The sequence below is a fragment of the Callithrix jacchus genome, chromosome 9 (genome assembly GCF_049354715.1).
Source record: "Callithrix jacchus isolate 240 chromosome 9, calJac240_pri, whole genome shotgun sequence".
NCBI lineage: Eukaryota > Metazoa > Chordata > Mammalia > Primates > Cebidae > Callithrix > Callithrix jacchus.
In genome coordinates, this window is record NC_133510.1 from 5,623,491 (window position 1) to 5,767,669 (window position 144,179).

The following is a 144,179-nucleotide window of genomic DNA, read 5'->3' on the forward strand; positions in this document are numbered from 1 at the left end:
GTGACTGAAGCATGAGAACAGCTTGCACCAGGGAGGCAGTGTTGCCGCGAGCTGAGATTGTAACACTGCACTCCAGCCTGGACTACAGAATGAGACTGTCTCAAAAAAAAAGGACACAAGGAGGTTCTGAATTGCTGCTAATGTTCTATTTCTGTATCTGTGTTACAGGTACAAGCACATGAACAGATTGATTCATGTGCATTCATTTTACAAATATCCATCAAATTATGTGTATATTTTATGCATTGTTGGTAATTCTTTACAATTAATACCTTTAAACTACTTTAAAAGAACACAAAATTAAAGGTTAAAAACCAAACCAAACCAAAACAAACAATATAGCAACATACCTATGCTATATATGTATACTAGCTAGCACACCCACTAACATACATATACCAGCATATGTATGTGTGTGTGATTGTATATATGTACACTACTATGTATGCCAGCGTATTTCACAACAATATGACAATATGCTAGCGCTTTTCCTAAATAATAACCCTGAATTTCATTTGATTTTTGTTGATTTTCCTAATTTTACTGCCCTAATTCTGTAACTTCCACATTCTTCTTTCCAATAGACAAGTAAAGAAATACATTGCCACCAATTAGTGACTTTATCATCAAATAAAGCATGTATCTGACAGAAATTGGATCCTCTGAAATCTATTATAAATATTTATGTTTGGTAAAATTTCCTGAGACAGTAAGCCACCTTCTGTTTATTTTCTTACCCTGCATTCTGCCTAGGAAACAGAAATAAATTTTTGTTGAACTAATGAAGAAAGCATCAGTCATTTATTTCTAATCTAAAGAGCTAGGTTGCTAAATGCAGATCAGACATTTGTATCTAGACAGCCCTATGTTCCTTTTTCTCATTTGCAAAATAGAGGTAAATAAAGCTAACTACATTACAAAGATATTTATTAATAAACATTGTAACACAGTCTATTAGAAGAGTATGCAAGGAGGACGACTTTTAAAATCTTTCCAGAAGTAAGATTTTTTTTTCATTTTATAAACATTTTAGTTGATCCACTAGCATTGCATTAGAAAGACATGCTGGGCTGACATAAAGCTGGTTTCAAGCTTGCAGTGGACTGAAGATCGGAAGTTTTGTGGGAATGCTAACGTGCTGGTTCAGGGCTCCAAAACTTACATTTCTCCAGATGGAGGGTTGTTAATATTCTGGATTTGTGGCACTGCACTATTTTGAAACAAATAAAATGAAGCAGTAAAAAGTAAGTTTGTTTGCCATATGGCTGTTTATTTCTCTGTGTAGAGCCTAACTGTGAAATATATGGCTCCTCAATATGGGACAGGCACATATTCACACCGGTGCACCTGCTTTTAGCATGAGGAATCCTTCTTTTGATGACATTAAATTCATGGTATCATGATTTGAAGAATTTCTCTCATCATTTATGAAACTGTGGGGAGCAGTCTGGCTTAGAAGACATGGAAAATGAGATTATATATTGGTAGGTTTTACCCTTTAAAATATATGTATTATTTAAATATGCAAAAGAGCTGTTTTAGGTAAGTAAAAGAACATGATAGATAGAACTGTGACTGGTTAATACTGTGAGAGAGGCTTGTGTTCCAATTCTGCCTCTGACAGGGATTTCTAATGTAGCCCTGAGCAAGAAATGACATTTCTCTACCTAATCTATTCTACCTTTATAATTGGAATTTAAATAATAGAATTACAGAGTTATAGATTTCTCAAAATTTGATCGAGGTTTGCCTCCAGGAAAAATACAATGAGGATACCAAAGGGAGTATTTTGTTCCCTGAAAAGAAACAACTTCTCCTAATCAGCGCAGTGATGGTTTTCAGGGTCGGGGTCAACCAGTTCTTTGGAACTTGCTTTCTCTTGTCCTGCTGGAAATTCGAGGAGAGAGTGACCTCTTACAAACCAGTAGAAGATTTTAAAGTGCTGCTTTCAAGCTACACTAAGAGGCAAAGAGACTCTGCTAGAATAAATACTTTGCTTAGGTCTGAGTCCACCACTCTCAGTCACATACCTACAAACTCTTCTCAGATACGACTGTTTACATTTGTAAATGTGACTTTCATTATCTTACTTAAATCTTCCATCCTTTCTTTCATAAACATGTCTGCCTTATTACATATATTTCGCCATCCTTTTACAAGATTTCAACCTTAATATCTTTAAAACTTGAAAGTAAACACAACTCCTCAAGCCAACCTGCAACCTATGAAGACGATCCAGGACCAAGTTGAATGGACACTGTCATCATTTGCTTCAAAGACATGATTTGTGCTGAGATGGTCCAGGCCAAGATGGATGCCAAATATGTAACTTAAAAGTTATGTGCTCAAAAGGACCAATGTCAGGTTGTAGGTCTCTAAGCTGGAGAACACAGGCAGAAGTAGAGAACTCTTACACAAGCTCAGATAGACTTTTTCATTTAGAGGAAGCTAAGCACACAACCAACCAACCGCCCAAATAAATAAACAAAACAGGCAGTAGTAGGAAACGAAACACAGAGGAGAAAAGTAGACAGCCAGACACAGCTTTTCAGGAGCCCAAGAAATTAAGTGATTACTGTAATAAGCCCAGCTAGAATGATTGCTTTTTCTTCCTGCTCTGAAGTAGGATTGTTGTTGATAAAATGAGTTCACAGTGCAGGTTGTTTCTCAGAGTCAGGTAGGTACAAATATTTGTTGTAAAGAAAAAAAAATCTCTTCATCTGGGAAGTAAGTGGAGTATTAACAGGAATTTATTTATTTTTTACTCTTGCAGTTAACAGGTATTTAAAAATTGATGACACTATAGTCATTACGCTACACGCTAAAAATCTAACTATAGCTCCTTGAAGAAGTGTATTGCTGGTTAATTTAGGCATCTAGATTAGTTTAACCACCCTATAAATGGATTGTGTCTTTCATGGACCTAAACTGTGACTTATTCCACATAGTTATTTCATTTAATTCTTATACTCTGTATAAAAAGCAAACAGCTGGTCATTACTACCCAGACCATGCTCTTTAAATACAGGAGAGGGTTTAAATTTCTCTCAATACTATTCATCACCAGACATATTTTCTAATCTCAACTTTTATTCTTTTTTTCTTTTTAATAAACCATCAATGTTTGCTGTGTCTCACTTGATTTTTGGAACTTAAAATGAGATGTAAAGAAAACATGCGTACACTGTATACACTATTTGATAATGACAGTCAAAATTTCTCAATACGGAACATGGGTCATAGCTTATGTAAAAGGTAAAATAATGTGTCTGGATTTCTGCTGATAAAACTTTCTGATATCTGTTGGAAAATAACACTGAAAGCAGAATCTCGTAGGAAGCCTTAAAGTGCAAATCTGTAGACTTTCTCAGACTTAGCAGGTTAAATCTAGAGTTAGTACTCCCTTGCGATACCTTAGCACTTTAGTATGTTAAAGATAAAGCACATTTAATGATCACAGGAGAGTATGCAATTACAAATGCAAGCTCATTTGCACTCCCTTCTATTCTCTGCTTTAGCCAGAAAACTAGAGTAAACATCTGTGTATACAGTGCGATTTGAAGGATATTGGAAAATGATTCTTCTAGATGAAATGATTCCAGCCCCAACCAGCTAGTCAGAAGCAGCATGACTCCAGCATTTCATGTGTTGAACACTTCTATTTTACTTGTACTGGGTCATCTGAATAAAATCTGAAAATGGCCAATTCAGTCAGAATAATCCAATTTATCTTCATACCTAATTGAAAATATGTTTCCTTTTAATTGTCTTACTATTTACTAAGCCAGAATTTCATTGCTATGTAAATATTTTTTGCCTGACATATTTACATATGCTAACATAACTGAAGTAGCTATACTAAACCCTTTATTAATTAAACCATTAAATCTCTATCAGTCTTAACTCACTGTTGACATTAAAAAAAAAACAAAGGCATAGATTTGGTATTTTGGCAAATTAGCATATTCTGTCTTCTCATGTGTAATTGGCAGAGGTAAGAAATTAAAATAATGTTTGTAACACATAACAAAGTCACAGGGGAATTCCAGACAGAATTCCCCTTTAGTTCTCCTGGAATTCCCCTGATAATTGCCTAAGAAATTGTAAAGATTAAACCTGAATTTGGGACACTGAGCCTCAAACAGCTGACCTATTACAGCTGTTTAAATGACAAATGCAAAATATTTTAGAAGTGAAAAACTAAAAAATAGAAATATTTACTGTGCTAAGTTAGCAAAAATAGTTTGGAGGCATTTTGTTCATACTGTGTGAATTTAAACTAGAAAAATAATTTCAAATAATCACTCGAACTAGTGGTGTCATAGGAACAATGAGGAAGAATAGCTCTTATAACCTCAGTGAAATCCAAGGAATTACCTTGTGAGCAATTTGAAAAGAAATATTTCATCATATTTTATCAAATAGAATATTTAACATTCTGAGCTAGTTTATGCTAATCCCATTATTTAATTAACGCATTACTACTATTCATTATTTGAATTATGTTTACTTAATAAAAAGCATGAAAGATTAGAATGCTTAACTTATAAATAACAGTATCGTGTTCTTTAAATGAATAATTCCCTGGCCACTGCTTTCTTCAGGTAATGCAAGTAACTGCTTTGAGTTATAGAGAGTCATAGAGACCTTTTCTAGGTATAATTATGATGAGAAAATACTTTTAAATATAATTAAAGGGAAAAATAATAAATGCAAAAATTACGGTTAAAAATGTAATCATTAACCCTCAGGATAAAAAGGATAACATTAATTGATCCATAGCTAATAATCACTCTCAACAGATATAAATATTCTTCACAACTTCTCCATGTGTACCAAGGACTAAGGAGTTCATAAATGTTATATTAGGAAGCTTTCACTTTATAATGCAAACCATGGCTGTGACCCAAAGCAAGAATATACAATACTTTCCTGTTGGATATTCAGTCACTTTCATTCCCTTTGATGCTCTTTCTTCACTTTCAGGGAAGGAGCAGAGGGAATTCAGGTTTGTGGCCTGCTCCCCTGTTGTCCTTCATTCTACAGGCACTGAAAATGAGATGAAACCTCAACGGCTCACTAGTGCACACACACACAATCCACTGGCTTTCATCAGTGACTTTTCTTCTTTATGCAAGTTCCTATCAGAGAGCAGTACACCTTATTATACAGTCCATCCAGCTCCACTCACCATGGCCTGGCGTGAAATGAGGAATCGCAGAAAATTCCACAAAAGGTTTCTTCATCTGTAAGATCCTCAAATGAGTTCTTTTTCTTGTATAGTGTTGAGGAGTAACTGAACCGAATGAGTTTCCATGGGCGTGCAAGAATTGGTAAAGTTTCTGGCCCTGATAACCTCCTTATTTGATCAGTATACCTGAAGTGGGCATACCAAGGTTATTTCACTCCACCAACAGAACTGTTAGGGGGCTGAGTCAGCATCTCCATGACCAAAGTAGGTGGTCCTAAATATGTGCCATTAGATGAAACTTTCCAAGAACAGTGAGAAAGAATAGCTCTTATTAATTGTATTTATTTTTGTTTTTTGTTCGTTTTTTTCCTTTCTATAAGGTATACTTAAAATTTTTCTAAAGGTATCAAAGACAAAAATTCAAGATATCACTATTTTATACTTGCACCAACTTCTTTTGTACCTCATATAAATGTAAGCTTTTTTTTAAAAAAGGAAAAGAATGAAATACGACAAAAATACAGCAACAATAATGCATAAATCCAAATAACCTTGCTGAGTCATATAGTCTGTTTTTTTTTACTCTAAAAAGAAATAACTATGAATATATTATAAAAAGTGTTAAATATTAAAAGGAAACATCCACCTTTATTAGAAATGAAAGGAATATATATCCCTCTGATAGTTACATTAATAATTTGAGGTTCAGAAAGATTTATAGAATAACCATAAGAAGTGTATCTCTAGTCTAGGATTGCTCTCACAACTCCTAATTAGTTCTTGCTTAGAAACACATTGTGATTACTAACAATATAGATATTATACATGTATTGACATAAAAATATTTATTTAATAACTTCTATATATGAGGCCTTCTCCTATGCAATGAAGATACAAATGTAAAACATATAAAGCAGGTGATAGAAAATAAATGAATAAATGAATATACCATAGAATGACAGATGAGGTAAGTACTATGACAAAAACAATAGAATAAGGGAAATATAAGACAGTGATGAATGAGGCTAATTAACACCCTTTTCTGAGGGGGACAGCTGAACAAATACCCTGAAGGTGAGAGTGTAAGGCACGCAGGTGTCTCTGGGAAGAAGCTATCAGGAAAAGAGGACATCAAGATGCAGTTACTGAGGCAGGTGTTGCCTTGGAAGGTTCGAAGAAATACAAAGTGATCAGTATACCTGAAGTAGGCGAATCAAGGGAGAAAGGGAGAAAGGCAGATAATGGGTAACACCTGATCTTCGAGTCCACGGCCAGGACTTCAGATCTTACATTGTGTATGAAGAGAGATATTGTGGAGCTGGCAGAATGCCAGCATCAGATATAGAATTTAATGGGATAACTTTTAGCCCTGTGAATACACTGTAGTTAGGCAGGAGTGAAAGCAAAAGAACAACTGAGGGGGTATTGAGCTAATGTAGGTAAGACAGAATGATGGCTCGATCTGGGTTGACAATGTTGGTGTTGATAAGAAGGCAATTATTTTTTAAACTACTTCAACTTTTTATTTTATTGAGGTAAAATTGACAAGGCACACAAAAAATTGTTTTGCAGTAAACAATTTAGTGGCATTTAGCATATTCACAACGTTGTGAAACCACCACATCCATCTAGTCCCAAGACATTGTCGTGACTTCAAAAGGAAATTCTATATCCATTAAACTGTTGCTTTCAATTCTCCCCTCTCTCTAGACACTGGCAACTACCAATATGGATTTGCCTATTCTGGATAATGAAACAATATGATAGAGGACTTTTGTGTCTGAATACTTTCACTTAGCATATTGAAGTTCATCCACGAGGCAGCCTGTATCAGTACTTCACCCCTAGTGATGGCTAAATAATACTCCATCATATGGATATATCACGATGAGGTTGTCTAGCCATCAGTTGATGAACATTTAGGCTTTCTTTACCCTTTGGTTATTATGAATAGTGCTAGTGTGAACATACATGTAAGTGTATTTGTTTTCAACTATTTTACATATGTATCTTGGAGCTGGCTATCTAGGCCATATGGTAATTCTATAAGGAGCTGATAAACTGTTTTTCTCAGCAGTGGAACCATTTTATATTGCCATTGCTGATGTACAAGTTTTCCAATTTTCTATGCCTTTGTCAGCAATTCTTATTTCCTGGGTGGTTTTTTCATTTGGTTTTGCTTTTGTGTTTTGTTTTATTATAGTCATCCTGGTAGGTGTGTAGTAACACTCACTATGGGTTTTCATCTACATTCCCCTAGTGGATAAAAACATTGAGCATCATTTCATATGCTTGTTATCTATTTGTATATCTTCATGAGAAAGGTCTATTTAAGACCCTGCTTTATTTTTTAATTGGGTGTTTTGCATTTCGGTTGTTGAGTTGTAAGAGTTTTTTATATTTTCTGGACACTTGATTCTGATCATGTACATAATTTGCAAATATGTTCTCCTGTTATGTAAGTTTCTTTTTTGTTTTCCTGATAATATCATTTAATGAACAAAATTTTGATTTTGATAAATCCAACTTATCTGTTTCTTTTGCTATTCATCCTTTTGGTGTCACATCTAAGGATACATTGCCAGATCCACTACCATAAAAATTTACTCTTAGGTTTTTTTCTAAGAGTGTTATGATTTTAGTAATTGTGTTTAGATTCTTAATTCATTTTGAGTTTTTTTAAAATATGGTATGGGATAGATGCCAGATTTATTTATTTAGCATGTAGCTATCTTGTTGTCTAGTAACATTTGTTGAAAAGACAATTCTTTCCCCATTGAATAATCCTGGCCCTAACACTGAACCTCATTTAGCCATAAATATCTTGTTTGTTTGTTCATCTTTGTCTTGTTCTTGATCTTAGAAGGAAAGCTTTCTGTCTTTCACCATCGAGTATGATGTTAACTGTAGGTTGCTTCAGGAATATACTTTATCATGTTGAGGAATTTTTTTCCCCATTCTTAGTTTCTGGGGAATTTTTATCAAAAGGGAGTTTTGCCAAATACCTTCTTTGCATCAATTGACATTACCATGCATTTTTTCTTCATTATGTTAATGGTATGCATTGCACTAATTGATTATTTTATATTGTACTACCTTTTCATTCCTGGAATACATCCCAGTAAGGCATGATGCATAACTCTTTTAATATACTCTTGCATTTTTTTCCTTTGAGGATTTTGACATCTACATTCATTACAGATATTGGTATATAGATTTGTTTTTGTGTGTGTTGTCTTTGTTTTGCTTTGGTATTAGGGTAATGATGGCCTTGCAAAATGAGTTGGAAAGTGTTGCATTCTCTTCTGTTTTTCTAAGACAATGAGAAGAATGGGTGTTAGTTTCCTTCTTAAATATTTGGTAAATTTTATTAATGAAAACATCTGATCATGAATTTTTCTTCTTGAAAATATTCTTGTTGAGAAATAGGCAATGAATTTTTCCTGTCTTCTCAAAGCTGCCATTGAAATCCACTAATAAGTTTTCCATGTCATTCTGGTATTTTTCAGCTTTAGAATTTCTATTTGATTTCATTATCTCTGGATATAGAATTATCATGTACTATAATTATTTCTTTATTGATATTCTCTACATGTTTGTACATTATTTTTCTGTTTCTATATAGGTCTTTGAACATATTTAAGATAGTTGATTTAAAGTCATTCTTTAGGGAGTCCAAAGTCTATATTTCTTCAGAGACAGTTTTATTATTATTTTTTTCCATTTATGAACCATACCTTCTTGTTTCTTTCCATGATGTATTACCACACTATCATATTTAAAATGTTGATTTAAAATCATAAAAACATTTTAAATATGATAGTGTGGTAATTTGGAAATTAGTCTTCCCCTCCTCAGGAGTTGTTTGATTGCTTGCTGTAAGCTAGTGTTCTTTATTTCCTTGAATGTCAGAAGCCAGATAAGAGGTGGGGAAAAAGAAGAAAGGAGAAAAGAAAAGAAAGGGAGAAAAACAGAACAAAACAGAAGAAAACATAAAAAGAAAAAAATAAAACAAGCAAACAATGAAAATCTCTCCCAGTTTTCTCGATGGCTCCCTGTTGACATGCCTTCCACACTTAGACCATTTACAACTCTGCCTTACCTTTTATTTTCTGCTGCTTCTATGCCTAGAGATTGGCAAGCGGTAAAAGCTTAGGGTTTTTGAAAATCGCTATGGAATGTGTAGCCTGCCCTTGTCATGACTGTGGCTTTCTGTATTCTTCATCATATACGATTAGATTAAATGCCTTAATTTCCTCCAAGCAACTCTTTTTTTTTTTTGGCTTTCTCTCTTCAGATTTGTTGCTTTAGTTTATATCTCAATTTTAATCTTTTGCCATGGTAGTGTGGATTGTTTCCCTTACAACGTTTTGGACAAATACCCACTGCTTATCTCTCCCAAATGAATTCCACATTAGGCAAAACTAGGACAAGCACCTGGTGTTGGTTATTCAGGTCTGTCTAGAAGGGCTAAAACAGACTAATAACAATTATTTAAGAGTGAGTAGGAAGTTCTAGCAAAATAATCAGGCAAGAGAAAGAAACAAGAGGCATCCAAGTAGGAAAAGAAGAAGTCAAACTATCTCTCTTTGCCTACAATATGATTCTATATCTAGAAAACACTAAAAACTGCCAGGCCAGGAGTGGAGCTCACGTCTGTAATCCCAGTACTTTGGGAGGCAGAGACAGGTGGATTACAAGGTCAGGAGATCGAGACCATGTTAGCCAACATAGTGAAACCCCATCTCTATTAAAAAGTACAAAAAGAAATTAGCTGGGCTTGGTGGCGCACGCCTGTGGTACCACTTACTAAGGAGGCTGAGGCAGGAGAATCGCTTGAACCCGTGAGGCAGAGGTTGCAGCGAGCTGAGATGGCATCACTGCAGTGCAGTGTGGCAACAGAGCTAGACTCCATCTACTTAAAAAATTTGCCAGTAGGCTCCTGGAGACCGATAGACACCTTTAGTAAAGTTTCATGATAAAAAATCAGTGTACAAAAATTAGTAGCATTTCTATGCACCAACAATGATTATGCTGAGTGCCAAATCAAGAATGCAATTCCATTCACAGTAGCCACAAAAAGGATAAAATACCGAGGACTGCATCTAACCAAGGAGGTCAAATATCTCTACAAGGAGAACAACAACAACAACAACAACAACACGTGCTGTAAAAATATCATAAAAGACATGAGCAAATTTTACAAAAGAAAGATTCTATGCTTATGGATTGGGAAATCAACACATTAACAAATTAAAAGACATCAAATGAAATGTCTAGGAAAAAATTCAACCGAGGAGTTAAAATATCTCTACAATAAGAACTATAAGCCATTTATGTAAGAAATTGAAGACACAAACATGAAGAAAGATGTCTTGTCTTCATAGTTTGGAAGAATATTGTTAAAATTTCTGTCCTATCCAAGGCCTATCACAATGCTCGTGAAATTCTTCATGGAAATACATTTAAAAAATTCTAAAATTTGAATGGATCCACAAAAATCTCTGAATAACCAAAGCAATCTTGAACAAAAATAAGAAAGCCTGAGGCATCAGACTGCCTTACTTCAAAATGTAGAATAAATCTATAGATGCCAAACTGCATGGTACTAAAAAAATTTTGATAATAAATTTAAAAAAAAAGATGAAAGGAGCAATGGAACAGAATAGACACCCCAGAAACAAACCTACACATCTACAGCCAATTAATTTTCAGTAATGGTTCCAAGTACATACGATTAGGAAGAAACTGTCTCTTTAATAAATGGTACTGGGAAAGTTATAAATATTTGATAAAAGATTTTTGTAAGCTACATGATTTGAAAATATTTTCTCTCCCAGTCTGTGGGTTGTGTTAGCATTTTCTTTACAGATATTTTAAAGGTTTTTTTTTTTGCTTTTTAAAATTTATTTTAAAAATTTTTAATTTTTAGAATACTTTATTTTCATTTTTGAAATCTGGTAAGGCACAAATTGCAGTTTTTTTTTCTTTTGGTGTCTCATTTAATTAATCTATAATCTCTAATTAATCTAAATCTACAACACACCTTCATATTTTTTTGATACATACAGAATTATTTATGAGTGAGATAACTTCTTTAAAAGTTTTTCTTTGAAATAATTAAACAAAAGGAAATCTGTTGGGAAGGATTTAGCCAAAAGTTGATAAATGTCAAAATTAATCAAAGGGTATATTTGAAATTATTAACCTGTTTTCTCTATAATTTTATGTTCTCTATGTTTCAGAAATTAAGAAGTGATTGTTTGGTATATTCATTTACAATCTAATCATTGCACAGTGATCTTCCCAGCAGTATGTACATGTGACTGTATCCACATATATTTTTTCCTTTATGTGTGTAAAATTCTTTGTTGATTTTACATTTTGTTTTACAACCAATAGGCTTTATTCTACTTTAAATACCTCTGTTAAATTGCCATAGTTTCTCTGAAAGCACTTTAGAACAACAACAACAAAACAGAAGAGTTAAGAATTATTTCAGAGCCAGCCTTAGTCATAAGTAAGGATTTAGCAAATATTTTACTATGTGGTCTCTATCCATTTATTTTTGGCTCATTCCCATCAGTTCATGAAAATTCTATTGTAACTAAACACTCTGACCTCTCTGGTAATATTTACATTTTTTTCAAACAAAACTTATTTTCAAATCTTTACATTTATGTTACAGAGATACATACTAATATGCAATATAAAAACATGATTAAATTGTTATATTTGAGCAACTACAATCTTTAAAAAATGTAAACACTCAGAATATTTATACATGTTATATAGATATATAAGAACTGAAGTGGTCAGCTCTTGCAATATTCCTATTTTTACTATTACGTGTTATTTTTCTTATAAGAATGATGTTTCAAAGAGAGATAAAATGCTGGGCTTTTCCTAAGCATTTTGGTAGGCATATTTCAAATACCGTTTGCTTAATTATCAAAATAATCCTATGACTTTCGCTACCATTCGGCAGATGGTAAAACTCATACAAAAATAGGTAAATAAGGCAAAACAGTTGAGGAAAAACCTTAACTGGAATTTTAGCATAAGATTATCTTTCTTTTCTTTTTTTTTGTAAAATCAGAATGATCTTATAAATATCATAAAGTAAAATCTTAGAGTTATGTTTTCTACCAAATTTCTTCATATCATGGTTAAAGTGTGAACTAAAATATCTGACTTTTAACAACTTTTACCACACAGGTTGTAACTTCAGAAGTACAAATATTATGTTCCAGTAATTTCAAAAATTTAGTGATAGAATTAGATATGTAAGAGTGTTTCTTTATAATTTCTATGGAGATTCGATTATTCTTTATTTTTAAATTAACTAAATCATAAAAATCAACAATCTTATATAAAATTTGTTCATTCTTTGATTTATTTCAATTTAATAGTTTTATTCTGAAGAGGAAGAACTACATTTTTCTGCCATTTTCAATGATCACTAAAAATGAGTTCATGAATAAAGAACTTTAACCTCTTTGGTTTTAGATTGAGTATAATTCCCAAATAATTGCTCTTTTCTTCCAAATGGTAATATGTTCAATGCCACTGAAGTATGCTATCCTTGAAAGAGCAAGAATTTAATTTTGATTAAGTCTCTGGTTTTTATATTCATTTATTAGTTGCTTTGTGTAAGTATTAGTTTGTGTATCTGTGACTAAGTGATTTTCACTTCACATATATACAATGAAAATCATCAGTTGGGAAATATCTACTGACTGGTACTAAGCGTCAGACCTGTGAGGGCAATAGGTAAGCTCAAAGAGCTTTGTCTCTATCATAGAACAAAAATATGTAAACAACTGTGTAGTCCAGGACATGGGGAGTGCACTGTATGCCAATGTGACAAATAGCATCATGAAAGGCACAGTGAAAGCATGGAACAAATTATTTTTATAGAAGAAATAAATTATTAATATCAGATTTAAGTAGGACCCTTCGCTGATCCTGAAATAATGAATGCTTGGATTTAGAGATGTGCTACTGTAATCATTAAACATATATTAAATATTTTAAAAGGAAATATGCTGGTTTGTTTTTTCCTAGACTACTATATTTCAGCTTCGTATGATTCCTGAAGTTTTGAATTCTTTGTAAACATGCACAATAGAAAAAGATGTATCATTAACATTTCTTCTATAACTATAGAACTATAGTTAGCTAGACTTTATGTTTCCAAAGGCCAGTTCAGAGCCTGGATTTCTTTCTAAGCCAGATAGAAGAATGTCCACCTGCTGAGTCACCCAGACCATTTCCTGCAGTATTTAATTTTGCCTGTAAATATTCTCATGTAGATATATTCAGGGTCAGCTCAAATTTGATTGTTACATGTTAAAACATCACAGTGCGATAAGATGTTTGCAGAATACCTCTCGTCATTCAGCAGAGATTTTCCTGCATGCTGAATACAGGATTTTCTACTTTTTTTTTTAGAGCACATTTTAACATTAACCCATTGTGATCCATAATCGCATTCATTAACTATTCATAAAGGAGGCTTTCGACATGTTCACTGATCTTTAGCTTTAATGGAATATACTCCCCAAATAAAAATTTGTTGCAACTGCAAAGTAATTAATTAGGTATCAAAATGTGGTCTGAAATCACTCAGTGGTAGTATCATTTTCTCACCTCCACACACATTTGCAGTTTAATGTTTTTTTATTTATATGTAAAACAAAATACTTCTGAGAAAAATTTAAAATAAAATCCATAGCTTTTAGAAAATTATACAATTCATACTATTTGATTACACCTTTTAACCTTAATATTACACAGAAACATTTATGTTATTATATTTCTCTCTTTTTGTTCTTTTAGTGACTGCATAGTACTCCACATTACAGATGCACCGAAGGGTGTTTAAATAATAGTTATCTTTGGACACTTAAGTTACTTCTACCTAAATATTAAGCTAGTTCCTCATTTTATGTGTACAGTGTGAATGTATTTTACGTAAATATTTGTGCATTTGTCTGATTTTTTAAGATAATGAAGAATTTGTAAGTCAAACATTCCACTCACTTGTAAAGATTTTAAAAAATATTGGCAAAGAGTAGGTGGAGCAAGATGGCTAATTAGAGCCCTCCAGAGAACATCCCCTCCACAGGAACACCAAACTAAACAACTATCCACACAAACAAGCACCTAATAACCGAAAGTCAGATGAATAATCATGGTATATGGTTCTAACATTACATGAAAGAAAAAGACACTGAATAATGTAGGAAAGCTAATTGTAAATTATGTAAAAGATTCCTCCCCTAACCTCTGACAGGACAGTGTGGTGCAGGGAATGTATCCCAATGCTTGGGGGAGAGAAAGCCCAGTGACCGTGGAACTTTGCATTGGAACTCAGTGTCACAGTGGAAAGCAAGACAGGGAAGATTCCGCTAGTGTCCGTTGAAGGAACATTTAAACTGGTCTTAGTCAGAGGGGAATCATCCATCTCAGCAGTCAGAAACTAAGTTCCAGCTAGCCTCACCACCATCACTTAAAGTGCCCTGGGGTCCAATTTAGTTTATTTAAACCTCAAAATAGGACCCCAGAGCACTTTAAGCCAGAGGGCTGCAATTACTGGACAAGTCCTGCTGCTGTGCTGGGCTCCAAGCTGGTGGTCTTGTGGTGGACACAACCCAGTGAAATACTAGCTGGAGCGGCCAAGGGAGTGCTTGCGTCCAACTCCAGGCAGTACATCTGGCAGCTCTGGGGAAAGAAGGTAGAGTGAAGAAGACTTGGTGTTGCAGCTTGGATACCAGCTCAGCCACAGTAAGGTAAAGCACCAACAGAGGTCTGAAGCTTCTATTTTGGGCCACAGTTCCTATGAGACATTTCTAGACCCACCCTGGGCCAGAGAAAACCTACTACCCTGAAGAGAAGGACCCATTTTAATCAGAATTCACCACATGCTGACGAAAAATTTCTTGGGCCTTGAATACACCTGTGGTAGCCAAGCAGTAGTGACCACGGGCCTTGGGCAAGACCCAGTACCATGCTGGCTTCAGGTAAGATTCAGCACATTCCCAGCTGTGATGTTCACAGGGAAAAATTCCCTCTCCTTGAGGAAAGGAGACGGAAAAGTAAAACTGATTTTTTCTGGCAACTTAGGTACCAGCTCAGTTATAATGAAATATAGCATCAAAGAGATTCGCAAGGTTTCCAGTTCTAGGTTTCTGTGGGGAATTTCTAGAACGTTCCTGGTCCAGAAGGACTTCCTTCCCTGAACAGACTCAGGCCTGGCAGGATTCACAACTTGCTGACTAAAGTGCCCTTGGGCCTTGAATAAACACCAGGAGTAGCTAGGAAATAGTCACCACATGCCTGTGTGAGATGTAGTATTGTGCCGGCTTCAGGTGACACAGCATAGTCCCAGCAGTGGTGGCCATGGGAGTGTTCATGTCAGTCTTCCTCCAACTCCTGGCAGCTCAGCATGGAAAGAGAAACTTTGTTTTGGAAATGTAAGGGAAGAGATCAAGAGACTCTTCCTTGTAAGCCAGGGAATTTTCCCAGCTCCTAGGCAAGACCACCAAAGTCATAGTGCTACAAGTCTGCAAGAGTCACAGCGTTACTGGGCTATGGGTGCCTCCTAACGCAGATACAGCTGTAGTGACCAAATACTTAGATCACGGCACTTAATTCCCTCTGACTACTTATAAAGTCTTCCCAAGAAGGACAGGTGCAAACAGGCCCAGACGGAGAAGGCTGCAATACGTATCTAATTCTTCAATGATCAGACATTGAGGAACATTCATAAGCATCAGTACCACCCAGGAAAAAACAACCTCACTAAGTGAACTAATGAAACCACCAATGACTAATTCCAGAGTTGCAGAGATACTTGACCTTCTGGATAGAGAATTACAATAGCTGTTTTGAGGAAGATCAGTCAAATTATAGATAAAACAGGGAAGGAATTCAGAATCGTATAAGAGAAATTTAAGGAAGAGATTGGAATAATTAAAAAGAATAAAGTAGAGATACTAGAGCTGAAAAATGCAAGGACATAATGAAGAATGCATCAAAGTCTCTTATAAGCACAATTGATCAAGCAGAAGAAAGAATTAGTGAGCTTGAAGAAAGATTATTTGAAAATACACAGCAGGAGGAGTTAAAAGACAAAAAAATAAAACATAATGAAATATATATATAGGATATAGAAAATGACCTTAGAAAAGCAAATTTAAAAGTCACTGGCCTTAAGGAGGAGGCAGACAGAGAGATTGGCTTAGAAAGTTTATTCCAACAGATAATAAATACTATCTAAGCCCAGACAAAGCTATCAATATTCAAGTACAAGATTATAAAACATCAAGCAGATTTAACTCAAATAATACCTCAAGATGTTTAATAATTAAATGCGCACAGCTTAAGTATAAAGAAAGGACCTACAAAGTAAAAAGGGAAAAGGAAAAAATAACACATAAAGAAGCTCCAATACATCTGGCAATAGATTTCTCAGTGGAAACCTTCTGTGCCAGGAGAGTTTATTGCTTGCATTGCTTGCTATCTTGCAAGCAATAAAGGAAAAACAAATCTCTTTTATGCTAGAATATTATATCCAACAAAAATATTCTTAAAACATGAAGGAGAAATGAAGACTTTCTAGACCAAAAAAAAAAAAAAGCTGAGGGATTTTCCAAACACCAGACCTGTTTTATAAGAAATGCTGAAGAGAGTACTTCAATTTGAAATAAAATGAAATTAACAAGCCATAAGAAATAATTCAAAGGTACAAATCTCACTGGTAACAGTGGGTGCACAGAAAAATACAGAATATCATAACACTGTAATGGGGTGTGTAAATTATTCATATCTTGAGTAGGAAGATTAAAAAATTAAACTCATCAAAAATAATAACTACAACAATGTTTTGTAACATGGATAGTAAAATAAGATATAAACAGAAACAACAAAATGTTTAAAAATGGGGGTAATGTTAAAGTATAGAGTTTTTATTGGTTTTCTCTGTGCTTGCCTTTGCAATCAGAGTTATGTTTTATTATTTAAAAATAATGTGGTAAAAGTTGTTATTTTCAAGCTTAATGGTAACTTCAAATCAAGAAAGCTACAACAAACACACAAAAAATATAAAGCAAGAATTAAAACACACCACCAGGCCAACCCTAGTAGCTCATTCCTGTAATCCCAGCATTTTGGGAGGCCAAGGCAGTGGTTCATTTGAGATCAGGAGTTTGAGACTAGCCTGGCCAACATGGTGAAACCCTGTCTCTACAAAAATGAAAAACACTAGTCAAGTGTGGTGACACACATCTGCTGTCCCAGCTACTTGAGAGGCTGAGGCAGGAGAATCAGTTGAACCTGGGAAGCAGAGGTTACAGTGGGCTGAGGTCATACCACTGCACTCCAGTCTGTGTGACAGGGCAAGCCTCCATCTCAAAAAAGAAAAAAAAAGCACCATCAGAGAAAACAACTTTCACAAAAAGGAAGAAGGAAAGTAGATAGGTAGGTAGAAAGACAGGAAGGAAGAAAGGTAGGTAGAAAAACAGGAAGTAAGGTAGGTAGAAAGACAGGAAGGAAGGCAGGGAGGGAGGGTGAGAGGGAGAGAAGGAGAAGGGAGGTAGGGAAGGAAGAAGGAAGGGAGGAAGAAAGAAGGAAAGAAGGAAGGAAGGAAAAAAGGAAGGAAGGAAAGAAGGAAGGAAGGAAGGAAAACTAGAAAACAACAAAATGAAAATAGTAAGTTTTTACTTTTTATTGATAACATGTAATGCAAATAAAGTAAACTCTCCAATCAAAAGACATAGGGTGACTGAATAGATCAAAATATGACCCAATGATATGGTGCCTATAGGAAACATACTTCAACTATAAAGACACATATAGATGGGAAACAAAAGGATAGAAAAGAATATTGCATGCAAATGGAAACCAAAACAGAACAGGAGTAGATATACTTGAATAAAATAAATGTAAAAACAAAAGCTATGAAAAGAGACAAATGATAAAGGGATCAACTTAGCAAGAGGATGCAACGATTACAAACATATGCCTGGAACATTAGAGCACACTGATACATAAAGCAAAAAATATTAAAACTAAAGAGAGAGTTAGACCCCAAGACAATAACAGTTGGAGACTTCAGTACCTCACCTTCAGCGTTGAACAGATCATCTACACAGAAAATCAACAAAGAAATATCAGACTTAATTTTCACTACAGACCAAGTGGACCTAATAGGTCCCAAAAAAAGTCTTAAATAATTCAAAAGAATTGAAATAATATCAAGAATCTTCTTTGACTACAATGGAATAAAACTAGAAATCAATAATACGAGGAGCTTTGGGAACTACAGAAACACATGAAAATTAATTAGTATGCTTCTGAATGACCAGTAGGTCAATGAATAAATTAAGAAAGAATTAAAAAATTTCTTGAAACAAATTAACAGAAAAACACAACATATAAGATATGGTGAAAGTGATACTAAGAGGGAAGTTTATGACAATAAATACCTACATTAAAAAATTAGAAATACTTTAAACAACCTAATGATGTGTCTTATAAAACTAGAAAAGCAAAAGTGAATCAAACCTAAAATTAGTAGAAGAAATAATAGAAATCAGAGTAGAAATAAATGAATTTGAATTTTAAAAATACAAAAGATCAATTTAAAGCAAGTCTTTTTTTTTTAAAAAAAAGATAAACATAATCAACAAACTTTTAGCAAGGTTAATTAAGAAAAAAGAAGAGAAGACCTAGATAAATAAAATCAGAAATGGAAAAGAAGACATTACGCCTGGTACAGCAGAAATTTAAAAGACGATTAGAGACTACCATGAGCAACTATCTGCCAATGAATTGGAATACTGAGGAGAAATGAATAAATTCCCAGATACACTCAACCTACCAAAATTGAACCAAAAACATCCTAAGCCTGAATATATCAATAATAAGTACAGAGAGAGATTCTGTAATAAAAACGTTTCTTGGAAACAACAAAAACAAAAAAACAAACCCAGGACGCAGTGGCTTCACTGCTGAATTTCACCAATTATTTAAAGAAGAACTAACATCAATCCTACTTAATTTATTAAAAAAATATTAGAAAAGAGATACTTCCAAGAACACTCTGAGGCCAGTATTACCCTGATACCAGTTCCAGACAAAGACACATTAAAAAACAAAACAAAACAAACAAAAACCTACAGGCCAGTATAGTTTTACATCCAATAAAAATCGATGTAAAAATTCTCAACAAACTGATTTCAACAACACCTTAAGAGGATCACTCATCATGACCTGGTAGGAATTATCCCAGGAATGTAAGGAGAGTTCAGCATGTGCAGATCAATCAGCATCATACATCATATTATCAGAATGAAGAACAAGACCATATGATCCTTTCAATTGACACTAAAAAATGTGCTTGATAATGTTCAGCATCCATTAATAATTAAAAAAACCTGCCAAAAACTGAGTATGGAGGGAACACACCTCAATACAGTAAAATCTATATATGATAGACTCACAGTTAGTATCATACTGAACAAGGAAAAACTGAAAGTCTTTACTTTAAGATATGGAACTAGGGAAGAGTTTCCACTTTCACCCCTGTTATTTAACATTGTACTGAAAGTTCTTACTAGAACAATTATACAAGAGAAATAAATAAAGGACATCCTAATTGGAAATGAAGAAGTCAAATTATTCTTATTTGTAGTTGATCTGATCTTATATGATCAGATCTTATATTTGAAATATAAGATCTGATTTTATATTTCAGCTAAATATTTCACTGAAAAATGACTAGAACTGTTAAACAAATTTAGTAACGTTGCAGGATAGAAAATCAACTTACAACAATAAATAGCATTTCTATATGACAAGAGTGAACAATCTGAAAAAGAAATCAAGAAAGTAATTTTATTTAAAATAGCTAGAAATGAAATATCTAGGAATAAATTCAACCAAAGAAGTGAAATATCTCTACAATGAAAACCATGAAACACTGATGAAAGAAACTGAAGAGGTCACAAGAAATGTAAGCTGTGTTAATGTATTGGAATAATCAATATTGTGCAATAAATGCACATAATTTAATCCAATCTCTCCAACTCTCAATGACACTTTTTAAAAAAATAGAAAAAATAATTCTAACATTTATATGGAGTCAACGAACACCCAAAATAGCCAAAGCCATCTTGAACAAAAAGAGCAATAACGAAAAAATTACATTCTCTGATTTCAAATTATATTATAGACCTATTGTGACCAAAACAGCATGGTATTGACATAGAAACAAACGCATAAATCCGGGGTCCAAAGTGGCTCCCGCCGGAGGTCATGGCGCTCGCGAAGGCGAGGTCATCAGTTCAAGGCTAACCTCATAAGCTCAAACTGATTGGCAAAAAAAAAAAAAAAAAAAAAAAGAAACAAATGCATAAATCAATGTAACAGAATAGAGGACACAAAAATAAATCCATGCCTTTATAGTGAACTCATTTTTGATAAGGTTCCAAGAACCTACATTGGTGAAAAGACAGTCTCCTTAACAAATGAGCTTGGAACATTGACTGTCTGTAAGCAGAAGTGCAACTAGATGCCTGACTCTTGCCATATAAAAATAATCAAAATGGATTAAAGATTTAAATCTAAGACCTCAAACTATGAAACTACTAAAAGAAAACATTGGACAAACTCTCTAGGTAATTGATCTGGGCAAATATTTCATCAGTAATACCCCAAAAGCACAGGCAACAAAAGCATAGCAGACAAAGATTATAAGTTAAAAAGGTTTTGCACAGCAAAGGAAACAATGAACAACTAAAGACCTCATAGAATAGGAGGAAATACTTGCAAAATACCCATCTTGTCAAGGATTTAATAACCAGAAAATATAAGGAGCTAAAAGAATAGGAAAAAATAAATCTAATAACCTAATTTAAAAATTACCCAAAATATTGGAATAGATATTTTTCAAAAGAAGACACGAGTGAAAAAGTACATGAAACAGGTATTTGAAACAAATATATAAAAATGTGGTCAACATCACTAATTAAGAAAGACATAGAAATCAAAATCATAATGAAATATTGTCACATCACAGTTAAAAATGGCTTTTATAAAAAAATATAGATGGTGATGAGGAAGCAGAGAAATATGAACACTCATACACTGTTGGTGGGAATGTAAATTAGGGCAGATACTATGGTAAATATTATGCAGTGTGGAGGTTCCTCAAAGAGCTAAAATATAAATACCATGTTATCCTGCAATCCCACCATTGGGTATCTATTAAAAAGGAAGGAAATTAGCATATCAATGAGATAGCTGCACTTCTATGTTTATTGCAGTGCTATTTACAATAGCCAAAATATGAATCAACTGAAGTGTTTCTGAGTGAAGAAAATGGATAAAAAAATGTGGTACATACACAGAATCACACTGAAAAATGAAATCTTGTCATTTGCAACAATGTGAATGGAACAGGAGGACATTACGTTAAGTAAAATAAGCCAGGTGAATGTTACATGTATTCACTCATATATGGGAGCTGAAAAAAAATTGATCTCATGGAAGTAGATGGTAGAATTATGGTTAGAAAGACTCAGAAGGGTAGTGAAGAGGGGGATATAAATAGAAATTGGCTAATGGGTACCAAAGTAGTAGAAATAAGATCTGATATGGGGAAGCACAATGGGGTGACTGTAGTTAACACTGATTGATTGATTGTGCATTTTAAAGGTTCTGGAAGAGTGGATTTGGAGTGTCCCCAACACAATAAATTCTCAACGTTGAATTGATGTTCAGCAATTAATGTTGATGTTGAAGTGATGGATATTCGAATTGCTCAGATTTTATTATTACACATAATGTACTTGCATCAAACTACTTTACATACTGCATAACTAAGGTACAGCTATCATGTACCACAAATGTTAAAAATAAATAAATAAAAAGTATCCTTCGATTTACCTTTAAAACTACTATGTGTAAACCCATCATAATAAAACCTAATGCAAAAAGAAAAGAAATAGCTTTTAATAAAAACAAAGAAAGAAATCTTGGAAGAAATGTGCCAGCCATCATTTAAGTGTTTGTTCTATTAGGTTACACATTATAATTAAGCACTCTAAAGAAAGTTTCTTGAAGACATTTGTGGTGACTATAGCCTCCTTATTCTCAAACTTCACTGACTTGTTTCTCACAGGCCTCCACTAACCTTTAGTCATTAAACCTGATAGTTTCTCATCACTCTTTAGATTGAATTTCAAAATCCTTAATGTGCAGGTTTATATCCACTTGTCAAAATTCCTTGAAATCTATACCCTAAATGGGTGCAGGTAATGGAACATATTGTATGCCTCAATAAAGTGGCTACAAATCAAAATCTCTAACATGTCTTATGTAAACATTTGCTGGTTGGCCTTTGCCTGTCTTCTTCATACGATCTTAAATCATATACCTGCCATGCTCCAGCTTTCTCTACCTCTGATTTTTTTCGCAACACTTAATGCTATTGAGTATTCCTTTTTTTGTCTTCTTAAGACTAGTCAAGTGCAGTAGTGAGAAAGGAGGAAAGAGTAAGGCAAGAAATTCTGCTAATGTCTGCGAATAATCAGTAGAGGTAACTCACTACCCTTTGGACCAGCTTATTTACTCTGTGTTTTTTTCCTCTCTCTTTTTTTGATACTCTAATCTCTTCATTTTTTTTACAAGATTTCTTTTAGATTTCCTCTAAGAAATTAGAATGTCCTCTTCGTTCACTTATATTTTCTTCTAATTCCAAATTATTATTTCATTTCCCTAGTCTTTCTCTAAGTACTTTTTTGTCAGATGATTCATTTAAAATAAATAGATCCAAGTACTTTAAGACATATATAATTAGACTTGAAGCTTAATACTGGGAAGGAAAACTATGTCATGACAAGATGGACTTATTTTATGGTCAAGGTATATTAGACTGAATTAATCTGGTTCTTCGGGGTGCATGTCAATTTTTGTATTAAGACCCTTTCATGTAACAAACACTATGAAATTGTATAAAAGAACGACAATTGCCAACAGGTTAAATCATGATAATATAGACATAAGGATTATTATAAGAATAGTAATCCAAGTTGAGTTGCTAAAACTAAATTTTTATATCTCAGAATGATGATTAAAATTTCTGCCTACCTTAGATTGTTAGGAGGATTTACTGAGATGCCAGTGAAATCCCTTTGCAAATTCTACAGAAAATAATGTTTTATTACTTTAAACAATCAAATCTTTAGGTTCATAATATTCTGAATATCAATTAAAATAATGACACATTGCAACTTTATATGAAATAAAAGTTCAGAGATAAGTATTCATTGAATTTAATCTACTTTATCAAGCAAATTAATTTCTATTTAAAGTTGCAAAAATGCTACATAATTTTATTTTCAGCCTAATAATCTTTTAAGTGACCCACCTGGCTATTTTACTCTGTAAATGTCTCTTTTTCTGTCCATATGTCTTATATTATGTCCTTCCTTTCCATTACCTTTATTTTTGCTCCTGTGACATCCACATAACTGAAAGAATTTAAGCTTTAATTACTGTATGTTAAACTTCAACTGGAATGAATAGCTTTATGTTTTTCCTTTTCTTTTCTTTCCAGGGATACAAACCTTGGAAGGCTTTACACAAGCAAAGGGCAGGTGATCTAAGAGAATCATTGTTTTAATTGAGAAAGAGACATTTTCGACAAAGTTATTAACAGCCATGCTGCTTGAATTCTGCTGAGAAACAAGAGAGAAGGAAAATCCTGAATATCAAGATGGTGAAAAACATTCATTCTCCAGAAAAAAATTCAGGGACATTTCAGAAAACTCAGAGGTAAGGCTTGAAACTGTGATCTCCACTTGGTGATTGTGGAGACCACTGTGTACAGTGTCCAGGACCATCAGGAGGCTTCCCTGCCTGGTTTCAGAGGCTGAATCCTTGTGATCAGTCAAGCTTTAATGAGTTTTTGATCATGTTCATGAAATCTTTCCTTTTGAAGATAACCTCCTGTTTTCTGCCAAATGTTTGACTATTTTGTATTTTATAGTCCAGTTTTCACATTTAGTCCATGAGCATCTACATGAAATTAAGAAAATGAAAAACTGATTTGATTTGAGTTTGGGTTAAATAAGGTTAGCTCATGTGAAAAATAGAAATTGCCACCAGAGGCAGGGTGGGTATTCAGGGCTAGTTGGAAGAGGCCAGTTAGGAGGCTGGTCTCACTTTGGTTTATGTGAGATAACTATTGACACTTTTATATGGAGAGTTATTTTTTATTAAAAAAGTAAATCTTGCATTTTGCCAAATGTGCTTTTAACAGCCACAGCATTTATATTGTTTTCTATATTGATCTATGTATGTGTGAATGGCATTAATCTATTTTTAACTTTGAACTACCCCTGTCTATTTAGAATATAGCTACCATAGCCAAATTAATATTATCTGTTAATATTTGACTGGTTTCTGTTTTGACTCTTAGACTGATGCCTCAAAGTCTCACTTTTTCATCAATGTATTATATCAGCACAGACTAATGGCTATTTGATGGGTTATAATTCCATCCTGTCACTATTTATATTAATGCTCAAATTGCCCTAGTTTTGGCAGGGAGAGCTCCTTCAAGCTAGCCACTGTGTCCTTCCAATATTTCCCCATCATTTCTGACCACTTCCTTATTTTCAGGCACAGTACAGTGATCCTGGATAACCTTTAACTTTCTGCTTCCAAGGTCTGCAATTTGCAGTTGCTACAAGGAGGTCTGGTTCCTTTAAGCAGATAATGAAGAATTACACTGGAAAAATAGGATCTGGTGTTGCCTACCCTCATTGTTATAGAGGTATTCCTGCTCTAGTCACTCTCTAAGTGAGAAAATACATATTCATATTTGTACACACACACATACAGGCACTTCTTTACATCTATATTGTTTCTTCATTTATTCATGTACACTGGAAACCATCATTTCATACTTACATTCCTGTTCCAGTCCAATTACATAGTGTTTATTTTCATTTTCTCCCTTTTCTTATTTGTAACTCTCTTCCCAGTGAGAAATCCGACTTCAATCATATTTGCTATATTTGCTTATGTGAGTCAACTACCTGTATGAACTCATCACTGTCCCAGTATGGATACCCTGCTATCCCCTGCAGACTCTTACACTTTGCCTGGTTTGCCATGTGGTACTCTCCACACCCTAATCTGGTCCAATGTTGGGATTCACTCAGGATGGTGGCAAAAAAAATAAGGGGAAAATATTTAGAGAAAGTTATAGAATATAGTCTCAAACTCTTTTGGAAGACCTAAGGGTTTTTTTCATAGTTCTTGACTGAACACAACCAGAGTCTCTCTGCAGGAGCCAGAGACATTATGGCACAAATAGAAAGGAATATGAATAGTTTACCCAGATAGATTGTTTACTTATGTGGTCCTATAAAACTAATCTTTGAGCTGGATGGTCCTCTCTGGGGAAAGTCAACCAGGGATATTACTCACTAACAGTGTTGGCTTTGGGCATCAGAACCTGTCCTTTAATCTTTAACCTCTAGTGGTGTTGACTCAAGCCTTTGTCAATTTAACTTTACTAAATAAAGGCAAGTCTCACTGGCTGGATGGGAGCTGATGGTCACAACTGTTTATAGCACTCTCCAGGGTGCCTGTAGGCCACCCAGACACACTCAGTTGAACTGGCAAAATATAATATCTGTGTGTCAGTGTACTTTATTAATTCATTGCTGAGTTAGGGTCTGCAGGACAAATCCCCACAGGTGGTGACCCTGACAGTCCAACACCCTCCACTGTGCAATAGTCACATGTGGAGGCTCTACTAACCCTGCTGGTGGTCTAACATCCTGCGCTAGACTCCTGCCTCTTGTGTATGTTTCCTCCAATTTAATCAGGTTGGGCTGTCCCTTTGAGGCTCTCCACCAAGCCATCACCTTGATTGAGTTCCAATACTCTATTTCAGGCTCGGATTCCACAGTGGCACTCTCCTCGTTTCCCTTGACACTCCAGATCATATCACCCTCCTTCCACCATGGACACTCTTCTCACCCTAATCAGGCTCTTACAACCCACAACAAACAGCACTCCTATGCAAGAGAGCCGCTCCTCATCCTGGGCTTGGATTTTCCAGAGATATTATCCTTCTCTCCTTCACTCAGCTAGAATTTCAAAACCCCATGCCAGGCTACTTCCCATAAGTGTGGATGCCATTCTCACCTGACTCCAACTCTAGCATCCTGTGCTCAGATTCGTCAACACAATTGCATTGACACACATCCAGTGACAACATCCTCACATTTTTCATGTTCTGGAGCTCATGCTAGCTCATCCACCTGTGTGAATGTCCTTCTAAACCCACTCAGGCAGCAACAACCACACCAATAATTACTTGTTCCAATAAGACATCTTCATCACTCTTCTTTAGACTTCACTACCTGATTCTAAGAGGCAATTATTTATTGCATTTTATATTTACTCAATATTAAATATTTTGGCATTTTAAAATTTCATTTTGAGGGCTCAAATTTTTATCTAGTATCATTTGTCTTACAACTGAAGAACTTTTCTTTTCTTTTTTTTTTTTTAAGACAAAATGATATTGTAAACCAAAGGTAAAATTGTAAACCCTCCAATTGACTATGGAACTGCCCAAGGGGTTTGCATTGCCCGCTGCCTAGACAAAGCCAATTTATCAAGACAGGGGAATTGCAACAGAGAAAGAGTACTTCATGCAGAGCTGGTTGTGCAGGAGACTGAAGTTTTATTATTACTCAAATCAGTCTCCTTGAAAACTCAGGGATCAGAGTCTCTAAGGATAATTTGGTGGTTAGGGGGCCAGTAAATTGGAAATACTGATCTGTTGGCTCGGGGATGAAATCATAGGGAGTCAAAGCTGTTCTCTTCTGCTGAGTCAGTTCCTGGGAGGGGGGCACCGAACTGGTTTGCAGGTCCCGGTGGGGCCATCTGGTTGTTAGGAATGCAAAAACCTGAAAAGACATCTCAAAAGGCTGATTTTTTTTTTTTTTTTTTTTTTTTTTTAGTGAAAGAAAGAAAGAGAAAGAGAAAAGGGGGAGAGAGAATAGGAGTCTTGCTGTATTGCCCAGGCTGGAATGCGATCTAAAAATAGCTATTAAAAACCTCTTTTATGCCAATAATTGTGCTTAACAGCAGAGACAGGAAGAAATAAAGAAAGAAAATAACAAAAAAACAAACAAACAATATTTCATTTAAATCTGTGAAATGCTATGCAAATGCTGAAGAGTGATTTGCTTCCATTTATGTGGTCACTTTCAAAATAGGTGTAATGTGATACTAAAAAAATGTATGTTCTGTGGACCTGGGTGAAAAATTCTATAAATATTCACTGAGTTAACTTGTTCCAGGTCTGAGTTCAAATCATAAATGTCCCTGTAAATTTTCTATCTCATTGATCTGTAGAATATTAACAATGTGGTGTCAGAGTCTCCCGCTATTATTGTGCGAAAGTCCAAGTCTCTTTATAAGTCATTATGTATCTGGGTGCTCCTATATTGGGTGCATATATATTTATGATCATTGACTCCTGTTGTTGCATTGATCCTTTTACCATTATGTAATGTCCTTCTTTGTTTCTTTTAGTCTTTGTTACTATTAAAGTCTATTTTGTCAGAGACGAAAGTTACAACTCCTGTTTTGTTTTTATTTTTCTCTCCATTTGATTAGTGAGTCTTCCTCCAACCTTTTGTTTTGAGTCTTGTGTGTCCTTGCTTATGAGATGGATCTGGATACAGAGTGCCGATGTGTTTTCACTTTTTATTCAGTTTGCATGTCTGTGTCTTTGATTGGGGTGTTTAATCCATTTAAATTTAGGATTAATATTGATATTTGTGAGTTTAATATTGTTATTTAATGCTAGCTGGCTATTTTGCTCATTTGTTGATATAGATTCTTCATTATGGAGATACTCTTTACCTTTTGGTAAGTTTTTGGGATGACTGATATAGATTGTTCCTATCTGTGTGTAGTGCTTCTTTCAGAAGCTCTTGTAAAGCAGACCTGGTGGTGATGAAATCTCTGAGTGCTTGCTTGTTTGTGAAAAAATTTATATTTCCTTCATTTATAAAGCTTAGTTTGGCTGGATATGAGATTCTGGGCTGAAAATTCTTTTCTTTGAGGATATTGAATATTGACCCCCACTCTCTTCTAGTTTGTAGGGTTTCTGCTGAGAGATCTGCTGTTAAGTCTGATAGGCTTCTCTTTATGGGTAACCTGACCTTTCTCTCTAGTTGCCCTTAGAATTTTCTCCTTTATTTCAACCCTGGTGAATCTAATGATTAAGTGCCTTGGGGTTGCTCTACTTGAGGAATATCTTTGTGGTGTTCTCTGTATTACCTGGAGTTGAGTATCATCCTGCCTTGCTAGGTTTGGAAAGTTTTCCTGAATAATATCCTGAAGAATATTTCCCAGCTTGGATTCATTCTCTTCATGACATTCAGGTACACCTATCAATCATAAATTAGGTCTTTTCATGTAGTCCCTTATTTCTTGGAGACTTTACTCATTCCTCTTTACTTTTTCTTCTCTAATCTTGTCTTCTCGTTTTGTTTCATTAAGTTGGTTTTCAACCTCTGGTATCCTTTCTTCTGCATGATCAATTCGAGTGTTTAAACCTGTACATACTTCTCGGAGTTCTCGTATCGTATTCTTCAGTTCCATTAATTCACCTATATTTCTCTCTTAATTGTCTATTCTCATTAGGATTTTGTCAAACCTTTTTTCAAGGTTCTTGGTTTCTTTACATTGGGCTAGAACATGTTCTTTTAACTCATAGAAGTTTCTTATTATCCATCTTCTGAAGTCTGATTCTGTTATTGGAATGCATTCGTTCTCCATCAGGCCTTGTTCCCCTGTTGATGAGGAACTGTGATCCTCTGTAGAGGGAGAGGCATTCTGATTTTGAGTATTCTCAGCCTTTTAATGCTGTTTTCTTCCCGTCATTGTAAATTTATCCACCTGTCGTCTTTGTAATTACTGACTTTCAAATTAGGTCTCTGAGTGGACGTCCAACTTGTTAATTCCCAGTGCTGAAATCTGAGCAACCCACCATGCTGGCTAAAACAGCGGCATCAAGATTCTTGGTGCTTTTCTGCCCGGGAGTCTCCAGTCTGGTTTCCCTCCTGAATCTCTTCTTCAATCAGCTGAATGGGTGACTCTGCCTTCATGGAGCTCCAAATGCTGACCAAAAGGGGAGCCAGTCCCGTTTACTCTGCATCGAGAACTGCTGTGCCAGGGCACTGGCAAAACTGCCACAAGCCACAAGAGTCGCACTGGCAACCCGTGAGGATCCTCCACTGGAATCTCCTGGTCTGTGAGCAACAAAAATTCATCTGAAAGTGTGGCATCCTCTCCTCTGCACTTTCACTGGGAGCTACAAGCCTGAGCTACTAGTGATCAGCCATCTTGGATCTCTCTAGAACTTTTCTTAACAATTACTATCAAATAGGTGGGCTGAATTAATACACACACACACACACACACACACACACAAACACACACAAACCTACTTCTCTACAGCTTTATCTCCTCTGGAGAGGGAGTGAAACAAGAGCTGGTAAAAACACCATGAGATTTCCTCCCATTTAGAATATGCCTTTTTCTTAATTGGGCGTTCCCCTAGTTGCTGTAGACCTCTGACTGCCTTTCAGATTACTGAGGTTATTTTCTCCTAGTTTCTTGTAGCGTTTGATATTTCCATGACAAAACTGAGACTTTGGTTTTCCTAATCTGACATTTTGCTTATGTTGTCTTTCATTTTTAAATGATAAATTTAGTTCCCTTTTATTTACAGTAGTGACTGGTTTATGTGAATTTGTTTCTAGTATTTTGTGTGTTTTCTGTTTTGAATTTTTTAAATTTTATTCCCTTTTGGTTTTATTGGAAGGATTAAGTTTTTCTTACAACCACCACACTCCTTTTATTCCTCTAGTGATTGGAAGATATATTCTAGTCTAAAGTGAAACAATCCCTTCAAAATCTTCCTGAATGTGATAAGATACTTAGACCTTTTTGACCTCCCTCTAGTTACATATTGATATATAATATTTGTGCTACTATTTCAGTTTACCTTGCTTTTATAAACCAAGTATTAATATTTGTTTATAAAATTTATAATTTAGATTTACCCAAATATTTTCTAAATTAACTTGTTCATGTTTTTTCATTGCATAATTTATTTCTTCCTGAAAAATTCTGTAAAAATTATCTAGAAATAAAAATGTGAGCAAAATTCAGCCTCTACTCATCTGAGAATATATTTATTCTGCTTTCATTAATTTCATTAATATGATAATGTAATCGATGTATAATCATAGTTCAGCTATTATATTTTATTTTCTTTAACATTTTTCTTCAATAATGAATTTTTAAATTCATTATTAAAATATTTATCTGTCTTGTTTTATAATCTTTTAAGTAAACAATGGACAGAAGTGAACAGAAACAAAAAATCTGCTCTTACACTGCTTGAATTCTATGTGGAAGATAAATATTTAAAAAATAAAGAAATAGTCTCTATTACAATGGGTTTGCTTGATTCTATTTGGAGTATCAAATCTTTGTACTAAAAAATGTGTTTCATTGTTGTATTTAAAAATTTTAAAAGCAATCTGAGTAAACAAAATTTTTGTCTCTTTTTTCCTTTTACATTCAGTCTTATAATTATTTTTTGAGATCCATTATTACCTTCAAATAACTCACTATCTTATTTTCTCTTTTATTTGAATTACAATTAAGTATCTGCTGGACCTCTTTCTTCTGGTGCTCAGATTTCTTGATATATTTCCTATCGTTTTATTTATGTAGTTTCTGATCTGTATTTTATTTAATTTACTTCTAGTTCACTAACCTTCTTTAGTTGTGTAAGTTCATCTGTTTAATTGCATTTTAACTTAAACTGATACTTCAGAAACTTAAATATATTCTTTATTTCTATAGTTTTTGCTACTCTCTCTTCATATTAATTTGATTTTACTACTTTACCCAAATTATATTTTTCTTTAATATTTTCATTTATTTTAATTATACTTAAAATCACTACATTTTACATAGTTAAAATGATTAAGGTATATTTTAATTATCCTTGTTTCATAACAATATTAAATTGTGGTGTTAATCTTTTTCTTTCTTGTTCCATGTCAAAAGTCTTTAAATCCTAGTGAAATCTGTGTGTTTATGTATGTGTGCTTGTAATGATACAACAATAAATGTATTTTCATGAGACTTGATTGTTTTATTTGGGGAAGAAAAAAAACTGTTAGGTATTTTGAGGAATATTCTCCAAATAAATATTGAATTTGCTTCCATTGTCTTGGTGCAAAAAAATTGAAATTTTTACCACTACTTTTAACGGCAAACCTGAAAATACTTTTATACCAACCACATACAACTACTGCTGACCTAATCCTTTTATGATATTAATTTTTGACTTAGAACTTTCCAGAATTCCTAATTCGAATTCAGACAATGAAGTCCTCAAACTGTCTTGAGAATCAGGCTGGTGGTTAAGCCTCACGAGGAAGAAGCAAAATCTGTTCTTCCTCCAGAACATTCACATTTCTCTTTAACATCTACCTGAGATATTGGTTCATTATTTTAACTGAAGCCATAACACTTTGAAGGTAATAGATTTATGTGACATTATCTATTCTAACTGCTTGGCTCATCTGTCTTTGAGAGGACATTAAGACCAAGTACCCTGATTACTAACATGAAAATTCTTCACCCCACCCAGGAAGCTCCAGCATTAGTTTGAACTCTGGTTTTTAGTAGGAGATGAAGGAGACTTCATTGTAGCTTGTGCATTTTGTTTTATTTTTGTTTTTTTTTCTATCTTCTTTTCTGAAAACATATAAAAATTAAATGAAACAAAATATTTCTGTTCATATTTAAATAATTGACTATATATGGCCTACTTTTATTTGAGTATCCATTTGTTGGTTGGCTTACTTCAATACAGCTAAATAGATAAGCAACCATGTATTCACCCTGTCAACCTTGTGCATGTCTCCTGATGCACATATGTTAAAAAGTTCTATGAGTTATGTAGAAAGAATGGTTTCTGGGTTGAAGCCTATTTAAATGTTCAATTACATGTAATGCCAAACCTTTTTCAAAAGTATTGTTAAAATATAAGCTTGTATGTATCCACATTGTCTCTTATCTTCGGTATTTTCAGAATTTAAATTTTTTGCTAATCAAAATGTGTGGTCTTGGTTTGCATTTCCCTGATCACAAATAAGTTTGAACATTTTTAATATACATATTTTTTTGGTTCCATGTATTCTTGTTTCTAGCAAATGTATTACAATTGTCCTGTGTGCATGATTGTATTAGTATTTTTCTCTTATCTTAATAATTTATAGACATTGCTTTTGCATTCTCAATATTGAGCCTTTGTAAGATTTGTGTATTGCCAACATCTTTTCACAGTCTATTATTCTACTATTCACTTATTTTAAATTGGTTGATGATGTACAAAAGCTCTTATGTTTAATAGTTAAGTTTGTTGGTCCTTTATATTACATAAAATCAGTGAAGTATTTGAAGTAGCCTAGATTGTCCAGATTGCTTTTGGGAAAAAAATGAGATTTCAGGTAACTTGCTAATTTTTTTTTCACAGTTTTCTTGAGGGCCGGTGGGAGAAAATATACACAATAGCTGTACTTTTTAAATTCCACTGTTAAAATAGTTTACTTTTTCTTCCAAAGTGAGTTAATGATGAAGCATTTGCCTGTGTGGGCTTGATGGCACAATCTGTCTCCACAGGAAGCTTCCTCAGAACTGCCCATGTGAACCCCTCAAGATGCCTTCTTTGTACAAACCTTATAGTTAGACTCAATGTTGGGCCTAGACTCCTGGATCAGTTCCGTTTTGGAAAATATACAATGCTAGCTAAAATTTATGCTGCAGTTTGAATGCAAGAGAGAGTATTTCTTTACTGTTCATAAAACCTTCAATGTGATCTCAAATGTATTAAAATATAGTTTAATCTCCAGGGTAAATGATGATGTTCAGTAGTGCATATTCTTTTCCATGACATAGTCAAAATAAAATGTTGTTTCAAAAACAAATATATAATTTGAGCACCTTCTTATTTCATTTAACCTGTATATATTTACTGTCAAAAAGCCTTTAGGCAATATTGCAGATATGATAACTGAGATACATAGAGAGAAAGATGGATAGATATATAATAGACAGACAGGTAGATGTGTGTGCATATGTATGTACACTAGTAAAAGCATCAATTTCAAATGATCAGGTCAGGATTAGCACAATTTTCTATATTGCATAGCCTGAATCTAAACTTTAGATTTATGCAGATTTCCAGAGGGTTGAATATTCTAGAGCCACATAGAGTGAGACTGCAGACGTCTCTTTCTAAATTTGTTATCTAACCTTAGTAGATCATCCATTAGAGTAAAAATTCAATATTAAAATGCATGAATAGCTATGTTGTAAAGTAAAATTCTACTGAGATTTTGTCCAGCAAATCAAAATCATGGATTGAAAATGTTATTTGTGCTCGCTTAACAATTACATTGATTGACTGCATGACTAAATCTACTGAGATCCCAGAATAGAACCTTTATGGCAGTCAAAGCATGGACACAAAGAGATGAATATTTAATTACATATAGATCATCTTTACTTTGAATTTCTCAAAAATTTTAGCTGTAGTATTACATTCATCTACCGATTCTTTTTCAAATATATGAAGTGAAATTACCTATACTTCACTCACTACATAATCTCTCTTAGGTACCTAAAAGACATCTTTCTTAGATACTAGGCATTCTAAAAAGCAGCCCATTAGGAAAAAAAGAATACCTGGAATAAATGGGACAACGTTGGTAAACGAGAACATTTTTACTGCATTAGCTAGTGCTCAAAATCATTTTCCAAGTAGAAATAATAAGAAGAAAAATGCCCTATAATTGTTTCTTTGCTCTATCTAGGGCAAGTTTAAACAGGTCAGAATATCTCGTCTACTTCTCTGGAAATATGTAAAGTTTAAATAAAACACAGGAGAGTAATTTTTATCAGGTGATCCTATATTTGGCCAAAATGAAAAACCTGCTCCCAATATTATTTCTGATGAACATATCAAAACGATTATTGTATGCCTCGTCTTTTTAAGAAAGCATATGTTAAACAGGGCAGGCAAAGATAAACTTTAAAAGGATTCACTTGTCCTAACAGCCCATCTGTTTCATACTCCCCGCAGAGCACATCTCTTTTCTGGGGTCCCTTTCAGGTGCGCTCTTACCTTATGTAACACTCTCTTTATTGTAAGTTCATGCTGTGACCCTGTCAGAATTGCTACAGCAGGGGTGACCTCAGTAATGACCATCCACAGCCTGCCAAGCTAACTTGGTCAGTGTTAGCTGATTAAACTTTTAACAACATCCCCTGTGCGATAAAGGGCAAAATGACAACTTTGCCCATCGTCAAGGTGTCTGTATAATAAACTAATTAGTAAACCACACAGTCTGTGGAGCTTTTAATGAGTGCTATCGGCTGGCCTCTGTAATAAAAACCCAGTCTGCCCCCTTTTGGGATTCAATTAAGGCACAGACTGTCATATGCTTGGTCTAGCTGATCAATGAATCCATTCCGACCTTTGTCAGAGCTGTTTGCAAGGTCAGTGGCAGTAGCGGAGAAAGCCGGCTTGGCAAAGGAGATATACCCAACAGCGGCCGACAGGCTCCAAGTCCAGTTGTTAATATCCTTGTGGTCATTTGACATCGGGAGAAGTTTCTCTCATTCAGAGGTTAGCTGAAAGAGAAGACAGCAATGAAAAAAATATATACTGGTATTTTTTTTTCCGCAGAAAGGTCCTTCTGTTATTAAAAAATGATCATTAGTCTGTTAACATCTAGTTTTACCTTGCGGTATCTTCTTTTTCTTCACCCAGTGGAATATATGATCCAAGTTTTGTTCTTCCAAATATAACGTATTGATTTAATTCTTTTCCAGAAGTGAAAAGAAATGTAACCTTTATGAAATGTAGCTCTGTTTTTATGATTCAGGAGGCTGAGATTTTTATAAAGGAATTAAATTAGAAAAGATTATGTTTCTTATTAAAAGTCTTTGATGTCAGGAAAGTTTTTATTACAATTAAATGTTATTATTTCCCTATAATTTTGGATATTGCAGGATTCTTTGAGTTTACATCTCAAGCAGTTTTTTTAAATAATTTGAAAATTCCCGTATTTGTCTCTACACAAAACCTTCAAAAATAAAAACAGTCATTTTAAAGATACTTAAATTATAGTTTAACCGAATAATTAATATATTTTTCTCTTTTGATAATAAGTTACATAAGGAGAAAACATTTGTGAATTTTGTGGATTGTAGCATTCCCAGACTTAACATTTATGGATTTAGAGCAACTCAAATATACATGAGAGTTAGCAATCTATAATTTTATTTACACTCAGGATTGAAATGCTTTACGGTCAAACTGTGAGATAAAAAATCCCAGAGCTGGAGAGTGAACCTAGCTGACTACTCAACAGCTATAACCTAGAGAAACACTTGTCATTTATGCAATGAGTATCTCAGACGTCCTACAGGATATTGCTATTTATGCTTAATATGACTTAAAATATATTGTAAATGTAATTTAAGATTTTAGAAATTTATATATTTAAAAGCATATGCCTATCAAGATTGTACAGTTTAGTATTTTTTATGAAATGAGCATTTATGTTCAAAGTGTGGCAATGACATTCAAATTGAAACATTTTAAAGTTCAAAAATGTCAATAAATATGTTTGGATAAAATGAAGACTCTAATTACAATTGAACAATCTGAACCTTTGTTTGAGTAACATTGATATAATTTTTAAGCATTATAAATGAAGATACGATGAAGTCTAGGCATTCTGTTAAAGGTTTATCCTAAGGGAATATTTATATAGCTATAGAATTTGCACTTACTGAAATATTCACCAAAGAGTTCTTTTTAGTAGGAAACCATAGTGTAAAAACTAAATACCCGACCATAAGAAACTACATATTAAAAATGGTAAGTATGTACACTTAGCAAAATATTATGCAGCCCTTAAAAATAATGATTCAGGGCCTCTAGTCATAGTAGTAGAAAAAGATCCATATGTTTGTCAGTGTTGACCCAGTGAAAAGCAACAAGCTTACATTTTTATCATCTATTTCATAATATATATTAAATACATATAAAATATATGTACATGTATATTAGTATATTCATGTACACATGTGTACGTGAATATATCTGTAAATACACAAGCATATGTATGTCTAGACATGTATGTCGCATGTACATATAGACAAATCAATAAATAAAAATTCATGTGTATACATACTCGATAAGGCTGCTTTCAATTTTTTGCTTTCAATGTTTTCTGATTTCTTCTAATTGTTTTTAATACTGTTTTTATGAGAAAAATTTATTTTTTGCAGATGCATTTTTTGAGAACAGTTCCTGCTGTGTTGCCCAGGCTGGAGTGCAGTGTCGTGATCACCACTCACTGTGCCTTGACATCCCAGACTCAAATGATCCTCCCACCTCAGCCTCCTGAGTTGCTGGAACTACAGACACATGTCACCATGCCTGGCTAATTTTTTTAAATGTTTTTAGAGACAGGGTCACCCTATGTTGGCCAACCTGGTCTGAAAATCCTAGGTCCGAATGACCCTCCTGCCTTGGTCTCCCAAAGTGCTGGGATTACAGGCATGAACCATTAAGGACAGCTGTCACCAGGAATTTTGTTTTTTTTAAAAAAAAATACATTTTGAAAAAATTCACTCAACTTAAAATAAAATTTGAAATCTGTGCAATCAAATATCTACAATGCATTTTTTTAAATTCTAAATTATATTTTAAATAAATATATTTTCCACTTCATTTTTCCATAATTTTTATTTGGCAATATTTTCACAAAAAATTATCAAGAAATATATAAACTCAAAGTTTAGATTGATACCTAACATATATTTAGATTAAAAATTTTACATATTGCAGACTTAACTAAATTATTCATATAATCCCAGAAGAGCAGACTTTCATAACTGGAATGAAATGCCTAGAAAATGGCCACCATTTTATTTAATCTCTTTGTGGGTGGAGTTCAGAGAGACAATGTTATTTCATTGAAAATATACTCAAGCACATTAGAATCCAAAGGAAAAGTCTTGTGAGTTACTGAGGTTTAGGGTTGGGGGGTGATCATGTAAGAGAAAGACACAATTCAAAACACAGTCTCGATTTTTGAATTAAACATTTTTAATTTCTCTTTTCCTAGGACCAACACTATCTCTTTAACACAGCCTCATACCCTCCCACAACATATACATATACACACATCCACACACACATACACACACACACACGCACACAGATACCAAGTGAGAATTAACTGAACAAATTGGTGTTTTTGTGATAACTCAGATCATAGACGTAAATCTGAAAGGACATATCATCTAAATTTTCCACAGAGCTTAAGTTCAAAAAATGTTATCAATGCAATTCTAAGACATAAGAAGGGATGACCTGTGTCTTATAACTTAGTAATTTTTAAATTTTTTTTCAGTGAGAATATCGAGTTTTTCTTAAGTAAAGATGTGGCATATCTGGTTTGACCATCTTACTCATGCCACAGATGTCAGGGTTCTTCCATATAGATGCTTTAAAAACTTTTTGAAAACTGTAGCTGCTCAGTTTGGGTTAAAATAAGTTGATATTGGGGGATGTGGGTAGGCAAACGTTAGGGGGACAATGAGAAAAAAGCACTTCCCATGCTACTCAAACTAAATTTATTACACAACTTGGCCTCTAATCATGAGTTCATTGTCTTTTTCCAGGTTGTCAAATTTCTGACTTAACTGGACTAGTCCTGCAAAATTATGTCTTTGAAATCTATAACTTTACATTAACATTAACTTGAAGCATAAGGAAAAAAGAACATGGGATTTTACTAATACAAGGATGTCTTAATGTTTTAAATCTACCAGTATACTATTTAAGTAATTTGATTTCAATTGAATAAGAAATCATATTTACACAAACTATTTAAATAAATTATTCATGTTCCACATATCTAAAATTTTCAGAAATACAAAATATAAGCATCCTGTGATTGCACATGACAAAGTGGTCTCTTGTGCCTTCACAGACATAATTTCCTTTGGGTTCAATGTTATCGAGGTTCTATTCATACTACAAAGCACCCAACAAAGAAAAGGTATGTCATAATTAAAATAATAATAAATACTGACTGATTTTTGTTGGAATACTCATGACAGACATTACTAACATTGGAAGCCTTTTACTCCAGAAATTTCTATTGTATTGTAAAGATAGTCCAGCTCTACTTCTTACTAGATATACAAGGTAAAGGGAAATAATTAACTCTTTTTGCCAGATATTGCATGAGACATATTACAGCTATTATGTCATTTAGCTGTTACAGCAATATTGTGAAACAAGTACTTATCATTATTTTTAATTAGAAGATAAAAACAAGATTTCCTCAATTATTAAATATGAGACTTAATTGATACATTGTTTTATGATTGTGCCCTTTCAGATTTGCCAATGTAATCAAGTATGCCCTGTAATTGATATATTAATTTTTCCATGTGTATTTATTTAACTCCAATATGTGAAGAACTTAGAAGTTAACATTCTCTGATAATAAGAAAAAGCTGGATGAACTCAAACTTAGTAGCTTTTCTTCGACTTACCAGAAAATGAAATTGCACAGCGAAATAACACTCTAAAATCTAGAGAGACAGAGGCATACAGCATGCAGAAATATCACAACTGATATCTGCTAACTTGGAGCAAAAGACGCTGAATGATAAATTAATGAGGGCACTTAAATGAACTACTATGCCACTTTAGACTTGGAGGAATTGCTGGAGGCTGTGGACTAGCATGAAAATGGGAAGCTCCTGGGGAATGCAATCTTAGAGAGACCCCCATACTTACATGGGTTTTCCTTTCAAGGACTCTACTTGACTCTGGCAGGGAGAGAAGAAAGTTACTACTGACAAATTCTCCCAGGCTTCCTTCTCCATTAAAAAAATATATAAAAAAAAACAAGTGTACCCTCCAGAGAAATGTATTTTGCCAAAGTTCAATTCTCAAGCCTTTTTCTAGGAAAAGAAAGAAGTTCCCTCCCATTTAAGTCCTCTTTAGCTTTCTTGCCTCACCTAAGAGGGGAAAGTAACAATAGTCAACAAGATTCTGGAATTCCAGTGAATACATTGCAAACTCTGAAGCCAAAGAAGAAAGTGAAGAATGGATGGATGGGGAGGTGTTGCTGGGGCGGGGAGGAAGGCTATACCCCTGGAGAAACCATTGTGATGGTCTCAAGCCAGAGACACAGACCTACTAAAAGGCTGAGATTTAATCATTAGCCTATAGAATGTTCCCTCACCCTGCCACCACTAACAGGGCCCCAATATAATAGCAACACATTCGATTTAGAGAAGCTACACCTCCTGGTGGACCCAAAAGCCTAAATATCAAGCCTGGAGAAAAACACAGAGCACTAGAGGAATTGGAAGCTGTACCTATAGTCACAGAAATCATTAGAGATAGCCCACTTCTTAGCTAGATTAACACAAATTCTCATAGCAAAGGCCTTTTTACCTTAGTTCCTTTTACTCATTATGACATTTGACTTTCTAAATTTTGTAACATCTAGAAAGTTACAAACCATGCTAAAAGGCAATAACAAGTTTTTTTTTTTTTTTTTTTTGAGACGGAGTTTTGCTCTTGTTACCCAGGCTGCAGTGCAATGGCGTGATCTCGGCTCACCGCAACCTCCGCCTCCTGGGTTCAGGCAATTCTCCTGCCTCACCCTCCTGAGTAGCTGGGATTACAGGCACGCGCCACCATGCCCAGCTAATTTTTTGTATTTTTAGTAGAGACGGGGTTTCACCATGTTGACCTGGATGATCTTGATTGCAATCACAACTTTTAAGAAGCAGTGTCATCACAAGTGTCTTCATCATCACAAGAAGACTCAAATATGATACATATGTTGAAATTATCAGGTAGAAAATTTAAAATAACTACTTGGTAATAGTGGTAATGGAAAAACAAATCATATAAAAAAGATGGATAATGCAAGCAGAGAGATAAAAGTTTAAGAATCAAAAGCATATACTACAAATCAAAAACACAGTAAGAGAAATGAATGCTTTATTGTGCATTTATCAATAGGCTCAATACAACTGAGGAAAGGAGGAGAAAAGGATCATTGAACTTAAAGATAAGTAAATAGAAATTTTCTAATCTTAAATGCAAAGTTAAAAGGACAAAATACCAGAACAGAATATGCAAGAACTGTAGAAACCCTTAAAAGCTATAACAATATGTTAGCGGACTATCAGAAGAAAAAGAAAGAGATAACAGAGCAGAATAAATATTTGAAGTACTAATGGCTAAGTCTATTCAAAATTGGTGATCCCACTAAATCAAGGTCCAGGAAGCTCAAAGAATACCATTCAATGTAAGTACCAAACTACCCAAACCACACAAAATGCCTACGTGCTTAGGCATATCATATTCATACTGTAGAATGCAAATTACAGAGAGAAAATGGCGAAGGAAGACAGGAGGGAAATAAAACCACTTTATCTGTAGGAGAACAAGAATAACAACCATGAAGGTCTCTTTACTATAAAGCATGCGATCGAAAATAAAATGGAGCAAAGCATTTAAACATTTTTTAAAATATCAATTTAGAATTCTATATCCAGAAAAACTTTTGTGCACAATGTAGGAGAAATAAATATTTAGGCCAATAAAACTAACAGAATTTGCTATCAGCTGATGCTCCTTGCAGAAAAATTTTAAAAGAAGTTCTTCAGGCTGAAGGAAAATGACACAGGACAGAGACATGATTCTGCATAAAGAAACAAAACTTCTAAGAGGACTTACTTGGAGGTAAATCATATATTTATATATACTTGCTTTTCTTATTAACTAATTTAAACGATACTATTTTGAAGTAATATTAGTAGCAAAGTATTGGGTGGTTATGGAATGAGTTATGTGAAATGAATGAAAGCAGTGTCGTAAATGATGGAAGAATGAAGAATACTCTGAGATGCTTACACTACGTGACTACATGTGAAGTGGCATAGTGTTATGTGAAGGTGGACTGAGATTAGCAAATTATATACACAACGTAATACATAAATTATATTTATATATACTATAAAATGCATACATATTATGAAATATATAATAATTTTGTGAAGATGTATACATGACATGCTAATAGAACAGATGAAATTATATAAAATGTTCAATTAAAATCAGAGAAGGCAGAAAATCAATAGAAAACAAGGGAAAAAGAACAAACATAATAGAAAACAAGAATATGTCAGATATAAACTTAAATATATGAATAACTATTATTAATGTGCATGGTCTAAAAGCAGCAAGGAAGGAAAGATATTGTCAGATTGGATAAAACAAGACTCAGTAATATTTATCTGTAAAAACCCACTTTAGGCGTGTTGGCTCGCGCCTGTAATCCCGGTACTTTGGGAGTCTGACACAGTGGATAGCCTGAGGTCAGGAATTCAAGAACAGCCTGGCCAACGTGGTGAAATTCTCTCTCTACTAAAAATACACAAATTAACAGGGCATGGTGGCTGGCACCTGTAATCTCAGCTACTCGGGAGGCTAAGGCAGGAGAGTTGCTGGAGACTGGGAGGTGGAGGTTTCAGGGAGCCAAGATCATGTCATTGCACTTCAGCCAGGGCCAACAACAGCAAGACTCCATCTCAAAAAAAAAAAGCAAAAAGAAAGAGAAAAACCTACTTTAAATGTAACCACGGATAAAAGAAAAAGAAAGGAGAAACGTATACCATGTTAATACTGATCAAATGAAAGCAAGTTTGGCTACACTGATTTCAGATAAAGCAGACTTTAGAATAAGAAACACTACTGGGGACAAAGAGGGTCATTACTTAATCATTAAAAGACGAATTTTCCAAGACATCATAACCTAAACGTGTATGCATCTATGGGAGGGTTCTACAGAGAAATAGCACCAATAGGATAGATACAGGTAGGTAGGTAGGTAGATAGATAGATAGACAGATAGATAGATAGATGATAGGCAGACAGACAGGCAGACAGCAGGGGATTTACTAAGAGGATTTGTTCACAGGATTATGGAGGCTGAGAAGTCCCATGATAGGCCATCTGTAAGCCCGACAGAGAAGCCCATAGTGTGTGGCTCATCCAAGTCCAAAGACTTTATAAGGAGGGAAGCTGACTGTAGTAACTCCCAGTTTGAAGCCAAAGGTCTGAGAACCTGGAGGTTCACTAGCACAAGTCCCAGAGTCCAAAGGCAGGAGAACCTGGAGTCCTGATGTCTAAGGGCAGGAGAAGAAGGGTGCTCCAGCTACAGAAAAAGGCAGTAAATTTGCCCTTCCTTTGCCTTTTCATTCTGTGTGCTCAGTGGCTTCACGGTGTTTATTCACATTGGGTGAGGGCAGGTCTTCACTGTTCAGTCTATTGATTCAAATATAAATCTCCAAAACACCCAGACATACCCAGAAATAATATTTTATGAACTCTCAAAGTATCCCTTAATCCAGTCCTAAAATTAATCATCACGGCAGCTAAACAAAAGAAGCAAGGCTGATATAGCTGGAAGAATAAATAATCAAATACATTATCATTGTGGGGGACTTAACACCTCTCTGTCAGTAACTGATAGATCAGACAGGCAGAAATCCGTAAGAATGCATATGTCCTTAACAGCCTTATGAATCACCTTGACCTAATTAACATTTACAGAATATTACATTTAACAAGAGCTGAAAACACAATCTTCTCAGATTCACAAGGGATACAAATCAAGATAGATGCCATTATGGGCACAAAGCACACTTTCACAAATTTTTAAAAATAGCATACAAAATATGTTTTGAAACCACAATGGAATTAAACTATACTTCAATTAACTGAAAAAAAGCGAACAATCTCCAAATATTTAGAAATTAAGCAATATACTGCCAAATAATCCACAGGACAAAAAAGAAATCCCAAAGAAATTGTGATAAATTTTTGAATTGAATTAAAATGAAAAGACCATCTATCAAAACATTAGGGATATAGCAAAAGATATACCTTTAAGACTTAAAGAGAATTTATAACACTATAATTATTTAAAAGCCAAAAGAATATAAAAATAAGTAATTAAACTTCTGGAAAAGGTAAGCAAAATACAGCAAGGTTAATAAATAATACAAGGTCAACGTACTAAAGTCAATTCTTTCCTATATAACATCAATGAACAATTTGAATTTGAAATTTCAAAAAAACCCACCATTTATAGTAACAACCTTTCCCCACCCCTGGCCCACAAAATAAGTACATGGGTGTGTAAATCTGACAAAATGTGAATAGAAGCAGTATGTTGAAAGTACAAAACAGTATAAGAAAATCCAAGAAGATCTAAATAATTGGAGAGATATTCCATCAAGATATCAATTCCTTCCATCTATATCTATAAATATATTGCACTCCCAAGAAAAATCCCAGTAAAATATTTTTAGATATCAAAACACTAATTTAAAAACATATAGGGAAAGGCAAAGAACTTGGGGTAGCCAACACGAATAACAAAGTTGAAGAACTCACATTATCTATTTTTAATTTTTGCCAGAAAACTATGATAAATAAGAGATTGTGTACTAGCAACAAAATAAATACATAGATTAGTGAAATAAAATTGAGTGTAGATCAACTTGCACAAATATGATGAATTAACTTTTAATATCATTACTAAGGCAATTCTACAGATAACAGCTAGTCTTCTCAAAAGATGGCGCTGGAAAATTGGATGTCAATATGCAACAATAATTTAAAAAATACATCTTACACAAATTTAAAAACAATAGATCATAGACACAGATGTAAAATGCAAAATTATAAAATTTACAGAAGAAAACATAGGAGAACATTTAGGAGACCATGGGTTTGCTGCCAAGTTTTTGATACAGTATCAAAAGCATGTTTCATGAATGAAAATATTTGCAAATTGAATTTTAAAATTAAAATTTTCTGTTGCACTAAAGGTGTTGTGAAAAGACCAGCCACAAACTGAGAGAAAAAATCTTTGCAAAACGCTAACGTGATAAAGAACTTATATCCAAAATATATAGTTTCAAAATTCAGCATTAAGAAAACAAAAGCACAATTAAAAATGGCCAAAAGATCGAAACATCTGCCTCACAAAGAAAGATATACAGATGACAAATAAGCATTAGACAAGATGATCAAAATCATTTGTCATTAGGAAAAGATGTAAATTAAAATACAAAATAGATATTACAGCACTTCTAAGAGAATGGCTAAAATCTAGAACAGTGACAAGAGAAAATGCTGACAACGTGTGGAACAACTGGACCTTTCACTTACGGTGGGAGTTTTATTGCTTCTGGGAATGAAAAACGGTACAGCTATTTTAAAGACAATTTGGTAGCATCGTATAATACTCAACCATGTCTTATCTTACGATCCAGTACTCATGTTTCTATGTATTTACTCAACTGAGTTGAAAACTTACGTGATTCCAGATCCAGATGCTAATGTTTATAGCACCATTATTCATGATGGACTCAAACTGGACCTGACCAAGGTGTCTTTCAATAGGCGAATGAATAAAAAGTGAATAGGTAAACGGTGGAGTTTACATACCCTGGAATACTATTTAGCAACAATACAAAAGGACTATCAAGAAAAGCATAAACAAATCTGGAAATCTGTAACCATTCTAGCATAAGATTATAATTTAAATAAAAGTCTAAAAAAAAAACCCATGATAGCAAGACATGCAAGAATAGAATTCAGAGAGATTAGAAAATGGCCATATCATGAAGGCCGTGGTATCACAGAGAGGCTGTATACTCTGTTGATTGGAAGCCTTGGTGATATAGTTTTATTTCCATTTTTAATAAGACAATAAGGATCTTATGTGGCATGCAGATTAATGGATGAAAAAACTGGCAGTCAACAAACAAACTATTTGAAAGCTAATGAAAGAGCTCAGAGTAGAAAGGATGGTGGTCTTGATAAGTGGAACTTATGGGAGATGAATTACCTATGGACTAAGAGACAGGGCTCATGGGACAAGCCAACGACTTTCGTTCTGTGCACATTGGCACATTGGCATAATAATGGTAGCATTTTCTACTACAGAGACATTGAAGAAAATTCCTGTTGCCAATTAAATATCACAACAATTCTGCAAGTTACATATCATAGCACCCAATTTTTTTACATACAGAGGAAAGATGGATGAGAGATAGTATGAAATTCACCAAAATTTATACGCCTAAAAGCACTAGAGCTAAGAAGAGCTAAGACATCACCTCGTATGATTCCAAAACAAGTGATCTGGCCATATTTCACTTTACTTACTCTCTAGCATGGAAAGAATAAATTTCTTTCTCTGTCTCTACAATTTTCAAGGTAAAGTCCCTGTGGCTATTGACCTACTAGCCTTTCAAAAACACATAGGGGTTGGTTTATGGCATTTAAGTCACAGTCAAGGGCTGCATTAGGACTTTTGTGAGTCCTATCCACTTTTGACATATGCCCCTTCTTCTATGAAATGCTTTTAATAGAAACATTTAATAGAAGAAAAGCATTTCATAGAAGAAGGGGCATATGATGTCAAAAGAGGATAGGGCCCACAAAATTATATATTACAGTACAGTTGCAATAATAATATATTAATGTTACATCATAACAGTTTCTCTGATGAGCTACAGTACCAACAATGCCTAATAGGTACGTCAACCCTGTTTATATCTCTGTGAAGAGTGTTCGTACAGAGTTAAGATGATGAGCAGGCCGGGCGCGGTGGCTCAAGCCTGTAATCCCAGTACTTTGGGAGGCCAAGGCGGGTGGGGTGGATCACGAGGTCAAGAGATCGAGACCATCCTGGTAAACATGGTGAAGCCCCGTCTCTACTAAACATACAAAAAATTAGCTGGGCATGGTGGCGCGTGCCTGTAGTCCCAGCTACTCGGGAGGCTGAGGCAGGAGAATTGCTTGAACCCAGGAGGTGGAGGTTGCGGTGAGCCGAGATCGTGCCATTGCACTCCAGCCTGGGTAACAAGAGCGAAACTCCGCCTCAAAAAAAAAAAAAAAAAAAAAAAGATGATGAACAACAGAAGGGATAGTTTACCCCAAACCACGGGTTCTAGAGTTTTTTAAATGAGAATTATTTCAATTCATGATGATGGTCTATAAAATCGATAACTCATTATAGATTACTGAAGCATATCTCCTGGCCCCCAAACTTTTACTAATTTAGTTTTTGTGTGTGGGTATCAATGAGGGATGCGATTCCTTTGAACACCGGGAAAAGTTTTTAGAGTAAGCCAGAAAGTCTTTCCTTACATGATTTGTGACATTTATATTCATTCGGAAACTCTGATTCTACTTAACTTATTATTATTGTTGTTGTACATATTTTATTATCTTTTTCTCTTTAGTTATCTCATTGTTAAAAGGAACAGGACTTTCAAAAATTATTTGTATGTATGAGTGCACTTCTTTCTTGCCCAGGTATTATGTTACTGCGTCCTCAAATCTTACATAGTGCATCTGGGACACATTTTCTGCTCTTTTTAGGCTTGCCATAAACTAAAATAAGTTTAAATATATCAAGCATTTGGCATTTGCCCCAAATATGCTAAAGCAAGGGAATAATTATTAATAATATTATTAATAATTTTACCTTTCTAAGCAAGTCATCACATAAGAAGGGCAGCACATTAATTAATTAATACATGTACTCAGAGGAAAATTAAACAGTTGAAATAATAAACGTGGACATGTCTCTGAATATTTGAATAGAATTTTATTATTTAAGTTACTAGAAAATTTAATCTGTAGTCTCAGGCAAGATAATGTTTGGAAGTGTTTAATTTTAATAACAGAATTCTAGATACTTAAGAGTTTATACTTTTGATTACTAAAATGTATTTTAATTAGATAATTTTAAAGATGATCAATCACTACATTTTTAATAGAATTGATATGTTGCATTGATGATCCAAAGACATTATTTTGAACATATTATTATTATTATTCATTTTATTTTATTTTATTTTATTTTGAGACGGAGTTTTGCTCTTGTTACCCAGGCTGGAGTGCAATGGCGCGATCTCGGCTCACCGCAACCTCTGCCCCCGGGTTCAGGCAATTCTCCTGCCTCAGCCTCCTGAGTAGCTGGGATTACAGGCACGCGCCACCGTGCCCAGCTAATTTTTTTGTATTTTTAGTAGAGACGGTGTTTCACCATGTTGACCAGGATGGTCTCGATCTGCCCACCTCGTGATCCACCCGCCTCGGCCTCCCAAAGTGCTGGGATTACAGGCTTGAGCCACCGCGCCCGGCCCCTGAACATATTATTATTATATGTTGTTATCCATACTTGTTTTTAGGATCCCAAAAGGCACTTGGATTGTTTTATCCAACCTAAAAAGTTTTCAGACACTTGTGCATTTTGAGGTGTTACAATACTGCCATCAATAGTACAAGATCAATCGGGGAAGGTGGCTTGCGGCAGAACAAGTTCTTCGTTTTATACATGTTGCATTTGGTTACTGTAAGAATTATAAAATGAAAATGCATTAAATGAAACAAAATAAAGTATGTTATCCTAGTCTGCTGACATGTCATTCTGATTCTTTTCAATGTTATTTGCAAGTAAGAGTGCATGAGACTACCTGAGTAAAATTTTTAAAAATAAGTTCTTTCCTGTTAGGAAAGATTTGACAGTTTATCCAAGTTCCCAATAGCAATGATTTGCTAATTATATGGACTGTAAATTGCTTCAGTAAATAAGCATGTAAAGTGTATATTTATATTTAATATTTCAATTAAAAGTGACCTACACAAATAGAAGAAAAATAGGCTGTTAATTAAATCATATGGAAAGGGCAAAATTAAATGAGGCAAGTGTATATGTTTGAAAGATAGGTTTTTCTTTCCATTTCTTCTTAAATTCTCTCTAATCAGGTTATCACTTTTATCTCTCAATTTATTGAAACTATTTGCATCAACATCACTGATTCTTCCGCATTCATAAATCCAATTGTCAATTCTCAGTTCATATCTTAACTTTTTCTACAAACAGCATTTGAACCAGGAGATCAGAGTTTCCACCCACTGCTTTCTCCCCAAACTCTTCAATTTGCATTTTTCAGAGAATTTTCTTAGGTTAACTTTCTCTCTCTCTCTTTTTTTTTATTTGAGATGGAGTTTCGCTCTTGTTACCCAGGCTGGAGTGCAATGGCGTGATCTCGGCTCACCGCAACCTCCACCTCCCGGGTTCAAACAATTCTCCTGCCTCAGCCTCCTGAGTAGCTGGGATTACAGGCACGCGCCACCATGCCCAGCTAATTTTTGTATTTTTGGTAGAGACGGGATTTCACCATGTTGACCAGGATGGTCTCAATCTCTTGACCTCATGATCCACCCGCCTCGGCCTCCCAAAGTGCTGGGATTATAGGCGTGAGCCACCGCGCCTGGCCTCTCTCTCTTCTTAACTTCACCCAGTCTGAAACATTTACGTATCACCCATATGGCAAAACTTGAACATCTCCCTTGAATTGGAGACCTCTATATCTATCAGAGTATTTTGTATTTCCATTGACTGTCTCATAGAATTCCCAAACTTAGCATGTTGAAATTTGATCTCTATTCACAAACTTGCTCCGTGTATAGTGTTTCTTGTCTCAATGCAAAGACTGTTGGGTTCCATTATCAAGGGCAAAATGTCTTGAAGAAATAATAACTCTTCTTTCTCATATATCATATGCAACTCGTCAAAAACTACTATTGAATCTACCTTTAAAATATATCCAGAATACGACTACTATTCACTACCCTGGTCATAGCCACCATCCTCTCTCCCAGGTATGACTGCAATAGCGTTATCTAGCCTTCCTGTTTCACCCTTGCTCCTTCTAACATTTGCTCACTGCTAAACAGTGACACAGACATTCAAACTTAGTGAAACCAGCTCATTTTGTGAGTGTGAGTGGCAGTGGTGAAAGTGTTGAAAAATGTTTACGTTACCGATTTTTGTCTATAATGTTAAGGTAGAGCCGATAGGATCTATTGGAGCATCTGGTGAATGTCGTCGAGTGTAAGAGGTGTCAACAAAAAGAATGAGTGGCCTGAATAAGTAGAATAGGGTTGTCTCTAAATGATAAGGGAAGACTGAGGAGAGGAAAATGTGAAAAGGAAGAAGATGGGCAGGAGTTCTGTTTTGGACACTTTAACTGTTAGAAACATATAAAGCAGAGGTTCCTTGATCAAGGAACCTCTGGATAAAAATTTGATGGGAGAACAGATGCAGTTGAATTTACAAATTTGGGCACTGACAGAGGAGAGGATGCTTTTAAAGCTATGAGCTTTGAAAACCAGGCCATTCTTTTGCTTAAAACCTCCCAGTTGCTCTGCATCTCCTTCAAGGCCCTACACAACTGATCCCCTCACTATCTTTCTAACGGCATCCCCTATTTCTCTAAGGCTTTGCTCCTCCCACTCTCTCCACTGTTGTGGTTTCTCAAGCACATCAGGCAGACTTCCCACTGAGGGCCTTTGCAATGGCTGTTCTTTCTGTTCCAGATGCTCCTCTCCCATCTCTTTCAAATTTTTATTTAAAAATTCAGGAAAAAATGTTTGCTCCATAATTGCTCTATTTAACATTGTAACCATTTTCCAGACTCCCACTATCCTTTATTCCTATTACCTTCACATGGAGTTTGGATATTGTTTGATTTATTGTCTGTACTCTCCCTTGATAAATAGGCCGATTGAGAAAATTGATTATATTTCATTTCTTTATTTTACTATATTGTTTCTTTTGATAACAGTAGGTAAAAGTTCTCAGTAGACTTGTGTTGGACTTGTTGAATGACTACAGATCCATGTGGTGAATGAAAATTTTAAACAATCATGGTGAAATCAGTGAAGCATTGTTTATCGAGGTACATTTTCTAATGAGAATTCATGGTAGAATTATCCTTATCATTATGAAAGGGTGAGGTCAAATTCATAAATAAGAAGGTCAATGTAGTTCTCAGCATTAATAACTCAATTAGCTATTTGAAAATAAATTAAAATAAAATGATAGTTCTGTCATCTCCTCCAGAGATACTGATCTACAGGTATCAGCTTTTTTTTTTTTTTGAGATGGAGTCTCGTTCTGTAGCCCAGGCTGGAGTGCAGTAACATTGCTCACTGCAAACCTCAGCCTCCCAGGTTCAAGCAATTCTCCTGTCTTGGCCTCCTGAGTGGCTGGGGCTACAAGCACCAGTCACTATGCCTGGCTAATTTTTGTATTTTTAGTAGAGACAGAGTTTCACCATATTGGTCAGGCTGGTCTCAAACTACTGACCTCAGGTAATTTGCCCACCTTGACCTCCCGAAGTGCTGAGATTACAGGCATGAGCCACCTTGCCCTGCCAGGTATTTACATTTTAACAAAGGCAAGAGATAGCTTTGATGAAACTTGTCCAAGGACCATGCTTTGAGTAAGTGCCTTAGAGAAAGAGAATGGAAAGTTGAAAGAAAACTTCTAGGGTTTGAAGAAGTGAGTTCCCACTTTCACTAAGAGACATCTTAAAAGTATATGATTAAATAGCAGAATTAAAAATTTGATTTCATATTAGAGAGTCTTTTTCTTCTTGGTCAGGACTGATAAACTGAGGAAGATAGACCATTTTATTCCAGGAAGAATTTAAAAATAGATTCTCATCTTTCTGCAGTGATTTTTATGATAGTCTATTTTAAGATATCCGATTAGCAAAAATGAACTTGCATTGTTCTTTTCAAGTGCTGTGATCATGACTTTAAATCTTTTTAACAGCTATGAAGGGATAGAGTATATGTTCCACAGTAAGTTTAATGTTGAGATAATTGATAATAGGGCCAACTTTTCTTTGAGCCTCAAAGTGAATGAAATACAATTTTAAATTACTTCTTTTCAAGTTCCTTTCCTTTTCTTTTTTCTTTTTCTTTTTTTGTTTCGAGATAAGGTCTCACTCTGTTGGCCAGGCTAAATGCAGTGGCATGAGGCACAATCATGGCTCACTGCAGACTCGACCTCCCCAGGCTCAAGTGATCCTCCCACCTTCGTCTCCTGAGTAACTGGCACTACAGGCATATGCCACCATGCTTGGCTAATTTTTGTATTTTCTGTAGAGACAGGGTTTTGTCATGTTGCCCAGACGTGTCTCCAACTCCTGGACTCAAGCAATTCACCCACTTTCACCGTTTTGGGACTGCAAGCATAAGCCACAGCACCCAGCCTCTGCCTATATTTTTAATGATTTCATCTCTCTCTCTCTCTCTCTCTCTCTCTCTCTCTCTCTCTGTCTCTTTCTTACCATGATATACATTTTTAGACCTAATCAAGGTCACATATAAATATAAAAATATTTTTTCATTTGTAAAACTGGTATTTTGTGCAGGATTTTCCATAAAAAAGACACTCAAGAAAAGTAAAATTTTTACCATTTTAATTTCGTAATATGATTGCTATGGTTTAAATCTGTCTCCCAAAATTCATATTTTGGAGATTTAATCCCCAATGGAAGTGTTGGAAGGCATGGAATCATAGGAAGTGATTAGGCCATAAGGTCTCCGCCCTCACAAAGGGATTAATGTCATTATCTCAAGAGTGGATTCTTATAAGCCAGTTTGGTCCCCTCTGGTTCTCTTGCTCTTCACCTTCTGCTGCAGGATAATGCAGCCAGGAGACTCTCACCACACATGGGTCCCTTAACCGTGGACTTCTCAGCATCCAGAACTGTAAAAAAGGCATTTCTTTTCTTTACAAATTACCCGGTCCACGGTATTTGTTTATAGCAACACAAAGAAGACTGAGACATTGACATTATACATTCCTCAATATCAATTAAATAGGACATCTATAACTAGCGCGTAGTAACAGAGGACAAAAAGGAGGAGGGATTGAGAAAAACAGTATATTTGTGTGGTTGTTATTATTTTTCTCTTGATATTTTCAAATATATCTGCACTGTAGTGTTGGATGCTCAAATAAGATCTTAGTTTACTTCAAAATATGACTGAACCAAATGTTTTCTTTGTTTTCATGAATTTAAAAAATGTAAATAGAAATACTAGTCCAGGACCAGGTTCTAAAGTGATCGTTTTCTTATCAACTATCCCCCTCGAGTGCATGTATACAGTTTTATTCAGTATTTCCAATCCCACATAAATACAAATATACACACGTTCCATATCTAATTATACCCTGAGCTGTTTCAAATCCATTCCTGTGTAATTGGGCCAGGGCTTGTCTGTGTGACATTAAACACTTTTTTTAAAAACAAGAACAGCTGCAGAATTTGAAGTGATGAAACCATTTTAACTTTAAACATCCAGCCCTATCTAAGACTTCAATTTAAGAATGGGAACCTGAAATAAATGTATACAATATTTTGTTGAAATAAATCTTTCTTTTCACTTTCCAGAAACATCATGAGATTACACAGCCTGATTTATAAAAGAATTTGGGGCAAGCTTCAGATTTTGAATGATCAACCCTGAGGTTTGTTTATTTCATTTTCTACTCACTAAAAGAAGAGTTTTTAGCCTGAACTAAAGACCTGCACTGTAAGTACTCGTGGTTCTGGAGTGCTATATGATCTAACTAAATTGTGACTCTATTTTATCACTGGTGACCTGAGTGAAGATTCAAACTTTCTTCATGTTTTTATTTTTAATATCATTGTAAAAATGCTGAGCTGTAGAAAATATTCAATACAAATGATTTATTCTCAAGAAGCTCTGTAAAGTTCTTAAGTGACATTATAAAAGCAATACATAGTTAAACATCAAGCATCCTCCTTAATATAATTTGAGAAAAATAAAATGTTCATATCTTATGTAAGATCCCTGTTAAAACAGTCAACTGAGTTTAAAATATGCTCTGACCAATTTAAAACTTAATTTTTTTTCTACTGATGATCAATAGGTAAATTTGTTAAATAAAACAGATATACTAGTCAATAATTATTGATGGGCATGAGAGTTTTGGCATGACTAAAAGTTTGTTCTTAAAGAGAAGGTTACTAACAGGAAGGGCAGAACACAGTAAGAATCAACTCAAGTCAGAAGACTCTTTTCCACTCGGAAAACAAACAAACTAACACAGACTTTTGATCACCCTAAGTCACAAAGTTTAGAGTTTGGTGCTTTTAATGAGAAGAATAACTAACATTTACATGAAACTTTTACTATTCAACAGTTGTTTCAAATTTTATTCCTCAAAACATATCAATTTGTATCAGTGTTATCTTTATTAAAAACAAACTTACATTCAAAGAGACTAAACTTTTTATATCTAAAAACGCACATATCTGATAATTAATGAAGAAGAAATCTGAATGCCAATTCTTTGACAATAAATCCTGTCAAATCCTGACTTATCTGGTGCCCAATTAATTTGCATGCCTCTGAAGCCTTTATTTCAGATCTATTTATAATCAATTTACTCCCTAAAAACAAACTATTTTAATTTGCGTCAAAAACCTATAACAACTGTCAAGAAATTGAATACACCCAACTCTAGGAGACGTAGAGATGAGTCTACCAAGGTCCTTCTTCAGAAAATAACTTGCTCCCCAGCTTGGAGGAGTGTGCAGTTCTGGATCTAACAACACAAGGGCATATACAAGTGTGGCCGTATGGCCCTATGTAGGGAATGTTCATATTGGGTGAAAAGGTAGTTGGACCTTTTCTTCTTCCCATTTTGAATTCCTCTCTTCCCTTCACAGTAGTCACTCCCTAACATACATCTGGCACCCCCAACTGCGTCTCAGAATCTGCTTCCAAAAAATCAGGACTAACTACATCATCTGTGGGGCCAGTTCAAGAAGGAATCCCAGGAATCCCTTTTAATAAAGCATCTGACTACATTTTTTATGTTGAATTACTCATGGCTTTCAAGCCCCACAGTGGGACAAGCCCATAAGAAAGCTCTCTCTCCCTTCCTTGTCACCAGATGAGAAAGATCAAACCAGTCAAACTCAGCTCCCATGCACAGGCTCTTCTCCCAGCATGTTAGAATCACAACAGAAACCAAAGCCATTTTTCCTCTTATTCACTCAAGGGACTTTGAATCTGCTTGGGAGTCTACCCTACTGTTCCCAGAAAGCCTCATAATGAGAGTAATACCTTCTCATACTCTGTTGGTGCATGTGTCAACATCTAAACCTATTCTGCCCTTCGCAGGACACTACTAAAACACCCTTGTTCCAAAATATTAAAAGTCTCAAGCCTGCAGCAGCAGAGGATTGAACCAAGTACAAGGCCATTCTTACCATGGGATCCTGTGCGCCTACACAGGTCACAAACATGGGGCCAGCCCTGGGTAAACTCAACCTCCAGCATCAGCTATCCCTTGCCTTTTTGTTGATTTTCCGATCTCAGTTGGGAAGCATAATTCATACTATTGATTTTTGGGGATTGTGTCATAGCACTCTTACACCTACAGCTGCTTTTCCACTTTTTTCTTGGTGTTTACCACTGTGCTCCCACGCTCAATTTTAGGAGTTCTTGTAATTTCCCCAGTCTTATTACCAACGCCCTTCTAAGAAAGCCTCCCACTGAAAAAGAGTATTGACTTATCTTTCATGTATTCCATTCCCCCAAGTATAAGGGGCTATCTCTCATAGTTATTTATGGAACCTGTGTATGTGCCTTGTCCTACCTTCACTACCCTCCGTACACAGTCTAAATTCTACATTCTTACGTGTCTTTTATGCGCAAACATTGTCAAGAATTGTGCCCTTCTTTCACTTTATCAGCCTCTCCTTACAAAACTCTAGTCAAGTTTATTGTATTCTCCATCTAAGCTACTTTGGGTACTCTGAACCTGGACATGGCTCACTGTCTCAGTTTAAAGTCATAAACACTGGTTTTAAGTGACTGTTAACTTTCGCTCTCCACTGGATTATTCCATAAGCGTATCTTGTACATACATACTACAATTTCTTCTGTATTAAAAAGAGGTTGGGTGCAGTGGCCCATGCCTATAATCCCAGCATTTTGGGAGGCCAAGGCGGGTGGATCACAAGATCAAGAGATCGACGCCATCCCGATCAACATGGTGAAACCCTGTCTCTACTAAAAATACAAAAATTAGCTGGGTGTGGTGGCTCACACCTGTAATCCCAGCTACTCGGGAGGCTGAGGCAGGAGAGTTGTTTGAACCCAGGAGGCGGAGGTTGCGGTGAGCCGACATCGCGCCATTGCACTCCAGCCTGGGTAACAAGAGCGAAACTCCGTCTCAAAAAGAAAAAAAAAAAGAAAACTTCCTAAACCTATATTTTCCTCTTGCTGATGTTCCTGATACTCCATTGTTTTTTCTTACCTTTATCAGAAAAGCTCTTCTCCCATTTTCCCTTCAATCGTCTTCTTTCATGCATTTGACCCCACAGTATCCTGCAAGTGCCGTTGCTGAGTTTACAAATGAGACTCATTGCTAAGGACCAATTTCTAGTGTCACTGTTGACCCTTTTCTTTCTCTCATAACATATATCTATCTAATCAGTCATCAAATTATTTCACTTTACCTCTGAAACATACCACACTTGACTTTTAATGTCCAAAATGATCCCCTGTTCCAATATACTCTCATCTTTTGATTGGATAAGCCTTAAAGCTCCTGAACTAGTCTCTCTGCTTCATCTCTGTAACCACGTGAGCAAACCTTAAATCCAGACGTCAGAGTTATAATTTTTAAATTTAAGTAGACTTACGTCCCATTTTATTTGAAATATTCATACGGCCTTCATCTCACGAATTAAAAAAAGGTCAAAGTTTCCACAAGATCCACAAGAGCCTAAAGGTAACATGTAACCTGGACCCCAATACTTTTTTGAGCAAATATGCAACTCCTCTACCTTTCCTTGCTTCTTTTCAACCACACTCATTTTCACACTGTTCCTCAAACAAGCCAAGCGTGCTCCTGCCTCAGAGTCTCTGTACTCGCCTGCTCTTCCTGGGGTACCTCATACACCTGAGTCATGCTTGCCAATCTTGGGTCACATGTCATTTTCTCAAGGAGTCCTAAAATCACTCAAATTAAAGTAGCAACCCTTTTTCTAACTGCTAATCATCAATTCCCATGTTAATCTTGTGTTTTCCTCTTGCTTGTAGTATTTTAAAGTTTTTAATCTGTAAATATGTATCTGTATATATACTATAAACAGGTTGAGGTAGAGGTAAATTTATTTATTCTGTCTATTGTATGTCTCCTGTCAGTAGAAGAAAGTTGCATGATAGCAAGGAGTACAGCAAATAATAAATAGTTATGAATTAATTAATCAAGGTATAACTACTGGTAGGGCTCTTATAAAATATTCTTAAAGCTTTTTACAAGTTCTAACAATCTAAGACACAATTGACATTATATTAGTGACTTGTTGAAGATTGCTTGCAAGGACAAATAAAAAGACTGAAGTATATATGAATGACTGAAAAGGTAGAAAATGCAAATTTCGTTTGAAACGTGAGAAAAGAACATGTTAATGAAAAAACTCAAAATGAAGACATTTTATAAGTAGGTGATATATGATACTTTCAAAACCAATATGAAGCTCAGTGGAAAATGACAAGATAGTCTGAATTTGGTGAAAAATACTGGCCAAAACACTGGTGAGTTACAATTAGTCCATCAAAGCTTTAGCTGATCATGATCCTAGAACACTAGCCGAGAAGGCAGATTCTGAGTTTTTTCAGGAAGCTACTCATATGTGTATGCCTGTGTATCTCTGTGTGTTTAAACAGGAGTGAGCAATTTATTGCAAAGTGAATTGGACAATTTTGCACTTTTGTTATTAGGTTAAAAGACCAAATCTAGTCCACTTTTTGGAAATATCTTCCTCTTGTCTCAGGTTGTTTAAGCTTTCTTCTTCATGTTTTGGCAGGAGTACCAAAAGGCTGTTGTCACATTTGCCATAATTTGATATTAAAATATGGGTGCACTAATCTTACAGTGACCTTTTCCCTGAACTTATTCCTAGAAAAAAAGATTCTGCATCTTTTGTAAGTAACTTCAAGGCAAAATATCATACAGCATTCAAATATAAGCTTTTATGTAGTTAATCATCAAGCATTACGTACTTTCATCAATGTTCAGAAGCTTAATTCCAGGATTACTTAACCCAAAAAAGCTAAATACAAAACTCAGAAGCACAGACCCAAACAATAGAACTTTTATACCATGATAATTAGAAAAGGAACCTATTACCCAGGATTATAATTAGTGACTAACATATTAAATGACCTTTAACATTTACCTTAAGCCCTGGATTTCTTGAAAACCAGCAAGGTTATGAATGCCATATTAGTGATCTTTAATCTTTATTACTGCTGTGGACAGAATTTTAATGATTTTTAAATAGGCAGTGGTCACTAACATATCCCTATTAAAATAAAAAAAAAACTCATAAAAAATTAAATGGATTAAGACTTCAAATGTACCATCATCAAAAGTATTATCTAATTATGGAGTTCAGTGAACAGGCCAAGTGAAATGGTTGGTAATATTAGTTACTTGCCACATGGGAATGCCCAGGATTTATGCACAAATAGATTCTGCTTCTGTTGCAACATAGTAATTAAGAATTTGTCAGGGAAATTTGACCCTCTAGGGTAGAAATTACTTTGTAAAATAAGAATGGCAGAGCACTAGTCTCCTTGCTGCACATAATTTAACTTGATTATTTATACATCAAAGTCAGTCTGCAGTGACTGCAGTATAATATTTAAGTAGAGGGATATTAAAGAAAGAAGCATCTAGTGAAATCTTTTTCCCAAATCTCCGTGAGAAAATAGAAGAAATTTTCATAAAGCATTTCATTTTGCATATAAATTGGAGCCTAGATTGTGCCTGTGAATTTACTGCTGTCAAATTTAATTTTTCTTTAATTCTTCAGGCCCAGATGTGAAAGGCTTTGTGTGCAGGCTGCAATTTTCAATGCTTACAGGTAGCTCCCGGATCGATAATGTGTCTTTATGAGAAATTACCGTTAATGTTATTGAGTGCGCATTTTGTTTTATAGGATAATACGGTAATATGAAATGCCAATTCATTCATTAGAAAAGAGCTAAGTGCTCAAATGAAATGGGTGACAGGTCTGAAAAAAGATGTAGTAATGGGCAGGAAGGCAAGAATGGATTTTTAATAACCTAATATGTAATAGTTAACCATGTTTTTGAATTTTCTCTTTATACATGATGTAATCTATAATATAAAGACGTTTACTTAAATTATACAATGCGCTTTGGCTAAAAATCCTCTGCAAAAGTGAATAAATAGATACCAACTCAGCTTCAGAACATTTTTCTAATGAGTTCCTTTTACTGACAACACAGCACCTAAATTCATTAAAAACAAACATTGCCATATGAAATAAATGCTATAAAAACCATCAGTTAATAATAGAATGCCACCAACAAGACCAAATTTAATATATATTTAATATCTGTTTTTGAAGTATGCTGCTCATAAAAAAAAAACAATAACAACAAATAAACCTAATCCTGAAATTAATGCAAGGAGAAAATGCAAGAACACAACATTTGGGAAACTATGTTCAAAGTCATTGGAGATTAGGCTAAAAAATGACTTTAAAATATCAGTTAAACTGAATGTGAATGTTAGCATTGCTATTAATAACTTAATATTTTGCCACTTAAGAAAACAAGTTTCACACCTTCTTGAAGAAAATAGTTCTGATTCAGCCCTGAGCTGTAAGCTGAGGGGCACTCTAATTATCTAGAAAGTTGGATGGACTCATTAACTTGATGCCTGTGATTTTATAAAGCACCAGTCGGTACTCCACAAGAAACGCTTTGAGTAACTCAGTTAAACAAGGCTTTTGAAAATAGAAATAAACATATCTATGCCATTACACAATTTGAACTAAATTTACTTGCTTTTGACACCTCACTATCTTACTTCACTGTACGTAATTCTGAAACCAATTTAAACTCATTGGTGGGCCGAACACAGTCTTATCCGCAAGCTGTTATTAGGCCAAATATCTCCAAAATGAAGAGGACACAAACATCTTTGAAGATGTTCCCAAATCAAGCACTTAGGCCCCAAACAACCAAGCAGGAATATTCACAGCCATAAACAAAACAAAGTAAAAGGAAGAAATAATTATCAGAATTATATTGATTCTTTTACAGATTAAAACAGTATAAACTTGAATAAGCAAAAATGTATCCCTATTTCATTACTTGAGAAGCCAAATTGTGAAGGATGATATAGACTAATAAAAGTACAGAAACTCTGAAGTCAGAAAACCTGTGGTCGAATCCCAGCTCTCACACCCACTAGTTGTTCGTTGACCCACGTAAACAAATGATTTAACCTCCCCAAATTACTATATTTGTCCTAAAATGGGCACAAAAATACGTAACACATCACAGCCAATAGTCACACACTGAAGTTGACCTGAAATGTGTTTATAGCTGAACCTTAATGCTGACGTCACATGCTTTCAGCAGTGGTGTCCCAGGTCTTAGGCACATCTTCCTGTCTTCACCACTCCTACTATCCTCACCATAAACAGCTTTACGGAACAACAGGTTCCTTGATTCCACCCCACCTCCTTCTTTCAGCTGAGCTAGACATTTCAAGGCTTGATGTCTTCTCTCCTCAGCTTGGTTCCTCTTGCAGAGCATCTGAACTAACGTTTTCAATAACCTCAATGCCCTGTATCCTTAACCGTACAGACACCTGATGGATAAAAGTTCAATCTTGAGTTAATTCCATGATCCACTTTCTCTACTCTAATGCAGAGGCTTGATGCTGCTAGAGAAGTGCCACCATGTAAACATTCCTATGTCCACAAATTTGAATATTCAATCCTAGTCAGTTTCTCAGGTCTTTTGTCTTTTTTTTTTTTTTTTTTTTTTTGAGACGAAGTTTCACTCTTGTTACCCAGGCTGGAGTGCAATGGCGCGATCTTGGCTCACCGCGACCTCCGCCTCCTGGGTTCAGGCAATTCTCCTGCCTCAGCCTCCCGAGTAGCTGGGATTACAGGCATGCGCCACCATGCCCAGCTAATTTTTGTATTTTTAGTAGAGTCGGGGTTTCACTATGTTGACCAGGATGGTCTCGATCTCTGGACCTCGTGATCCACCCACCTCGGCCTCCCAAAGTGCTGGGATTACACTGTCTTCTTGATGAGTTGCTCTTTCCACCTCTTTCAGCAAATGTTCTACCTTTATCCTCAATACTTCCCCACTCTCTCACCCTTACACTTAGTAAACAAAATTCTATATTATTAGGGAATTTAGATTCATAAAACGTGAATTATTGGCTCTTCTGTCCCCCTCATCTTCTGATTTTCTGAATCCACCCCTACCTTCTGAGTGGATTATATACTTCTCTTCTCTTATGACCAGCTGTGAAGCAGACGTCTGTTCTTTATTTTCCAAACGTCCTTCAGAGTTGCCTTTCATGGCTGCAACGTTTTTTTCCTTTACCATGCTTTTCCTTTTGCTTGGCTTTATCCTTGCTTTCAAACACATACCATCTTTCTAAGCAGTCCCTTATCCCAGGAAACAATTAGAAATACATGTACATGAAAGTTAAACACTGATTTTCATTGATTCCACTTTTCCCTTTACCAGCACATTTCTCGAAATAAGATACTTTTCCCTTACTTCCTATTCATTTTTCAATAGCCTGTAACTTTTTTACTGCCTCTATTATTTCCCTGGAACTATTTTATCAGAGTAGCCAGTGAGTTCCTAATTACCCACTGGACTTTCAAAAAAAATCTTAACTGAATAAAACAGTAGTAATGCCAAACCGTTTTTTTTTTTTTATTTCTTTGTTTTTGTAATCATGAAACCAGATTTTTGACTTTCTTTTCTCAGTCTCCAATGAGTTCCCTTCTGTCCACCCCTTAATTGTTCCTCAGCATTGATCCCTGGCTATCCTCACTCCAGACACACCCCCTGGAGATGCCGTTTCCAATGATCTCATTTTAAGTACAAACTAATGTTTATGACTCCCCTTTGTGTATTTCTAGTGCCAGTATCTATGCTGAAGCACAGATATCTATATCCAACTGCCTGCTAAATATTTTCAAAACTCTCCCAAAACTGTCATAAGCTTGTCCTTCCCCACTAATTGTTCCTGTGCCTGTAATACTCAGCTCTCATAAAACCATTGTCCAAGTATAAATATATGCTATAAATACGACATTTTCTCTTCTTTCTTCCAACTTCCAGGTAATCTCCTACCAAATTTATCACTACATTGTTTACACATTGATCATCTTTCCTCAAACCATGCCGTCATTCTCCTAGTTTAGATCCTCCTCATTCCTCATTTAACTAATGGGTGCTAATTTTCTGTCTTGCCGGTAGTATTTCTTCCTCCATCCTTACAAAGTTACCATTCGTATTCTATCTAAAATAAGATCTGGCCAGGCGCGGTGGCTCATACCTGTAATCCCAGCACTCTGGGAGGCCAAGGCTGGAGGACTACTTGAGTCTAGGAATTTGGGACCAGCCTGGGCAACATGGTGAAACCCCATCTCAAAAAACACAAAAATTAGCTGGGTGTCGTGGTGCACATCTGTTGTCTCAGCTACTCAGGAGGCTGAGGTGGGAGGATCACTTGAGTCCAGGAGTTCGAGGCTGCAGTGAACCAAGATCCTGCCACAGCACTTTAGCCCAGGTGACCAAGCAAGACCCTGTCTTGAAATAAATAAAATAACATAACATAAAAATAAATTAAATTAAAAATAACGTAAGATAAGATCTGATCATGTTACCTACCTGCTTTAGACTCCATTAGTGGAACCCTATTGTCTGCAAAATTCTTGCTATTACCTACTGTACAGCCCTCCCTGACCCATGTGTCTCTCTTACCTTAACTCCTGCGATGTCCTGCCTCTCACTTCATGCACTTGAAATCAAATGCCTTGCTGTTTTCTTCAGGCACCTGCTGCTAAACAGCTCTGTGCTTCAACTCACGCTGCTTAACTGCCCCGAATGCACTTCCCCACATTCTCTGCCTGGCTAACTCATCCTTAAAACTTTAGTTCCCACCATGCCATCTTCTCAGAACATTTTCCCGTATCCCCCCCAGTCTAAGAATAAATACTCTGTGCTCCCCTGCAGCGAGTGCGTCCCCACAGCCTCACTCTTATATCATGTTCAAATGTTTGTCTTTCTTACCCTGCGAGACGTAAGCATCTCATAAGCAAGGACCATATCTTTTTGTTTGATTAATTTAAGATTCTCAACCTGCTGAAGTGAGACAAAAAGCCATTTTAGTTTTCCAGTAGCTGACACGGAGTCAACACCTCCCTCTTTCTTGCTTGGTCATGCATTCTAACTACTCCTCTGTTCCTTTCTGTAACTTGCCAATATTTTTAGCCATTGTAAGAACCAACTTCTTCTTCCTAAGATCCAGATAGATCTGTTTAAACATTTACTTTAACATCTAATTAAATCCTCTTTTTAGAAACACTTCCTCTTTTCTCCCTAGCTGTTACAATGCTTCTCTTTGTAACATGGACTATTTATAGCCATGCTCTGTGTTGCAAGTATCCACATGGGACACATTCGATGCCACTTAAGAGAGATGTAAATGCAATAGAATGTACCCATCTAATTCCCTGTCAAGGCAGATCAGATGGGTTTTAATCTGTGCCCCGACATGTGTATACACACATTCTCATTGCTACCCATGTTGGTTTTTCCACGTTTAGTAAATGATGTTGATAGCCATGGTGGCTCATGTGGAGCAGCCAATATGAAGATGCTACAGCAGTGAAGGTGCAGCAGTGAAGGTGGAGCCTTGCTCCATGGAGCCACCAGGGACCAGGAACAGTTGCGAGTCCCACCAGCTACTAAGTCTGCAGGGCAGGAGCCCCAGACTTGTGGGTTTAGCTGCAGCCACCCAGCCAGGGATTCTAGACCCAGGCATCCCTGCACTCTCGGGGTCCCAGGAAACCCCTTGTCCCTTGGGTTTGAAAGTGCTTACTCCCACTGCCTGGTCTCTCCTTGCTTGCGGAGCTTGCTCCTGGGTGGAATGGAGTTGTGGCAGAGCCTTGGCACTGTTGTATCCCAGCCGGGTGTACGCAGGCTTGGGGCAGCCTGACACTCTAGCCCCTTGCCACTTTGGCCCCCTCCAGACTGCTGATGATTGCTGGAGAGAGGCTGGCCGGGGGCAGGGGAAGGCTGAAGGTGGCTCTGCACAGGCCTGCAGATGCTCCTCACCATGAATAGCCTGGGCACCATGGATAGCATATTGACAGCAGGAGGCAGACAGGTTCCTGGGTAGAAAGGGGCAGGTCCCTGGTAAAGTCCCAGCTAAAGCCCGGGGGCTGGGCTGCCAGTTCCAGGCAAAGTCTGCTGCCCAGAGTGACAACTTCACTGATGACAATTCAGTCAATTGGTGTGTTTTCCAGGCCCACCCATGGCCACCCATGGACAAATCATTACTGACTTTCACACTTCTGAGCCCGTGAAATATTCCCAGACTCAGTCAGACTCAGACAGATGTTGGGTGGACCTGCCTGCGGAAAGGAGCTACCCACTTCCGTCTCCTGAGAGCTGTTCTGTTGCTCAATGAAGCTCCTCTTCGCCTTGCTCACCCTCCAGCTGTTTGAATACTTCATTCTTCATAGATGCTAGATAACAGCTTGGGACCACAACCTGCTGAATGGTGAGACTCAAAAAGCAATAACATAATCAGGGCTAAAACACAACCCCCGCCCTGACCATGTTTCCGGCAATGAGGAGAGAGGAGTTGCAGCCCTTCAGTGAACCCAGACCTAAGGGCTCGCCAAGCCAGGGCTGTAATGCCCTCTTTGGGACTCTGCAGTTTCTTGTGTCCCTGAGCTTTCGGGTGCTTCCCTGTTCCCTGTGTCCTGACGCCGGTGCCCACAGAGGAATCCATTTGTGGTATGCCTGGTCCGGCTACAAACTCAAACTCAGCCTGTGCCTATACCAGGGCCTGGAGCTGCCCACTCTGAGGCACCTGGCTGTGTGCAGTGGTCAGAACCCACACTCTCTGGCTCACACAACCCTGGCTGCTCTGCACCTGGCTCACCCTGGGCAGGAATGGGGTCCGGGCCAGTAGGACAGGGCAAAGGCAGCCTGCCCGGCCGAGTGGACAGAATGAGCCTAGTGGGCGTGAGCACTACTCAGGCAGAAGGTACCACCACCAAGAGATTTCTGGCTGGCAAAGAGACACCCCAAGTTTCCCAAAAGAATCCTACATCAGTGTCTGGGGAGTGAGTGACATGGCGATGTTTGGGTTGTAGGTAGCTAGCTTTTGAACCACCGGTTTGCCATGATGGCTCCTACAGTGAGCTGCCGCACTGAAACACCTCTGTTAAACCTACTCTCTCACTCCTACACCTGTCTCAGCCTCAGCAGCATTAGGCACCTGTTTACTCAGTAGCTCAGAAACCTTCAGATATAAGATGGTGAATGTCGCCAAATTACAGAGAAACATCCCAGTTTCACTAGTGACTCTCTTGAGGCTTTTATCACATTCTCAGAAGAAAACGTATTCAAGAAGTAGTCTTCATTTATTAAGAGTGCTCTACCTCCCAACTGCACTTTCTCTTCTCTTATCCAGCTGATAGTGACAATTCTGATTGACCTAAAATGGTCCTTTCAGCCCCAGCAGCTCACAGTTCCTTGAAGGCAGATCATTAAAATCTTTATTGATTATTATATATATATATATTTATTAAAACCTACTGTGTGCTGACCACTGCTAGCAGGTACTAGGCTAATCACAGTGAACACAGAAGATAAAATGTCTCATCCAATGGGGCTTAAAGCTTTAAGCTTTAGCAAGAAATGCTGATAAATGTTATGACACGGGAGTATGCTACTGTGCCGTCCACAGCATTTGGTTGGTTGCATAATTAATAATAATCTGTGCAATGAAAGCAGGCAAATTACCTGATATATAGAGGGGATTAAATAGACACGGTTTTTCTTGTTCTTGTTCATGGATTATTTTATTTTTTTTAGTTTTTAACTTACATTAACTTGCCGCCTTTTTAACTGAGTTGCAATTTTTACTTAAAATGACCTATGTCAAATCTTTAATAAATATACTTGTTATAAAAATCTAGATTAGGCTGAAATAACACAGCACTCACGTTTTAGTCGCTTGAAACATTGTGACAACCAAACTGGCTCAAGTCACAGTCAGTATGGAATTGAAAACACTGATGTGCAGAAGGGTGCTAGTGGGGGCACCGGGGCAAAAAGAAAGCTGACACGCCTCCAGCCAGCAATTTAATGCTACAACCTATCTGTCCATAGCCTACTGGAAAGAACCAGTCACATGGTTCGCCAATTTGCCAAGAGATCAAGGAATTATAATATTCTCATTTACCAAAACACCGCATTATTAAGAAATAAATTAAATATCTAAGAGGTCAACCACTGCCCCCAAGATTTTTGTCGTTATTATTGTTGTTTTCTTTTATTTTTTTCGGAGATAGAGTCTTGCTGTATTGCTCAGACTGGAGTACAGTGGTGGTGTGGTCACAGCTTACTGCAATCTTGGACTCCCGGACTCAAGTGATCCTCCTAGCTCAGGTTTCTGAGTAGCTTGGACTATAGGCATATGTTCCACGTTCTAATGGTGGCCTTCAGTCTCTCGGGGATCTTTCCTGAAGGCTTCTGACGGTCTTATGATCTACTCTATGATGTCAGAAAAGCAAGTGTTAGAAATCTGGCACTTGCCTGTAATCATCAGAAACAAACCCTTGGCTCAAACCACTTTTTTCTGAATTGATAATTTGTTGGGTAGAATACAAGAGATTATTTGAAAACAACAGGTTTGCTAACATCCCTGTAAGTAGGAGGTGACTTAAAGCGGCATTTCTTACTGAGAAAATCATTAGTATTTCTGGCTGTATCATTTCTTTGTTGTGGGCATTCTTGTGTTTATCGCAACCCTGTCCTCTACCCCTTAGTTGCCAGTAGAGTCTTACTCAAGTTGAGTCAATTAAAAATACATTTAGATATTGTCAGATGTCCCCTGGCAGGACAAATTTCCAGGGAACAAAATGATCTCTCGTTGAGAACTAGTGACCTAGAATAACTTATTAAAAGTCTAGGCTGGGCATGATCCTCGCATGATTTTTTGTTGCAAACTGGTAATGGCATGGAGTGAATGCCTCTCCATGGCTTTCATCCTGAAGAATCTCATCCCTGAAGAATTTCTTGTCCTACTTTTTCTAGATCTCTTTCCCTCGACTTCAGCAGTAGATATTAGGTGACCATGTTATCCTCACAACTGATTTTAATTTCGTGAATTAGTCCAGCGAATGTCTTTTTTTTTTTTTTTTTGCCCTCAAGTAACACTAAATGCTTTCCATTTCTTGCAGGAGCCTAAATGGCTCCTCCATTGGAAGAAATCAGGAAGATAAGGTTGAGAAGAGTAATTTTTAGTTAGTCTTACTTAAGCTGAAAAGAAAAGAAATCTTGACTAAACTCTTTTAGATCTTATAGAAGTTTCTTATCTTTGGAGGCAGAAATTCCAGATGTAGGGCAAGCTTCCATATTGGAATGTTGGTTTCATAGTGTCAAAAGTCCTTCATTCATTTTTCCAATGTGACATTCATAGGATGTCATTGGGAACTGGTGCCTACGTTAATTTCAGGTGTTGTGACATTAACAGATCCAAAGCAAGAATAGAGACTGTCTCTCTCCGACTTTCTGTTAGAAGTAAGAAAACATTTCCGAGAATAGAGGCTGTTAGAAAGAAGGTTAGAAAACCAAGTTTATTCCAAGTTACCCCAAGTCTTGAGGTAAATGAATTAATAACTCTGGGCCTCAGTTTTCACATCTAGTAGCTAAAGAGATTAGATCAAATGATCTTATGAAAACCCTACTCACTTGAACACGTTATTCACCTATATGAATAGTGCTTGCTTTCTTTAGTTTAAATATATGATTGGAATCGTCTGAAAGCTAAATAAGTATTAAAGTGAGTTCACTTTCCCATCGCAGGATGAAATTAATTTCTCTTGAGATGACTTCATTGTTGGTTTTTTTCTTACTTTCCTCTGTAAAGTGAATGACTACAAGAGCCTGGAGGTGTTGCTGAGAGGAGGGAGAGAATTTCCTCTGAGTACTTCTAAGGTCTCGGAGGCACTACCCATCTCCAGCTCATCCAATCAATAGCCAGTTAGAGCTGAGGAGAAACAGTGTGTAAAAATTATGAAATCGATCTGGTGTGCCCCACTTGGGTCATTATTCACTCTCTGCACTTCCGAGGTTGTGAAGGGACCACTCAGGTTAATGGAAACACAGTGGCAGACCTGATCCTGTGTTTTCTCATTTCTCCTCTCTTGCCCTGGAGTGAATGCACAGGTCTAAGGGAGTCAGAGAGGCCGGGAAAATCATGATGGAAATTCCCATCGAGACACTTTTCGAAATTCATCAACACTAATAATGACGTTGATTCACTCTACTAGTGGAAAAGAAACAATTTGGGAAAGTGAAAGGGAATTTTATCCTGCAAAGACAAATAATGTAGCATGCATATCCAAAAATAGGAAGGGCATTAATTAAGTAATGTGTAACCTAACTCAGCAAACATCTGTAAATTGAGATAACAATTGTTTGTCTCTAAGTATAATTACTTATATTTTTGAGGCACTTGACTATTACTTATTTTTAAAAGGTCCATTTAGAAGAGCAGGTATTTTAATGCAAACATTTGGCACTTTTCATGATTCCTGAGGTTCATTTGTAGTTTTGTACAAATACTGAATACCATGGTGGAATGGAGAGAGTTTTGTAAGTAAATAGATTCTAATATTAATCAGTTTCATAATGTTTAATTAAAAGAATGTTTTTATTTTCTTAAAATTAAGTGGTTAGTGTAAACTCTATGATCTTTTCTGGCTATAAAATTCTTAAACTTTGATTATTTGATTTGCATTTAAAAGAAAAGCTTATTGTGCCATTTATCTGTACTATTAGGCATAATAAATCCTCAATTAATTTCACATTGTTTTGAGGCCTGCAAGTCAGAAGAGTGAGGTGAATTTAAAACTGTTTTCAATTTATCTTGCTATAAAGCACAAAATAGTTTTTTTTTTTAAACCTTCTTATCAATAATTTTAAAAAGAAAATGCAAAGTTCATAAAATTTCCTTTAGGGTTTCAAACGGAATTTGATCAAAGTAGTCATCTAAACTTCAGCTGAATGAAGAAAAAATGAAGATAAAGAATAAAAAATGAGTCACCGTATGTTAAAATAAATTTATCTTAGCCTTAGTTTCTGCTGAGGCCACAGGATGATTGATGTCAACATTCTAAAGTGAGGTGAGAGACAGTCATGCAAAAGGCAGTTTGGAGAAATGGATTTCTAACTCTTGGCTCCTTGCTCACAATAAGGGCATAAAACTGGCAGGGTTTGGATTAGACAGGGATTGGTTTACAGAATGCTGCCTGTGAGAGGGAAGATGGTGCTTCTCACTCTACAGATGCATAGAAACTTGAAGAAGACTACTTAGCTTAATGTGTGTCCCACAGTTTGTTAGGCACAGTGGACAGTGTCTGACTCACACTTAAGAAATCTGAAGCATGAAAGACCAGGTGTCCAGTTACCCTGACAGCAGAGGGATTAACACGTACTTTTTGAGATTATGTATACATGAATACATATATATCATATACATTGTGTGTAATTTAATTTACTCTGTGTATGTATATATTATGTATAATGTAATAATTATTATTAAAGTGTCATTCTGTGGCTGTGATAACCATTGTAGCATTATATGTCTTAGTGGTATTTGAAAAAGATTATTTATTTTATGTTTGCTACACATGGGCCTGGGAGTAAGGATGGCTTAAATACTCAAATCCAAAGTTATGGTTTTCTCTCAAGGAACTTCCTGTGACTATAAAGAAGACCAAATATAATTTTTTGATAAACACTTTAATGACTAATATTTAGGCAATTATCTCATATGGTGAATGATTCTGCTTTAAGAGGCAGAGAATCTGAGCAAAAGCTTTTATGAGCAATAATCAGTAACATTAAAAGTGAATTTGCCTGAAAACAGATTATACTCTCTCCTGGCGTATCATAAGAATAAAGTTTTTAGTGTTTGCAGCATGGCTAGCTGGCTGGCTTAATATCAAGTGCTTGGTGACTTCAGAACGAGAGACAGCAAAACACTAGAATGGTCTGTGCCATTCTTTAGCTGATTAGTTCTCCAAAGATGATAACTTTTATTAATATTTGTATTCTAAAATTTTGGGGGGCAAAATTTGGAAAGCTTTGAGATATTTAGCTTTCTTTTTCCATTGGTTAATGCACTTCTGAGGTTATGAAGGGACCACTCAGGTTAATGGCTCCTAACTGTATTTGAACTTGAACTCACACTTCAATATGCATGTGATATCAGGCTGCTTGCAGTTTCTCAAGAGGACCAGGTGTTTTGTACATCCATATCTATGGACATGACATACTTGTGGGTCTTTCTCCACATCTTCATGAAGACACATTTTATTTACGAAATTCAGCTTTTTGAAGATATTGTGATACCTCCATCCCCCATATAATTTAAATTTTCATATCTCTTATACACTTAGACATTATAATTTTTGCATTTATCCTTGTCTACAAAAAGTTTTCAAGTAGATATAGTTCATTTTGTTTTGCTGTCATTGTTCTGTTTTGTTTTTACCTTATCTATCCACAGCACCAAGTTGATTTTCATAATATGGCAGATATTTAAAAATTTTTGCTAAACTGATTTAAACTAAGATTATTTTATTCATTATATTATCTTGAAATGCATTTATGTAAAACTTTTCATTTCAAAAATTATATATAATTTCTCTGTACTCTAGTTTAAATATGATAACTGTATATTCTTCATTAGAAATTTATTTCATTTATATATTTTTTCTTGATTATTTAATGACGACTTTATGTAAACATATCTTGAGAAATATCCATAAGCATTATTGCCTTTATCTATAAACCCAAGAGTAGGCAGGCAAGAAAATCAGTGAATAAATTGGAATTATGGTTCTTTAACCAGATGTCACTATCTTGCCATTTCCTCCAACATAAAATGGTCGTATTGCTACCATTTCAGTTTTCAAATCTATCTACTAGAAAACAATTCTGGAAAAAAAGTGACTCTGAGTTTTCATACGAAAAATGGCCCTTAACCCATTGCAGTTAAGCTCACATCCAAACACAACCTCCAAGAAATCTTTCCCTGAAGTCATCGGGCTTCCTTCTACATTGTCAAATTTGATGTTTCCTTTAAGGCAGCTCTTAACACAGACAGGAACTGTAGCCTCTTGACTGTTTTCCTACCTGCATCGGATGCTTTCATATAATCTTCTTCTTTTTTTTTTTTTTGCAAGCCCTTAGAAAGTTCTGATTTATTTATTTGTTTATTTGTTTATTTATTCATTTATATTTTTGAGACAGGGTCTTTTTTATTTTACTTTTTAGTAAAACTGTGACTCTACAAGTGTTCTTTGTTTTCATTTCTTTTTTTTTAGAAAGAAAGAAAGAAAAAGGAGTGAAGGAGAGGAAGAAAAAGAGGGAGAGAGAACGGGAATGTAGCTTTATTCTAAAAATGGGTATTAATAATGGCCGATCAATATTTTGTGTATTTAAGGTGGAGAATGTATATTTTGTGTATTTAAAATGGAGAGCTCTATAAATATTTATTGAGTTTACGTGTTCCGGATCTGAGTTCAAGTCCTGGATATCCTTTTTAATTTTCTGTCTCGTTGAGTCTAAATCTCTTTCTGAGTCTTATGCATCTGGATGTTAGGATCATTAGCTCTTACTGTTGCATTGATCCTTTTACCGCTATATCTTTGTTGCTTTGAAATCTATTTTATCAGAGGCGAGAATTGCAACTCCTGCTTTTTATTTATTTATTTATTTTTGCTCTCCATTTGGTTGGTAAGCTTCCTTGTAAAAATCTTCTTTGTAAAAATCCTCTTCCTCTGATTGTTTTCTAAATGTTGGAACCCCAAAAGCTTTGTCTGAATTGGACTCTTTTCTCTCTATGCGTACGCTCAAAGAACCTAAAGACCCATGACTGTGGTGACACCTGCATGCCAGTGACTTCCAAATCTGTACCTTCTGACTGATTGCTCATCAGAGCAGCAGACTCGTACATCAAGGTCCGCTCCAATACTTTCATGTAGATGTCTACCAAAATTTACCTCAAAATGTTCCTGGCTCCCGCTAACTTTTAATTCTGGCCTTGCAAACTGGTCCCTCATATTTTTCACAGTTGTATAATGAAAATACCCAAAATACTTTACAATAATTCTTGATCCCTTCTCTTTCATTTATCTTCCCTCCCTCAAATCTCCATCCCATCTTCCGTGTTTGTTCACTCAACTCTCCAAAATATATTTCATGCCTAATGACGCATTTTTTTCTCTTCCGAAAGTACTGCCCTTGCCCAAGTCAATTACTTCTTATCTAGAACTGCATTCGTAGCCTTGATTTCCCTTCGCTACCAAACCCCATTCTTCCCAGTTATTTAACACATGGTAAAATAATCTCACACAAAATAAGACATCTCATTGTCTTGCTCAGTACCATTCAGTGTGTTAGTGTCTTAAAGCCATCCTAAAGCGTCTCTGCTCATCTTAAAACCACTTACAAAAATCACCAGTTTCATGATCAGGTGACATTATCTCGTGGTTAAAATGGAGATTTGGGGGATTCAACCTGGCTTCCATTTTACCTCCTTTTGTGAGCCTAAGTGGTTGACTTAATCAGGCTTTTTTGTTTTTCCTACTCATAGTTAAATTTACAAACCCCAATAAAAGCATTGAGACAGGCTGGCTGCTTACATGTACGTAAATATCTTTTTTGGGGTCTGTTTTTACTTTTAAATGTAATTAAAATAATTTTTATAAGTGCCTGAGAGGGACACTGAAGGAAGCAAAGATTAATTTAGAAAACAAATCCTTATTGGGAGGCTGAGGCGGGTGGATCACGAGGTCAACAGATCGAGACCATCCTGGTCAACATGGTGAAACCCCGTCTCTACTAAAAAAATTACAAGAAAATTAGCTGGGCACGGTGGCGCGTGCCTGTAATCCCAGCTACTCAGGAGGCTGAGGCAGGAGAATTGCCTGAACCCAGAGGGGGAGGTTGCGGTGAGCCGAGATTGCGCCATTGCACTCCATCCTGGGTAACAAGAGCGAAACTCGGTCTCAAAAAAAAAAAAAAAAAAAAAAAAAAAAAAAAGAAAACAAATCCTTAAAGGAAAATTTGTAAAGTTTATGTAATCTAGGTACCTGTGGAAGAAACAGTTTGTTCATTGTTCATTATTGTCTATTTTCTCCTCTCTAATAACAGAAGCTTCTACTTGTAGTTGGACACCACCATATTTTGCAACCTTCCCTTAGGAAAAATGATGTGTCCAAGTCCTGTCCCTTAGAAAATCAGCTTTCAATCCTTTGACTCTCCTCCCCACTCCTCTTTGGCCAGCAGATGAAGAAATTGGAGCTTTGCCTTTAAACTAGAAGACGGAAGCCATGTGTTGAAGATAGCAGAATTCCCCTAGCAGAACAGACTCCTTACCTCTTACACTAGAGAGAAATAAAACTTTTATCTTAATTAAGACATTTTACTTTGGATCACTTTGCTACAGGTGCTTGGGCTGTACTCTAAATAATACCCTTCACCCAAAAATATATGAGTCGTTTTTGGCCTGTCAAGCTTCAAACATGTGAGTACAAATTAAATTTTAGAACAATGTCAGTAAGTCAGATATTGTCTATAATATTTTATTATTTTTTAGGGTAAAAAGTAATGCCAAATGCGACCAGGATATGGCTGCAAATCAGCAGGAGGGATATTTGGGGGGTAATGAAATAGTCTAAAATTGGATTATAGTGCTGGTTGCACAATTCCTGCATGTTTACTAAAAATCATTGAATTGTATACTTAAAATGGGTAATTTTTGTGTATAGAATACATCAATAAAACTTTAAAAACTATATTATGCTTATATACTAATAAAAAGAAGCAAGTGGTGTAGTAAGTAGCTTTCTGGGTTATTTCATTTTACCTAAATATATTAGCAATATTTTGAGATCTTTCCCTGCTGTTATTGTATTTAAAAATCAGGAAAGAGGCCGGGAGCGGTGGCTCCAGCCTGTAATCCCAGCACTTTGGGAGGCCGAGGCGGGTGGATCACTAGGTCTAGAGATCGAGACCATCCTGGTCAACCTGGTGAAAACCCGTCTCTACTAAAAATAGAAAAAATTAGCTGGGCATGGTGGTGCGTGCTTGTAATCCCAGCTACTCAGGAGGCTGAGGCAGGAGAATTGCCTGAACCCAGGAGGCAGAGGTTGCAGTGAGCCGAGATCGCGCCATTGCACTCCAGCCTGGGTAACAAGAGTGAAACTCCATCTCAAAAAAAAAAAAAAAAAAAAAAATCAGGAAAGAGCTATAAAGTCAAAATTGGGAAAACCTTTTCCACAGATAAAACGGATTCATCATCTTCTTTTGGATTTTTTTTTGGTAAAAGTTACCTTTCCTATTATGCATGCAGTTCTGCCATCTACCTGTATTGACTCACTCAAAGACTGCCTGCAATGATTTGGATGAACCAAGTAGCATCAATTCCTGTCCACGTCTGTTAGGCTGGATACATTCGGAGAAATGATAACTCTAGCATAGCTTAGGAACAGCAATATGTAATAGAACAGGAAGAGAAGGACAAGTGCTTTAAAGATAAATTCAATTCTGCCTTCAAACAGTGTTGTTTTTTATGGATTCGTTGTGAATTACAAACGAGCTGAAAATTTGACAATCCAGTATACATTGGATGTCTCTAAGTACATCCTTTAGGTAGTCCATAAAGCAAGAAGAATTTCAAACACATATTCTGTTTATTCTCATCTATATATACAGGAGTTGTGTCACAACAGCACAATGATCCCTGTCCTATCCTACCCGAAACCTCCCGTAACTTCCAAATCTATCCATATCTTCCACTGAGGCCTGTAATTATATAAATCTGCTTCACACATTATACAGTAATAATTTGTCTCTTCACCTATTTTTCTTATATTATGAGCTTCTAAGAGAGGAGAAGTGAATGTTTTTTAAATTATTGAATCCCTTCCTTATAGGTGCATGGCAAACCATACGCACTTGATAAATTCTTATTGATGTTACATGAATTTTCAAGACCTAGAAGCAGCAATTAGCACTTTTAAAAAAGGGACAGCCCATCTGAAACTGAACTAAATTTGCCTTAAATGACAACACTTGCTCCCCAATATTAAGATTTTTCTTTAAATTACAAAAAGAATATTAAGACCTTTAAAAACTATATGTGTGAAGATAACTACATGTTAAGAAAATAAATTAGACAAAAAACCTCATTCCTGGAGTTATTTTCCGGATCTAAATTTACTTTGAAAAAATTAAGTAAATCAAGAAAATACTGATTTTTTACTTGTCAGGTGTCATATAATCTTAATATTTCTAAATGACTCTAAATGAACATCTAGATTTGATTCAGCTGCAAATAGAAGCGTTTCTAAATATCTTCTGTAAATTTTTATATTCATATTCTGATTTCATTAAGAATCATGTTTCCTTGCTTTCCTTGATTTTAAAAATGTGAAATGTATTAACTTCACAAGATATTTGAAATACATTCACGTGTGTGTCTGTGTGTGCGTTTGTGTGCGTGCCCGTGTGTGCACATTACTTTCCTTATTTGCAAAACAAGTGCTTTGGTCATAGTGAAAGCAAGAGACAGGGTGTGGATAATTCAGTGAATAAGATGATAGAAAGCAGTTACTGGCAATGGGTCAGTAGCATCATCCATTGCAATGAAGAATAGTATTTTTATCAAAGTTCCTTGTCTCAGGGTAGCACTTCAAGAGTAAATCATATCACTGATTACAGTCTATAAAAAGAATGTGGAGGCTTCTAATGGAAGTAATTCTTTTTTCCTGGTTCTTCTGTATAACAGAATTCAGTCATACTGATTATCATTCATATTAGCTTAGAAATAATATATGTTCAGTTAAGTTATAGCTCTTGATCATGTCACATGAAGTCCACATCATCAATTACAGACTATTGGAAAGATTTGCTTGCTGTTATAAAAGTCAATGCTAAATTACAGAAAAAAATATATTTTGTCTTCATCGGCAATAAGTTACGATATTTACAAATAATACAATTTATCTATGTGAGATTCATTTTAAGCACATAATATTTTAATTGCATAAATGATCTGGGACCAGAGGAAATTAGAAATGTCTTATGACTTGTATTCAAAGCAGGGAAGTGAATGCAGTCTTTTTTTCCATTTTGTTAACTTTATGAGCCTAATTCTTTTTTTTTTTTGAGATGGAGTTTCACTCTTTCTACCCAGGCTGGAGTGCAATGGCGCGATCTTGGCTCAACGCAACCTCCGCCTCCTGGATTCAGGCAATTCTCCTGCCTCAGCCTCCTGAGTAGCTGGGATTACAGGCACGAGCCACCGTGCCCAGCTAATTTTTTGTATTTAGGGGTTTCACCATGTTGACCAGGATGGTCTCGATCTCTTGACCTCGTGATCCACCCGCCTCGGCCTCGCAAAGTGCTGGGATTACAGGCTTGAGCCACCGCGCCCAGCCGAGCCTAATTCTTATTTGGAATCTTGGTAAAGTCTAAGATTCTCACAACAAAAGACCACTCTCCTAAATACCCTTCGTCGATTTCAAGCTCCCCAGACCCTATAGATACTTGTATGTAAACGGAGTTAACTCCGGTTCCTAAGCAATACGTCATTGACCAAAAACTGTTGTAAGAAATTAAATGGATACAGGAGTGCTAAAGCACATATCCTTACCTTGAGACCAGTAATAACCAGTTGAAAGAACTTTTCACTTTTCTGTCAGCTTCTGTAGCATTGTGAGGATACTGCCTTGGGCTATGCAGGTAGCCTTGAGGTGATGAGAATTCATAAGAACACTATTTGAACATCAAATATCATTGAAACCCTTGATGCCAACTAAATAGAATTGGTGCTTAAAAATATGAAATACAGGATAGCTAATCATAATCAACTTAAATTGTGCCCAGCTATCGTTGACTGAAAAATGAATTTGAGGTTATACCAACAGAATACATGCTAGTTCCAAATTTCTATTTTCAAAGTCCCTTTATATGAAAGTGCCAGCCTCCACCAGCTGGGGCCCTTCAGATAAAGTATTTTATATTTAATGTACATGATCGTCAAGCCATTTGGTCTCGCAAATAGTGACCATGTTGATCCTTGGAGAATACAAGCGTAAAGCTGAAACAACACTCAGGAAAGTTTCACAACATAGATTTTTAACTTCTCCTCAAGTTGAAACTCAGTATGAAGTAGGTGAAGATACGAAAACAAATGACAAACCCTAGTGAAATACATATAAATAAATGCCCCTTAATAGTAATGAACACCCCTCCTAAGAGGGAAAATTTTCTATCCAGTTTAGTGACTGATGTGTGAATTAAACAGTGGAAAATTGGGGCAGTAAGGCACGGGGAAATGTGTGTTTATTTGTCTCACAAGAGTTGAATCGTACTTACTTGCTAGCTGCTTGTGAATGATTAATGAAATAGGAGGAAACAAACCAAAAGGAGAAGAAAAAAGAATGAAAATGCCCTTCATTCCTCAGATAAGAGAGAAAAAAGCAGCACCCATTACTCAGAACAATATTATTTGAAGGTCTCTCAGCATTCAAAAGTCAAACTCAAGAGGCCAATGCTTATATATTTACAGAAGTTCAGTATTTATTTAAATGACTTGTCTTCTTTTTTGAACTTGAGAGATATTTGTTGCAGATTAAGGAAAACATTTTTTCAGTCTAAAATATCAGACTACTCTTGATGTTGTTTTCCCCTGCAGAAATTAAATAAATTTCACAAAGTTTTGTTGCAACACTGAAAATTTAGATTTGAAAACTCAACACCACAGATGTAATCACAGCCAGACACTAATTAAGCTTTGGCCAAATTTGATCCCAGAAATGTGTACACATAAATGTGTGACTTTCGTGGAAGTCTTCTGTGTGTTTTCAAGGGCAGATTTTGGTCAACGGCTTATTGAAGGAACTAGGAATAAAATGCTTCTAAAGAAATATGATGCCTTTATTAATAATATTTACTTCTATGCACATCTTTTTAATTTAGATACATTGTGAATAAAATTTCTGACATTTCCCATATTCACTGAAGACAAAGGCTCATGATCATCTTCAGTTGTTTTACTATTGCGTATAAGAGAGAGGACAGAAAATCGTTTCCATGACAGCTTTCATTTTCAAATTGTTAGTGCTTCTAGGATTGTCGCAGTACAGGTTTTGTTTGATACAGCAATACTTGGGAGGAAGGAGGATATTCTCTTTTGGCAACTGGCTGAGAAACTACCACCCATGGAAGTTGCCCCAAATACTCATGGGATGTTCAGTTTTTCTCTGTGGCTTTTAATTTACCTTAGTATTTGGCAGCACAAAGGGTGAAAAAGCTTGTTTTAAACTGGCTATGACTGAGATGAGTCTCTGCTTGAGTCTTCTTATGTCTTTTCTGATAGATTTTAGCACCATGTATAATAGAATTCTTGTCTCTGAATCTGAGCCAAGGGACACTTTCTATGCAAGTTGGCTCGGTAAACTCTGAGATGAGTATGAGCAATTGGACTGAACTTGAAAGCCAAACGCTCATTATTATTAATGAGCTTCACAAGTTTCCTCACTTCTCTAGGCCTCATTTCCTTTCTTTACAAAATAAAGGTAACAATTATTTATAACGTTACTGGAATAACCAAAACAGCAACAAAAAAATGTATGACAGTGCCTAGCGTCAAACATGTAATAGGTTTTCCATTCTCCTTCCTGTGCTTGTTTCTCATGCACCTTGTGGTAACTGTTGGGTCTTTGCTGTTGCTCTTCCTTCTGCTCTCTTGATGATGACAATGAAAGTAATCTGGGGTCCACAGACTACGTGACTTGTACGGTGCTCTGTGTATTTTGATACAGGCATCACAGAGAATTAAAAGTCATTTGCGTCACCTAACGTCTTTAGCAACATGATAATAATAAAGTCAAATACTTTTTAGCAATTCTAATAAACCACATTTTTAAAAATTTAATATTTATTTTACTTGTCAGGCTTTTAAAAACCTGTAACCAGTGAATTCACCACTCCTGGTTTCTGCCACATTTTCCCTTCCTCGTTGAGAGAGGAAGAGTCATTCAGATTTTCCTGAAACTCAGAGGGCTAGGTAATATGTTTTCTGCAAAACTTCTATGAAAATTTCCTTTTAAAGAATCACTCTTCTCTGGAGGACTAACGGTGAATAAAAGGTTCCATAGTAAAAGATAGTGGGTAGAGTAGCAAGTTGTATGCAAAATAAAAGTCATGTGCAGCCATTATTGAAGTTATGATCAGTCGGTGCTAAGGACTTCAACTTGTAAAGGACTGAGCCCCCTCCTTTTCCACAGAACACATTTCTGACCAGTTAGTTATTGTGTCCTTTGCCTTTATTTTCTGATAGTTTTCAGTATTCACACTGCCACAAACATCAGCACACCTAGTACTGTTGGCTAGAGAAGAAAATAAGGGTTTTCTTTGTCTTTCTATTAAGCATTATCACAGTATAGACCATGAAGTGAAAGGCAGAACCTGAAATGAACATTTAAAGGCAATAGTCATTGTATACTTGGCTACAATCATCTGTCACGCACATTCACCAAAAACAACTACCTTTGTACTACACTATAACAATTTAATAAGGTAAAACTTATCCTTGGTCTGGATTAGTCAAGTAATTCATCAATAGAATACATTTGTAAATTTAGATCCCAAAAGGACAGCATACCAGAGAAACAAGAGGAAAACGAATTTGGCACTGAGAAACCCTGTATTCTAAGTCAACTCTGTTCATTACAAGTAATCAGTTCAAAATTAATTTGGGCTATAATCTACGTGGCCATGACTATGTGCTATTTTTCTTTAAAGGAGTTCTTTCCTATTTAGTAAGTCAAAAGAAAAGGCAGCTATGGTGTTCAAAGTTAAGTGGTTCTCTATTGCCAAGGCAAAATTTAAAACTGTTAATCACCAGCAGTTATTAATTAAACTATTGCTCATTGGAACTTAACTTTTACTGCATGTCTATAATATCACTTATTTTCTGTTAATGTTGTAACTCCGGTAATTCTGAAAGATAAAGCAAGTGCCCGGCTCTATTCCTAAATGTCAACCGTTTAACTGGTTTGACTTTTATTTTCTATTTACTTTGGTCAGTGTAAATTTCTATGGGTTTTGCTGGTTGGGGGAAAGGGGATTTGAGGATCTGTGGTTCTTGGTTATTAATATTTGACTTTGTTAGTGCTATCTATTTACTATATGACTTTGGGAAAAAAAGTCAGATATTCTTTCACAGCCCTTAAAATGCGTGGGGAGTGTAATCACACATTGGGCCTGCAATCTCTATATATTGCTGTTCTCTTCAGTCTCACACTTAAGTTTTTGATCTTTTATATGTTTTATTTTCTTACTGCAATACATGTTGGTAGAATCAGGAATTGGTAGTTTTTTTTAAGCATTATATGGATTATATAACATTTTACATAGGAAATGTCACAATGTATCAGAAGCATGGCTAATCTATCCCAGAGTTTTGTTTTCGACTGCACTGCCTGTAAGCATATTGTAGGACCCTGCATGGGAACGTACATGCACCATCCTCTGAGCTAATGGCACAGTCTAAATATCCCCTACGTTGAACCCAATTCTACCAAAGAGTACTTCAGGGAACAACTCTGGGCACAGTAAATAGAATGTTCTCATGGGTATTATTGACAAGCTAAGAAGCTCTCTTCTCACAGAGGTCTAATTTACCAACCTGGAGTTGGCCGTGGGAGGTAGAATGACAGAGCACAGATAAGAAGATGCAATGGGGCAAATCTGTGGCTCCTCACTGTTCTGTAGTTCAGTGTCACCTGATTTCCTTAGTCCCAGGCTGTCCTTGCCTGGTGATATAGCCAATTCATAAACTACAGTGCTTACAAGAAGTTAGCTTTTCCTTTCTCTTCTGAGTGGTGTATATTTACTATTTTCAATGTTTCTTAGTACACAAAGCAATCAATCTATTTCCATCTCAGTAAAAATGTCTATTTTATTTTATTTATTTATTTACATAAAAATAAGATATTCCCAATCCTCCCTCTTGTGCCATTACTGTCATTAATTCACTTATCCGTATCCTATAATCGCCCAGTATATCATCATATTACTTTCAATACATACTTTTCTTTTAGATTAATTTAAAATAATGAAAATACAATATTTTATTTTATCTTCATTAATTTCTTTCCAATACTATTCCTTTCTTGTATATAGTTCCAGGTTTCGTGCCTGTATCATTTTTTTCTACCCAAAAAACTTATTTTAACACTTCCTGCAAGACAGGACTGCTAGTAAGTTCTCTCCATTTTGTTCAACTAGTGAAGTCTTTCTTCTTCATTTTTGAGGGATAATTTCAGTGTATATAGAATTCTGGATTGGTGTTTCTTTTTCCAGCAACATGTTGCTGTTTGGGCTGCCATAACAAACTACCAAAGACTTGGTGGCTTCAGCAACAGGAATTAATTTTCTCATAGTTCTAGAGGCTGGAAGCCCAAGATCAACTTGGTTTCAACTCATTTGGTTCCCAGTGAGGGCTGTCCTCCTGGCCTGCAGATAAACACCTCACTGCGTCCTCACATGGCTTTTCCTCACCGCATGCAAGTGGAGACAGAGTGCGTGTGAGCTCTGTGGTGTCTCTTACAAGGACACTAGTCCTACCAGGTCAGGGCCCCACACTTATGACCTCATTTAACTTTAATTACTTCCTTAAGAGGCCCGTGTCCAAACATAGCTGCACAAGGGATTAGGACTTCAACATATGAATCTAGGGGACACGCAAATATTCAGTCCATAACACATACCTTGAATATTTCATTTCACTCTCCTTTGGTTTGCATGCTTTCTGACAAGCAATCCACTGTAATTTGCATTCTTGTTCCTCTGTAGGCAAAGTTCTCTCCAATCACTGCCTTGGTTTCTTTTTGTTTTGCATTTTGGAATGCCTTTTTAGAATGAAGCAATATTCCTCTTTTCTCTCCCTCTTTTTCTTCCTCTTTCTTCCTCTCCTTCTCTTCTTTTTTTACTTTTCAACATCCTAGTTCCTCACCTCTACTCAAAATAAAAATAAAAATAATAAACTAAGTGAGTTAAGGACAAAGAATAAATCTTGATTTAAAAATGTCCATTTTAAACATACCCAAACAATTAGTCTGGATTCTGTAACTGCAATCTAAAATGTTTAAGAGCTTTGGGCTTCTTGGTCAGAGTTCAGCAGCATTCCTAGGTGGGCTGATGTGATCTCCAGAAACCGTCCCACTATCTCCAGGCTTACTCTTTATTGGACAGGTAAGTAAGGGATAACAATTTACTTCTCAAAGTTCAAGGGATGTCTCTGTTTGCTCTGTCCCACATAATTTACCCAAATTTCACAGAACGGGCCAGGATTTGTGTTTTAATCGGTCAGTCTCTGTGGATTATAAAGCACCACAGTCCTTAACTCCTCTTGCACTGCTTTCTATGGGGGAAAATGGTCATGATGTTATGAATATAGTCCTGTAAACCATTATTTTTCTTTTAGTCAGTGGCTCACTCGTCACCCAGGCTGGCATGCAGTGGGACAGTGAGGCTCACTAGCCTCAATTTCACAGGCTCAGGTGGTTCTCACCTCAGCCCTGGAATACCTGGGACTACAAGTGCTCACCACCATGCCTGGCTAATGTTTTTCTTTTTCTTTTTTCTTTTTTTTGGTTGAGACAGGGTTTTGCCCAGGTTAACCTCAAACTTTTGGACTCAAGCAATCTACCTGCCTCAGCCTCCCAAAGTGCCGGGATTACAGGCTTGAGCCACCACGCCAGGCCACAAACTGTTCCTAATGGTTACCAGGTTCAAGGCTTATCACACTGAATTATGACAGTGTGGTTGTAAATTCAAATATCCGTATGAAAAAAATTATATATGCACACCTAGTACTATTCTATAAAAATGCAAATTGTGTCTGGCTGGACCCCAAAATGGGTATGGAAAACAGTTCTTAGCCAAGTCTCTCACGTTTTTTCAATCACTTGTAACCTGTTGCACACTCCAGAAACTTCTTGCCCAATCTTTACCATCTTGGGTATAGCTAAAGAAATAGTGGGGAGCACCTCATTGGAGCCCTAGTAATGTGTGTTTAGTTTCCATAATCAGTTTGCCTTATGTGCCTGCCAGTCAGGCTGTTAAAAAAAAAAAAGAGGTTAAGAACACTCACTGTCCTCCTCCTACTATCATTTTCTTATGTATTACACCCAACAAGAGCTTGGGCAGTTATAAAGGTTCTCCTTTATCATGTCCAGTAGCCCAAACCAAGGGAAGGGCTAACTCCCGTGCAAGGGTGGTAAAGGCAGAGTCTCTCATTAACACTGTGTTTATTCCAATGGTGCATTTAGACGAGAACGACATAACCCCAGTGTATTCGTCCATGCTCACACTGCTATGAAGCACTGCATGAGCCTGAGTAATTTATAAAGAAAAGAGGTGTAATTGTCTTCAGGCTTCTGTTTCTGGGGAGGCTTCAGAAAACTTACCACCATGGTGGAATCACAAGATGAAGCAGAAGGGGGTGGGAAGTGCTACACACTTTTATTTGAGACGGAGTTTTGCTCTTGTTACCCAGGCTGGAGTGCAATGGCGCGATCTCAGCTCACTGCAACCTCTGCCTCCAGGATTCAGGCAATTCTCCTGCCTCAGCCTCCTGAGTAGCTGGGATTACAGGCACGCGCCACCGTGCCCAGCTAATTTTTTGTATTTTTAGTAGAGACGGGGTTTCACCATGTTGACCAGGATGGTCTCGATCTCTTGACCTCGTGATCCACCCGCCTCGGCCTCCCAAAGTGCTGGGATTGCAGACTTGAGCCACCGCGCCCGGCCAGTGCTACACACTTCTAAACAACCAGATCTCGCGAGAACTTCCTATGATGAGAACAGCAAGAAGGAATTCTGCCCCCGTGATTCAGTCACTCCCACCAGGCCCCTCCTCCAACACTGGGGATTACAATTCAACATGAGATTTGGGTGGGAACACAGAGCCAAACCATGTCACGCAGAATATTATTTCCTCCAGTCACACTTTCTGATTTGTAGCATGACTTTCATATCGTGACATCTCCCTACAACCCTGTTTTACCCTGGACCATGTCTTTCAGTCCCCCGTGGGAATACCTATACAATGGGAGATTGTATCCAGTAATACTGTCACATACGATAACTGGAACATTTAAAAGCAAAAGGCCTTTAATGCCTCGCTATGGGTAGGATGAACAGATATCAACACAGTATTTTCTATTTTTTCAAATCTATGGCTTTGACTGATAGTGCAATTTCAGCTGGTTGTTTAAGCATTTTTCATTCTAAATTCTTCATGATTGGATTTGAATTTTCCCAGGAGAGGATATATTGACTAAATTGAGGGAGCACTTTAAGAGCTTAGGGAGGAGCTAAAGCAGGTGTTTTATCCCTTCAAGCATCTACAACATCCCACCAGCTTATTGATGGCCGCCCCATCAGTTTCCTTTTTCCTATTTGTCAATAGCCATCTGAACAACTTCACTCCGTTAAGTCAGTTAGCAGGCCCTCTCCCTGCTTTTCTTTTCTTTTTTTACTTCCCCGCATCCCCCATTGTAACATCTTTTTGCATAGCATAAATGTTTTCTTCATTATTTAGCCCCAAGCTTGGTCACTGAGCTAGCAGATCTATTGCTGCTTTTGGAATATTATTTTACTCTCTCTTCTCTCCTTGTCATTGCCCCTAGCTCCCTGGAGCATAGTTGCTATATTTTTGCATCTATCACAGTTTGTGCAAATAGCATTAATTAAGTGTGTCACTCTGATCAGGTATAGCCCAAATCTGGATTCCTTGCACCTGTGTACTCTTTTGAAAGGAGTGTTGCATCTGTTGATCAAAGGGAATGTAGGGAGGTTACCCACTCGGTTTAAGCCTTCAGAAACCCTGTCTTTACCACATATTGTTACAAGATATGTGTTAACCCATCTGAAAGCAGGTCCTCACAAAGGTTTTCCTCCATCTGGAGTTGAGGCATAACCCCTTTCATTCAGATGTATGTAAAACTACTGACATGCACCCAAATCATTTTTTTTCTGATAATTCGTGCTAACAGGAATTCATCAGACTTGCTCTTGGGTTTCTTCATAAAGAATATCAGCCCTAACCAGAGTAACTTCTGGAATCTGAGGTCACCCGGGTTGTGTTGAATACAACGTCTGTATTCAGTAATCAATTAGAATAAAGTCTCTTTTTTTCTGTGTTTGATGTTCAGATTTTCTGAGGACTGCTATCATCAGTAAGGAAATAGCATGGTTTCATAACCTCCCTTCTACTTGCATTATTTGTGTATTCACATAGCTAATCTCCTTTGATCTAAACCTATTTGCCGTAAATTCCATTGTTAAATCTTTCCCTCCATAGTTTGAATCAAGGTTTTTACTACGTCATAACAGGAATACGCGAGTAACTATTCCGGCAACAAATCCTCATTATGTTACACCTTCAACGTGAAACTCTCATTTTTTGTGAAAAAGTGTTTGAGTGACCATAATTTATAGGTCTAAAAGTTAATCATGCCTACTCTACCAATCTGCATTCTCAAAAAGGGTTGAAATGTCAAATCAGACTGAGGATCTTAACCAGGAACCACATCTACTTAGGACTCAAAAGCTAACAGTGAGACATTCCCTGGAGGAACTCAAAATTTTCAAATTCAACTCTCCAAAATATCAATTTTCTCCCAACCTGGTTGACATTTTGGCTTAGGATTAACCTATGAGGTTTATTAGCAAGATATGCAAAAGGTATTAAACACAAAAATTAGCGATTTCAATTTTGAAATGTCCTTGCTTTGTATTCCACTAATTTGACAGCTCATGTAACTACTCTTCATTTTCCAGCCATTCGAGTTTCATAAACCAGAAATCCCAGGTTTATCTACAATAAGAATCCTAGGCCGGTCAGGTATGTCCTCCTAAAACATTTTATAGATAAAGACTCCTGGCATTTTTGCATTAATAAACTCTATCGATAATGCTTGCAAAGAGGTCTGTCCAAAGTCAGGCTCCGTCCTGCACTCCACTGTCCCTGTATGGAGGAAGTGGGCTACAGGCCTGCTGTTAATTCTTTTCTTCTCATTACTGGTTACCCATGAATAATGAGGTTTGTTTCAGTAGTTTTAAACATTTTTTTCAAGAGCCACTTTGACCTTCTAAATAGACAGCCTGGAAAAATCTCAAATGAGATAACAGTTTCAATCAGAATAATCTTAAACTGTTTTTAAAAAATATTTGAGCAACTAAAACTCCTGACTGAATGAAAAGCCTGTCATTTTGCTTCAGTGAATACATGAGAATTATTTGTAATTATGATTATTAGTTGTCTTTTTTCAGACATTTACATTAAAAATATTAAAACACTTAGTTTTTTGAAACATTTTTTCAATTAATAGTATAATCCCAGGCAATGGATCGTAAGCTATAATTATTTGAAATTTGAATGAATTCAAGTTTCTTATAATAGCATTTTTAACTTATTTCAAGCTTTGGAAATTAATTGCTTTATGAACATCTCACTCCTCATTCAGTTTGCTGGTAAATGGCAGGATTTCAAAATTATTTAGCAGTTTTTCCAGAGTGCCTTGCAGTAAACCACTAGACCAATAAGATGCATCGTAAACATACGAATAAATAAATTTATGAAACTCACCTTATGATATACATCTCGTGGATCCAGAGAGCACATTGGCATATAAAAGATTCTACAAAGTTAGTATTTCTGCAACTCTTTGGTAATGAACATCCTTTTAACAAGCAAGCTAGCTTTTGGAAACGAATAGTCCATCCAATTGATTTCCAGTTTCTTATTCTAGCATTCAAAGCTTCTTGACTCTCCAAGCTTGTCTAGAGGTTGGATGTTCCTTTTCACATCGTCTAGTCTTTTCGCCGCTCCGGTAACACCATTCACAGTCTTTCCTTGCGATCCTGCCTTGGTATTTTCGCTACCCTCATGTTTTCTTCTCCTTCCTTTCTCTTTCCTTATGGTCTATGCCTCCTTCATCTTTCAGGTCATGTTTTGTTCCTCTGTCAGGCTTCTTGCTTTCTGCGCTTCTTACTGTCCTTCCTGATGCCCGTTTTGGCCTGTTTTGATCTTAAATCCATTATTTGAAATTTCTTATCTCTATTATATGTTGGGAGATCGTCACTATTGCACACTACATAGTGAGGAACACTTTTCTTTCTTTTTCTTTTCTTTTTTTTTTTTTGAGACAGAGTTTCGCTCTTGTTACCCAGGCTGGAGTGCAATGGTGCGATCTTGGCTCACCACAACCTCCGCCTCCTGGGTTCAGGCAATTCTCCTGCCTCAGCCTCCTGAGTAGCTGGAATTACAGGCACGACCCACTATGCCCAGCTAATTTTTTGTATTTTTAGTAGAGACGGGGTTTCACCATGTTGACCAGGATGGTCTCGATCTGTTGACCTCGTGATCCACCCGCCTCGGCCTCCCAAAGTGCTGGGATTACAGGCGTGAGCCACCGCGCCCGGCCACTTTTTTTTTTTTTTTTTTAATAGAGACGGGGTTTCACCATGTTGACCAGGATGGTCTCGATCTGTTGACCTCGTGATCCACCCGCCTCGGCCTCCCAAAGTGCTGGGATTACAGGCGTGAGCCACCGCGCCCGGCCACTTTTTTTTTTTTTTTTTTTTAATAGAGACGGGGTTTCACCATGTTGACCAGGATGGTCTCGATCTGTTGACCTCGTGATCCACCCGCTTCGGCCTCCCAAAGTGTTCTCCTTGCTTCTTTAACAGCAGTTGGACGTTCTTCAACCCGCCCCCCCCTCACCTAGTCTACCATGCATCAGCTTCTTTGGGGTGGCCTTGGTCTCTTCCCGTGTATACTATCAACTCTGTCCTTTGATAATCAAGTAAAGGAATCGTAGCAACTTCTTGTACTTCCTAATTTTTGAGTTAGGGTTTCTCATGTATTTCATGAGTTGTATCATAATCTCCTGTATGAAATTCTCTCTCTAAAAACTTAGAGAAATCGCTCCAAGCTTCTATTGTCTATTGTACCGTGGTTGAAATACCACCCAAATATTGTCTGAATCACCACTGGAAAATTCTCATGTTATGCTTTCCCATTAATGTTTTTAAATGCGTATTGCCCATTTTTCTTTATGACAGGATTTCAGCACCATACTGCATTTGACGAAGATCTGCACCCAATACAAATTCACCGTGTGGAATGAAGTTTTGAGATACGCAGCAGGGATAGCTGACGATTATCACCAATTTTTGTGGTGTGAGGCTGGAGTGGTCAAAATATTTTTGACAATTCCGATATTCTGACAACATTTCCGATCTTTCCTTACATTAGTATATAAAAGGTTCCTGGGTCTTTGCTTTTGCATTGCCACAAGCGTGTGCACTCCTGCTCTTCATTTCTGTGCTCTAAACACCAACCCCTCTTCCAGCCAGTGGTCATTTGTTTCTTCAGCAAATTAGTAAATAAATGAATCTTCCCTTGAAATTGCCCCAGGAAACCAGAAGGGGCGCTCTCTTTTCGTCTGAGCATTTCCAAGGACATTGGCTCATTTGCCCTACTTGATGAACAGCCAACCTTAACCTCTGGGCAAGTCATTCTTTTCTGTACCACGCAAAGTATAAAGGGAAGAGGGAGCAAAAGCCCACAACGCACACAATTACCACAATCATCACATTTAGGACTTAGAAAGCAATGAATTACTGGACAACACACAGAGCTTATCTCAGCTTTCTTCCCAGCTGTCTTTCTAACCACCTCTTCTTCTTCTTTTCTCCTTTTTACTCTGTAGAAGACGGTGCCTCTACTATTCGAAATAACAATAGAAAGTCTGAAATCACAGAAAAAGAGAGGCTATGGTAGATTTGCATATACAGTTTAGATAAGTTGTATTTCTGCAAAGCAGTCATTGAATTTTATCATCGTCTCTGTTCCGTGTTGATTAAGGACTTCCTAAACGACCAATATTTTTCTTCTATTAGGGCATATTTCTGTCGCAATGACGGCTAACACAGTAGGAGAATCAATTTTGCCTGCTTGCTGCGTTGAGAAGCCCTCTGCAGTTTCTTTCCCGGAACCAGCGGACACATTTTCACATGGTGGCCACCAGGTGGCAGCAGAAAGGTAAAAGCACCACCGGCTGTAACTGGCGAGTTGCGAAGTTGTAGAGATTCTTCCGTTTTTTTGCTAGATCATTTTTGTTTTGCTTCTTTAGAAAACACCCCCCCCCACACACACACATACACAAACACACACACATACACATACATACACACAAACACACATACACATACATACACAGACACATACACAGACATACACACACACACACACACACACACACACACTGAGGAAATCTTGTATTACCTATGAAAAAAACAATTAGAAATAATTTAGTTGAATTATTTCTGACGAGTGCCTGATGCTTCCAGACAGTGAAGGTGCAAGAATAAATTCAACATCCTCTCAAGTATTTCTCATTTAGACCAATTTTAGCCTGTATTTAACACTTGGGTTCTTATATAATGAGGAAACTTGCAAGCAAATCAATCCCCTTTTGGGGGACAGTTTTCTGCTGTTAAGGCCACCGCATAGACTCCAGGATCTTCCACAATCTTCAGAATGGTCCCAAAATGTTTTAAGAACGATTTCAAAGCCAGAATCACTAAACAGCACAGTAATACTAAAAAAGTTTAATGAAATAGGACATGTGACACACCTATCTAAAGTGGAATTTAAAAAGGCAAAAGGTTACCACATTTACTGTAATTTGTTATTCTTTTCTATTAAGTTAATGCATACATTTTGTAAAAAAGACCTACACAACCTATATACAATATAAAAATATTATAAAGGGTAAAAATCATGATGATGAAATTCGCTAAACCAAATCACGCCGTTAATACCCAGTGACTATAGAAATATAATTTGCAAACAAAAAAATACAGTTCATTTTATGTAATATATGTTTTGTTTTATTTTTCCCAAGTAAAGTAGCAGGTTAAAAGTTTTTGCCTCAAATCTGATTGAACATTGACAGCATACACACAAATGCTTCTTGCTGTAGTGTTTCAAGACGGCTAAACTTCTTTCTCCCAATTTCTACATAGAGTTGGGCACAAGATGTGCAGTGGAAATACTGCTTATGCCACAACTTAGCAAAGGCTTTTTAAAAAAGAGTTCATGGCTTGATGAGATGTTTTATTCCCATTGTGTTTCTTAGAATGTATTCATCAGCGTGATGCAACTGTGGGAATAGATGGGGATACTGAATATGTCAGTTCCTGCACAAACCATTAAAAAACTCTCTTCGTAGTTCCTTCTTCTGAAAATTAGTGCTTTGTGGTAAGTATAGTTTCATGAAACCCAAGTCAAAATTTTAAGATTCCTTACTTCTGACGTGAAGCCCTATATTCTTATTTTTAACAAGATATCTAGGTGAATCTGCAAATAGACCAGATTGGTCACCACTCTTCCAGTACCTTTCAGCACAGCAAATCTGATGCAACTCTCCTGAAACTGTACAGGTGAGTCAGGCTAAGAATGTTTCATTCTTTAGGAGAGCAAAGGTAAAATGCTGGCTACTGACTCATTGTCAACATGATCCTCTACTGAATTATGGTAGACCCCATTGGGTCCTTTATCAGTATAAATAATCTTTCTGCATCTCGAGAGTGCTCCATTATTTTTACCTCCTAAGAAGGTAACAGATGTGAGAAGTCTCTAAAGAACAATAGAAATAAGAGGTACAAGTAAAACATATCAGACTTTAACTTCCTTTAGATGCGTGTTATATCAGCTAGAGAGCAAACGCTGCCAAAGCTGTCATTTCACTGATTTGTCAAATTTCCAAATGTTTGCTACATGAAGGTGGTTTAGAAAACTCTGAAGTTCCTATATATTTGCATAAAGGACAAAACAACTTCTACTGTGTCCATTAGACCAAACCACATTCTGTGATGTTCTGTCCATGGGACAAAACTGCTTAGATTAGGAAAGGAGTGGTTGCTTTTATTCTATAACTTTAATAAAATTAATAAGCAAACAGGTTGCCAGTTGAATAGCAAACATTTTCCAACCTAAATTTATTAGAAATATATTTTATGTCAAAACACTCCTTGCAGTACTTAACATTTAAGGACATTGCCACTGTATTATCAGTAAAGTTTCCATTAAGAGTATTGAGACAGAGAAAGAGAAAGAGGGAGAGGGGCATTGGCAGAGGCTTCGAAATCAGGATACAGGAAACAGCCATGGAAAAGCAACTGATTTTCGCGATGGTTGCAAAACTCACATGGGTCCTCATTACTTTGTACGTGTATCCTTCAATCCTTAATGAAGAGTGCAGTATACTTAAGCAGCAGGATACACTTTTGATATCTGCGCTACTTCAGGCAAAGTTGAATTAGCATGGGTGGACTGACCTAGTGAGCTAGAAACCTACCCCAAATTAGGCCAAACCCTTTGAAGAGATATGGAAATGAAAATGCAAAAGCATTGGGAGAAAGGTGGGTTTATTTTCCTGCTCCTTTCACATCTTCTTTTTCTACCTAGATTTTAAAAATAGCAAAGATTGAAAAAATAATAGTATCTTAAGAGTAACAAACACATCACAGAATGTGGTTTGGTCTAATGGACACAGAAGAGCCCTAGATGCTGTACCTCTGCACTTCGCTTTCAACCAAAAACAGAAGAGCACACGCGTTAAACGTATGTGATTATAAAGGTGGCTTCGAAGCAGCCACCATGGGCTTTTCCAGTATTTGGGGGAGTTTAACGGCATACCTCGCTGTATTGAAAGAGAATCACACCTTCTAAATCTTTTAAAACTCTCGAAATATTCTCCAGCAGATTCTGAAGATTTTCAACAAGAATGTGAATTACCCAAAGGCCCAAAGGCTGTATGTAGGAGGTGACTTCAGGGATTAAGGTTCCTTCCTCTGAGTTGCAAGTGCATAGCTCGTCTATGTTCCTCCATACTACGCGGTCTCTAGGATCATCTAGCTGTAGGTGTGAAGAAAAGAAAGATGTAAGACAGGTGAACCAGCTCCAAGCTTCAGGCCTGAAAAACAGTAACAAAGATTGGTACCACAAAACAAAATACGGAACATATATGAAGACTGTGAACAGCAGACACTGAGGTCTCCCCAAGGGAGAAGAGCAGAAAAGATATCTATTGGGTCCTGGGCTTGATACCTGGGTGGTGAAATAATCTGTACAACAAAACCCCATAACACGAATTCGCGTGGATGACCTTCACACGTGCCCCCAAACCTACGATGAACGTTTTAATAAATAAATAAATAAGGCCGGGCGTGGTGGCTCAAGCCTGTAATCCCAGCACTTTGGGAGGCCGAGATGGGTGGATCACGAGGTCGAGAGATCGAGACCATCCTGGTCAACATGGTGAAACCCCGTCTCTACTAAAAATACAAAAAATTAGCTGAGCGTGGTGCTGCTTGCCTGTAATCCCAGCTACTCGGGAGGCTGAGGCAGGAGAATTGCCTGAACCCAGGAGGCGGAGGTTGCGGTGAGCTGAGATCACACCATTGCACTCCAGCCTGGGTAACAAGAGCGAAACTCTGTCTCAAAAATAAATAAATAAATAAATATATATATATTTCTGCATTGACATATATTATGTGTATACGTGTTTGGTATGAGTAAAAAGCACCCATACCTGTTCAGTACATACCCTTGTTGAATTAAGAAACTGAAGACAATTTTTTTAGATAGAAATATATAAATGATGTAAATTGTAGGCACCACAATCTGAATGCTTCTGTACGATAAATCCAGTACTGATCTCACCACGAGAATATCCTAGCGTTTTGGACCTGCAACTTCATCAGTATAACAAGATACTTTTTGGACAAAGATACAATCCACACTATATAACAAGAACTTTTGCATTTAATCTCACTTGTGTTTATTACACAAACTACAAATGATATTCCCTGTGTTTAAATACCAGTCTCGATTTCCTTTTCAATAGCCATAGACAGTGTGGTTAAATGCAGTTTTTTTCTAATGTCCTTTTATGAGAAAAATTAAATTGGGATATTATTTAAAATATAAAATATTAGTTCCCATTAAGCTAGGTGTTTGGGAAACCATATATTTAACAAGTGAGTCAGGAGATATTTATATTCAAAGGAGTTTGTAATATACTGACTAAGGGCTGGGAGCAGTGGCTCATGCCTGTAATCCCAACAGTTTGGAAGGCTGAAGCAGTTGGGTAACTTGATGCCGGGAATTTGAGATCAGCCTTGGAAACATGGTGAAATCCGGTCTCCACAAAAAGCACAAAAGCTAGCCAGGTGTGGTGGTGCGCACTTGTAGTTCCAGCTACTCAGGGGGCTGAGGTGGGAGGATGGCTTAATCCCCGTAGGTCACGGCTGCAGTGAGCCATGATAGCACCATTGCACTTCAGCCTGGGTGACAGAGTGAGACCTCATCTCAGAAACAAACAAGCAAAAATTGAATTACCTATTTTTAAAAAAGAAGAAAAGAAGTACTAAGGGAACAGTTCTGAAACAGTCTATTGCCTTCTCCTATGCTCTACGTTGTTTTTCTCCCACCCAGCTGCTATGAGATAAATGCCTTATTTTGGTTGTTCAACATGCGACCTTCTTCCCAATTTGGTCGACTCAATATTTTGTGCGAAATTGGTGAGAATCCTATATCCTGCTACCACTTTGAAGGACCACGGTGAGCCCAGAAAATATTACCCAACCACAACATTCCAAATAATAAAGAGAAAATCGGACGTTATACTTCTGTAAATACTGTGGATTTCAGACTTCACAAACCAATGTCCTTCATGCTACTTCAAGCCTATTGCACAATGCACATTGCTGGACTTAGATTTGTGCTCAGAAAGGATGATTGAGCTTTCATGGAAAAGTGTACTTTCCCTTATAAACTATTGGTGGGAAGGTAGAAAGTACAGACACTGTGAAAAATAGTGTGGAGTTTTCTAAGAAACAAATAGTGTTACCATATGATCCAGCAGTTCTTCTTGTGGGTGTCTATTCACAAGAATCAAAGTCATTATCTTGAAAAGACATCTGCACCTTAATTTCCGAGCTGCATTATTCACAACAGCCAAGGTATGAAAACACCTCTGATGTCCATTGACAGAAAAACAGATAAAGAAAACATGACGGTCACACAAAATGAAATATTACTGACCTTTAAGAAAGGAAATAGTATAATATGCAACAATGTAGATAAACCTAAGACATGATGCTAAGTGAAATGGGTCAGTCACAGAAGAAAATCTACTGCGTAATTCCATATAGATGAGATCTCTAAAATAGGCCAACTAATAGAAACAGGGAATAGATTGGGATGCAAGGGCATGGAAGGAGGAAATAGGAAATTATTGCTCAGTGGGAATGAAGTTTCAGTTACACAAAACGAATATATTCTAGAGATCTGCTGTACAACATAATACCTGTAGTTAACAATACAGTATTGTGCATTTGAAAATGTGTTAAGAGAATAGGTCTCACGTTAAGCATTCTACACACACACACACACACTCACACACACCCCACACAAAATAACACAAGGAAATTTTTGGAGGTAATATATATATTTAGAATCTTGGTTCTGGTGGTGATAACATGGGGATACACATATGTTCAAATTCACTAAAATGTAGACATTAGGCTTGTGCAATAGTTTTGTATGTCAATTATACCTCAATAAAGCTTAAAATTGCAGCTTCCCAAGTCTCTTATTCAAGTGGTGAGTGCCTGTGGCTGCATTCACCTGGTGTACTGAGGGTTTCTTCGTGGCAGAAGGCGGTGTTTTAATGCCGTATTGGGTGTAGTTGAAAAATCTCTCTCTGAGAAGAAAAAGGGAGAATTCCTGCACTTGTTAGGTCCTTATTTATTTATTTATTTTGCATAATGAAAACTACCTTGAGATCTTCTTGTACTAAATATGCTTCTTCTACTGAAGAATCTATGCTGTTATCTTTGTCACTAAAAGCAAAAGCAAAAACAACTTCCACTTATTTTTACATCAAATTTTCCTATTATAGTTGCCATAGAAGATTGTGCCTCTTATGTCACTTGTGACAGTCATAATCTTACATGATGTGAGTCTATTCAGCTATCATCTCTCTTAACCACCAGCTTTTAATTTGGTTTTCAATGAGGGCAGAAACTGTATTTTTATTACTTACTGTTATAGCTTTAATATCTCGTAGCTTCAGTTACATAAAAATATAGAAATGTTAGTAAGAACTCAACTGTTTCCAATGTGTCAAGTGTTCTGCTGAGTGTTTTATATGAATCAACTCACTTAATCCCAAAAACAATCCTATGAAATGATTACTATTATTATGCCCACTTTACTGATAAGAAAATAAAGGCTCAGAGATGTAAAGTGACTTCTTCAAAGTCATACAATTGCTAAGTGGTAAAGTAAAGATTGAAATCTAGGCAATCTGTCAGTGGCCTGACAATGTTTACAGAACAAATTAATAAATTACTGAATTAATGAATGGAATTTTCCTCTTAATGACAGTTATTAAATTGGTCTAGATCTCATAGGAAATTAGATCTGCTCTCTTTCTTCAGCTGCAGTGGGAGTTAATGAATTGAATGCTTTCCTTGGTAGTGTAGTCCTCGTTTAAGTGCTACTGTTATCAAATTACCATCTAATTTTAGACAGACCTAGTGATTCGTCTTATTACAAAAAAATAATAAACAAGAAATCCTTGACACCAAATATCAAAACCGTGTAGCCTGTGGTATCTATTAACTGTATATTGCTAACTGTACAGATAAGACATCTCTCAATAGCCCCTTTGATTTGCATAAAGTTATCAGTTACAAGATAAAACACTGAGGGGATGTTTTTAAACCTCTAAAACTCTGTTGACCATTTTGTATTACTTCTAGCAATTTTAGGAAATAGATACAGTAATTTTCTATTTCCTCAAAGGGAGGCCATGAAGAAGCAAAAGCGGAGTGATGGATGGTTTTATGTAAACAACTGATCTAAATATTCTCAGTGTTTTAAAATAATTATTTGTATAAAAATAAGTTTAATATCTCTTTTTGAATGGAAGATAGCTCTTATTGTTTAATTATCTTCTCAAAAATTTCTGGAAAATGTCTAAATTTTCAATTATTATTAATCTTTCTAACTTTAGATGTTTAAAGCATATGACTATATGACTCAATGGATTTTGATCTAGAAATAATCTTAAGAATTTGTTTAGTGTTCAAATATGGACATTTTAGACTAGTTTCTGAAAAAATATTATTCACATAATTTTAACCAAAAATTTAATTTTAGCCATTCATAAAGTTGGATAAATTAAATACAGATTTACATGGTTAAACAAATTAATCCCCACTGTCAATTATAGTAGTAAAATTTAATAGTTATTCTAATAATTTTCTTCCTAAATATCTTTCCAAGTCTTTATTTGATTTTGTGTTTATTGTCATAGAAAAAAATGCTTTTCTTTTCACTATCTTATTGATAGATGGTTTCCACTTTTCTTGGTTTAGCTTAGGCAGTCCACACTATTCAAGGGAATAAGAAGAATTGAGATATGCATAAGGTTGCCACATAGTGGAATCTTAATACCAAGGACTCTCATACTCAGATTTGAGTATTTGCAAGAGATCAGGGGTCCACAGCCTAAAATAAATAGTAATTTTCCTGAGGCAGGTGAATAATGAGTCCTGAGGGCTGATGTTTCAGAAATGAGTACAGCCAACCACACAACACCTTTAGCCAACTGGAGTTTTAAAAAGTCTTTCTCTTATGTTGAATGGAAAGTACTTGAGTGATATTAACACATATGGAGATTAGATGTGTTAATCTAATTAACACATTCCTGGAGGTGTCCCTTGATAACAACAAGAGTCTAATGAAATTCAAAAAAATTGAATTCAATTGTAACTGTGATCACTTTCAAACTAGAAAAACAAACAGAAAAACAATTTCTGAGTTTCTTCTAGGATTCAAGTGATAAATTAGCAAGCATGTCAAAACATTGAGCTTCGAGGTAGTGCACGCTACACATAACCCACAGAACAGCTGCCTGGCCAGTTCATTTAAGCTGTGCTCTGGAAATGGTACACACTTAAGCTTTGCTGACTTGCCCTGAAAAATTTTATAAGCAGCTAGTTCAGTGAAAATCTTGCACTGACGAGATCTGCAGGAATTTTAGTATGACCAAGCACTTTATCAACAGAGCTCTCTAAAAGGGAATAGATGGCCTGACATGCAGACTTGTCAGAACAAACAGAATGAAGGGGGACAGCGTGGTTTAGTTATAAGGCGAATGCCTGACAAGAGGAGGAACATCTTGTGCTTTATTTTTTCAGCTTTATAAGGCATAGCTGGAGGCCATCTTTCCATGACACATCAACTTCTGGCACCAGGGAAATAATATGTATGAGTTTAAAGAGATGTCATGATTTGACTTACGGGCCTGAGCAACTTTCATTGTTAAGAATCTGGGGGAAAAAATAAAAAAAGGAGCCAGAGTCATTTAACTTGCTAGCAATCCTTCTCTCATTTGTTATAGGAAGAATATCCTGGTGAGGCAGACGGCCTGGAAGCAAAGCACTTTAAGGAACACATCTTAACTAGCATCTTTGAGTCTCCAGGCTGAGTACTCTGTTTTGCCCATTGCTGTAACCAAATATCCACATCTTATGAAGTGAACTATGTGTTCTTTACAAATCACTCTTTTGCTTTACTCTTGTCCCCACATACACTACTTCTTTTTCTTTTGAGTGTTAGTCTAATGATTCTCCATATTTTCATGTGTTTCCTTTTCATCTTTCCTTGAGTTTCTCTTCTCTCATTCATTTGCATCTCTCCATTCTATGGCTACCAGGCTATATTGCTCTTCCCTCCCAATTAAATTGCCACTTATCTAATTAAATGTTAAACAAATTAGGAGCACCTGTATGTATGCACATGCATTTAAATTGATTGGACAGTATTTAGCAAGCAATATATGTATGTAGCCTTTAAACATATTTTACATAAATACAGATAAATGTAGTATCCACTAATACATTTAGTATTAACAGAGTACCTATTAGGTGATAGGTATTATTCTTAGTATTAGGATTGCAGTGGATAAAGTTTCTGTGGCCATGAACGTTAGATTCTAGCGAGGAATTCAGACAATATTTGCATTTTACATTTATAGTTTATAAATATAAAACAAAACATAATGTCAGGTAGTAATACATGGTATCACTCTGGCTGGAGTTCCTATTTTACATAGGAATCACCATGCTAAACTTCTCTGAGGAGATAACTAATCAGAATGAAATACACAGCACTTGAAGTATCTAGGAGAACACTGGTAAAGTGGAGGTTGAAGGCAGACTTGCAGAATAGCAGGAGAGAATAGGACTGGGTCAACCAAGACAGAAAACATGTGGGGGAAAATGAAACTGAAAATATAATCATAGCTCAGGTCATGTAGAGTCCTGAAAAAGTTAAAGTCTTTGATTTTTATTATACAAAAGACGGCAAGCCAAGGGAGGGTTTAGATCTGGGAGATAACATGATGTGTCTTTTACGATGAGTGGATCATTCTGGTTGCCGCAGTGAAATGAATCAGAAGAGTTGAGGCAGGGAGACCAGTTAGGAAGCTGTTACAGTGAGCCATGTGGTCCATGAGGCTTTGGGCTGGCTGACTTATCCAAGTGCAGGTGGTGAGATTATATTCCAGGCTAATTTTGAAAGAGAAGCTAAATGGGGCCGGGAGCCGTAGCTCATGCCTGTAATCCCCACACTTTGGGAGGCTGAGATGGGTGGATTGCCTGAGCTCAGGAATTTCAGATTAGCCTGGTCAACATGGCAAACCCCCAGCTCTACTAAAACTACAAAAAATTATCCAGTCATTGTGGCATGCACCTGTAATCCCAGCTACTCAGGAGAATAGCTTGAATGAGGGAAGGGAAGGTTCCAGTGAGCCGAGATGGCACCACTGCACTGCAGCCTGGGTGACAAAGTAAGACTCCGTCTCCAAAAAAAAAAAAGAAAAGAAAAGAAAAGGGAGAGAGATAAATTGATTGCAAATTAATCTATGTAGACTGAAAAAAAATGAACAGTTAAAGATTAATTTAAGTTTTTAGGACTAAGTAACTGAAAATGTGGAGTTGGCATTTAATGAAATTTTGAGAATTGGCAAAAGAAGGTTTGGGATGAAACGTCAAGAGTTTGGGTCATGTTGAGTTTGAAACATCTCTACAGTATCCTACATGGTGTGTTATATGTGAAATATATGCAAGTTTGGTTTGCAGGGGTTGGTCATGTAATCATTATCCACTAACCAGCTTGATTCACCTCCAGAGCAATCGAGACACAAGCTTGTATTGTCTGTAGAGAAGAGTAAGTTTTATCAACAGCCTTGCAAATTTGTACCATTTATCTTTCCATATACTTACACAGAGGAAAGAGTCAACGACGTCCTTATATTCTCATTCTAGCCTTTACAAATGAATTCGTTTAATAGTCTGCATTAGATCACTCTTACCAGTAACATTGGTGCCTCCTCGCCAACACACGTGGCTAAACCTCCAAGCAAAATTTGTACTGACAAAACAGTAAGCATGCAGCTGAAAATTTGATGAAAGAAATTATAATGTGATTTAGGAGATCTATTTAATTCAATCAATTTTATAGATATTAAATAAATTCTGAGGCCATAGCCTGGTGTATAAAAAACATCATGGGCTAGAAATTATTAGGTGTGGCTTTTTGGGTTCTTACATTTCCCTCCAACATATATAGAAAAGGTAACATTGTTCTTAGTGCTGAGTTTCCCTTCTGTAATTTGTGGATAATAATAGCTTTCATATATCTCAGAAAAACAAATAATAAAATCTTGGAAAAGATATAAATGCCTAATATAGCTTATCAATCATGTTACCTATAACTAAATACAGATAAAAATATTCTTTTTCTCTAAGCAACGTTTCATAAAATTATTTGAATCTTTTCAATAGCTCACTTTTTCCTTCCCTAACAGAGAAGAATGCATAGCATATTACTTATTGATTCTTCATCATACATAACTCACTTTAATAGATATTCAGAAAATACAGGTTTGATTAACTTAGTTCCCCTCATTACAGAGTTAACAATTTGAAAATGGAAAATGCTCAGATATGTCATGAATAACTGTAATAAAAATACAGTGGGAGACCAGTGCACCAAATTGAGTCAAACAAAAAATACCAAAGAATAAAAGACGATTTATTAGTATCCTCTCTATGCCAGCCTATAATTCAGAGGAAACCAAATAAAACATTATCCAAAATAATGTATAATAGCAATCACTTTCCTTCCAGAAGCGTAAGATTTGGTTACCATCTTTTTAACTTATATGAAGATAAATGTGGTCTATGGTCATCAAATCCCCCGGATGTTTGAAGAATCTGTTCACATTATTCGATGAGATTACATTCTGTAGTAGTATATCCCGTGGGTTGACTATATACTCTGTTACACCATTTTAGTTTATTTGCTCCATATTTACTACCCTTCATTTCTAAATATCCTTTCTCTCTCTTATTACTGCAACATGGTAATAGATGAAATTGATTCATCAGCTACCATCACTCATTTTTAAATGCTGATCCTTTTAGCTATAGTGACTTATGTTTTCTCCTCTGGTATAGAAATGAACCACTGCTATATCCTTGGCTAAATTCATGGGCAAGCTAGAGTCCCCTGAATGGAAATCTCATATTTAGGGGAGGATAACTGAAATAAAAATGTGTCCTTGCCATGCATGCCATTGCAGTAATTCTGCTTGCCTTCAGCTCTTCCAAACATGTGAGAAACATATAGGGAATCATCCTGTTGTTGTTTATTTTGAATATTTGAGATATGCTTTATATGCTAAATTAAGAGCTAGTTCCAGGAATCTGGAGTAAACATAAAAATACACACGAAAGCTCATTAAACAGCATTCAATTTTGAAATATAGTAAAATGTAGAAAAGAATAAAAGAGGAAAGTTTTTTAAATGCTAAACTATTTTCTAATTCCAAAGAATCTGCTAAACACAATATTTTCCTCTTCCATGTAAACAATCTAGCTAGAAATTCTGAACTGATAGATATATAATACAATGCTCGGTAATTAAAAATTATCTTCAATTTTATTTCTTCAGTGGATGGCATTTAATTATATTTGACTAAGACCTGCGTGACGTGTACATGTTTTACTAGTTAGAATAAAACTGCCTTTCACCTTAGAGTTGAGTTGTCGATATGCTTGCAGGTTTTCCTCCTGCATAACCCACTGTAACATACTCCCGTGGCTTGAACTATTCTACCTGCCTTTCTTGGCTTTAATCTTACTCTTGAAGACTTGCCTTAGAGGGCATCCCCTCCAAGAGGCTTTTTCTTAAACATATAGATTGGTGTAGGTGTTCCTTCCCCTTTTTTCCTCTTATTTTTATGTAGAATATTCCACTTACTAGATAATATCAAAATATATTGCGTGTTTATTTCTCTAATGGAATATAATCACCCTTATGTTGCACAGATAGTTTCTTATTTTTTTCCCCCAAACAGTATCGAATAGAATGCTCATGCAAAGTAGGGGAATCAATACAATGAATGTTATCTTTTATAAAAACTGAAGTTCTGTGTTAGTGTTTAAAATTTGCATTTGTAAACTTAGTCCTAAATAAAGTCTACACTTCAAAAGTGAGCCCAGTTTTCAGGTTTTTTAGTGTTCTGAATAAAAATTCCAAGAAGCTAATGATAGATAAGTAAAAATATATCTAGAGCTCTTTCCATCAAACATTTGAATAGCTCTTTGAAAGTTAAAATGTAGTTATTTGAGACATTCTCCTGATTCTTCCCTAAATAATACAAATCTCACTATGTAATAATGAATATTTCAAGCATTCATTTGTACTGGAGTTGTTTTAAATATGTGCTTTCCATAGAGATCATCTAAACACCTGCTGCACTGACATTTTTGTGGCCCTTTAAAACTCTTCCTGAGTTTTATATTTGATATTTGATATTGGTATTCTCTGTGGTGCTTGTGATGAACAAAGACTGGTCGGCTGCAGGGTTCCTCCCAGGGTGAATACAATGTTGCTGTGGTTCCCTTATGTCTCCTACATTGCTGTCTTGGTGTTGAGCCTTTCCATTGTTCTAGGAAAACATATTAAATATGAAAACTTGTATTATTTAACCTCCACTGAGTAATGCTCTTCTTATGGAACATGTGCTTGATTACAGCATTTACGCTCCTCTGACTGGGCTGTGTGGTGATAAATTTCTCATCAGTCCAGTAAGCTAGTCCCTTGGATGTTTTAATATAGAATGAGAAGATATAGGTAGGAATTCAATTTTTCAAGATTCTTAGGAGAACACCTTCTTTTTTATTAAAAATCAGTTCAAACATTGATGAAGAGCTACAATTGACTTTTTTTCTTTTGCCAATTGGTTGATAAACCTCATGCAGTACAAACACACATGTCAATATTTAAGAGACAATCAAAGGATAACAATAACTTTTGAGAGGCCTAAGGCCCTAGAAATAATCATATGTATAGAGAATATTAGAACTTCCCTCATAAGCAACAGTTGGATATAAAAATAATATTTTAGAGACATTGCAGTATATTGGACCAGAGAGTATATTGGGAAGGAGATGCCCTACTATTTGATGTATGACTTTTTGTCATGTTCTACTTCTATAGACCGCAGTTTCCCGATACATGAACTGAAAGCCATACAATAATGGAGATCCCATATATTTAAACAATCCATGATTTTATGCCCTCCCTCTTTTCTTTACTAGAATTCATATTTACAGTGAGAAAAAATTTGTATATTTGTTACAGACAGATATTTTTCTGCTTTAAATACAAAAGATCAAATTAGATTAAGGAAGTAGTAATGGAAAATTCTATATACATGGTGAGAATGTGGACAATATAGTATTTCTAGTAAAATAAATATGTTTTTCATTGTGTTTTTAAAACCTTTTAATGGCTAAGAATATTTCTCCAACCAAGAGTATTTAAGAAAGAAGAAAATAATGATTTCTAACTCAGATACTTCTATATATTCCATAAAATGTTATCTCTGTTTCATAAAAAGCTTAAAATTTTTAATTTCCTTGCTGCTCTATGCATTTTGTTTTGTTTTGTTTTGTTCTAGACAGGGTCTGGCTCTATCCTCTAGGCTGGAGTGCAGTAATGCAATCTCGGCTCACTGCAACTTCCATCTCTTGAGCTCAAGCTATTCTGCCTCAGCCTCCTGAGCAGCTGGGATTACAGCCGCATGCCACCACACCCAGCTCGTTTTTGCTTTTTGTATTTTTCTGTTTTGTTGTTGCTGTGTTTGTTTGAAACTGAGTCTCGCTCTGTCACCCAGGTTGGAGTGCAGTGGCAGATCTTGGCTCACTGAAACTTCTACCACTCAGGTTCAAGCAATTCATGTGCCTCAGCCTCCTAAAGTGCTGGGATTCCAGGCCTGAGCCACAGTGCTCAGCCTAATTATTGTATTTTTAGTAGAGACAGGGTTTCTTCCTGTTGTCCATGCTGGTCTCGAACTCCTGAATTCCAGCTATCCACTGGCCTCGGCCTCCCAAAGTGCTGAAATTTATAGGCTTGAGCCACAACACCCATCCTGCTCTATGCACCTCTAACTTTTGTTAGCTGATGTTAGGTATAGCATTTTCTGATGAGCAATTATATTTATAATGACAAACAGATGGTCACCAGACAATTGAAGAATGATCTCCTTTAAAAAGGGTGTGTGTGTGTGGGGGGCGGACGCGGTGGCTCATGCTTGTAATCCCAGTACTTTGGGAGGCCGAGGTGGGTGGATCACAAGGTCAAGAGATCGAGACCATCCTGGTCAACATGGTGAAACCCCGTCTCTACTAAAAGTACAAAAAAGTATCTGGGCACGGTGGCACGTGCCTGTAATCCCAGCTACTTGGGAGGCTGAGGCAGGAGAATTGCCTGAACCCAGGAGGCGGAGGTTGCGGTGAGCCGAGATCGTGCCATTGCACTCCAGCCTGGGTAACAAGAGCGAAACTCAAAAAAGAGAGAGAGAGAGAGAAGGAAAGAAAAATGTTCCTATTAAATCTCCACTGAAATTAGTTAAAAATGTTCAAAAATAATTAACAAACACAACATGAAGAACGTAAGATAAAACTTCGATGGTGAAAAGCAAATGTTTAAAGGTAATCACCTTAATCAACCCATGAAAGGAAAATTCTAATCTGGCAGAGCAGAAAGCTGACCGCTAACCTGATTTGCAGAATGGAATGCAAACAGGCTGAGACATTGGTGGCTCCAGGCATCACTGAAAATAACGGATGAAATCTGAGCTAAAAAGAAGATCTCTTGGAACCTCTTTAAGAAGTTAGATTCTCTGGTTTCCTCCCTCTCTTAGGCAGAACTCTGGAGGTTTAATCACTAAACAAGGCAAAACAGAATTATTAGTGGAGGGCAGGTGAAATGCAGGGGCAACAATCCTAAACATAAAATAAACTAATTACATTGACATTTACCTACTACATGTCGAGACCTTACTGTCCCCCCACTTTGTTCTCCCAATGCTGGTTGCCGGAGTTTTATTCTCTAGAATAAAAGAGATGTGAGGACTTTTCCTTGTAGAATATTACCAGGTAAAAGAAATGGCCACACAATATTAACACCAAAAAATAGTGCAGCTGGTTATCAGACAAAACCCACAACCTTACAGCACATGCTCAGTGCTCCCAATCATCTGGATAGGGACCCAGAATCACAGAACACTGGAGAACGTTTCTAAGAAATAGAAATAACGATGGAGACAATGGTTAAAATTTATGTTTTATTAATAAAGTAGTTTAAAAATAATTAATATCCAATAGCTAAAATATAAGGTGAATATTTAAAATGAATATTAAGATTTAAAATGCTCTTGAAAATTAAAAGTATGACAGCAGATGCAAAAAATACAATATGAAGTTTGGCAGATGTTGAATAAATGTCCCCAGACCTTAGAGCTGAGTTAGAGAAAGAAAACATAGAAAACGATTAAAGGCATCCAACTTTTTGATAATTACAGATCCAAACAAACAAACAAAAAAAAGTTGAATGGGAGGAAAATGATAAATTTTTTAATGTTTAGTGGAATCAAAAAACTAAAGTGTATAAATAATAAGGGCCAATTAGTGGCACAGAACAATGGCTGAAATTGGCCAACACCAAGGAAAATATTAATGCAGAATTTCATACACTAACAGCAAAGAGAACAACAAAGAGATATTCCAAGCCTCCAGAGAGATGTGGCTGGAAACAATCTCACATCAAAGCCTAATGATTACACAACAGTGCCAATGAAAATGATATAATTGCGGCAAAGACTTCAACAGTGTGTGTGGATATGGTTTGCACTCTTAAAATCTGTAAAATAAAAATCTTAATCACATAGGTGATAAAATTAAAACATTTAAAACATTCCAGTTCTCGAAAAAATTATTCCCCAGATTTTCTCTATCTGAGGGTAAGTAAAAAAAGCATGTAACATAAATGAGAATAAAAAATAAAAAACAAGATATATACAGGATGCAGAAAATGCAGACACAACCACAGAGAAATTTAAAGAAATAATGGAAGATGAATGAGGGAGATTTCATAATGAGCAACTGTACCACAGGTGTAAAGTAGGATAGGTGGATATTAGAACGGTTCAGACAACTCGGAGAGATTTCACAAATGACGTAAGGTTTAAAGAATAACTGCTCGATATGAAAGCATTGGGATTTAGACAATTTAAAAAGTTTGCCATTAAACTAATGAAAATACCTACAAAAATAACAAAAAAGAAGGAGAAAGATAATATGGATTCCAAAGAAAAAAAAATTTCCAGACCGAAAATGTAATTACAGCTTAACACTTTTCTCTGGCAAGAACAGTATTTCTATAGTTCAAATAACATAAACTCTGGCTACTGAACTACCTAGCAAAGATTTCTGTTACTCAGTGGTAATCAGTACGTGCTTTCTAAGCCCAAAGGAAAATCACATTTTCTGGTTCCTGGTAGTTAGACGAGGGCTGATGAGTTCTAGCAGGTGGGTTGTGGATACAAGGTTGTCATGTCATTTCTGAGTTGAGGACATTAACTGTCTATGTGAGCCCCTTCAGCCTTCTTTTTCCCTGCAGAATTAACTGAAAAGGACACAGAGAAACAAATATTGAATAATGGCGCTTCCATTAGTCTTAGCGGTTGAGACACAACCTATGCGACAGTGGTTCTGGAGGAGATCCCGGACCTGCGCTGGGCTTTGCTTGAGCAAAGAGTGAAAACTTTCAGTTTTAAGACATGAAGATGTTGGAGTTGTTACTGCAATAACAAATCTAGCCTAAATTAATTTGTAAAATCCAAGCTATATTTTAATGGGAAGATGTGGAAATAAAAACTGTGTGTCTGTCTGTATGTCCTGTCAACTGGAGAATCACGAGGTTGATTAATTTGGAGAAGAGGAATTATTTCTTACAAAGAGTTGCAGCCTGCTCGCTGGCCACTCCTCACAAGAGGGAACATCACCCCTAGCTGAATGAAACCTTTAGCAGGTACTTAGAGGGAGACAAGGCAAAAACCAATAATTTATGCTGAAGCTGTTGGCTAATAGACATTTTCAACAGGTTATAGGAGAAGCTATTAATATTTACTAAGGAGAGATGCACATATGTGTGATAAGCAAACATACATGTTACATGTGTTGCATGTTCATTTTGGGCCACAGACTTGACATTAAATATATTACAATTAGATCCTACATGTCAAAAAGTGAAGCAGGGATGTAGAGGTATTCAGTAGCCTCTGTGAATGGACTAAACCCAGTCCATGGTCTGTGGTTTCTTACCAGGAAGAGCTGAACTCAATCTCTTGTTGAAAGTTGTAGTTATGGCTTGTGGAACAAAGGGTTAATTAGTGTCTGGTGGTGGATAAGCTGCAATTGTTTCAATATTGCTTATATGGAAATCAGTGCTGTTCAGCTGCTAGAGAAAAAGAAAAATCCTTGTGGCAGTTAGAATGTAGTAGCTTATTCTCCAAGTGTGGGAGTGTGTGGCTTGTCTTACCCCTTGCCTGGCATGGCCTTAGGTCTTGTTTATAATTTGATAACTATCGCCACAGAGAGTCCTTTTTGTCAGTGTTATGATCACCATTGTAACATTAGTATTGATCCATTGTTGTGTCTGAACTGCAAAGGGTAGGGGGTGTAATGGGGCTGGTCTAATGTCCTGTTTAATTATAACTAGGAGTTTGGTTTGGTTGGTCAGGCACAGTGGCTCATGCCTGTAATCCTAGCACTTTGGGAGGCCGAGGTGGGCAGATGACGAGGCCAGAAGATCAAGACCATCCTGGCCAATATGGTGAAACCTCATCTCTACTAAAAACACAAAAAATTGGTGGCATGCGCCTGTGGTCCCAGCTACTGGGGAGGCTGAGGCAGGACAATTGCTTGAACCCGGGAGGCAGAGGTTGCAGTGAGCTGAGACTGTGCCACTGCACTCCAGCCTGATGACAGACTGAGACTTTGTCTCAAAAAAAAAAAAAAGGAAAAAAAGATTTCTGTTTTTAAAGTTACCCTGGGGTGCCATTGGCCAAGAGGGATATGTTCAGTTCATTGGGAGCCTTAGGATTTTATTTTTAGTTCTCAGTTCACACATATCTGTATGGCCATGTGATGGCAACAGTGAAATGGTAGTAAAAGAAAGTTAAATAGTGGAAGGCCAAAAGAAAATGACTAAAATTTAAACATAAAAATGTACAAATATAACCATTGTGTTTATATTTATAGAAGAAGCTACCAAAAATCCAGCCAAAATGATTGCAGTCCTTGCTTTGCAGATTTTCAACAGGTACAAATTTCAGTAACTGCTGTTTAAATAGACTGGTTTCCCAAAACATGGTTCGGACTTCACTTGCCATGGAAATGCTGTAACTACAAGCTGTAAAACCTCCATTGCTAGCTCATCAGTCCACAGGTGGTTAACTACGTCAGAGATGTGCATCATGATTAGTGACAAATTATATCATTAATTTCAAAATCTGTTTGTGATTGGTCACTGCACATCTGCTATTTAGTTCATGCACAATTGTCTTGTCTTCCAATGATAAACCGATGTGATGTTTTACAAAAACGAATGATAAAAGCAGGTAGTTGGCGACAAAGACGAAAGTTCACAAGTAAATGGAAAGTGATAAAATGAAGTAACATTTGAATAAAACACGAATGGTTTATAGAAATAAATAGCCGATCGTAAGACTGTTGACAATCTGCTGAACACTGTGTTCTGTTGAGCACAGTTGCTACTGGAGAGACTCTAAATGATGTGGTTTGTTTATGTCCCCACCCAAATTTCATCTTAAATTACAGTTCCCGTAATCCCCACATGTCATTGAAGGTACCCAGCAGAATTGAATCATGGGCTTGGTTACTCCCATTGCTGCTATTCTCATGATAGTGAGTGAGTTCTCACAAGATCTGAAGGCTTTAAAAGGGGTTTTCTCTTCTTTGCTAGGAACTTCTTTCTCCTGTCACTGTGTGAAGAAGGATGCATTTTCTTCCTCTTCTGCCATGATTGTAAGTTTCCTGAGGCCTCCCCAGACATATTGAATTGTAAGTCAATTAAACCTCTTTCCTTTATAAATTACCCAGTGTCAGTTATGTCTTTATTAGCAGCCTGAGAACAGACTGATACAGTAAATTGGTACCAGGAGAGAATGGGTACTGCTATAAGGATACCAAGAAATGTGGAAGCAGCTTTGGAACTGGGTAACAGGCAGAGAGGTTGGAGCAGTTTGGAGGGCTCAGAAGAAGACAGGAAAATGTGGGAAAGTGTGGAACTTCCTAGGCACTTGGAAGGTTCAGAAGACAGGAAAATGTGGGAAAGTTTGGAACTTCCTAGAGACTCGTTGAATGGCTTTGACCAAAATGGTGACAGTGATATGGACAATGAAGTCCAGGCTGAGGTGGTCTCAGACGGAGATGAGGAACTTGTTGGGAATTGGAGCAAAAGTCACTCTTGCTATGCAAAGAGACTGGCAGCATTTTTCCCTTGCCCTAGAGATTTGTGGAATTTTGAACTTGAGAGAGATGATTTAGGGTATCTGGCAGAAGAAATTTCTAAGTAGCAAAGCATTCAAGAAGAAGCAGAGTATGAAAGTGTGGAAAATTTGCAGCCTGCTGATGCATTAGAAAAAGAAAAACAATTATCTGGTGAGAAATTCAAGTCAGCTGCAGAAATTTGCATAAGTAACAAGGAGCTGAAGGTTAATCATTAAGACAATGGGAAAACTGTCTCCAGGACATGTCAGAGACCTTCACAGCAGCCCCTTACATCACAGGCCCAGTGGCCTAGGAGGGAAAAATGGTTTCCTGGGCAAGGTCCATGGACCCTTTCTGCATTCCTCCTTGGGACATGGTGCCCTGCATTCCAGCCACTCCAGCCTTGGCTTAAAGGGGCCAAGGTACAACTCAGGCTGTGGCATCAAAGGGTGCAAGCTCCAAGCCTTAGCAACTTCCACATGGTATTCATCCTATGGGAATACAGAGGACAAAAATTGAGGTTTGGGAATCTCTGCCTAAATTTCAGATGATATATGGAAATGTCTGGATGTCCAGGTAGAAGTCTGATGCAGTGGTGGAGTCTACATGGAGAACCTATGCTAGAGCAGTGCGAAAAGGAAATGAGATGTGGGATTGGAGCCCCCTTACATATTCCCCACTAGGGCCCTGCCTAGTGAAGCTGTGAGAAGAAGGCCACTGTCCTCCAGACCCCAGAATAGTAGATACACCAACAGCTTGCACTCTGCACTTAGAAAAGCTGCAGACACTCAATGCCAGCTGTGAAAGCAGCTGGGGCAGGAGGAGGTATTCTGCAAAACCGTGGGGGAAGAGCTGCCAAAGGCTGTGGGAACCCACCTCTTGCATCAGCATAACTGGTTGTGAGACATGGAGTCAAAGGAAATCATTTTGGAACTTTAAGTTTGAATGACTGCCATATAGGATTTTGGACTTCATGGATCCTGTAGCCCCTTTGTTTTGTCCTATTTCTCCAATTTAAAACAGGTGTATTTACCCAATGCCTGCACCCCCATGGTATCTAGGAAGTAAATAATTTGCTTTTTATTTTACAGGTTCATAGGCAGAAGGGACTTGCCTTGTCTCAGATGAGACATTGGACTTGAAATTTGGGTAAATTCTAGAATGAGTTAAGATTTTGGGGGACTGTTGGAAAAACATGATTTTCTTTTGAAATGTGAGGACATGAGATTTGGGAGGGGGCAGGGCCCCCACCCAAATCTCACCTTGAGTTGTAGTTCCCATAATCCCCACAAGTCATAGGAGAGACCCAGTGGGAGGTAATTTAATTATGGGGCAGTTACCCTCACGTTGCTGTTCTTATAATTGTGAGGTCTCATAAGATCTGATGGTTTTATAAGGAGCTTTTCCCCCTTTGTTTGACACTTCTGTCCCCTGCTACCATGTGAAGAAGGTTGTGTGTGCTTCTCCTTCTGCCTTGATTATAAGTTTCCTGTGGGTCAGTGAAACTTCTTTCCTTTATAAATTATCCAGTCTCAGGTATGACTTTATTAGCAGCATGAGAACAGAACAATACACTAGATGTGCAGCCAGAAAAACTTAGTGAAGGTGAATTTTATTGACATATATGAAGAAAGCACTTGTTACAAAAGGATGAAGACTCCCAAAGGAAGTGATGTCAATAAAAACTTTAAGTTGATGGATCCTTTTGAGATAGTTCATGATACTGAAAATGTAAAAGGTTAAATATTTGAAACTGACCCAGTTTGAGAAAGGATTATGACAATTCATAAAGGCATAGAAAACATGCTTACTCCTTATCATCTGTCAAACTACTTTTGAGTTTTCATAAAGAAATAATTGTCAAATTACAATATTGTAATAAAATATTAGCCTCACTATTTTTTAAATTTTCTTATATGTTTATCACTGATGACAAGAAAGTCTTTAATATTTTGACAAACATTTTTAAAGGTCACGGAACAATTATTTTCCATTGGTTATTAAGATGACTTACACAATGTCCCATTTCACAGTCACTCTTTTTTTTTTTGAGACGGAGTTTCGCTCTTTTTACCCAGGCTGGAGTGCAATGGCGCGATCTCGGCTCACCGCAACCTCCGCCTCCTGGGTTCAGGCAATTCTCCTGCCTCAGCCTCCTGAGTAGCTGGGACTACAGGCACGCACCACCATGCCCAGCTAATTTTTTGTATTTTTAGTAGAGGTGGGGTTTCACCTTGTTGACTAGCATAGTCTTGATCTCTTGACCTTGTGTTCCACCTGCCTCAGCCTCCCAAAGTGCTGGGATTACAGGCGTGAGCCACCGCGCCCGGCCCACAGTCACTGTCATGGTCAGGCACTATCATGTTATGAGAGGACTGTGTGTAGCTGAAAATTGTTCCCAGCAGAGTTGTGAAATTAGGAGGAAAAAGGGGTAGAGGGCTCCTGTTGTACGTGATACGCCTTGTAGTATTCAGTGGTTCTTTCAGTGTAGTATTCAGTAGTGTGAAGAACTTTGACCAAAACCTAAATGAGAAGAAACAGGAACTATCTTTAATAATTACAATGAAAGCCATATTTAAGGTAATATATTCTTTGGACAATGAAAAAGATAGGCTCTTTTGTGGGCAATAATTTGTACGTGAAGTAATGATTGTTTCAGTTACTCGGAAGTGGCATTTGTTTTGCTTTCAGTTTTCTAAGCAGATTATTGTATAAATATACTGGTAGTCATAATTGCCAATATTCATCGAATATACTTTATGTATCAGGCAATAAGATACAAATTCATGTGCATTAGCCCATGTGATCTTTACAACCACTTTATGAGGCAGATATTATTATACTCATTTTTTTCTTCAAAGTAGAAATCAGTGGTTAAACTTTCTGAAAGGCACAGTGCAATTTTGATGCAGAGTCAAGATTTGAAATTAAATCTCTAACTTCTGAAATCTGGTTGTTAATTATTTTAAGTTAATGATTCCATGCAATTGCTGCTGAATCTGGCGGCGACAGCTGTTGTGAAGTGTTAATCTGTATGACAGCAGCAACAATAACTCTGAAATAAAAGAAAATACATTGATGGATAAATCCATCAATTTACTTGAAATATTCATTTAGTAGTTTATCAACTTCATTTTATTTGTGAAACCTGAGAGCTCCTGGAGGGTCTTTCAGGTCTTTCTCATAAGGTTATTTATTTCAGTTTATGCTAAAAATGATTTTTTCTAAGTTACCCAGTTTGATTTGCCACTGCTCCCAGTCTGTTTTCCAGACTAATAATCAGAAAAGTAAAGCCTGGAGGTAGAAAAGTGGGTGAGCTTCAGTGAAAACTTAATTAAATTCTCTATTATTTGTCATTTAAAAATGATTTATAATACAGAAACATTAATGTTTTAGAAGAAGAATGGCTTTTAGACATGTATTTCTTAAATTTAGGAACACATTAAAATCACTTAGTGAGATGGTTAACTAAACAATTTCTTGTCTAATTCCAAGAGCTAAAGAATCAGAAACTATATTAATAAATCATGAAATTTCAATTTTCATCAAGGTCTATGGGTAATACCTAATATTTTTTTTCACATTTTATTAACCCCAATTTTACTTTATTTTTAACTTACAATTTTTCTTTCTTCCATTAAAAAAAAGGAAGCAGTTTTATTGAGCTACAATTGATATGTAAAACATTGCCTCCATTTAACCTGCACAATGTATTAAGTTTGGACCTAAGTATTTACCTGTAGAACCATCACCACAGCCAAGGTAATAAACATACTTATCACCTCCAAGAGCTTTCTTGTGCCCTACGTTTCATTTGTTTGCTTGTTTGTTTGTTTTGTAGTAAGCACACTTAATATTAGATACACCCCCTTAACAATTTTTTTTAACGTCACAACACAGTATTGTTAACAATGGGCACTGCATTGTCCAGATACAAGTTCAATGGGTACAAACTTTCATTTATGCCCTGTATTGTCTAACATTTGGTCTGAGGTCTAAGGAATACCACTTTAAGAAAACAGAAGAATTGCATTGAAAAACCCCTGACTACTTTGTTTTGTAAACATCGAAAGTACTTTCTAAAACATAATTTCAAGGAACCTTATCTGACATATCGAACAATTGAGATCCAGTGAGAGTCAAATGCGAACTGATTCTCCAGCTTTTTCTGTGAAGACTTCCTGGTAGATGCCATTCAATCAATGCACTAGTTACTTAGACTTTTCTTATAGGTGGACATTTAAAAAATGGGTAGAAAGGAACTTGCCTATGGTAAGAATGTTCTGTTCTGTTTTCTTAATAACATTTAATCCTTTGCATTTATAAAAAGTGCGCTTCGGCCGAGCCCAGTGGCTCGCTCCTGTAATCCCAGCACTTTGGGAGGCCGAGGTGGGCAGATCACAAGGTCAGGAGATCAAGATCATCCTGGCTAACATGGTTAAACCCCGTCTTTACTAAAAATATACAAAAAATTAGCCAGGTGTGGTGGCACATGCCTGTGGAGCCAGCTACTCGGGAGACTGAGGCAAGAGAATCGCTTGAACTCGGGAGGTGGAGATTGCAGTGAGCCGAGATTGTGCCACTGCACTGCAGCCTGGTGAAACAGTGAGACTCTGACTCAAAAACAGTGCACTTCTTGGGTTTAGCTATAAAGATTGGCTGATTTGCTTGTAAGAAAAAAATATTCTATTTATTTTAGAACTACAATATTAAAACAAAACAAAGAAAAAACACATTTAGCAATTAATAGCTTACAAAGTCAATCAGAAAAACACAAATATTCCAAAGTCAAAATACTTTCATAACATCTTTCTATACTAATATCTATATTAATATCTATATCCATATATATACCCATATCTGTGCAAAAAATACACTAGGTTGAATAATTTGTTTTTAATTTAGGAGAAATATTAAATCATTCAGTAATATAAAAATGGAAAAAGAAAATAAAAACAGAAGAGAAATTTGTTTTTTCCTATTTCAATAAAATATTTTAAAGTGTCATAAAATTCCAATTTGTTTCAGAATTGAACATCTTATAAAATAAGTGATTTAAAGTTGTATAAAACTGACAAGAAGTACTTAGGAGAAAATTCTGACTGAGTAGTGACTGACTGCTTAAACATTTTCTATCTAGAATATAGACAAAGAAATGCTGTGTAAAGAATTGCTGCTGTCTACAAACACGGAGTTTCAGATTAACATTTGATGATAACTTTCTGAAGTTAGCACATTATCATTAGTTACCTATTATGATTAGGAAGAAACTAAAATACCTTTATTATGGAGACTTATATATTCACTTTTAGTTAATTTTCAAAATGTTTCCCAATGAATTTTTAAATTTTTGTTTATGATTGACACATAATAATTGCACATGTTTATGAATTGTGGTACCATGTTTTAATACAGATATACATTGCCTAATGGCCAGATAAGGATTGTTAGCATGTTTATCATCTCAACTTTATCATTTTTCAAAAGAGATATCTTGATAGAATGTTTCACCCACAAAGACCTTTTACTTCAATTTTTCTTGTTCCGTTTCACAAACCTGTTTCTCTGCTTCAATAGATTATTGTTCAAACTTTACCACTTGAGAAGAAAATAAAAATTTGATTTTTTTATAGATAGGCTTCAATATTTGCTCATCTAAACTTAATCATATTGAACAAATAGGTATATATAATACATTGTGTGTATATATAAATATATATCTTTAAGCAATAGATATGTTTGTGTGCATGTGTGTGTGTGTATACATAAGTTTTTAATTTATGTCACAAAGCAGTTCTAATCAAGGAGTTTCTGGAATATTATGTACTCATCCCAGAATTGGCCAAATTATTTGCTTGTTTTTTTCTTTTCATCAATTTTATAGTCACATAATATATAGTCAGGATATATTTGTCTGACAATATTCTACTTACAGAGTTGCTCTTGGCCTAAGTAAACTGTTTACTTTGTTTACAAGAAATAACAATGATAACAATAATGAATGATAAAACAGCATGACTAAAATTATTCAGTGTTTCTAAGATAAAATATATTTTAGATTTAAGACAATTATGTTATTAATGGCATTCAAACTTTTGGTATCTATGGTTACTGGGTCACTAGGGCACGTAATAAAGACATGGTACCTTTGACAACAATGGTAACTGACATATTGATTGTTTACTTTGTACTGGTCACTATTGTTTTTCTCATTTAATCCTCACAGTTTCTCTGTGAATTTGTTATAGAAATGATCTCCATTTTGCAGATGGGTAAATGGAGGCACAGAGAGATTAAGTTACTTGCCCAAAGTTGTGTAGTTAAGAAGTGGGTGAGCCAGGACTCAGCAGTAAAGCAGTCTGTGTTGAGACTCTTCCTAATTTAATATACTGGCGAAGGTATGTATGTAGAAGTACTGCATGGTGCATTTGTTATACATGTTTGTAAATATTTGTGCTGAAACTAAATAATAAAACTATTTTTAGTATTACAAAGTATTTTCATTTCAAACAGGTCAGAAAATAGAAACCACTGAACCACGAATTAGTTATCCAAGAAACCTGCAGAGAGGATGAAGCATTCTACTGCCAGAAGGGATTTCACAAGCATCTATGCTTAGTGGAGGGACTGTCATTGTTGTGAACCCAGCGTTATGTAGTCACAATACAGTAAGCGTTAGTTATGCAAACAAAACACCGTATCACGATAGGAAATCAATGTGTGTTTTAGAATTTCGAAGCTCAAGGAGAAGTGAACCCTTTATCCAATCAGTAAACTGTAGGAACCTAGAGAGTTCTGATACCCCAGTCCAATTTTTTTTCATTCTTCAAGAAATGGCTGCAAAAATAAAGCAAATTAGTATTAGAGAACAACAGAATGCCATGTTTTGAGGAAAAGTTGTTCTGTAGTTATAATAATTATAGAGATAAATTATTCTTAAAAGGTATATAAGGTTTCGGAGATAAATTATGGTTTAAAAGTATATAAAAAATCCAGGTAAGTAATCACTGTCAATAACTAAATTACATGTTATCGTTGGTGGGTCAGAATGTTTCAAAAGGGTGGGCACTTATGATTGGGATATATCCGTAATTCCCCAAATTGTTAAAAAAAACTAAATGCCTTTTAATTTCTCTTTCTTCAAGAAGGGAATTCGCCGTTGACATCATAATGGCATTAGCTGTCACTGTTATAGATGATCTAGATACAGGCCGATCATTGACTTTACATTAAATATGTCTTTATTATTAATCAATGACTAATATTCACCTGCCATGCAGTTGAAAAACAATGCATCAGTATGATTGAATATTAATTCCAATTTCACTACTTTTAAGCATTGTGATCATGTTTTGGCTACTTAACCTCTCTAAACTTCAAGATCGATCGTCTGTAGTATAGGGATAACTACTTTTATCTCTGAGTTACAGAATAGAGTAAGAGAAAAAAATCTGTACATCAACTTGTAAAGTACTGTGTCTGTCACATAATACATGCTTAATAAATATACTGGTTTCTGTTTTTTTTTTTTTATCAAATTTAACACAGATTTGTTAAGCCAAAAAAAAAGGTGATGACAACTTGTTTCAATGTGTGCTTTATATGACTGATTTTTAGGACACCAGAACAAAGATATTTGTAAATTATTTTCAAAGCATCAAATACAACGTGACCTGTTTCTTTGCTTTGTGATGATCAGTCGAGCTTCACTACATCCCATCACCATAACACGAACTTCGTAGCAGGGAGTGTGCAGTGGCCAAGAGAAGAGTTTCCTGAAAGACTGGTCGCATCACTACTAGAAAACATTTAAAGCTAACTGTGCTGGCAGTGGGTCAGATGTATCTTCATACCCAAATGATGATAAGTAGAAGATACATAGAGAGCTATTCTCCTTCAATTTTATGTTTTCATTCTGTTGACAGAGCTAGATGTTCCCAAAGTTAAGGTATACTCTTATTTCTCCATACTCCTTCATGGTCTGAATCAGGTTTTTAAAAAAAAATCGTGAATTTAGATTAATCCAGTCTTTGGTCAAGCAGAGAAAATGCCACAGGGACGACCAAGTACCTCTCCATGTAATGCTCAGCAGCACATTCTCGCTCCAGCAGAATCGCCCTGCCTAGCGTGTGGAAAGTCTGGAACACATGCCACATTTCTCCAGCATTCCTGGGGAACACGGAATTCCAAAGTCCACTCTCTGACTTTCAATGGCTGGCTGGATGTTTCCTGATAATGTTCTTAAGCAATGAATTAACATGTTAAAAGGAAAAAATTCAACGACCACCACCGTAAGGTGACTGTATTATCTCAAGGCAGCTTTAATTCTCTCAGAGGAAGCACAGTAGAATGGAGCTAGGGAAACACTTAAAACCTCATTACCACATATCCCCTCTTCACCCACGGAACCCCCAGCCTGCCCATTATTGTCCTGCCTGTACTTTCTGTGGGACTTTGAAAAGAAAAGGTTCAAAGAGCAAGACTTTCAAGCTCCCCTTTCCATGTCAAACACTTTCAACTCCTGATTTCAAAGTGCAACTTCGTGGCTGTTCAAAGGCCTGTGGACTCATAGGGGGTGAGATTGGAGTTAAAGGTTGAACTACAAAGCTCCTTGCACTCACAGTCATTTCCAGCTTGGAGATTAATACAAACTCAAGCACCTATCAATAAAACTGCCAATGTATGAAAGGAGGGACAGAAACATTCTAAACGGCCTTTTAAATTCTTTTTCTTCAACCAGCCACGTGCTGTCATCAGTTCGGATGAAAGTCTAATTGATATTTTGAAGTACTACTTTTCTCTCTGTTCCCATTAGAACTAGGGGGACTACAGAGGCAGCTGAGGGAGGAAAAAAACAAGAAAGAAAAAAACACCCACACACCCCAAAGAACTTACACAAGAATAGCTAAAGAAGTCCCTTCTAACATCTGAAAAAAAAAAAAAAAATCCTGCCATACTCTAGTTGAGTATTCATCCTCTTCCCCTTCACTCTCTCTATCCTTTTTATCTGCCTGCCCACAAGATTTGGAGCACCATTAATTGGTCCTCAGGGAGGCTAACAGGCCTCTGCTTTTATGACTCAGTTCTTTGTATTGTACACATGTGGGCATCTCTCAAGAGATAAACAAAAGAAAAATGTGTGGAAAAGGGCCAGAAATTGCACAGGTCTAAACGCTGAACAGACCATTGTCTTGATTTACTGTTAATGCTTTAAATTACGAGAATAATTCACTTTCCCCACCCCTGGTGCCCTCCCCAGTCTGCTTAAGCTAATGTGCCTTTTCTCATTGCTACAGGGCCATCATCTGAGGAATTCTATTTCCTATTTGAAATCAAGCATCCTGACTCCTTCTTGGCCCCCTCCTCTTATCCCCTCATCCTCAGCAACAAACGAGAGAGATGGTCTTATGGGAAGATAAAAAGAATAGTTGATCATAAGAACTAACCTGGAGCCAACACATTGGCCGTTCGTCCCTTCAGCACTTTCTAAACCCTAAGCACCTGCAGCTAATTCTCCTGACTTCCAGCCCTGGCCTTAGAGATGCTGAGGTACAAGCTCTGTACCGGCACTTTCTCTGCCTCGTAAAATTTTTACATTTACCTGAGAAAAGTGACCTCTCTTATGCAAGTGGCATTCCCTTTAATAAAGGTAGTAAGAGCTCATTACACTATTTACGGCAAGCTGTTTTTATATGAGAACTTGGATTGCCTTAATATAAACAGCATTTTAATTTAAAATTATCTTGAAAATAAAATCAGGGTCTAAATTTAGCATACTTACACAAAAAGTATTTTGCTTCCTGTCTCATAAATCAAACCCAGAGTACGCAAAGTTAACGTTCAGGCGTCAAAATGGAGATGTGGTGGCTACTGCATTATCAAGCTAAACCATTTCAACTTGCTAAATCTGAGACTTCAAAAATATTCTGGAAAATATTCAGTTTCCAAAAGAAATGTTTAAGTAACCTAATGCCTGCAATTTTAGTCTATCTCACTAAAAGCAATGGTTACACGTATCCGTGTAAAGTGTTTTATAATGCCCCTTTTCTGGTCATCTCAACTGGATTCTCTAAAAAGCAGAGCCTGTGGCAAAAACTTTTATACTAGCATTATATTGGAGGTGACACCTCAGAGAAATAGCAGTGAGTTTAAAAAAAATAAAGGAGAAAACAGTGTTAGGTATGAAAGGTGACACAGTAAGGCTTATAACCATGTCAACCATAGATTCTACAAAAGCACATGGAGTTTTCTCTTGGGGTGCCTCCATGAGGCACGGTAAAACTGCAGCATTTTGAAACATCCCTTCTAAGGAAGAGCCAAATGTTTATCTGCTGGTTCCCTGCTGTCTCCTGTGTCTTATTAATCAACAGGTGACACAGAGTCTTAACTTTGCTGCACCTGGGAAATGGAGGTCAGTGCCTTCTAGGAACCCACTAGAAAAGCTAGAAATTTCACAAACCAAGTTCAGTCACCATGAAAGCGTGGAAGTCTTTCCATGACAATGAGTGCCACATGTAGAGTATCCTCATTTGTCTCAAGATAATCGGACCCCTTAGGAGGTGTCTGACCACCTACTGAAGGGGACGGTAAGACATCTTGTGACCTATCCTTGGAAGTCCCATGGAGTCACTTCATCACATTCTGCTGCTCAGAATTAGTCATTGGACTAGCCTGTATTTGAGGGGGCAGGACTAAATAACAATGTTACACCAAAAGGCATAGTGCATTGGGAGACTCAACAGACATACTCTGGACTTTGATTATATTCACAGAACATGAGAACACACAGAAGATGGCCTGGTCTAAATAGATTCTGAAAGAGATCACTGTTTTCCAAGGGGCAGAAAATTGTGCCTCTCTTGCAAAATCTTTTAACTATATGTATGTTATTTAAAACTAAATACATATATGTATAAAACATATATGTACACATGTTATATAAAACCAAATACGTACATGTAAAAATACAAATATATATGTGTGTTAAGTATATTATATTATGTATTATGTAAATTATATACAGATATTAGAATGTGCATGGATTTAATTATATGGTATAGGTTCAATCACTTCATAAATACTTTTTTCTCCTAGATTATTATATACAGGAAATCTCTAGATATTGTATAAAAATAGATCATATTAACCATCTAGTTGTTGTTACAATAAAACATTCTAGTGCCCAGAAGTTGACAACCACGTTGTGTAACCACAGTGTCACTTGTGGAATTCTGCCTCCTATTTTTTCCTGGGTGTGGAATAAGGTGGGCTTTCATGTACATGATATGAAGGCCTCTTTACAAGGATCATTGATAGATTATTATTTTTAACCGAGACACCTCAGAGAGGTCAAATAATTTGCCCCAAATAAATTTAACAACGTGTCAGCAAAATGTCAGCACTAGATATTGAACCCAATTCTTACTAATTGCACAAAATTATTGTGCATTTTCCTGTTTCACATGGTCTTTTGGAGGCCCAATAGCATAAACATACACAGAACATCGAATGTTGCATTTGTCCTGTGGGTCAGTTTATGCAAAGACATTTTTAACTTTTGTCTTTCTGTGAAGGAAATGGGTCTTGTACTGAGAAAAACAAGAAGATATTAATTCTATGTTTTGTACCTGGTCAAGTTATCCCTTTTTCTGATTGTACTGTAGGTATGGGGGGTGTTTTTAATCCTCCAGCTAGATTTTAAACTCCTTAAGGTAGAGACTATTACTTCCATCTGTCCTGTTCTCTAGTTTACATCACCTTGTTTGATTTTTGACACATAGTAGGGATTTATCAATTTTTTGCAGTCAAATCAAGTTTATCTTTTTATCTGATTATTAAAGAAATGCATCTTGCTAATCATTTAATGCTATTGCATTTAGTTATAGAAAAAAATTATTATTCCGATTAACCATTTTCAAAGAAGCAATTCTCGGGTGATTGTAAGTAGAGAAGGTCCTGGGGAAAACTACAATCATAAGCAGCTGCAGCGTGAATTACATGTAATTATAGTTGATTCCTGTAAATAATTCTTTCTGTAAATTTCCATTCCAAAAGGATTATTGCTTGGTAACAAAGGATATTTTCAATTAAAATATATTTTCCTAAATTTATGTAAATAAAATTATGTCAAAAAGAAGACAGTAAAAGGAAGAATAAGGGATCAAAGAACAGAATGTTTTCATTTCTTAGCTGCGTTTCTTATAAGTCACAGAATATGATTTTTTTCATTCAATCTCAGTATGACACATTTTATCTTGCTTTAACTTGTCTACACACTAAGTAAAAATAAAATACAACCCCCCTCCAAAAACAGGAGAATAAAAATGTGGCATACCATGTTCTACAGTAATTGTCAGCAAAATCTTTTAATTCTATTTTAGTGCATAAGAAGCATGTAATGACAGGTGGCATCTGATGTGTCACCAAGGCACTGTTGAATATGTTAATATGACTCAATTTTGGTTGTTGTTGTTTAGAGGGAATGACTCTTGGGCATTGGACATTTCCTGTTCTATTAGTAATTTTGTTTTCTCAATATGATGTATACTTATTCTATCAAGTATGGGCCAAGATATGCATTATTTATCAAATATATTCTAACAGAAATGTCAAGAGAATAGTTGGTTTATCATTTAAATCAATTTAACATATTAATATGTGTTCTTTCATTTTCAAATGAAAAAATACAATTTAAAAAATATTATATGCTGAATGGCTGTTTAAAAATGGAAAGACTGTCTGCACTTCTGAATTATGACACAAAGTTAGAAGGATACTTTATGATTTCAACTCTTTCCTTACAAGGAGAGTTCATCTTTGTCTGAATTATAGCTCTGTTTTTCCACATGGCACCTACTCCTTCCGCTTTGCAGGGCTATCACATCAATCTAATGTGGAATAATTTGTATTGTTTGGAGAAGAACTGATCTGCATATCTTTGTTTGACATTCAGCATTTCTGAATTCCACGACTCTCTGCTATAAGACAAACTCCATATTTTTCTTCAGAAAAATAGAATCATTTTAATTGTTAAATACTTCTCTTTTTTTCCATCAAAACTTATATCTCTTAAGAGTTTTTGAGCTCATGACAGCAATTTTGTGCGTGTGTGTGTGTATCATCAATATGAATCTGATTTTACATATGAGAGCATGCACAGCATGTAGTTCCCAAATAATGTCTTTTTGTTTCATGTCTAAAAATCCTGCTCATAAATAAGGTACATAAGCAAAACAAAGGGACACGCGAAGCTTCATACTCACCTCTGTATAGGACCCTTTATTTCACATCACATTGTCAGGCAATAATAATCCACTTCTCAGAATATTAGGCAAAAACAATATGGCTGTGATGTACTTCTGCAAAATATCGTCTCATTTCCATAAAATGTCTGCAGGGTTTTGCACATCAAGATATCATTTACTAAAAATGTTTATGGAAATAGGTCATTATGTGTATTCCTAATAGGGAGCAATTTGTTATGTTTAAAAACAGATTTTGTATTAATAGTTGCGAATAAACACTAAGTTATCAAGCATTTTAAATATAAGCAATACATATGTTTATACTATCCGATGACACATTTCTAATAGAAACACACAGTGTGTATGTAACCTAATTAGAGCAGATATTTGCCAAAAAAAGTAAAACATTTAACTCAGACATCTGGGTAATAGGAGGTGTCTCAGGGCGTATCAAGATGTGCACCATGCCATAATAATATTGGACTAAAAGTACAGACAAAATTATGGAAACAATGTCTACTAAATAAAATAACCAGTGATTATTCCTGTGTAACATTTATAGATATTCCATATATTTAAAATTTGTAGTTAAATATTAAATATACACATATTTATATTTAAATATTCAGGATATTTATGCATAACATACATATATATGGAATGTTTGAACAACTTTCACATATACATATATATATTTAAATATGTGATTCTAGCTAGTCTGGCTTCAATGTCAGGAACAGTGAAAGAAATGTAAAACATCTATCCAATTATTTCAGCTAATATACAAGCATTAGGCATTCAAATTTCTAATTAAGAGACAACATGCCCTGTCAGGCATCTGCATGGGCTATTGAACATTGCCTAAAATGTTTCATAATTATTCTAGCTTAATAGTTCTAAAGATGTAAACAATGTGCATACATTGAAGGATAGTGTGGCTTATCACATAAGAAGGCACAGCACACAGAACATGCTCTGGTTCCATGTATTCATGCTAGAGGTTTTTATTGGAACATGTTTTAATTAATTCTTGAGCAGAGAGGAATAGCACGCCACCAGCGAAAGTTGTTTAAACATTCCATATTGAAAACGAATCAGTCTGTAGGCAGTAGTAGATGCACATTTGTTGTAGGATTTGTATTTTGACCTATCCTTCTCATGCCAACTCTTTTATAGTTTAGGATAAAACAGTTAACTGGGCCTAATTTTTAATACAAGCTTTGGCAAGATATTACAAACACAAACAAATAATAAGCTATTCTTTTTTAAAAATATAATCTGACCTAGGAAATTTTATTTCTCATTTGCAAAATATTCTATTTGAGCATTACGTTATAAAAACAATATTCCTAACCATTAGTTGTTCAGTTTTTGGAGTATCCAGACCATAAATGACCACTTTTCAGGTCAAAGACAGTTGGGTTAACCAAATAGGGTGACATAGAAGAGAGTATTTATGTTATATTAGAAACACAAGTTTAACAGAAAATTGTGATAAAAATAGATATATATATTAGAAACTATCTCTTTCAGAAATAGAAGAGTTTGAAAAAGTAAATATGGACACATGATTAAATAAATAAATAAATGAATTCAGGTAACTTTTTTTTAATGGTGAATAAAGTTAAACAATGTTTATTGATGAACCAGAGTACACAAATATGAATGGCCTTAAAGGTATAAGTGTATGTTCATATCAATATCAACCCAACATACATTCTTCAAGTGACTATAAAAAGCAAGGAAACATAAGAAGCAAAAATTCAAAATGTGATCTTTAAACCAAGGGAATTACAAAAAGCCAACATGTAGAGTTACAAAAAAAAAAAAAGAGAGAGAAAACAAATGACATCAGAATAAATGAAAAAAGGTGTTAAGGGAGGGAAAAAAAGGAGAGAGAGAAGAGAAAGAGGAAGCGAGCACACAACTTTCTAGAAAAGATCAAAGATGGACTCTGGGGAGGGGTATTACATAGGAAATTAGCAATAGTACGTCATCTGCAGAAAAAAACCTTTAACCTATAACACTATTATTTTGAATTTCGTGATTTGGAATACTAGGTTAGCTTATAAGGTAAAACAAATTTGGTAGTAAGAAAGTACACTATATCTTTATGACAATGCTAAAGTTCATCTGATCACAATGCTTGATATAAAATATTTATTTCTCTTTCATCTCTAAATTCCTTTTCCACACTTTTTTCCTTGTCAATTTAAGGTGGTCTCTAAAATCAATTCAATTATCTTTAAAATCTTTATTATTCCAGAATTATGCAGTATCATTAAATAAAATAAGCACAATTTAAATTGTCTCAACCTATGTAGACACAACTACAGTAGACATGATACTTCCACTTTACTAGTTTCTCTTTGACTGGTCCACCACACTAGAATCAATATTCTATAACTAAAAACCTGGAATCTTAGTTTTAATAGCAATTTGAAAAGTGAAAGAAGACCATGTAAGCTTCTTCCTAAAGCCGCCTAAGTAGAAGTTAAAAATTTTAAAAAGACTAAACTTTTAGAATGTTAGTGTGAGGACCTCCATGAACATATTCCCATCCAGGAAACAACTATAATTTTTGAAAATTATTTTTAAGCCCAACCATTGAATGCCTCTGGAAATTTCCCAGACGGCATACAACAAATGAAGAAACACTTATACAAGAAAAACTATCTAAGATTCATAAGAATAGTGAGAATCTGTGACATTTGAATCACAACCTTTGTGTGTTTTCAGTGCCTGGATGCTCGAAGCTGGTAGAATGTGCCCTAGAAAACAGGGCTCCTTGATCCTTTAGCTCCTAGTCAGGGGATACGATTTTTATTGGAACAGGCAAGTTGCCAGCATTTGTTTTCATCCCAGATACACGTTCAAAAGCCTATATTCCTGGTATGTGCATTCAAGTAATTGGGGCTCATTTCCTGCAGCCAGTCCCCACTCACAGGACAGATGCTCAACCCTAGGAACAGCAAGCAAAGAAATAGGGATCTGGATATCCCTTTCCTAGGCTTACTCGTTTGGCAGAGGTTCCGCTCCAAGAGAAGCAAATTAGACAACCAGAGGCTGTTGTCCCCACTGAGCACTCTGCTCCCGGAGAAGCAGATCAATATTCATATTCCAGCTTTTGGAGCAACAGCTCAGAGATTTTACCCAGAAGGAGAGACAGTCCACAGGAACAGAGAACTTCAAACATATCCCCAAGGGAACTTACTTTATTTGAAGCACAGTTTAGAAAATATCAAACCAGTCGTCGTTCTAAAAAAAAAAAAAAAAAGGACATTCTGTTAATTAACATTAAGAGAAATCTGACATCTCAAATGGAGAAATAAGACAAACTAGGCAAGTCAGTTTTCCAGCGAGAACCATGGAAAGAGACAACCAATAAATGTTCTCTTAGAGTCTGAACAGGCCTCAAACACTATTCCTACAAAGAGGCTCATGTTTAACTGAATCAGGCCATGGAGAAATTTATGCCCCAGGATACTGCTGAAACAGTAGAGCAATCTTCAGCAAATTCATGGAAACTAAAAGCTGAGTATGATACCAGAAAAGACAGAGAGGTCAGGGAAAGAGACAGCCATGATTCTACAACTACTGTAATCTTAGGATGACTATACGTAGGCCCAAGGCTACATTCTCTGAGAAGCATTATCAGTAACATTACCTTGAGAAGGAAATGGATTTCACTAAATTAATCTAAGGAATTCATTAAAGAAATAAACAAGAAAACCGCAAAAACAGTAATGACAGTAAGAGGTAGCCCTGAATACAAGAGAAAGAGTAGTATCCGGAACTGTTACAATACATACCTAAATTGTTTGGATTTCAATAAAAAATTATAAGATGTGTAGTAAAAGGAAAGTAACCTACAACCAGAATGGAGGTGTTGTGGGAACCAGCAATCAAAATGGCTGTGAGAGAGTTCAGCTGTTGAATTTAACAGAAAAATATTTCAAAGCAGACATCATAAATGTTTTTATATTTTAAAATCTAAGAAAATCATGCTTAAAGATATAAAAAGGTAATAATAGAGAATATCAATTAAAAATAAAAATTAGGTAAAAAGGAAACAATTGAAAATTCTGATGTTTAAAAAGAAAACTCACTGAAACAAAAAATTCACTAGATTGACTTAACAGTAGAATTGAGCCAAGGAAATGATCAGCCAACTTAAAGACAGGTTGATAGAAATTATGCAGTGTGAACAGAAAGAAAAGGAATGAAGGACAACAAACAGAACCTCAGAAAAGTGCAGGACACTAGTAAGTGAAGTAAAATGGGGCTCCTACACAGACAGAACAGAGAGAAAAGACTAGTATTCAAAGAATTAATGGTTGCAAACTTTCCAAAGTTGATAGAATCCCTTAATCCACACCAAGAAGCTCAAAGAATTCTAAGTAAAATTAATATGGCTGGGCACGTAATTTATTTTATGGGCTTGAAGATTTTTTGTGCTCATGCCTGTAATCCCAGCACTTTGGGAGGGTGAGGTGGTCATATCACTTGAGGTCAGGAGTTTGAGACTAGTCTGGCCAACATGGCAAAATCAAATCTCTACTAAAAATAAAAAAATTAACTTGGAGTGGTGGAAGTTGCCTTTAATCCCAGCTACTCAGGAGGCCGAGGCACAAGAATCGCTTGAACCCAGGAGGCAAAGGTTTAATGAATTGAGATCGTGCCACTGCACTTCAGCCTGGGCAACAGAGCAAGACTCTGTCTCTAAATACATACATACATACACACAAATACATGGTAGCAAATATGTGGCAAGGCAAAATAGAGAACGTTTTGAAAGCAGCAAAAGAAAAATGACTCATGATTTAAAAAGGAATCCTAAGATTAACAGCTGACTTCTCATCATAGACAAGGAGGATAGAAGGCAGCAGGTGGCACAGGACTTGCTGACCTTCTGCCTAGTTGTTTTATCCTTACCGAAAGTACGCTATTGATCTTTAAGTATTGTTGTTGATCATATATATATATACACACATACATGCATATATATGTATATATATGTGTGTGTATCTATCTATATCTATCTATATCTATATCTATATCTATATCTATATCTATCTATATCTATCTATAAATCTTCCTTAAAACCTGTCAGTTTTTGCTTCATGTATTTTAAAGCCCTGATGTCAGGTGAGTATATGTTTATAATTGTTATATTAGGTAGATAGTTGCTTATTTTTCATGCTTTTTGTGCATAAAATTATGTAACTTTCCCAACTTTTTACTTGCTATTTTAAAAAGTTGTAATCTAAAGTCTGTTTTCTGTAGACAGCATGTATTTGAATAACACATTTTAAACTCCTCCCTAGAATCCTTCCTTTAGACTGAATTATTGAATCTATTCACATTTAATGTTACTATTGATAGTTAGATTATCTTTACTATTTTATTATTTTCTATATGTCTCAGGCATTTTTGGTTTTTTTATTTCTTGTTTACTGCTTTTTTTGTTTCAGTGAATGAACATTTTCTAGTGTGATATTTTTAATTCTTTTATTGATTTTTCACTACATTTTTGTTATTGTCTTTGTGGGTTTTGTAAGTTTTATTATATAGTTCTTTTTTTTTTTTTGAGACGGAGTTTCACTCTTGTTACCCAGGCTGGAGTGCAATGGCGCGATCTCGGCTCACCACAACCTCCGCCTCCTGGGTTCAGGCAACTCTCCTGCCTCAGCCTCCCGAGTAGCTGGGATTACAGGCACGTGCCACCAAGCCCAGCTAATTTTTTGTATTTTTAGTAGAGACGGGGTTTCACCATGTTGACCAGGATGGTCTCGATCTCTTGACCTCGTGATCCACCCGCCTCGGCCTCCCAAAGTGCTGGGATTACAGGCGTGAGCCACCACGCCCGGCCTGTTATATAGTTCTTATGTTATCAGGCTCTATTTCAGATTTCTCTCACTTAATTCCAGTGATATATAGAACTGTTACTCCTATGTATCTCTAGGCTTTTTCTCATATGTGATTTTTGCTATACATATATGCAGACCAAAAATATAGTAATAATTATACTCTGCATGAATTTATGTATTTCCAGGATGCTGACCAAAGACCGGATAACAAGTGTGTATATATACAGTTTATTGTATTAACCTTATTTGCCATTTATTATTAAATAAGGTTAATATGATACCTCAGAAAAATGCAGGACACTAAGTGAAGTAAAATGGGGCTATTAGAGAGGAGAGAGAGAAAAGACTGATATTCAAAGAATTCATGTTTGCAAATCTATATATAATAAGCTATGTTATATTAACCTTATTGTATTAACTTTAGTTGCCTTATTTGCCATTTCTCTTTATTCACTCCATACAGCTTTGTTCCAGCCATCCCCTTTGTGTTTTTATTGGTAAATATGCTGCATTTCTATATGTTAGAGTTTCAACAACACAATTATACCCATGTTGTTTATATAGTTACTTTTTAAAATCATTTAAGAGAAGTAAAATATGTGTCCATGCTGTCTTCTATAACTAAGTTTATATAATTTTACATAATTCTTTTTAGTTGTAATTTTACTCTTGTTGCCCAGCCTGGAGTGCAGTGGCACAATCTCAGCTCACTACATGTCAGTTTCCTGGGTTTAAATTCTCCCGCCTCAGCCTCCTGAGTAGTTGGGATTGCAGGCACCTACCATTACACCCAGCTAATTTTTTGTAATTTTAGTAGAGCTAATAATGAATAATTAAGTTGGGAAGTACTCCACTCTTATTTCCTGAACGGGCTTTGTGAAGACTTGCTATTAAATCTTCCTTAACTATTTGGTAGAATTCATCGATGAAGCCATCTGAGCTTGAAAGTTATTTGTGTGGAAATTTTTTCATTGCTGATAATCTCTTTACTTGTTATGGGTCTTTTTATTATTCTGCTTTTCTTGCATCAGTTCAGATAATGTGTGTATTTACTGGAATTTGTTCATGTCATCTAAGAAATCTGATTTGTCAGTGTAACAGTTACACACAGTATGACATTATCATCCATTATATTTCTGTAAGGTTGGTAGCAATATCACTTCTTTTATTCCTGACTTTAGAAACTTGAGATTTCTTTCTTTTTGTATATTCTTGGTCAATCTAGTTAAAGATTTTTCAAATATGTCATCCTTTTCAAAGGACCAATTTTTATTAAATTTGATAAGTAATTTTTTATTATTTTTATTATTTTCTTATTTCCACTCAAATCTTGATTACTTACTTTCTTCTTCTTGTTTTTAGTTTGCTCTCTTTTTTCTTCTAGTGTCAGGTGGAAAGTTAAAGAAATGATCTGAGGGTTTCTCTTCCTCCTCCTTGCTGCTTCTTCTAAAGTACTTCTTGATTTCCAAACAAACTTCAAAGCTATGGTAAGATAGTACTTGTGTCAGTAAGAAACAAGAAAGTGATGTAGTGACATATATACTGACATGTAGATCGATACTATATAATTGAGAGTCCAGAGGTAAATCTGAACAATTATACTACTGATTTTCAAGACAGGCGTAATGGTAATTCAATGGGGAACAACCAGTGTTTTCCGCTATTTGTGCTGAGACTGCATGCATGAAGTTAGACCTACATCAAAAACCTAAAACTATAATTTTTTTTTTTTTTTGAGACGGAGTTTTGCTCTTATTAACCAGGTTGGAGTGCAATGGCGCGATCCCGGCTCACCGCAACCTCCACCTCTGGGTTCAGGCAATTCTTCTGCCTCGGCCTCCCCATTAGCTGGGATTACAGGCACATGCCATCATGCCCAGCTAATTTTTGTATTTTTAGTAGACGGGGTTTCACCATGTTGACCAGATGCTCTCAATCTCTTGACCTCGTGATCCACCCACCTCGGCCTCCCAAAGTGCTGGGATTATAGGACTGAGCCACCGCACCTGGCCAAAACTATAAAATTTTTATAAGGAGTTTTAGGAAAAAAAAATAGATGTAAATTTGTGTGCTTAGAATTAGGCAATGATTTCTTAGATATGACACCAAAAGCACAAGCAGTGGAATAAAAATGAACTAAGCTTCATAAAAATTAATATTATATATACATCAAAAAATACGAAAAGGTGAAAATGTAAAACACAGAATAGAAGAAATTATTTGCAAAACAGTTACTTGATAAGTTACTTGCATTCAGAACATATTAAAAAAACATGCAACTCAATAATAAAAGACCAAAAAAAACTTTATAATAGACAATAATTGATTAGACATTTTTTCTAGAAAATCTATGTAAATGTCCAATAAGCACAAAACACATGGAAAGAAGCTGAACATCATTGTTAGCCATTAGGAAAATGCAAATCAAAACGAAAATATTACACTTCTTTATACTCACATGGAAAGAAGCTGAACATCATTGTTAGCCATAATGAAAATGCAAATCAAAACTAAAATAATACACCTCTTTATACTCACTAGAATGGCTACAATCAAAAAGATAGATAAAAACACATGTTGGTGGTGGTGTGAAGAAATAAGGACTCTCTTTTTTTTTTTTCACCTGGGTAGAAGTTTTTTAACTTTTAAGTTCAGGGGTACACGTGCGGGTTTGTTACATAGGTAAACTTGTGGCATGGGGATTTGCTGTACAGATTGTTTCATGACCCAGGTATTAAGCCTGGTCCCCACTAGTTATTTTTTCTGATTCTCTTCAACCCTTGACCCTCTAACAGGCGCCAGTGTGTGTCGTTCCCCTCTATGTGTTCATGTGTTATCATTTAGCCTCCACCTATAAGGGAAACATGTAGTATTTAGTTTTCTGTTACTATGCTAAATTGCTAAGGAACCAAAATGAGAATTTTTATACAGTACTGGTGAAAATCTAAAATAATATCTTCTGAGAAGATTAAACCCAGCAATTAATTTCACTGCTAGCTGTATCCTCAAAAAAAATTTTTTTTAAGTTTATACAAAAACTTGTTTAGGAATATTTATAACAGCATTATTTTTCATAGTCAAAAGTGAAACTAACCCAATTCTCATAAACTGATAAGAGGACAAACAGAATGTGGTATTTCTAGACAATAGAGTGTTATTCTGCAAAAATAATAATACTAATAATTGAAGGACGAATGCATGTTATATGAATAAGCCTGCAAACAGTTATGAGAACTGAAAAAACCCAGTCACAAAAGATGACATGTGACATGATTCCATTTACATAAAATGTCCAGAATAATCAAATCTATAGAGATGGAAATTAGGTTGGGGATGGTGGGAACGGAAGTGATTGTTAATCGGTACGTTGTTTCTTGGAGATGATAAAGATGTTCTGGAATTCAATGTATTGATAGTTGTACACTCTCTGAATATATGAAAATCATTGAATCATATGCTTTCAGTAGATTGTGTGGTATGTGAATTATATCTCAATAAAGTTTATTTTTAAAGAATATGTGAAAAAATGGAGATATAATTTTAGTTTCCTTTATAGAATGATGACAATCGGTACATCTTCTGTCTTGGAATCAAATAAAAACTATGAGTTAGAGCACTAATACCTATTCCTGGATGTGGGCTAATCACTGCAGGCCCATTTTCTGTGACTCTGGATGGCATGTCTCAATATCCTTGTCCTACTATTGCTGAGATAATACCTCAATCTTCAATGTGCCCAACCAAGCCATAACTCCTTGTCTCCATTCCTTACAAGGAGTAGCAGAACAAAAGATGTTCTCTAACCCAGCATCTTTCTACAATCTCCCTACAATCTGCTATGCTAAAAATTTTTACCTTTCTGAAGTCATTTTTATTTTCTCTCTCTTTTTTTTTTTTTTTTTTTAAGACAGATTTTCGCTCTTGTTACCAGGCTGGAGTGCAATGGCGCGATCTCGGCTCACCACAACCTCTGCCTCCTGGGTTCAAGCAATTCTCCTGCCTCAGCCTCCCGAGTAGCTGGGACTACAGGTGCGCGCTACCATGCCCAGCTAATTTTTGTATTTTTAGTAGAGACAGGGTTTCATCATGTTGACCAGGATGGTCTCGAACTCTTGACCTCGCGATCCACCCGCCTCGGCCTCCCAAAGTGCTGGGATTATAGGTGTGAGCCACCGCGCCCGGCCCCATTTTCTCTTTTTTTTAAGTTACCAAGGAGCTTTAGTCAGACCTCAAATCAGAAACCCCTTCCCAACTGTTTTACCTGCTTCTTGATTTATTGTCTGTGGCATTGAGTATATCATGATGTAAGCGCCATAAAATTAAGCATGTTGCTTCTCTTCAATATGACGGTATCTCCAGTCTTCTAGAATAATGCTTATAGATAGCTGGCATGAATTAATGAGTATAAAATGAATAGATTTCTGCTGACTTCATTTGTATACAAATGCCTAAGACAAATAGGACACATTTAGTGTCATTTTTCTTCTACTATTGAATTAATAGATTAATAGCTGTATAACCTGGTTAAATACTCAGAAAAAGTATTGTCTTTATCTTTCATATGCATCTAATGATAAAGAATAGGGAGTCATTTTCATTTTTCTGTCAGTGGCTCCCAAATTTGGTGTGTATCAATAATTTGTATTTTTTAAAAATAAGCATTTTCTTTTTGAATTTGTATTTAAAATGAGAAATTTAATTCACTTAATAAATGTGTTGATTTATAACAATGCATATTAAATATATGAGTGTGTGTGTGTAAATTTATATATAAATTATCTCTCCCAAATAAGGTATATGATGAGTATGAGTCCATTTGTTTTTCAATGTTGGGTGACAGAGAAAAAAACAAGAAATAATAAGAGAAAAAAGAGATTAATGCTTTCAGTTAAAATATTAAAAACAAATGCATTTGCTATGTTTCAAATTTTCAAAATAACATTAGGGATTTTTAAAGCTTTATGTAAATTTAAAAACTAAATTTGTCAATAAAGATTTTTTAAAATTTAAACAAAAATATGAAAGTTTAATATTTCATTACAAAAACAATTTAATACTATTTTGTGATATTATAAAATGCTATTAATATTATAATGTTTTGAAATCTGAGGAAATTGTTATTATAGTTAGAAAAAAATATATCCAACCTTAAAAAATTTAAATACGTAATATAAAGACTAAGATAAAATATAATTAAATAATATAATTTATATATTATAAAATAAATAAAATAAAAATATAATGTATAAAATAAATTATAAATGATTGGTGAAATGACTGAGTGGGAGCTTCACTCTCAGAAATAATTCAAAAACAAAGGTCCAACAGGGGTTTCTAGGTAACAGATCCAACATAGAATTATACACAAGGAAATACGCTATAAATATTGTCACATTGTCATCTTTGTAACTTTTTATTGTTTCTTATTTTGCAGGGTATATGTATGAAGAATATATATTTTGGCTAAATGCGGAAAGCCCAAGTGTTAAAATTAACATTGATTTAATAAAATAAATGTATGGTATTTACAAATATACCCAAAATTTTAACCACAAATACTATTAAAATGTTAGTATTTGGACAAAGTAGAGGAGCAAAAATTTACTTGTACCATTACTTGAGATTACTGTGCTGCACGTTTGCCGTTCTAAATAAATGCTTATCTGCGAATGAATTTGGTAGAGAAGAAAAGTATTCTTTTGGCTAGCTCTGTCAGCCCCAACTATTGTGCAACTTTATTTTGCAATAAAGGTATTGAATAAAAACAACAGCAACAAAAATAAACTAAGAGAACTTTAAGATCATTTGAGTCTTCTGTTTAAGTAAGCAATTTTATTCTACTTTTAATATGGTGATAATGAGTAAGATGATGATGCATTCTATTAAATACACTCTTTTGAAGATTATTAGTGAGGGCTGGTATCTGTTTGAGGTATCTAACTTTTCTATGTCACTTCATTTTTCTTCATACTCTGTATTCTTGATTATATCTGATTCAAAGATGTGTCCTGAATGTTACTACAAATGATTTAGGATTTTCTTCTCTATGAAATTTTGAGATTGAGAGTTGATTCTTTGCATTTTATCCTCACAAGATGTTTAAAAAAAACTATCAATTATAACTGTTTTCTTGAAAAATTCATGCTCTAAGTCTAATTAACAGGCTAAAATGTAGAGTTTATATTTTATTTAAAGTTAATAATGTTATTATACCTAGTTACATAGCAGTACAAATCATGAGATAATCTAATATTTATTACTTTTTCTGGAATTATTATCTACAGTATATAAACATTTGTTGGCTCAAAAGTATCTATTCTTTCTAAAGATTTTATTTATTTCCTAGTATTCATATTAGCTCTCATTTCATGATTTCTTTATCTATTTGAATGCCCTTAATTTTTTTAACATACAATTAACAACTTCACCACTGAATTATTGTAGCATTTTCTATTATAATTAAAAGTAAACATTTATAATCAATAACAAGTAGGATGTCAATGCCAAAATGGCCTTAGAACTAGTTTTACTCCCAATTGGATCTGGATTGCTTGCCTATATTTGAACATGCATATTCAGATATTAACTATAAATAAAACGCCACACTTGCTTTTATCGTTGACACTAGTACACTAATTAGCTATAAAAGTCCCTACATGATTGTACCATCATTGATGCAATATGATTCATAGGGGCTAGAATGGACATAAACTAGATATTCTGTGATTTCGTTTTCAAAAGCCTAGACCTGACACCAGAACCAAAGCAATTTAAAAAAAAAGGAGATTTGACCCGAACATCAAAACTAAAGCTATATCGCAAAGCACCATTAGCCATTTTCTCCACTTTCCGTTTCAATCTAGCCTTAAAAGTAAGTTCCTCACTATGAAAAGTGATCAAGTGATTATTTCCCAAAGGCTTTAAGTGAGGTTCTTTATAGGTCCAGGAAAGGGCTCATGTGGGCTCAGTAAATTTTTAGATAATGTGCAGCTGGTGCTGAAATGTGACCCCCCCCCCCAAAGATAATATAGGAAAAGCCAGCCAAGAAGAGGAAATGAAACAACTGATTTCCAGAGCCTATGACTGTGAGAAGCCGGTACAAAGCAGGAGACACTTTGATTGCCCTTGACCCTGCACATTTAGGAGGAGGAGGACAAAGAAGAGTTGAATAAACGTTGAACACTTAACATATGGCAATCACAGGGCCAGATGACTTATTAATTTGCAGAAAGAACTATATAATTTAGGGCTAAGTGGAAAATAAAAATTGGGGGGCCCTATTCAAAAAGCATTCAGAATTTCCACGGAGCAACAGCAGAGCATTAAACTAACTGCAAGGCTCTTCTAAGCACAGGGTGCTGTGCTGTGTGACTACATGGTTCCCATGTCCATGAAGCTGGCTCTGCTGGTTTGTCATTGGTGCCTTCACAAATACTATAAAGCATATTCTATTATCCCTCTTCATTGGTTAAAAAACGGACACTTAGAAATATCTGTTATAATTTGCTCAAGTTTACACATCATGCAAAGGACCAAAACAGGTACATACAGAATACCCCGTTTTATTTTACCAGGTGATACGTTTTAAATGCTTAGAAAGCACAGTAGAGGGATTGTATACACCATCTTAAAAATACGTATTACTGCTTGTAAGTTTTCCATTTCTGATTATCCCTTGATATGCTCATCCTGCTTTAGTATAGCAAGCACACTTCCCTCTGCAACTGTCCTGCTAATAGTTTTCCAAATCAGAGTGTGGTTACACATCCAACGGATAGAATACTGCACTCCAACCATGATAACCAGAGCAGTCTTTGAGTTTTTCAGCATGAGTATAGAGTTAGGACTCCATTATCGCCAAAGACACATGACTAGAAAGGTTGAAGCTGAAGATTCAGTAGACTGCATTATGGATGGTCCTCTAAAAGGTCATTAATATTGAAGGTCAAGTGTAATTACTCTCACAAAATCCCATGATGCTTGTAAATCTTATTTTTTGCCATTTTTTTCTTTTCTGTTTTGTAATAGAGAGGTGGTCTTTTGCCCACAGGAGTGTACTCCATGAATCACCAGCACGTGTACCGTGTCATGGAAGGGGAACGGCCATATTATTATTTAATTTTTTATCACTTGAGTAAGTGATAAAGGACATGCTGTAAATAGCACGTGACTTCCCTCTGACCAAATTAGGTCCTGTGACTTGTATAAGTGAGCAAATCTAATTTTAGTGAACAAAAGAAGCTGGGAGATGCTGAGTGTAATTTTTATGTAAAAATAGGAAGTCTCTAAAGACAACTCTCCTTAAACAGACGAATGCAAATTACCAAAGTCATCCAAATAGAGAAAGTCGATTTATGCATTTTCCATTGTATCCTTCAACAAAAAAAGCTTTTTCTGTTTCCAAATAGTATGCATTTGGGGTAAAGTTTCACTTTACGCACCAAGAATGGCTGAGAGAAGAGAGCTCCAAACCAGTCATGTAGGGAAATTGTTTCTCTATCTTTTTTATTCTAGAGCACAGCTTCTGCCAAATAGTCAGTCCAACTGTCTACTGTATCCACTTTTAGCTACTTGAATTTTAATTAAAAAATAAAAGTTTCAATGTTATGTATCAGAATGCATGATTAATTCTCCATTGGCACCCTCTGTCTTCAGCAGAGGGCAGACGTGGTAAGAGAAAAATCAAATTCTGCTTGACTGTAGACAGCAGCTAAATTCCCAAATCAACACCAGCCATTTTAGAAGATGGGTCTTATTCCATCACCCTCACAGCATTGTCCAGTGCTTATTAATTTAGGTGTAGCTTTCAGCGCACAAATATCTTAAAACTGCCAGTGAATTTTTAACTACTAGTACAATCCTTAAATGACTGTCTTTTTCAAGACAATATGCTACTTATATGGTTTTTGCTACCCCTAGAGGATTTCTTCTTCCCCTTTCCTCTTTCCACTATGGGCCTTTCTATCAGTAGCTTCTATAATCTACAGCAAGAATGAAGGAATACAATTATCTCTCTCTTTATATATTCCTGTATGTGTGGTTTGTAGGGTGGATTTTCATTCATATACCACTCAGTCACATATTAAGTCAAGGAGTATTTAATGAGTGCAAGCTTCTTATTAATCCCTTTTCTAAGAACTGAGGATCTTTCAGACAAAATCTCTCCTGGAGTTTAAAGAGCAGCAAGGGACATTTGTTGTTAGTAAAATAATATTTTTAATTGCTTACTTGGAAAGTTTTGTCACCCAAGTGCTGTACTTGCACCTTAAAAGCCAGGCTTTCACCAAATGTAACTGTTTTGGAGATCTTCTCATGGTACATGTTTCAAGTTTTTTGTGACTCTTTCCCTTCCATCTAGATTGCCTTTTCTTTCTTTTAAAATATGTAAATAAAATGTCTCCAATTCTCTATCTGTATTGGTTCATAATTTTCTTTAATTTAAAAAAAAAACAGTTTCAGTATTTAATCCTGTAGCTTACAGGAAATTCACTGTCCACCTTCTCTCCAAAGACTTTTAGGAATAACTAGAACCTTACATTTCCACGGTTACATCTCACTACAATTCCTTTTCCCCTTGAATTCTCCGTATGTATTTTTTGTGTGGAATCCTATAGATCCTGGCCACTTTTTGTTCTTGTTGTTGTTTTACTTGTGGAATTCGTTATTTCTCCTTCATTTTCTAAAGGTATTCTTCAAGGCATTAACAGAAGTTTAGGTATAATTATTAATATAAGTGTAGCATAAGCATAGTCTAGGAACCAATTAAATATTCTCAGTGTTACATATCAGTTTGGTAAAGACTATGTAATTTCTGCCATTAGGTGGAAATACTAGATTCCTCTCTTGGCCCTAAGTCTTATTTGTTGACGTGTTGTTGGTCGAACTCTCTAGAAAACTCATCTGAGCTTCAGGCTTTTACATTCAGTATGCATTCTATCTTATTTTTGGTATTCCAAATGTACCTCAACTTCAAATATCTAGACTAAATTCATCAAATTTCTTTCCCAAACAGGCCTTCTTTCAGTATTCCTTATCTGAGTAACTTTGGTAATTTTGCCATTTGTCTATTGCTTAAACATCAGTAACCCAGTCCAGTCTTAAAACAGTGTTATCTCTACGGCAGCCCCAAATTAATGGAAATTATAATATTTTAATCTTAAAGCTCTTTCAAGTATCTCGGTACATTTAACAAGTACGTTGTTAAATAAAATAGATACTTAACCACCACGTATTATTATTTTATTTATTTATTTATTTGTTTATTTAGAGACTGTGTTTTGCTCTGTCGCCCAGGCTGGAGAGCAGTGGCACGATCTCAGCTCACTGCAACCTCCACCTTCTGGGTTCAAGAGATTCTCCTGCCTCATCCTTACTACGCAGCCTCTAGACTTCAGCATTGCCCAGAAGGTTCTTATTGCTCCCACAAATGCATTCTCTTTCAACAGAGGTGTTCTACTTTGACGCTGTCTTATTTCACCCCTGTTGGGCTTATTTCATGCTCCACATGCCTTCTCCCCCAGGAGGCTCCAGCTAGTCACTGGGCAACACTCTTGCTCCACCTTGAATATGGGAGCCTTTTGCTTCTAATGCCCATTGTCATTTTGTTGCAATATCTGACCTCAGCAATTTGTCTTCTTGTCTCCGGCAACGAGTGTAAGAGGTAGGTAGAGTAGAGGATGGAAAGGGGGAGGAAAGGATTAAAGTTAAGCCTTCGTGGCAAGAATCCTCTCTTCAGACCCCCATATGTCAATATTGTTTGCCCCATCAAACGTCTGGGTCTTTCTCATCATTATATGTTCTTTTAAATGGAGATTGTGTTTCTGAAACCTCAGTGACTGAAATGCTGGCTGAATGAAGTAGCAAATATCAAATTTCTGCTAGTAGACGTGTTTCATTATTAAAGTGCTGTGATGTGTATTAGTTTGTAGCTCCATTATGTAATTTTTTTTGTCTTTTATTTTATTTTATTTTTTTAATTGCATTCTAGGTTTTGGGGTACATGTGAAGAACATGCAAGATAGTTGCACAGGTACACACGTGGCAGTGTGATTTGCTGCCTTCCTCCCCTTCACCTATATCTGGCATTTCTCCCCGTGCTGTCTCTCCCCAACTCCCCACCCCCCGCTATCCCTCCCCTATTCCCCCCAACAGACCCCAGTGGGTAGAGGAGTTCTTTATTTGACTTTTGTCTTGTAGAAACAAACACACCTCAACAAAACAGAAACTTTGGCTTTTTGTTCTATTTTGAATTGAAGGTAATAAAAAGCAACTCACTGCCTCAATGTATCTTCTCTGATGCCTACCAGTTTCTCTAATGCTTATGATGACAAGGCCATTCAGATTCCTCAAGGGTTTTAGATATTTTAGATTATTTAGAGATCACATGAATATAAATTGTGTATAATGAAACATGTTTTAAATACTTTAAAAGTATTTTAACTTTAAAATTGCAAAATAAAATTAAGCTGCTATTTCTGAATCACTCAGGAAGATGTTGAAACAGAGAGGCTTTATGTATTAACTATATTACGTGTTTATCAATAATATATTTCAAAATATATTTTGAAATATATTATTGATAAAAACATTACTTTTAAAAAAATACCTGAAAACAGGAACTTATGAGTTCCTGAAAACAAAATCGAGGGAAACTGTATTCTTTATCCACTCTAATGTGACTTAATTTTGCAAAAGTATGTAGACAGCGGGAAAATTTTCATCCTTTATGTGTTATATTAAAGAGGAACCATGGGCCATATTAAGTGTAAGTCTTATATATAGGTGCATATTTCCTTAATGTAAAAAGTTCAAATAAAATATCTAATGCATGTACTTTTTAATATTATTTTACTCCAAAATTTCATGTTTTATTATATTAAAATAATGTACTGACTTTTATTATGTGATTTGTGTTTTCTGTTTCCTGTTTTTTCTCAAGTATGTTAAAATGCTTTGTGTCACTAATTTAATCTTCTTTCCCTTGTCTCATTAGTAGGTATTCTTGTCAAAGATATGTGTTTTTGTATAGAAGATATAAACTATTCAGTTCACATTGCTTCTAAAACACCTCTATTGTTGTCCGTGTTCAAACAGAAACACATTGTTTAATTACGCAAGCAGCATTTGCACAAAAAAGCTTCAAACCCCTGTTCTTCCCCGTAACATTCTGAGGACTTTGTGGCTCCAGTTCCCCATTTAAAAAATATAGTTAGGTGATAATTTTGTTACCTTTCAGCCATTAACTTTGAAAAAGATAAACAGTATCACCTAATCATTTTGTTGATATTTTATTTGTACTCCCTTTTCCAAGACAAATTAAGTTAGATAAAAGAATCAACAGGATGTGCCTCCGGGCTGAGATGGCCTAGGATTGGACTCAATGTCTGGAAATCGCTTCTGTGATTTTAACATGAATTGAGTTTGTGGTCAACAGTTTTGCAAGGATATAAATGTCAAACATTGTACATGACACCCCGCAATGTCAGCCATTATAAAGATATTCTATACTGCCAATATTTCAACATTAATCACAGTACTTCTAAATTTGTTGTGTTGGTTTTATTATTTTCACAGTGTATTAATCATTTTACTTTTTCAACAAATATTTATTAAGCACCTACTGTAAGCTGGTCACTGTGGAAAGTGTTGGCACAAGGCCTCTTACCTCACATGCCTGATATTATAATGGGTAGAAACTAAATAATAGTAAAAAAAACCACAGTAATTATAAAACAAATACACACAACATTGAAATGTAAACAGCTGACAATGCTAATTAAAGCTAACAGTAGTAGCTTTCACATAAAGATCATAAAATATATTAAATAGTGGGTTGAGCTATATCTTTACCAAGAATATAAGAAGCAGAATCTTTCGAAAATGAAAGAAGCACATTAGGGAAACACGGCTTCAGAAGTTATTTATTTATTTATTCCAAGGTACAAATTAGTACAAGGAGAAAAGATTCTTTATTAATAGACTAAATAAACCAGCTTAAGAAAAAAGTTTCAGAGATACGTATTAATCATTAGTATGTATTATCAACAATACTTTAATTGGTGGACTTGCAACTGATGAGTTTGTATATTGTCACTGGAACGATAAAAAGACTAAAATGAGGGATTTCATTCCTATTTAGTTGCCAACAAAATCTTTCAGACAATTTATTATTATTTTCAACGGTTGAAAAAAGGTAAGGAAGAAAATGATATCTTTCAAGTCTGAAAGAGGACAGTCAGGAAATGTCTAATATTGCTCTACATTTTTATCTCCAATTTACCTTGCTGTTCAGTATAATATTCTCTTCACTTCTATTTTCATTCTCTTCCTTAACATGACCACGTCTACCTATGGTCAATAAAATGAATTGCTGACTTGTTTTGTTTTTATGCCGTTGCTTTTGCGGTCTTTCCTTTCGTGCAGGCATTAAACAAATTGCTCCTTCATAGAAACCATTACTTTATTTTCTTACTCTGATTTATATTGATTGTGAAATAATCAAATTATAGTGTCAAATGAACCAAATTTAATTTTTTAAAAGGCCTCAGACATAGTCACGATGAGACGCTGTAATTAGTAAATCTGCAAATCAATGGTGTATTTATGCGAAGTTGACTCTCAAAGGTTCTTCCACGTTAGAGGATTGATTATGCAAGTCTTTGTCTGATCTGCGTTTGTTCTTGTAGAGCATCAGGACAGTAACAGAGGCTACTAGAGTTCACTGAGCTTAGGAACTTCTTTTTAAAGGTGCTCAAAGTCATTTTGTAACATCAGAATTTAGAATGGCAATAAAAATGACTCATTGAAAGGCAAACAATATTAGAGACAAACCCCTCTTTAATTTAAATAATTGATAAAATGTTTGTAATATATTAGGCATTCTAGTATCAAATCCCAATCAGTTGTCATTAGTTGATTGATAGAAACTTAATAACAAAATATTATACGTGTGTTTAGATGATAGGTTTATTCCTGCTCCTGGTTCATGTATCTTTTTTTGCATCTTGTTTTCTACCTTAAACTGGTGAAATTATTTAGTTTGTTTTCTCTTCAATTCATAAAAATTGTCTATTTCCAAATTCAATTATAATAACATATATCTAATATTCAATATTGATATCTAATATAATATCTAATAAAATGTTAATAGCATGAATATTTTACATATAATTCTTAGAACATCTCAATAAAAAATTATAAAACTTTATTAATGAAGAGGCATGACTTTTAAGTAGAATTAATTCAGTTTTCTCAAAATCTCTATTTAGAAAAAGTGTTTATAGCTTGTCAGAATTAATTTAAGCCTTACTTGCATAGTATTTTTTTTTCCTTGTTTGTTCATGTTAATATGCCTGGAGAGCTGAGATCCAAAAAATAAATTCTGACGTAGAATACGAAAAAATAAAATGAACAGAATTGGGAAAATAAATCAAGTTAGGCATTACAAATTAACCTTCTTCAGCATCTAAAGATTTAGATAATTCTTAGGAAATATTTAATTTTGTATAGAATGTTTTATGACTAGGCTTACTAAGATAGTTAATTTATTTTTAATCAGAATAACCTTATCAATTGCCTTGATGCATACAGTTATTTAATATCATTCAATGTCATTCTGACTAAATGTTAAGTTTTTTGGCCAAGCTGATGTTGAACAATTCCTTCCTCCAATTTTGAGTAATAGATGTAAACTGCTTTTTAAGACCCTTCTAAACCAATAACACCAACAAGGAGATTACATCTAAATATATTTATCTAAATTCAGCCAACATTAACTGAGCTTCATTTTGTGACAAGTATGAGTATCTGCAATGCAGAAAATAATTACAGTCCATATGTCCAAAAAATGTATAGAAATTAAAATATTTTATTAGTTACCTATGGCTGTTTAATAGCTCACTCCAAAACTACAGTGACTTAAAATGACAATATTACTCTGTTGTATCTCATGGTGGATCAGAAAATCAGGAGTGGCTACGCTAAGTAGACCCGACCTGGGGTATCACATGAAGTCACAGTCAGATGTAGGCTAAAGTATCTGACAGTGTCCACGCAAATGGTTAAAATGTAATGATGGTGTCTGTGGAAGTCTTTACGTCTTTCCTTCCAGGCCTCGCTACTGGGCTGCTTGACCTCCCTCATGACATGGCAGTTGGCTTCTCCCAGAGCAGATAAGTCAAGAAAGCAAAACAAAAATGACATTGGATTTTATGATCTAGCCTACGGAGTGAAACACCATCATTTACTCTGTATTCACTTTGTCACACAAGAACAAGGGTGATTCAGTATGGGAGGAGGCTACACAGGAGACAGGGACCACTGGAAGCCATCCTGAATGCTCTCTACTGCAGGCATCAAAAGCACATAATCACAAAACAGTACATCAATCCGGCAATGACATTATATACAAGGTAAAAGCACATAATCACAAAACAGTACATCAATCCGGCAATGACATTATATACAAGGTAAATTCATAAGACACAATACTAAAGCCATAATTGTATATAAAGATGTGATAGAAATTCTAATTAGGTATTATACCAGAAAGACACAAATTTCCTCAGTAAGATGAAACAGAGCATATGTGTGTTACATTTTAGAAGTAAATATTACTTGTTTTCTATTCAACACTCCACTAAAAAGTAAGTTAAACTGTACTGTATTGCTAGTTATGGAGCTAAATGTTGCATACAATTTCTTTAGTAAAATTTTTTAAGTTCTTTATTCTAATCACAAAAACTTTATTGACAATTTTTTATATAAGAACATAGTGCTGAAAGTACCTTTAAGAGCAAAAAAAAAAAAAAATCACAAATTACAAAGTGACAAGAAATAGAATGATGACCATAATGAACAATTTTCTTAATGCCTTGTTTAATATTAATAAAAAATTAAAACTGAATCTAACTTACAATTCAACACTTGTTTGAAGGAACAGGATTTTTGTGATCATCAATTGTACATCTAAATGACTTATTTAATACATACTAATCAATACTGGGCATATTAGCACTTTGTGTCTTTGGACACAATATTTTTTCTGATAATCATTGATGAAATTAATACATTCAGGTAAAAGTGTTTAAAATAATCTATTAGCACATTTATCTTAAGAACAGGTAGAAAACAACATATATAAATATGCGTACATTTATTTCATGTATCAGTAAGCATAACAAATCACAATAACAACGTCATACAATACTGGAGACACACAGTAGTTTTAAATTAAACGTTGTAGTCAGATTGGTGAAATGTTTAGCCCAAGGTTATGTTCTCAGTTTGTAAAATTAAAATGAGACCAGGTTTCTGTATTCTCATTCTTAATTCTCTTTCAACAGTCAGTGCTAATGAAGATGACAGCTATCATTTAAATACACATCATTAGGTAAAGAACATAAATGTCAATA

At 35.8% G+C, this 144,179-nt stretch overlaps 2 long non-coding RNA genes across 4 annotated transcripts; both read left to right on the forward strand.

Annotated features, from left to right (window-relative positions):
- The first annotated feature begins 14,643 nt into the window (after nucleotides 1-14,643).
- On the forward strand, nucleotides 14,644-60,216 carry LOC118144070 (uncharacterized). Of its 3 annotated transcripts, none has more exons than XR_004728539.3 (4): nucleotides 14,644-14,985; nucleotides 23,817-24,034; nucleotides 24,930-25,037; nucleotides 52,790-60,216. It is a non-coding gene; the product is annotated as an uncharacterized LOC118144070 (long non-coding RNA). The 3 variants fall into 3 exon arrangements; XR_008473589.2 differs by lacking the exon at nucleotides 52,790-60,216 and adding an exon at nucleotides 29,232-30,321; XR_004728540.3 differs by lacking the exon at nucleotides 24,930-25,037.
- A 23,027-nt stretch (nucleotides 60,217-83,243) lies between these two features.
- Nucleotides 83,244-92,072, forward strand: LOC118144071 (uncharacterized). The gene is made up of 4 exons (XR_004728541.3): nucleotides 83,244-85,482; nucleotides 88,545-88,686; nucleotides 89,786-89,907; nucleotides 89,993-92,072. It is a non-coding gene; the product is annotated as an uncharacterized LOC118144071 (long non-coding RNA).
- The last annotated feature ends 52,107 nt before the right edge of the window (nucleotides 92,073-144,179 follow it).